Source organism: Ptychodera flava (genome assembly GCF_041260155.1).
Source record: "Ptychodera flava strain L36383 chromosome 23 unlocalized genomic scaffold, AS_Pfla_20210202 Scaffold_23__1_contigs__length_28996876_pilon, whole genome shotgun sequence".
Lineage (NCBI taxonomy): Eukaryota > Metazoa > Hemichordata > Enteropneusta > Ptychoderidae > Ptychodera > Ptychodera flava.
The window spans coordinates 25934437-26078615 of NW_027248277.1; the positions used below are offsets into that span (position 1 = coordinate 25934437).

Genomic DNA, 144179 nt, shown 5'->3' on the forward strand with positions numbered 1-144179 from the left:
TGTGGTTCTTATAGGAATCATCCATAATTTGAAATCATAATAATCAATGAGGATCAGCTATCCAATTATTGTAACAAATACAGTGTAAGAAAACAAATTAGCTGTCAGAGCAGAATTATGGATCATAACAGCAGTTTCAAAGTAGAATTACAGGCATATCGACTCTGAAATATCGTTTAAATAACCAACACATAACAAGTGCTAGGTTTAATTTTGTGTATGTTGATCAGGTTTACAAATTTTATTTTCAATGACTTTCACGGCATTATGTTAGATTTTAAATAAATTCTCTGATTATATGAATGGAAACATTGCAAGTACAAAGTATAATGTGTTAGAGATTCAAAGCAACTTGTCATTATCTAAGGCTAAACAAGTCCTTTTACACATATTTAATGATTTTTCATTTCATCTGCAGGACAATTCATTGTAAATCAGTAATTATGTATTTCTCAAGAGTAACGATAGTGTTTTTGATAGCTGAATCAGACTGCATTGTGTATGCAAACAAATGAGGTTATCTGTTACAGTTCAAAGGCAACGCAACATATTGAATTTCAAATGTGGTCGTCATAAGAGTCATGCATAATTTGAAAATCAAATCAGAAATGATCAATGAGGATCAGCTATACCATTTTTGTAACAAATACAATGTAAGAAAACAAAGAGGTGTCAAAGCAGAATTATGGACCATAACTGCAGTCTCAAAGTAGAATTACAGGTATATTGACTTTGAAATATCGTTTGAATAAGCAACACTTTACAAGTGCTGGGTTTAAATTAGTGTATGTTGATCAAGTTTCCAACTTGTATTTTCAATGACTTTCACGAAATTATGTTAATTTGTTACAATCTAATCAGTGAATACGAATGGAAACATTGGAAGGACAAGTTTAATGTGGTAGAGATTCAAAGCAACTTGTCATTATCTGAGGCTTAACGCAAAGGAACGACACGGAGACAAGTGTTTGGCCGAAATCCGGGGTTATGCACGTACTGCCATGGCGGGGGCAACGAGGCGTCATAGCAGCCTGGATGGCGGTACCGGGGTTATCGGTACCGTGCATCGGGCAACGTGCTACCAGTCGCCCGCGGCAGACCCATGACAGTACCCCCCTGGAACTTTATTATGTAAAGTTAGCGATATGGAGACATACAGTATCTTGTATTGTGAACTGCTAGCCTGCAGCGAGTTTTTTTTTTTTTTTTTTTTTTTTTTAGTGGAGGTAGGGTGGGAATTTTGTGGTGAGAACTTGAGCGTGGCAGAAGTTGAAATGGACGATCGTGGCTTTGATCGTACTGATATGCGCATGGATAATGACGTGGCAAGGGTGACGCAAGTTGTTTAGATAACGGTAAATTTGAAGGCGGTTGGTAGATAAGGTTACGTCTCCAGTGCATCCAGCAGGCAGTAGAAGTAGTGGCGCATGGTGACCCATACTTAGCAGGTCTAAACCCTTCTCCCCGTGTCCCTCCAGACGTTTACAATGATTATAGCAAAGCCATAATCACCCATTAACGCAAAGGAACGACACGGAGACAAGTGTTTGGCCGAAATCCGGGGTTATGCACGTACTGCCATGGCGGGGGCAACGAGGCGTCATAGCGGCCTGGATGGCGGTACCGGTTATCGATACCGTGCATCGGGCAACGTGCTACCAGTCGCCCGCGGCAGACCCATGACAGTACCCCCAAATTATGGCCAAACCGCGGGAATGCATGACTGCGGTGCGGCAGTAAAGCAGCCCCCCCCCCGTGGTGACCATGCGCCATTGGGAGATTTCTCATAGTATATGTTCATTGTTCCAAACGTTTGGTGTCTCTATAGTTCATGTAGCACCATTACATCATTGGCGTTGTCCATCGAGAACAGAGTCCTACGTCAAATTGTTGGCAAGTTGTGAGTACCTTCGGTAATATGTCGAGGGTCTCCTATGGTGTCATGATGTAGATCTGGTACGCGTCACTCCTCCATTTGTCCAATGTCTTTATGAGCCAACCAGGTAAGCTGGCTTCGGCGGTGGTTGTGGCGGCACCACCGCGGAAGCCATGTCCCCAAATTGAACAGGCGACTAATATTGGGTACATCTCTTTCCATTCTCTTGCCATCCCATGGCAGAGGTGGCACGGCGAATGGGGCAATTGTGTGGCCCAGGTGCAGTTTGTTTATTATTGCGTTGGAGATGGTATCCGGGGTTGATCGTTGCTGACTGGCGTTGCGGGTGTAGCGCGGTGTTTGGTTTCCACTGGAGCTGATGTCGGCACCATGGGTGAGGTCGTGGATGAGGCTGGCTGTGAATTGTTTATGCGGGTGGTCGTGCAGGGCAGCTGGAAGCTTAGTGAGGTTATTGGTGTCGTCGGCTGTAGCATTGCGATTGTCGCTGTGTGGATGGTCGCTCCCTCGAAAGGGCTGGGGGGTCTCTTGTTTGGTGCCTTGGTGGTGTTGCAAAGCATTATGGTCGGTCGCGTTACACACGGAGCACTTGTGTAGCCTGCCATATTGGCAGGGGGTCTTGCATGAGCCTCGGTTGAAAGATCGACATACCTGAGGTTCGTCGTACTGTTTCTTGTTCGCTGAGCTCTCCCAGTAGTATGGGTTGGTATCGCTGCTGCGTAGGTTTGGGCAGTCGGTCTTCACATGACCATGTTGGCCACAGGCGAAGCAGGAAGGGCGCAGGAGGTGTGGCTGGTTGAGGAAGTGCTGGAAATGGAGGTCTGGGTTTGGCTTGCTCCAGTTGGCCCTGTCTGGGTAGCGGGCAGCGTACAGGCAGAAGAATTGTCATACGTGAGCCAGCTTGTAGGCAGCAGCTTTGGAGGTGATGAAACGAAGGTAGGTGGCCATGGGGATCGCCAAATGTGGGTAGTAGAATGTTCGATATGAGAAAAAGATGAGGAAGCACTGTAACCAGGTGTCAAAGTCGTCGATAGTTTTCCGCTTCACCTCGGTTGTGAATGTGGCTACGCCACGGTTGTCTGGAGCGAAAGCTACTTGTGTCTTGGTAGCCTGGGTTGAGTTGGGAGCTAGGGCATCCGGGTGTTAGTCACCAAATTCGATGAACTTACCGAGGTTAGCCAAGGCGTTGAGTGTTGATTGATCGACGTATGGCAGTAGCATGTCGGCTGGGGGTATTGCTGCAGAAGATTTGCCCGTTGGCCCGGCGCTAGGTGGTGGGCGCCATGGCGGTGCATTGTGACCAGCTGGCTGGGCGGGTTGAGCGTAGGGCGCAGCCATATTGTCCAGGTTGTTGTTATGAGGTGCGCCGCCATCGGTAGGGTGGTCCCGGATGTGCGCAGCGCCACCACTGGTGGTCGAGTCGGGTGGGGCAGCTGTAATGGCGGGTTGATATCCATTACGATTAGCGAGATGATTACTTGGGTGGGCTTGAGAAAGCACCGAGCTGGACGGAGCGGCGAGCGTCGTCGGCCCGGCGGCGATGAGTGAAGCAGGTGATAGTGCACCAACGACTGTATCAGTTGGCTGGACTTGCAGGTTGGGCGTCGGGATAGGCGCCGGTGCTGTAGTGTTGGTAGTTGGCTGCCGTAGTTCCCGTCGGATTGAATCAATGGCGCTTGCGATGCCGGTTTTGGCGACGTGGTCTGACATTGCTGGATCGGCTGCCGCTGTGGCGGTTGTCGGCACGCCGCTCAGGCAGGGTTGGTTGGTGTGGTTTCTGTCGGTACTGACTGGGTTAGTAGGTATTTGCCGAGGTGCGTGGGCGTCTCTTCGCCCTCGCCGATGTACGGGTGGCCGCCTGTGTGCGTGGCCCCTGCTTTTCTTCGGTTTTGGCATGGTGAATTTTGTGGTGTGAACTTGAGCGTGGCAGAAGTTGAAATGGACGATCGTGGCTTTGATCGTACTGATATGCGCATGGATAATGACGTGGCAAGGGTGACGCAAGTTGTTTAGATAACGGTAAATTTGAAGGCGGTTGGTAGATAAGGTTACGTCTCCAGTGCATCCAGCAGGCAGTAGAAGTAGTGGAGCATGGTGACCCATACTAGCAGGTCTAAACCCTTCTCCCCGTGTCCCTCCAGACGTTAACAATGATTATAGCAAAGCCATAATCACCAATAAACAATTCTTTAACAGTTGCTTTCCAGCTGATTACACGTCAATAACGATTTTTCATTTCACTTCCAGGATAACAGAATGCCAGTGCATCTTGCTTCTTGGAAAGGACACCTTGATATTGTGAAGTATTTTGTTGCAACTCTTGGTATTGACAAAGAAGTCAAAGGAAATGTGAGTTTTCTTTCAATAAAGTAGTTAATTTTTTAAAAGAGTGGAAAAATGCTTTAGGAATTTTATCCCCGTATAAGACCAACTTTGAGATTTGAAAACCTTTATTTTTACAATGCAATATTTATGATATTGTCAATTAAATTAAACTTGTTTTTGACATACCTGAAGTGTTTATATTTCATTTTTAGAATTTTAACTCCTTTGTTGTCGTATGTACATGAGAATAGGAGCTGGCTTATCAAATAGCTAATTAGTCACTTAGTTTGATAAAGACAGAGGAATATATAATGGACTGAAACCTTTTTCAAATGTCAATAGAAATTTTCAACTCTAACAGGGAAGACCTGATAAACACAGATATTCATGTCAGTATGATCTAAGTCTCTGTATTTAATATTGGGAATGCAAGTTGATTGGTAATTAAGATTACGAAGTTGGAGGTACTGCATTCAAGGTTTTGACAGAAATAGCTCCAGCTAGACAAAATGAGATTGAAAGAGCAGAAAATAATCAAATCGTGGTTTTTGCAGGAAGTCATTGCAGAAATACCAAGAGGCATATTTTTCTTCAAACAAATGTAAGCCTTTCAACGTTCAGCTGTTATGAAAAAATACAAAAGATCACTCATGAACTATAAATACAATTATATATATATATACAGGGTTTTACATGACGCGCATTTCTGCGTCCTTTACGCATAAAACCGGACGCAGGACCCCTCAAAAACTAAACCACGCGTCCCTTGGGACGCAGCAATATCTGTTGCTGGTGTACACCTTGCGAAGCTGCTGAACACGTAACACATCCCAGTAAACCTTACCGACCCCGTACTTTAATGGAATGCTCCATAGTGCATTGGCCTCCACTGTTTCATAACCAATGGTAACCGCGGAAACAAATTCTATTGCTGTAAAAAGTTACTTTCAAAATGTAAACTGATTCTTAATTGGTCGATTTCTTGTTTGTGTCGATTAACACATGTTTATGCATCATGGATCAGGCCGATCTGCGAAGGTTTTTCGGCGGCCGCAGCAACCAGCACCATGCAGGTTTGGTCGAGGCCGAAACGGCAGCTACGCCATGCGATACTGATACATCAGGTCCCCCGACCAAGTCAGCAAAATTACGAACATTCAACAGAAGTTGACTCAATAGATTTACTATAAATGGCTTCGATATTCTGAAGAGCGAAACGTCATAGAATGTGGTGTATGTTTGAAAGCGAATGTTACATGCCCGTTCATGGAAGGTTTTTGTAATTTTCAACATTCAACTCTCACTCGTCATCAGGACTCGAAAAGTCGTCTCACAAGCGTTAAAATCCTAAGCATGAGGACCGGCAGTTGCAGGGTAAGAGCACAGTTACGAGTGGAGTGATACGTAGCGGTAAGAGTAACGAACTCGAGGCGTACGCTGCACAATTACGTACTGTTTATCTGATCGCTAAACGTGACCTTCCATGCGATGTATTCACTGACATCATTCATCTGCAGAATCTGAACGGCTTAGACATTGAATATTATAAACGTCCTCAGATAGTTATGGAGTTTGAAGAGTGTATTCAACGTGCGATCGAGAAGTCCCTGATTGATAGCATACATGCAAGTGACGTCATCGGTATAATGTTGGATGAGACTTGTGTTGCAATATATGTTCGATATATTCAGAATGGCGAGGCGAATTTTTCTTTCCTCTGTAACCTGCAAATTACAGATGCCAATGCTGCAGAGATTGAAAACGCCTTGATTGAATTTTTGACTAGGAAAGAAATCTGTGACGCAGCCGTGGACAAAATATATGGACTAGGAACAGACGGGGCGGCCGTAATGACCGGCCGTTTGAACGGGTTGGGTGCAAAATTAAAAGCCAGAAATCCCAACCTTGTTCAAGTGCATTGTGTTGCACATTGATTGAATCTTGCTGCTTCCCAAGCAGGCAGAGATATTGAATATTGCAAAGAATATAATATAATCCATTCATTGTATAAATACTTCATTGAATCTAGTGTGAGATATGACAAACTTAGGGAAATTCAAACTCTGTTGAATGGGAAAACAAAACAAATTACTGAGGCTACATCTGTTCGCTGGCTGTCGGTCGAATCAGCTGTCAAGATGGTTTTCATCAGTTTTGAGCCAATTGCCTTGGCACTTGCAAGTGACAAAAAAGGGGGAAAGGCTGATGAGCTGTGAAATTTATCTCTAATTCATTGTGTCTGCTATTCACTGCCTTATTGATTGATGTTCTTACTGTCATTGGAATTTGAGCCTACATTTCAGAAAGATTCTGTCACCTCTTATATCAAAAAAAGTGTTCAGTCTACTAGGGACACATTGAATAGAATGACTAATGATTCACACACTGTCAGAGACGTCTTTATGATTTGGGTGATGTTCCTGGCAATGGTCAGAAAAACACATACAAAAACATTCAAAATACTGACAATCAGCCACTCAGACAGAGGTTCTGTGATGCAAGAGAAAATTATATCAACAAACTGCTGCAGAATTTAGATAGCAGATTTCCAGATGATGAGATGAATATTTGGAGTGTTTTGATGTGATTCTCAACCCACACAGATATCCTGAAAATGTGGCTAACCTACCTGACTATGGGGTCAACCAGCTTGATCAACTGTTGATTCATTATAACAATACACCAGGTATTGATGCTGATAGAGCTAGGGCACACTTCCTTGTTTACAAACACTTCACAAGATCTCATAGGAGGCACTGAATTTTGATATGTATATCAAGCTGTTGCTAACTGATTTTACAGAGGAGTATCCTGATTTTGCCATCCTAGCTAAAATTGCTCTTGTCATACCAGTGTCCTCTGCCCCATGTGAAAGGGGCTTTTCAGTACAAAATGCCATCAAACAGAGGGCACGAAATAGACTCAATCCTCAAAAGCTTAATAGACTAATGTTCATCAAACTGGTTGGCCCCATCATAGATGATTTTGACTTCATGAACACTGCTACTGTAGGTTATTTGCTGAAGGAGCTGCTGGCAGAGTGTGAACTCAAACCTACTGGACTTGCTAGGTGTATGCCATTTCAGAGTATGAAATTACTTACCTTCTTGTCAATTTGACAAATTTGAATATTTGTTCAAATTTCACGTTGTGAACTTGTCATTAAAGTTATGAGATAATATCATGAATAATGTTCTTTGAATTGATCAATGAGGGCCCTCAGTATGAACTAGAATTTTCATGTAGGAATTATTTTAAGAAATATGCAACTATTTGCTGTGTGTTTTAATACTAATTGAACACAGTGAAGACCATGGCATTGATAAACTATAAAACATTTTTGTGAAATAAATTGGGACCCCCATATTTTGATGTAGGACTCCCATTTTCTAACACCAGGAGTCCCAGGGACTTTCAAAAGTTAAAAGTGATGTAAAACCCTGTATATATATATATATATATATATATATATATATATATATACATGGGTACATTTTGATATTTAGATCCTGATATAAGTGCCTACATCATCTTCTAATTTTTGATTGAACTGGGACAAGAAACTTGATTTCATGAAAATGATAAGGACACATAGTGGACTGTGCAGAAGTGCTCAGCACTGTATTAGGATCATTAATATGACTAATTGTAATTATTCAATATATTTCCTCCCCTAGATCAAGTTTGTGAACTCTGTTTTACTGTTGATAGTGTATTGACATACAAGTATACCTCATGCATTGAATACAATTATATAGATTAGATATTTAGATCCTGATATATGTGCCTACATCATCCTCTAATTTTGATAGAAATGGGACAAAAAACTTGATTTCATTGAAATGATAAGGACACATAATGGACTGTCCAGAAATGCTCAACACTGTATTATGGTCATTAATATGACTAATTGTAATTATTCAATATATTTCCTCCCCTAGATCAAGTTTGTGAACTCTGTTTTACTGTTGATAGTGTATTGACATACAAGTATACCTCATGCATTGAACACACATCTATATGTTTAACTCTTCAATTACACTGTAGATCAATAAAACTCCCCTGATAAATGCTGCTGAGGGTGGTCACAGTGAAGTGGTGAAATATCTACTTGGTATTGGTGCTGACATTGAAGCTGTTACATCAGTAAGTGTTTGATAGGATATTCATAAAACATTGACTTTGTTACTCATCAACATTTATGCTGATCATTGTTTATATTGTGTCAAATTGAAATGCAATAATCTCAGGTAAGATAAATCATATCAGTTAAGTGTTAACTCGCGTAGCCCAGTCATACAAGTTAAGTATAGGTAGTAAGTATCGATCCTTGCAGCATCATTGCAGTTTAGTAATGTGAATAGCATCAGAATTATGGAGAAATCAATAACAAAGTGTTGCAGCACAGTGATGTCATCTATGATGTAATCACAGCAAACCAATCAAATTCTTATCAGTTTATCCTTTTATCTTTCAAATGAATTGATAAATTGTTATTCATTTGTTGAAATATTGGATTACATCAGGCATAGTGTTGATCAGACATGAAAAGTTAATTACCAATTATCGTGATCAGAAAACACATTTGAGAGACAATGAATTAAACACGACACTAAATACAATCAGGACAAAATAGCAAAACTTAGTATACCTACTTTGAGAGCCTTTTGTTTGCAGTGTTTGTTGTTAGGAAATTGACATTTTGGATGTAAAATTTGACAATATATCAGACAGATCTCATAGTTAACAAGCTGAAGAAATATTTGAGGGCAAAATTTACCATTCTACGTATAAAATATATTCCAACAAATTGCATCTGAAAACAAAAAAATGTTACTTAAACAGCAAGATGTAAGAATATTAATAAATTGGAAGTCATGATTTGATATCAAAATTCTTTGACAACAAACAAAAATTTAGAAGGGAGATTGAAAGGTGAAAGATAAAATATATTCAAATCAAACCGTACATCAAAGCTTTCATTATGATATTAATTAGCTTTAAATACCGGATAAAAAGAAGAGCACATACTATATAAAGAGACACAATACAAGTAACATAAACGGAGAACACAAATATTGCGGCGTTTTTATTATTAATGAAAGGTTATGAAATGTCAATGCTTTATAAAGCAGAGTGAATACCTTTTCAATGTATAATGACTGTACATTTTTCAAACTCATAAGTTTTCTGGGCAATTTTAGTTAGTACTTGTGTTTGGCACATAAGGAAATCAACCCATTGGACGCTGATAATGATTTTATATCACTGTCAATCAAAACTTGTGCAAATCAAGATACCAGTCCACCAAATGAGTACATAATGTGGATGAGCATTCGCTTCAAATGCTAACAGTGACAAAAAGTGAATATAATAAAACACATTTCTTGGGAGACATGTTCAATAGTTACGTGTATAATAGTATTTATCAAGCATTGACTTTGTTACTTATGACACATTCATTTGCAAACATTCAATACATGGAAGTTGTATAATAGTATCTACAATTTTAATAGCAATTTCCCTTACCGAAAATTATTTCTACTGCAAATTTGCCGTAAGTTTGCTGCAAATATGCAGCAAGCTATACCTTGCAGGAAGGAGTTGCAGAAGTTTGCAGGTAGATGTGACCCTCCTGCAAACCCTTAAGTCAGTTTGCAGCAAATTTGCGGTAAACGACTAAGTTGCTGCAAATTTGCGGCAAACCAGATTATTGCTGCAAATATGCAGCAACACATGATTGACATATTTCCCACTATTTCATTACCAGGGAGTACACACTACACACTGAGTACTGTTGCACTTCGTGACCAGTCATGTGTAAGCAACATAAAATTGATCTTTCATTTATATTTTATGTTCCTTATTTCATAACAGACAATCCACTTTTTAAATTATAATAACTGGTAATGCTAGATAATGAACAGCTTCAGTTATGCTGGTGAAAGCATTGCATGGATATAGAGTGCATCTATAGTATATACTGTAGTGACATGATGTAATAAAAGTGCCCTTTGACAATCTGGTTGGGTAAATTATGGTTGGATCGAAAACTGAATTTTCAGGGAAACAAATTTTTGAAACAGGGACTTGTCTGTCTTGCAAGTTACACCCTGTATTTTCTGCGAATGATACCAAAATGCAAACAGTTTCGAACAAAATGTGCGTTTGATGATGGTCTGTAAGGACACGTCGTAGACTTTTGTTACTGCAAATCTGTACAGTAATGTTTCCGCTACTACCTCCAAGCAGAGTAGTGGCTGTGCTCCAAGCTATTCATCCCATCAATATAGTACATGTATACGGTACGTACAATGCACTGCAGCTTACAGTCTGTCCCATCGATGCCGCTGACAAAATCTCGCCTTCTGATAACATGGGTCGAGGTAAAAGGCTTTTGTCCATGTTTTCAGCGTTAGAGTTGTATTGCCGAGCACAAATTTGAGATTTAGGATTACACTCCATCCCGAGTCGCTGTACGAAAATTCAAAGCGCCGCTTCACCAACGTCCAACACGTACTGTGTATCAGCTGCGAGCAGCCGACATGTTTACACTCTCCGGTCACGGTTCATCAAGGTCAGTTCGCGCATTGATATTGATTCTTCGTGCTGAAAGAATTTTTACTCTCTTTTTAGTCTTTCAATGATAAAAATAACCATTTTCATTAAACTAATAAATTAAATGCTATATTAAGTATGAAATATAACGGATTGGTGCAGATGTAGAGTCAATTCCAGCATTTAAAACGGGACTACATTATCAATCACGTAATGATTTATAGATCGCACTTCCGATATCGTCATGAGGCTTGATCGGCGCGAAGTTAGATTAAATACCATCGGCCAGTGTCGGCTGCGTACTTGTGAGCAGGGAGTTTTCTAGTGGACAATTTCGTGATCTCTCTATGGAATCGCCAGCCAAATGATATCACATAGTTGCAAAAACGTGTATACAGTACCAGGGACAGGCGGAGTTCTAAATTTGTGAACGCGAGCGGCAGTAAAGATGCCGACTATATTTTCTGAGTACGGTATTTACACACAGCACGGTGAGACCTGCAACCGGACCGGGAATCGTCCAGCGGTCTGCAAGCCGTTCAGCAATGTAAGTCAATGTACCGTTCGTCTGTACATCGATCGCTATAATTATGTTCTGTAATCGTTGTATTGCAATCTTTACCTAAAGATAAATTTTCGTTGAGTACTGATTCATACTGAATGCACTTTCGTTTCACAACAGTTACTTACAGTAAGTGCTGAGATTTTTGCAGATTGTCGCCGTCGTGTATGTAAACAACATACGGCGAGTTGTCCGTTGTCGGACATTTTAATCAGTATTTATTTAATTTCGATCATGAATATTTATGCATTTTCTGCTTCAATTTTTCAACTTGATTTTGTCTCATTTTCAAATAATTATCGATTTCTTTCATGAAATTTACAATGTTTGGTCAAACGGTAAAGACTTACACTCTTCCCTGAACGATTTATATTTTTCAGAATCCATTGCTGGTACACTATAGGGACAAGAAATTCAGAGAACAGAAAGCCAAATCGCAGCCTTTGACAGTAATGTAAATGTTACATGAAACTTCTCAAGTCAAAAGAAAATCTTGACATGATCATGACACTTATGTGGCATGAAATGAACATGGCATATAATATAAATTGTACCACAATTGAATTTAACCTTTTTTTCTCTGTCATCTTTTTGTTTATAACAACTTTATTTGCGCTGACCATTGTTTCTCGTGAAACTGGTATTTCAGAGTTAAGTTGGATAAATAATATTTATATATTGGCCGACTGTGGACAGCACAAGATGTGTTTTATCCAACTAAACTCTGAAATACCAGTTTCACGAGAAACAATGGTCAGCGCAAATAAAATAATTTGCTGTATGGAGTTTGCGGCAAATTTTCAGTAACATTCAAATTAATTTGCCGCAAGTTTGCTGCAAGGATTGTGCCGCAAATTTGCTGCAAAGAGTTTGCAGCAACGTTGCGGCAGGGAGTTTGCTGCATATTTGCAGCAAGTTCACAAGAAACCTAATTTGCATCTGAAAAATGAACCACCCGCATATTTGCGGCAAATAGTTTGCTGCAAATTTACTGCAAAGCTTGCGGCAAATTTGCAGTAACAGTTTGCGGGAGGCCTTAAATTTCGGTAAGGGGCTGCCGTCAATTTCGGTCTAGTCAATTCAGATAAATATTCCTAATTAGTTCATTAAAGTTCATTAAATATGTAAATAATGAATTGGCTGAAGTAAAAATGCTTACTGATTTCAAAAATGTTGTATCATAGTATCATCAATGTGCATAGAAACTTTCATCAATTTTGGTCGTGTAGACAAGTGATCATTCAGTATTTGCCTCTTCCGTAAGTGGGAATGCTGTTCCTCTCAAGTGAACAAAGAAGAAATTCATGGTAATTAGCTGACAGGGTAATGATATGATTCCAAAAGTAGTTCAACAGTTTCAACGCAGGTTCATTTAGGATTTTTTGTTAGCAAAAAAAAATGAATTTCAGGCGTAAAGAAATATTAAGAAAAGAATGAAGACAAAAATACCAGATTAGGGAAAAATTACATCTCATTATTGGTGCAGATCAGTGCAACATGGTAGCAGACTATGCTGTGCCATACCAGGCAGTCTGTGACACAGTAATAGTTATACCGTTCAAACCCATAATCCAGAATCATTTATGATTTTTTGTTTTGCAAGAAAAAAATTATGTTACTGCAAGTGATGCAACTGAAATTCAAAATGTGTATATTCGTAAAATAAACAATTATTATAAACTAACAGTGGCATTTTTATAAATACAATTGTTTCCCTTATATTATTTTCACAGAGGCACCAATAATGAGATTTTAAAACAATTTACAAAGTATATTTTAATGGTTTAAATGAGAGGTAGTAAAAACGCAAATAACTGGAAAATGATCTTTCTACACGACTTTGGAATATGATTGCTGCCAGATATGATTGTTCAGTTGTTATGTCATAAATTTGTCTGGGAATACTGAAACTGTCAGTTATTTGCATCTAATAAATATGCATGATCATGTTTCATCACATCAACACAACTAGTATCGATTATCCAGCAAAATATCACCAGAAATGATCAATGTAATTATTGAAAGGCGTACTTGATGAGGTCAAGATAGTGATGTCATAGTGCTCAGGAAATTAAAGATAATTGTATTTTCATAGAACTGAGCTCAAATTCGCAAGCTGAATTATGAAGGCATATAAGTTTGATCTTTGATGTACACACTAACCATTGCTACTTTCATTAATCACATAAATTTGTTACTGTAGCAAGCAGGGTTCGAAATTAATTTTTTTGTTTGGTGGTCAAGTTTGACCACCAGATTCAAATTTTGGTGGTCAATTGCAAAATTTGGTGGTCCAAAAAATTAGTAATATCAGAGTGTAATTCTTGTGGAGGTTGGGGTCCATGGGGGTGAATAGTGGGCTGTACATTCTGCTTTGGAACCATTTCACCATGCTGCTACACATGTTAAGTTGGTTTATATGTATGTGGATGCCAGTAAATCCACTGGAAAATTTTCAGTCATTTACAGATCAACTTGACTACTGCATGAGTGACTGACTGACTGGTTATATGCAAAGGACTTGAGTTACAGATTTTAAGTTTTGACAGAATTACTGTGTAATAAAGAAATGACAATTACTGCTTGTATAACATGGCAATTATTGCATTTTTTTGGACTATCATGAAGTTTTGTATGTGTCACTTTAATGACTATAGACGAAATTTGCTAGGAGATGTTATTCAACGTTTGCAGATTTTATCACAATAATCATAGTAGTAAACAGTAAAACAAAGAGAGACATTGTCTATTTAAAGGAACACTCAGTTGAGTAGTGGAGTGGGGTTGAAGGACTGACATTGAACCACAGTGGAGGGACTGTGATTGAACAGACAAGACGTGTACTACATAACTGCTAAAATACAATGTATCTATCTCTGAGGACAATATATTGTTTCTGGATACTCCTAGCAATAAACTGTGAGAGGCATGTAAGATTTACAGCTCTGCAGTGCACTATTGTGACCAACAGTGTTTCATCTAGCCTACACCGGGGGGGGGGGGGGGGGGGGGGGGGACTGGTCCCCCTCTGCAGGAATTTTTGAGGGGGATTTTAAATTTTTTTTGGGGGGGGGAGATTTAACTAAAACATATAACCACGGCTTTACAGGTAACTTTTAATGTTGCAATGATGTCACTTGTGATACACATACTACAAACCATAAATCACTTGCTTACACAATCCAAGCTGCTGGCTGCAAACACCATCCTATATAAGATGTTTTCAAAAGTCAACAAATTTGAGTATCTCTATTGTGAATGTATGTAGAGCTTAGAAGAGTGGCGGATGGCTCATTAATATTCGAAAGCATTAATATTCCTGGAAAACGTAGCGTAATTTGTATGCTACATTATATTCTGTATGTTTGTTAACAGCTAGCCATGTCCACTGTACATGAACCTTCAAGGGATTTTTTTCATTTTTAACTGAACTGTGTGTACTTACACAAAGCAAGAAAAATCTTTAGTAGTTATAAAGGAATGCTTTCCTATCTTCTGAAAAAATAATATATATTTGTTTGTCACGTTTTTACTGTGCTTATATCATCCCTAACCACAGCAGAGTTTGGATCAAGATTGCCCTATACAAACCTGTTAGCTGTATTTTTCTAGTGACCTAGCTGGTCTTGTAGTCTTGTGCGCAGACTCAGTAAAGTTAAAACGAACAACTTAGGAGGTCTCTGTCTGCCGTGTTTTGAATGTGGAGTTTCTCGATGTCAGATTCGCTCCAATTGCTTTTTGTCAGTCATTTTACAGTGGGAAAATAACAAACAGAAATGTTGGTTGTCATCAACAGTTAACTTTAGGGTTTATTTGCCCGAAAAATAAGTCAATGTTTGTTCACTGAATTCAAAAACCGGGCCCATTGACACTACAGCTTGCTTGTGACTCTCATTGCATGCAATCCCGTTACAGTGCCAATGTCATTCACTGAACTGAAAACGTTTCTGTAACAGTAGAGTCAAATTTCCGAGTCAATTTTTGCTACCAGAATTATTTTCATAGTGTTACGGACATTCATACTATGCACAAAAACTTCAGTTTGTCCCCTGTTCTCGATCGTACAGAGATAATGAGACAAGGGCAATGAACTTTTGTGAACGTAACTCTCAATGGGCTGACATGCTTTCATATGCAAAATCAGCTACGGAAAGTACAAAAAGTATCAAAATCGAACTAAAATTAGTTCCTTTCATGTAAATGTTCTTGCTACACCTATACAATGCCTGTTGCCAAAGTATTAACAGGTGCCGATAATGGGTCAAAAGCATCGAAGTGTGACACCCGTGAATATGCCATTCCAGCCAGCTCAGTGCAGTGCGCGATGGGTCGCCCCTTCTGCGTACACTTGGCGGCGCGCAGCACACCCGGGCAGCACACCAAAGAGGGGGAATCGCGCAATCGCGCAGCCTAGATGAAACACTGCTCCAAAAACTTGGTGGTCAAGATTGACCACCAAAAATAGAATCTGGTGGTCCAAATTAGATAATTGGTGGTCTTTTGACGCATGACCACCTGGTATTTCGAACCTGGTAGCAAGTATGAAGTCATTTATTTGAAACAACTATGAGTGTATGTAAAACCTTTTCTATCAGACTTTTGTGCTATAAGTTGACTTTTTCCTACATTTTCATATGATACTGTGACAGCTACTTGTGTTTTATTTGTGTTCAAAAATACTGGTTATTTTGCTAAGTCATCATAAAATAGATAAACAACTTTTTTATAATAGATAAAGTTCATAACTGTCTACCTGGTTTGAAATTAAGGTAGTATTCGCCTCGAAAGTGAAAGACTTTAAGATTTGCTTAAACTTCCTTAAATAATATTTCAATCATTCTCTTTCAAAATCAAGAAAAAAAATGGGGGTCACCGTGCAAGTTTTGGAAAAGAGAAACAAATTACTCAAGATTTACCAATATTTTGAATTCAAAATCGCCACCCTCCCTGTGTTAACTCAATGGAGAAAAAAATTGAATTTTCGATTTTTGAAAAACCTAAGCCGGTGAAAAATTTCTTACACAAAGAGCTTTAAAATGAACCCTAGCAAGTGGTAGATCAAAAAAGAATTGAAAAAGTTTGAGAGTCTGAATATCTATCCCCAAGGTGCGTTCTACTTTAAAAAGAATTCCCATAACAATCAATCACATTTCTCATGCAGTTATATGATTGTATATTGTTTAATGCGGTGATTTTATTGCTTCAAGTAAATGAATATGACGAAGGGTTCCCAAATTGCTACTCCACACATGGCCAAGGGGTACAATGCTTGAATGTAATTTGTAACTCTTTCATACCATTTACATTATTCATTAGAAAATTCAGGTTTGAACTCCTGGAATTTAGAAGCGCTGAATTCTAGCCCAGAGTTGAAAGATTAAAGGCAGACTGTATCCATAGTGCAGTTGCTGATTATACATGTATGTTGAAGCGACACATCAGAACCCCCAGGAAGTCATACTCCTAGTCTCGCATCCCAGACCTCCAACCTGGATGCTGCGCGAGCGGCAAAGCCGTGAGGCGTGAGTAACGGCAGGTTTCGAAGTCTGGCTAGAACAAGCGTGCTATATATACTGTCCAATAGATTGCTTCGAAAATCGGCAAGGTGAGAGAGACACATCTATTGCTTATTCATACTGTAGGCAGAGCGTCTCAAAATAGTCTTTGAACTCGACTGAATGATTGTGTCATTCATCCAGAAATGTTTCAATGGAAGTAAACTGCCCTACGTTGACCTCAGTACGACTTCATGAAATCACGGTTACTCTATCCCCAGCAACCATGATGAAATGGAAAAAAATTGCAAAACGCTCAATTCCATTGAAGAAAGTGGTGATGGACAGCCTGACACCGAAGCAGGAGGTAGCTACGAGAGTTATCTGGAAGGAAGCTGACATGATATGGCAAATCTCTCGTTTTATGATTGCTCCGGGCGTTGCTTCAATGCTTGCGATTGTCGATTGTCGACGTCATCATCAATGAAGTTTACTTTTTCCTTTTGCTATGTTCCAACGAAGCTCAGACTTTTGGCCCCATTCGACTGCCAATGAGCTGGTGGTAAATTGCCTCACAAATAAATTCTCACCGTAGATCTTAACTGGAGTGGGTTTTTTTCAGCGTGGGTGTATGAAACATGGTGGGAAAATGCGTTATGGTCGTCTGTACGCGGTGGTCCAAAGTTATACTTATTAGCATTGGAAAGACAGCCCACTTTTGACGTCATCACATTCCTGAGCAGTTGATTCTTGCCAGACCTCGTAACCTGCAGTTACTCCCACCTCGTGGCTTCGCCGCTCGCTCAGCATGCAGGTTCGAGGTCTGGCATGCGAGACTATCATACTCCCTAACTTCTCATTTGAACACAAAAATGTTACACCATCAAGATGAAGCCCTACTAAGAAATTATGATAGGTTGTGTTTCAATAGAGTGAAAATGGTGTATAAATTCATTGTCAATAATTTATTCCTCAGAAAATAAACATACATTTTTCATCTTTTCATCACAGAATTTGTTACAAAGTTGTCTTTTTAGATATCAAAAAGAGACTGAACTGGAGTAAATGATTCCTGTAAAGAAGGTTGTCTGCAAGTTTTTCCCCAACCTTTACTGGTCCCTCATTTTGCTGTAAAAATAAAACATCGTAAAAGGATGTAGTCTGCAATAAAATATAAACAAACTTAACTCTGAACACTTAATAATATTTCACATAAAATATGACAGAGTTATATTCCTCAGAAGCCAGCTGCCATCACTGAAAAATCCAACCACTTTAAAGATATTTTAGACCGAGTTTTCAAGGAAGAGCAAGCCAGTTATTTAATTTTGCAGTGAAGGCCTCTTAAAAGGTGTAGACATTTCCTTTTTAAAGACAAATTCAAATGTTGGCAACCAATTTTCACATCATGAGACCTTCATGTCATAAAGGAGAATATGTTATTTCAACATTTTTTTCAGTATATAGAGGCAGCTTGTATTATTGTATTTCTCCATTAGTTTTCAGTTCAAAGAATTATTGTAGTACCACAACTTAATTTCAAGTTTCATTGTTTTGCCCAATTTCATCTTATTAAGTATGGCCCCTAGATTATAACACAATAAATCATGTAAATTGGGGTGAAAATGTTGACTACAAATAAACAAAAAATATTTCATCATTGTATGCAAAGTGCTGAAGGCTTTGTAAACACATACAATGTGATCAGAAAACACCAACTGGGATTAAATTCTATCTTTGATCAACACACATTTAATTTATAAATCTGAATTAGGAGAAAAATGTATATTTTGTTTCAAAAGAATAATATGAATAATCTCTTTAAATTACACTACTGCCACTCTTAGGGGTTTTAATTTGCAGAAGTAACATGTATTTTATGTTTAAATGAACAAGTGCAGTCTTTCAGAGTTGAACCCCTTTTTTATGTTATTTACCGGTACACACATAAATTGAAGACTTGCTTGTAACAAATCACTCAAAACAAAATCGCTCATTGTAAATATAGGAAAGGACAATATTTGTAATCAACTGGCAAATAAATAAATATGTTATTGTTTTGGTTTGGTTTTTTATGTAACTCAATAGCTTTCTTGATAACTTGTGACATGGGTCGTTAAGTCAAGGTCAATTGCAAATCAGTATTGTGTTTCTCCACAGTAATTACATCGCTTCTGAGCTGAATGAGACTGCCTTGTGTAAGCAAATAATTCTATTTGGAAAAAATAAGTTGGTTTTTGATGCCAAAACTGCTTCGATGCTGTGCATTTCCGGTCTGGCCAGGGCGATGAAACTTAATCGCGATTGATTCATGTCTGTTGGAGTAATCTTTCTTGTGATGAGAAATTTGTGAACGTCTTTGCAATATGTTCCCATGATGAGTGTAAACTGATTCTTTGTTAGTAAAAATCGTCAGAAATGGTCCCGTGACTGTGATAAAATAGACACAGATGCAAAATCATTGCGAAGAATATAGTAAGAAATTCATATTCCAATATTTGCTGTCGTATTTCTCATTTTCCCACTTTTACACATTATGTATAAGAAGAGCAAGCAGGTGTTTGGCAGTCAATTGCTTCTATCATCATAATCTTGATCACAGCTATTTGGCGAGAAGACAGCGAGCACTTATAATCTCGCAAAATTATTGATATTATGACTTTGTGTTCAAAATGTTTGATCGAAGGCAGCAGCTCAAATCAACAGCCGTGGTATATTGGGAATCGTGTTTATCACTGGAAGCAGAACTACCTTGCTATCAACATTGTGTTATGTACCAAAGTACGCCCCTAAAGGTAATGCATCGGCGGTAACACATTGGTTTGCAATTGTCTAATTCTGCCCCGTCTTTTGTACCGTCCAGAAATTTCAAAGCTAGAAATTTTTACCCAGACATATAAATACAGCGATCTTGCATATTAATGATCATTCATGATTCCACTGTTTCTGTTGGCGTGCGTTGTCTTTTTTTTTCATTTGCCCCGTGGCCCCGGTAAGATATTTTCCATGCGATACGCAGTTTGAATTTTTTTCAAGGCAAATTTAGTATATTCCCAGTTTGTGGGGTAAAGTTGTCTATAGTGAAAGGTTGAGTTGACGCTGATAGAGTAGACGTCAGGCCCGGAACAGTTGACTGAGATCCGGTCGGTTTGGTGTCGTTTAGTCCAGAAACCTGCAAAGTTCTGTATGATTACCTTTCTGCATTTGGGTGTTTTAACTCATTTTTTTTTGGTCAAAGTAATTAATTCAGTAACAATATGTACGCCAGATTCCTTGTGTTGTTTTGTCACTGTCGTACGCGTATATGGACGGCTTTCGATTAAAAACGGTAAATGCATGCAAAGTTTAGTCAGTGACTGTTTACGCAGCAGTTGTCAATACGACTAGGATTTGCCACCATCTAACGACTGCAACTCCGCATCAATAGTCCATACGAAAATTTTGTGCTGAATAGAAGGAGACCAAAATTATGGTAGGTAAGATCGGTCCATTTTCCGTCAAAGTTGTTGATCTGAAAAATCTTCACTGTGCACAAACTACATGAGTGGCTGTTATAGGTCTATACATCCCACGGGCTTTCCACTGTTCCTTGCTATGAGCTATGTTCAAAGTTCGTCAAGCTACGACTATTTTTATGTATGGAGTTTCAGACATTGGTGCAGTACATTGATGGGTTCAAAACCACCACCTGTTTGCTCCTATTTTGTACAAACTCTTCTTCAACTACTTCATAGTCAGAGCTATCTCTGTCAAAACTGCTATAGTATAGAGTAACAGTGACACTGCCTGTAGGCAGTAGCAGGGCAGTAGCTGTATTAACTTTGATAATTTTGACAATAATTTTGTTTGTTCAGTTTATACAGCTGCATTCTTGTTCTACTCCCTACAGTGTGTTGAACTGTCCAGTATTCAGCTTGCCAACACAGCCTGTGAATATATACCCAGCATTTGTATCATTGACAAATACTTTCAGTCTGGATTCTAATTCAATTATCACCAAATATTCCTATATGCAGGCTTTTGTCAACAAACTGAATAATATGTGTTTCAGTATACTGTAGGGAGGCAGCAAGCAAGTATTTGATATATTGCATAGAAAATCTTATCAACAGTTCCAGCTTCTGCCCAATACTAGGCCTACTTGTTTGTTTTTAACGAAAATTCATACATTTTTAGGGTTTTTTAGTCCACACGGACACTGTCCGGTGGGACTTATAGGTTTGGTCGTGTCCTTCCGTCCATCCGTCCGTCCGTCCTTCAGTTCACGCAGATATCTCAGACATGCCTGGTCAATTTCTTTCAAACTTTGCACAAGGATAGTACCCTAACCCGTACAGATGCACGTCGATTTTTTAGCTCACATTTGGTATACCAATGTGAGGTAATCGTATAAGCTGAATCAGTTCATTTGCATGCCATTTGCATGTATGTATGTATGTATGTATGTATGTATGTATGTATGTATGTATGTATGTATGTATGTATGTATGTATGTATGTATGTATGTATGTATGTATGTATGTCCGTCCACGTCAAAAACAGCTAAACCGCAGCACTTACTGTCTTAGTATTTGGTGTACAGGTGCACCTAGGGGTGGAGATGTGAATTTGTTCAAATGAACATGTCAGTGCCAAAAATATGCAAATGAGGGGAAAAAAGGAAAAACCCTGCAAATTGCTAAAACTCTGTAACTGTTGGTCAGATTGGGTCGAAACTTGGTGTGCAGGGTCCTTTTGGCATTCTATAGTAGATGTTAAAAATTTGGGATGAAATTTGCATGTTTCTTTTTTTAGGGTAATTTTTTCAGTTTTAGTCAAAAAACGTTTTTCTCTGAAACCACTCATCTGATTGCTTTGAAAGTTGGTATACATGTTCCTCAGGATAACCTCAGCCAAGTGTATACAAATTGAATTGAAATTTTAATATTTGTAATTTTGGGGCAATTTTCCAAATTTTTGGTTTAAACTTTTAGTGAAAAATTACTAATCTGATAGCTTTGATATTTGGTATACAGGTCTCTAAGGTTGATCAAAATCAGTTTAATGAATATCTTGAAGATATCTTGAATTTTGTATTTTTGCTGAATTTTTTGTTACTTTTCTCATTTAAAGTAAAATTTCTTCTTCTCTCAAACCGCTATCCCAATTGCTCTCAAATTTGGATTGGAGGTTTGCAAGGTTGTGATATTTCCAAAATTGGAAATATTACTGTTTTGGGGCACTTTTTGTCATTTTTGGTCAAAAATCTTAAAAGATATATTCTTTTTAAAGCCCTGGACAGACAGCTTTTATATTTGGTGTACAGATGTCCAGAGATGACAATAGTTAGATATGTGGAAATTGTCCTGAAATATACAAATTTGTATTTTTAAGACAATTTTGTCATTTTTGGTCAAGAAAACTTGTTCTCAAAATTACTTGTCTGATAGCTTTGTAATTTGGTACAAAAGTTCTGAGGGATGTTATGAGATAAATTTGCTGCTCAAAGTGTTGGGAAACCTCCCAATTTTTATATTTAAGGTAATTTTCTTTTGTCACCTTAAATGACCTTCACCAACCCAGGATATGTTGTGAGAGAGTTTTGAAGGCTGTAAACATAATTTTGTCATATTTAATATCAATTTGTAGTACAATTTGATCCAGAAAACAAAGCCGAGGTAAATTTTTCATTGCGAACCAATTTTTGCAACTTTTGCATGTAAGACACACAAGAACTGATGAGAAATTTCGATCAAGGCTATTTCCAGATGTCTTTATCCCCCCACAGTGGAAGGCATTTCACTATCTGTAACTGATTTAAGTGTTGTTTACATTCGAATGATAGCACTCATAGCATTAATTAGTAATTGCTACACCTTCATATATGGTATGATGGGACACCTTATGATACCACATATTGTACCTCATTAATGATGCGGATATCTTGTTTTGAGCGAGCCAATAGAGCTAGAGGTCTAATTTTTGGTATATAGGGATAACTTACCAATACAATTTTTTTACAAAATGTTACGTGACCTCGGTGACCTTTGACTTCAAATATACAGATATGTCCATAACTCAGTATCAAGTGCGCTACACCCTTCATATATGTATGATGGGACACCTTATGACACCACATATTGTACCTCATTGATGATGTGCATATCTAATTTTGAGCGAGCCAATAGAGCTAGAGGTCTGATTTTTTGTATAAAGGGATAACTTGGCAATACAATTATTTGACAAAATGTCACGTGACCCCAGTGACCTTTGACCTGAAATATACGTATTTGTTCATAACTCAGTAACCACAAGTGCTACACCCTTCATATTTGGTATGATGAGACACCTTATGACGCCACATATTGTATTCATTAATTATGCACATATCTAATTTTTAGCGAGCCAATAGAGCTGGAGGTCTGATTTTGGTATAAAGGGATAACTTAGCAATACAATTTTTTTTGACAAAATGTCACATGACCTTAATGACCTGTGACCTGAAATATACATATTTGTCCATAACTCAGTAACCACAAGTGATACACCCTTCATATTTGGTATGATGTAAGACCTTATGACGCCACATACTGTACCTCATTAATTATGCACATATCTAATTATATAGCTGGATGTCTGATTTTTGGTATATGGGGATAACTATCGGATGGAAATTTTTTGACAAATGTCATGTGACCTCGATGACCTTTTACCTAAAATATATGTTTATGTCAATAAATAAGTAACCACAAGTGCTATGTCCTTCATTTAGTAGGATGGGAGACCTTATGACAACACATGCTTACCTCATTAATTTTACACATATCCAATTCTAGGCACGCAAATAGCACTAGAGCTCAGTTTTTTGGCATATAGGGATTAATTACCAATACAATTTTTTTTCAAAATGTCACATGACCTCAATGACCTTTGACCTTGATTATACATATATATGCATAACTCAGTAACCACAAGTTCTATACCCTCCAATTTTGATAGGATATTAGACCTTAAGATGTCACATCTTGTACCTCATTTATTATGCGCATATGTATTTCTTGGCTGGCCAATACAGCTAGAGGTCTGATCTTTTTTCCCGATTTAGAACCATAACTTAGACATGCCTCATGTGTTTCAAATTGGGAACAACGACATTGACCTATGTGCCCATAGATCTCAACATATACACTCCAGCGATACTTCTTAATGACCACATTTCCTGCCCCATCAAGACTAATACTCCCGTTACATGTGGGGACTATGTCATTGTCAATGACTTGTTGAGACAATAGTATGAAATGATATGAAATGGTTGTAGATCTTTTATTATTATTACTAACATTTAAACAATTGAATTACATTAAAATGTTATTAAATTTGATTGCATTTCTAACCAAACCTTAGAATCGTTAAAAAGGGAACCAAAAATATTCAGGTCCCCAACGTAGGTAGAGCAAATCTTTCTAGTCCCCCCTCTACAACCCCAAATATTTTTGAATCCCCCCTGAATTCCTCCAGCCCTCCCCTAACAGTTTTTTGTGAACGCAGCCTAAACACGGCGAATCAATCAAATTCTTATCGGCCAAACTAAGACAGTAAAAAACTAGGTAAACATACTACATCAAAAACTAAGTAAACAAAAACAACCCAAAGATTGGGCGAGGGGATCTCTGCCAGTCTGCTTCTGGGGCAAAGGTTTTGGTAGCAAAGTTGGGTTTGCAAACATTTTGAAAGCCGACAGTGAAAGTGGTTCCACTAGTCTGGTGGTGACCAGTTAAGCCTTTCTCCAAGGTTTCTTAGTTGACTACAATCTATTACAGACTACTGAGCTGACGTTAGGGGTACTCACTTTGTGTTTGCTCACTCTGTGAGCGCTAGTGTTTGGTACTGAGTTGCATGGATATCCCCTCATGGCCTCACGTGATCTGGGCCTGTTGCATAATCTGCAGAGATGATCATATGCCTCCGAGTCTGAAAACTGTCATTGTGTAAGCCTGTCGGCATTTTCCTTGCATTTTTTCTCATTTAATTTTGCAAAATATCGGCGAGTACCTCAATATTTCAAGATAACCCTTTCTTCCCAATCGTTTCCTGGAGTTTCAGAGTCATATGAACGAAAATGAGTGAAAGTTTTAGACAGGAAAATCGGACGTCGGCCATGTTCAATGTTTACAGTACAATCAGAAGTTTACGTGGAGGAATTAACCAACAAACACAGGAGTGTTCATGATGCCCGCCCTCTAGAGGCAGACCCTCCTATATGAAGTACCACATTTGATGCTTGTGGAAAGCTTGACCACACAATGGAGCATTTAAACTTTTAGAAAATGACAAACTGAATAAGAAGGTATTCAGAAAATGTCAAATACTGAGGAAAAATGCGCAAATATTCAAAATAAACAGGTTAACTGATTGGTCAGCTATAAAAAACAATGAAAATGTTTATGATCAAAAGTTTTTGAGATGCGCACATTTTAACAAATACAGAAATTATTAACATAATAAATATAAGACCAAACTATTTTTTCAGGGATGGGACAGGTTGGAAATGAGGGGTGAGAGACAAAGGCACTCCTATTGCTGCATGTGGATGCAGCCACACCATTTCATTTACAGCATACTTATTCACTGTGTTGTGTTCAAGTTCCATATTGTACTGACTGTCATACAAGGATAACATAAGCAAATCAAATCAAACGTAGAAAAGGATCAATGCTGTTGTGTGGATTTTGCTGAACATGGCTGATATTTCGCCCTATATATTTGGTATCCAGCAAAGGCATATTTTGATGTAAAGTCAAAATTAACACTACATTGCTGACAATATATTTTACCGTTTCTGCATGAATTTTTCTTTTTTAAATTATAGTATATTAGTACTTCAAACAGATTAACAGTTATCGTGATGTCAACCCATAATTTTACATCACAAAGACTGTAATTCTGCCAATTTTTTTTTGTTTTTCAGTCATTTTATAAATTTTACACTGCACAAGATGATTGAACAAATTGCAATGTTTGAATTTATGAACTCAAAGAATAAAAATCCTTTGGTCACAAATTAAATTATTTTTTGAAAAGAAATTTACTCTTAAACACTTTTAGCATATATTCTTTACACGGTCATGTATTTCAAGGAAAATATGCCTATTAAAAACAGTAATTTCTTCACTTTCAATTTTTTTCAATACTATGACAATTATCAGCCATGAGGTTATACAAACACAAGACCAGATAAGCGTTTTTCATCATTTCCACAGGACTCTTTGGAAAATCCATTAAAAACAGTTAAAAGTGACTGGAAATGATCACTTGGTATACATTTAATTTACAGATGCCAGGTTGTGTATTTCACATGCACTCAGGTCAGTAAGGAAGTGCGTCATTACTATTTTGGACTGTTAATTCTTATTTCTGAATTGTTTAACTTTTTTCCACATTGAACTATCTTTAGGCAGTTTATACTGTAGCTTAGAATTTTTTTGATTGATGTATTTAATCATCTTTTGGGTTCTTTGGGTCCATATCCCACCTCATGCCCCTACATCATCAACTATTTACCAACAACTCCATGCCAACAACCAATTACCTGACCTGGCCACACATTAGAGAAGGTACAGCGTCATTGACGGTATTTTTCAAAATATTCGTCTAGTAGCTTTGGTATTTGGTATACAGGTTCCTACAGATGAACTAAATTGATATATTGAAAATATTATGAAATCTGCAATTTTTGCAATTTTTGGTCACAATTTTTTTTCCTCTAAAAGTGCTCTTCTGATAGCTTCGATATTTAGTACACAGGTTTGAAGGGATTATCTCATTGAATATATATTGAAAGAATGATGCAATCTGCAATTTTGTATTTTGGGGGCAATTTTGGCCATTTTTGGTCAAAAAATATATTTCTCAAAAACCTCGTCTGATAGCTGTAATATTCGGTATAGAGTTTCAGACAGATGAACTAATGGGTGATTATGGTTTTGTTATAATCATGGTTAACACAGGAAATAGGCATGAGGACCAAAGCCTCTAGTGATCCGTGCAGGCCTGTCACACATTGTTTCACCTTATCACTCACAATATTTACCTTAGATGTAACACAATCTATGCCTGCTTCCTTCCCTCATTCATTGCTATCTAATCTACTTGCGTCACACCCTTCGAGTCACCACCCACTCGCATATCTGTAGCTCAATTTAAATGCAACGTTCCCGCCATTGTAGCTCATACTTGTGTGTTCGTTTAACAGCGTGAATGTGTTTTTTAAACAACAATTTAGAATGAAATTTTGTGTCTATTTATGTTAGGTTTGTTCATAATATTTTGCAATTTAATAAATGCATTCAATGATGCAGAATACTTATGAACTACTTTAGCTGCATGTTTTCTAGTAATTGATTCAATTAAAATGTCAGTTAGTTTTTATTTTGCAAATAGCATTCAGCAGATTCCGTAAGTTTCAGTTTTGTTACCAAAATGTTCATGTTTGTATATATATATATAGACTTTACTGCCTGAATTGCCAAGTTACGCATAAGCTAGTACTTGCATGCTGTAGACCATATACACATACAGTTTCCTCTACAACAACAGGGATCAAGATTCTGCATCTATGATGCATGCTGAGCCTTCAAAAGTCAAGTTGTAAAATCAGTATTTCGATGAGCTGTGGGAATAATCATCCAAACAATGAAAACACACAAGTGTAACATCTGAATAGTTAGAAGGAATTACAAAAATCATTTTCATAAACACGAGCTATTGGTCAGTTGAAGAAGTGTTGAGCCAGGAAGTGTCTAATGCAGTCTTTGTAATTCATATAAAACTTTGTGGAAGGTATGTGTAGACGTAGCAATCATCCAGTATTTACCTCTTATGTGAATGGGAGTACTGTTCCTCTCTCAAGTGACCAAAGAAAAGAAATGATTGGCAACATACTGACATAGTAATGATATTATTCCAAAAGTAGTTCAACAGTTTCAATGTGGAATCATGTAGGAATTTTTTTGCGAGAAAAAAAATAATGGTAGGCTTAAACAAATATAAAGAAAGATAACTCAATATGGGAAAAATAACATCTATGCACCATAGCAGGCAGTGTGTGATACTGATGGCTGCATGAAGTCAAGTGACTGAACGTCAAATGTGGATTTTTGTAAATGGAAATAATAAACAATAAACAAACATTGGTATTTTAAAAAGATAGTTGTTTCCCTTAAATAATTTTCACAAAGGCAAAAATAAGAAGCTTTTAAAACTTGACTAAGTAAATATTAATGATTTAAAGGAGAGGTAGTAAACAAGCTATATGATTTTGCCCTAACCATTGTCTTTTTCCTTGTTTGTTGCTTGGTTTGTTTGTCTTAGGATATATACAAAATGAAATTATCACTTAAAATTACTGGAAAATAATATTTCTACATGACTTTGGAATCTGATTTCTACCAGATATGATTGTTTTGTTATTATGATATAAATTTGTACTGAGCAAAAAGCTTTAATCTTATGACATCAGTAAAATAAGGAAGCATTCTTTACCACTTAAAATTAGTTTGTTGAATACGCAATGCATAGCATGGGAAGTTCAAAAATAAGAAGAATAGGTCTAGTCTAGATGCCTAAATTCCAGATATTTTAGGTAAATGAAATTGCTGTAATTAAAACAATATTCACATATCAATACTTTTAATAACCAGCTCCAATGTCTAATCAAATTATGTGAGTTATAGTTGACATATAAGTATAAAGTTTGCTCACTTATTTTGGCTGACTAGAGCAAGAGTTGCTGAAGAATAGGTCTTATTTAGGAAGAACAATGATTTATGCAGATTTGTCCTGGAAAAGCTATCGGGTTCCCACATTAAAGATATGTTGCAAGGTCAACAACTTGGAACATCTTACAATTATCATTTTGTAAACAAACCTGGGGACTGCTATAGCCACTTGTATCATTGGTAAGGCACGCACTGAGATCAAAGTCTACAGTTTATTGACTGTTAACCATTTAAATGTTAACAAAATTCAGTCAAATCAAAAAAAATCTAAAATTTGCTGTTTCTATCATTTATTTCAATTCAGAAAAATCATCATCTTCCCTGTGTGTGCATGGAGGCACAAATAGCTTTCAAAACATTGGTCATTGAGACAGTTGCTTAGTCTGATAAATTAAAGATAGTCATAGTAAAAATAGCTGAATGTTTGATTTGAAATAATTGTGCTGGAACAATTTGACTTTCCCCTAATTAGAGTATAATATTAACATTGTCATTCTCATATGCAGTAACAGTGGGTTTATTGAGTAGGAGATTATAAATAGTTTGTCATTTGTTCACATTAAAACGTGAATTATTGCCTAAGGGGACATTTGGTTATAAACAAATATGTTTTAAGCATGGCAAATGTGTGTAAGAAGAGTTGGGCGTATACCCTGGTACGCTTAGATTTGTAAGTGAATGTTGAGGGATTAACATATATTGCAGAAGAACTGTATCATGTACATCTAAACTCATCATTGTAAAACATTCAAATTTAGAGAAGGCAATGCTTTCAGGAGTGTTTTCTTGGAATTGTATATCAATGCCTAAAATACTCTCAAAACCACTTTATTTTCTCCTAATTTTTATAACTTTCATTTCCATACAAACAGACAGACAGGCTACTTAAAAGGCGCGACAATTAAAACACACTTTGTCACTAGTTTTAAATATGAAATAGAAAGCTGGCTAAACTATGAGGAGTGCCTTCCTAGAGTTCAACAAAAATGCCAAATAATATTTTCAAAACTCTAACATTGCCTTCTTTTTTAATTGTTTTTTTTAGCTACTGTAGACTATAGTCTATAGAAGCTATTGGGATGGGTATCCGTCCGGCGTCCTGCGTCAGTCTGTATGTCAGTCTGTCAGTCTGTATGTCTGTATGTATGTATATATATTCCATGTGGTCAGTGGCCACATGGAATTGCTCCATTTTGGTACAAAACCTGTATATAATGGTCAATATATCTGACTCTCAATGACCTCTATCAAAAAATGCTCAGACTGGAAAGCACGAAATAAGTCTACTTTTACAGATTTTACATCTGCATTACAAGCTTTCAGAAACTAAATAGCTGTTCTATGTTTTTAACAGATTTATGTTATGGAATTTTATAATTGCTTTTATCTTTCCCTAAATTCACCACTTAGCGCACCACCTGCACAGAAAGTAATGCCACACCCACCCTCTATAGAAAGGCCACCTCCATATAGTGGTCACTTTTTCTTGGTCGATTGAGTGACCACTATACACAGGTTTGACTGTATGTATGTATGTAATATGTCCGTTTGTGAGGCGTCCGTCCACTCAAATATCTTGAGAACCACAGTACTTACTGATTTGATATTTTTTGTGTGGATGAAAAATATGATTTTGAGAAACTGTTTTTTTTAATTTTTTGATATTGTTGAAAGTAGGCAAATTAATGCCAAAAAAGGCGTTTTTAGTAAAAAAATATTCTTGTAGTGTATAAACCCTATCAATTCACCCAGAAAAAAATAATTAATATGATTTTAGATATTTGAATTAGGAAATCATCAAAGCCAAAATAATTTTAGTGTAGAATTATCAGAAAGTTCAACTTTTTTGACAGTTCATAGTGAAATGCTTACCATCTTGGAGGATTAAAACACGTAAAGGCAACATTCCTGAATCCTACTTTTGACATATTCCGAACCGTCATTTATTGTGCCCTGTATGTTATCTAATAGTTTGTCATGATAGGGTGGTCAAATAAATAGAGATAGAGAAAATTTTAATTTTATGCTTGACTTGGTAAGGATAAAATAAAATTACTTTTTGAGGAAAAAAATAGAGTGGTCAATTAAAAGAATGGTCAAAGTGATAGAGTTTTTATGGTAAAGCTGGCCTGTAAAATTCCTCATGTGCTATTTATAGCAGTTATGCAATCTGTGTAAACAGTGCAATGAAAGTGTTACATGATTCCTTACAATGCTTTTGATGACCTTGAATTTCTTAAGTTTCAAATATTTGTCTCTTCAGTGTGCTTTCTCTAAGTACGTACAGTCTCAACTTATTCAACAGAACTTACTTACAATGTTAATTTGAAAGTTAAATTGCGCTTGGTTAATAGGATGAAAATACTTATAAAGATAAGCAGCTTAAGATTCTTTATAACCTGACAGAAGCAAGTCTTGTATACTTTAATTAGAATGTAATTAACTCTCGTTTATTAGCTACTATAGACTTATATAGTCTATAGAAGCTATTGGGATGGGTATCCGTCCAGCGTCCACCATCAGTCTGTATGTATGTCTGTATGTATGTATGTATGTATGTATGTTTGTGAGGCGTCCGTCCACTCAAATATCTTTGAAAATGTATGTATGTATTTCCGTTTGTGAGGCGTCCGTCCACTCAAATATCTTGAAAACCACAGTACTTACTGATTTGATATTTGTTGTGTGGATAAAATATATGATTTTGAGAAACTGTTTTTATTAATCTTTTGATATTGTTGAAAATATACAAATTAGCGCCAAAAAGGCATTTTTGATAAAAAATCTTCTTCTTCACTGGTCAGACAGATTTGGTATACAGGTCCCTAGGGATTACCCAACTTAGATTTGTTAAAATTGTGATGAAATATGCAAATCTGTATTTCTATGGAATTTTTTTTTCCATTTTTGGTCAGGCCATCCTGAAATGAGCTATCAAAGATATCCACCTTCTTTATCAATACATGTGTCACATAACACAGCAGAGCTCTGTCGACTGTTGAGTCACTTGTTTTTTCAAAACCGCTGGTCAGACAGCTTTAATATTTGGTTTACAGGTCCCTAGGATGACCTTAGTGAGATAATTTCATACAGTCAGGAAATACTTAATTTTGTATCCATGTCTATAGTACCTTCAGGGACTTTGGCCCTATGTTTTGATAATATAACCCTTTGAGCCCCAAAGTCAATTTCTGTCACCTTGATAAAATAGTTACAATGAATTTTTGTTCAGATTTACAAAATTTTGATCCAAAACTGTAGCCAATAAAAAGTGAGGTCTGTTTGGTCTAATATTATCCTAAAAATTACAGAAAAAAATCACAAAAAGTTGTAAAATGTTGCGCTAAAATTTTGGAGGGAAAAAATTACACCTGTCAAATGGTTAAAAAAAAAATTCGAAGTACTTTTGTTTGGTTCTGATGATATTATTCAGAAAGCAAAGTCCTGTCTAACATGGGTAATGAATAATGTTGATAGAAAGAATACAATAACTATGGTTGAACTTCATTTTTACATCATTCAAATGACGAGAGATTATGAACATTCTGTGAAGAACAGTAAACATACTGTCAGCTTCCCACCCACCACTAAGATAAAACAGCAGTGACATTGTTCAATCTGATAATTGTTCGTTCAAAAGTTAAATGTTTGATCCTAGCGAAGTGCATAGCAATCCAAACTAAAGTAATCACCATATGTGAAAGATAAAGTATCCTTGACTCTATTTTGTGTACTCTACCATTCTGACAAAACGCCTATGAAGACACTACCTCAACAAAATACACTTGTTTTCCATCTTGATCCATCATAATGTATTTTTGCTATCTCTCTCGACTCATCAATAAAAAGTTTGTAGGCTATTTTTTATGGCCAAAGGGCAATGACTTGCTTTGTATCTTTGTTTAGTTTTACAATTATTTTTTTTTCAATAGATAGAAATGTTCTTGAATAGAAAATAATCACAATGGAACAGTATATCATTCATTGCACAGGGGGATTGTGCCTACTCAAGTAACATTACATTTTATAAAGAGTTCAAAAAAGACTAGTTCCTGTATAACCATGCTACATAAAATTTTATTTATGAGAATGTTTGCCTATCAGGTCTACCAATAATACCAGTGATCTCTATTGTTGATGGCTTCTGAATTTATTATCATAACTATTGATACAAATACCCGTACTTCATTGTTTTCATATTTCACTCTTCAGGAAGGGGGCACTGCCCTGCACATGGCTGCCCAATTTGGCCATAAAGATGTTGTAGAGATTCTCATTGGTGCTAACGCAAACATAGAAGCTCTCACAAAGGTAAGTGTAACTATCTCCATAAGCAGAAAGACACAAGTGTGGCACTTCCACTGTTTGCCAATTTGTATACATGCAAACCTTTAGGATGTATTTTTGAAATACGCGGCAAACAATTGAGATAACCTTACCCAGGGTCTCAAATAAAGTATACTTTACAATGTCCAAATAATTAAAGTTTTAAGTAACACATGAACTATCACAAATTTTGTCATTTTTTCAATTTTTTTTTTGAATAAATTATTGTCTATCACAGTCAATTGATGCGCAATAGAGATAACCACACAATTTTCATTTCTATTGTCTGTGGAAAGAAACCACTGTATTTTAAGATAAGCAGTTATTTAGTCTGAATAGAAAATATCTTAAAATATCACTGGCCTTTAAGCATTTGGAGTATGCTTTGATGTAAATCTGCATCATAGTGCTAAATATATGCACGGACTCACTAGTTGTTGGTTGTATCAAAGTTATATCACTTTAGATCTCTATCACAAGATAGCAGTGTCTTAATGTTCCTGGTCTTGATTCTCATTTTAAGCCTTCGCCAAGGCACACAACTGTATGTCAGTTTGTTTTGTGATCTAATATGGTCATCAGTACGTAATTTGTCTTTTAATTTTCTGCTTTGAAATTCAACTTGCAGTTGATCTTAAGAAGGGAAAATCTGGTACAGTTGGCTGCTGTGCATTTATTATGATAAAATGATAGGTTCATGTATTCTTTTAAGTCTTATCTTAATCTGTGATGAACTTTTAAAATTTTCTGTACCATTGTTCACCAATAAACTTAGCATAATATTGACACCAACACAGCATATTGAGAGCTTCTACAATTATAATATCAGTACTTGTACTCTCAGTAAAATGAAAAATATTGCTTTAAAAGAAAATATGAAGTATTGCACAATGTGCCATATTTCAGAATGGTATCTTCAAGTAACATCATTATGGGAACCTAAACGCAAAATTTCAATTTTTTGGCTAGTGACATCTGAAAAGATTTTCCACGAAAAATGATGACAGACAGTAGTAGTGCAGTACATGAAACTATATTTTTGACAAAATGACAACAATATTATCAAAATAATGCTAGCCTATATATTAATTATTATATTATTATTTTGAACAGTATCTCTAGGGATCTAAACGTTTCAAAGTATTCTCAGACTTGCAATTGATTCTATGGATAGAACGTTTTTACCAAAAACGAAGAACAATTTGAGAACATAAATAAATGCTAGCATTGTTGTGAGATCTTGCTAACTCAATGATCCAACAATAACTACACAACAAATATGGCTGCATCCCAGCAACATGATTGTCTTTGATGTAGTTTACAAAAATGGTTATCTTAAAAAAGAACCCTTTCAATTTTTCAGTCTCTTATTTTTTGTACATTTTACAACTAAATGAGGTTGTCGAGAAATATGCCATAGAGTTTGAAATGTGCAAATTGTGACTTTCTGGTACTTCACATGTAAACATTCAAAGGAAAATAGTGCCAGTGAACTAATGACAATGTTTTAGCTAACCAATATTACACTGGGTGTGAAATAGATTTCAAAGTTCTTGTAAACCATAAAAGATAACTTTTAGCATGTTTGACATGAAGTATTGTAATAGAGCTTGATACAATACAGGCCATACTGTATGTCAGTGCGTATTAAAAGTAATAATATTGTCATAGCTGTGTGTTCATGTCAGGTTACCATATTGAAATATACAAATAAAAGAGTAGGTAAAGTAATAAGCTGTATTTTCTTAGAGTTTCTTTAAAACACCTCATTGCTAGTTCATGTTTGAATGATTTTCATATAATTTCTGTGGAATCATTCAAAGAAAAAGAGTGCCAGTTAACTAATGTCAATATTCTAGTTGACCAATATTACACATGGATTTCAAAGTTCTTGTAGACCATAAACAATAACTTTTAGCATGTTTGATGTAAAGTATTGTAGAGATTGGTACAAAACAGGCCATACTGTATCTCAGTGTGTATTAAAAGTAAAAATATTTTCATAGCTGTGTATACATGTCAGGAGAAGGCAAAGTAATAAGCCATATTTTCTTAGAGTTTCTTAAAAAAACTCATTGCTTGTTAATGTTTGAGAGATTTTCTTATAATTTCTGAAGAATCATTCAGAGAACCTATTCAATTGCAAAGCAATTGGTAAAGGCTTCCTTAAGAAACAGAATTTGAACTTAAACAAAATTTGAAGTTATTCCCTAAAGATCACAGTTCTGCTCTAATCTACTCTGCTTACTATGTAAACTTTCTTTTGGATTTCCTTACAACATTTCTTTTGAAAATTATGTGAACGGTTTTATGAATAATTGTGTGCATGGTTCATTGCATCTTCTATTACAATGCGCTGCAGCTCAGGCACCACATATTACAAATTGCTACAAAATTATGTATGTTCGGTAGTTTACTTACTGAATTTTCCATAGGTTTACTATACATATGTAAGTTTACATCTTTTTTAGTGTAGGTTCAGAGACAATGGTATTCAGTCTTCAGACTGAGGGTGCAAGGCAGGTGTGTGTATTATCATTTATTGGATATTCAAAATTCTCTGTCATGGCAACAAGAATGATTTGCCTTTGGAATCATTCGTAATTGTTCAAATTTATCATGTACTATAATGGATACATGCAGCATGTGATATGTCAACAACCGACTTACACATCACCTGTTCTGATTACCCAATAACCAGTTGATTACTGCTTGCACAGTTTCTTCCTGTTTCCAAATCTGCACGAAGTCATTTGATGACAATCAATGGATGATGTGATTTGACCTTTTTGTATTAGCCAGTCACTGACTTTCTCATGCAGTTATATGATTGGTACTTATTGTTTTATGCGGTGATTTTGCTGCTTCAAGTGAATAAATATGGCCAGTACGGTTTCCCAAATCGCTTCTCCACACATCTTGTATCATAAGTAAGACAGGCACTGACACTAAAATTAACATTAAATAAATTTTTGTATATGATTTGTTTGATACTGACCCACATTTCAACCTTGCTAGTACCTTGTAAAAGCCCCATACACTAAACTTAAATTCACAATTTTTATGTTACACCTCAATCTGATGTTGAATTCCTCCAAAAGTTTAAATTGGAGAAAACCCTCTCAATGTATACAAGTGTACACATAAACTTGATTAACTTAGATGATGCTATAAATTGGAATAGATTTAATAATTTAGGGTAGTTTGTGTGACTTGTAAATATCCACTTTATGTTGAATCTACCATGGTGTCGTTGAGAGTTACAATCCTTGTGTCATATTGAACTTTTGAAGAGAAGTAAACAGTAGTAAATAACAGTCTACTAAGAATACTTGAAAGTGCAGGTGACATCAATTTGCTTCTGTAATGTCTGCAGACTAAAAAAAATACAAATGTGCTGGTGTGCACTGGCACTTGGCACTTGTTAATATAGTACAATATTTTAAACCAAGGAAATTGAAGCACAATTACATGGAAATGTTTATGGATAACGCCCTATTGACCTTGAATAGTTCTATCTTTATTGTGATATGGTGTAAAGTAAAAACCAAATAATACTTACTGATTCAAATGCTTCAATTTCAGACCCTTTTTCTGCATAAACGCTGTCAGATCGCCATTTTATTAGGGGCAGGAGTATATTTCAGTGATTGGAATAAATTCCATGCAAATAACATAAGTTTCGTCACGAAATTCAAAAATTTAAAACCATAGGAATTTTGCATGCCAATCAAAGGATTGAGGAATTTGAACCGGCGAGAAGTGTGCAATGTGTTCAGTACATTAGACGCCATTGTTTTCAATGGGAACTCGAGCTTATTTGCCACATCGTAAATTGAAAATACATTCTGAAAAAAAATTCTTTGGTTTAACTTTTTCATTTCACAATATTTCTTACAATATTTGAGACCACACATCTCATGAAGGTTAACTATAACCTATAGTTTTATTTTTTTTTAGTTTTCCCCGTATTTGTATGAAATGACAAGTTGACTATCGTTTTGTGCTGTTGGCAGTGTTTTAACCTATTTTGGCGTATGACTATTATCTTAGATCCTTTTAGAATTCCTCTGTGAAATTCTTGTCAAAATATCATAATGGAAAGGTCAACATATAAGGAATATAATGGTTTCACTGGGGTTCAAACTCACAATGTACAGTACCTATAGTCACCTAGCAGAGATGCCACAGAAAAAAACGCTCAGCAAAATAAATTGAATCTGCAACTCTTTCATCGATATTTATTATTATTATTATTATAATTATTATTATTAGCTTTATTTCAGGATATAAAACCATCATCCCAATATCAGTTGAAAACAAGAAAAAAAACACGGACAAAAAAAGATTATAAAAGACCGGACAGAGAATACACACATCACAAAAAAAGATAATGCTCAATGGAAAAAAGACTATAAAATATAAAGTAGATCTCTGTACACTTTAAAAGCAGGCGAGTAAAAATATGCATCTGAGTTAAGTACTGCTAAAATAAGACCATTGCAATATTTAGATGTGCAGCGAGGAAACTTGGTAAAATTATCACCACGACACAGAAGGTGTATTTTACTCTCTGTACGCAGACTCAACGTATGTATGGTGAAAAGTGGGACGCTATTATTGCCCAAAATGGGGTGCCTCTCGGCCACAGTGTACATGCAGTTTCTTACTATATCCAGGTCTGCACAAAGTCAATAGATGACTGCTGTGATCTTACCATTTTTATTAGCCAGTCAGTGATTTTAATTCAGTACATGTTCATGCTAAATAGATGTTAATATAATCTGTAAACCCTTAACAGTGTGAACAACATTATTTGCCAATCTGCCAATAACCTAGGGAATCATCCACCTGTAATAGCTTTATATAAGTTTATACTTTTGCCAGAAATATATATTGGTTTATAGTTATGCAAGAGAAGCCTTTCTCATTTTGTGTACAAAGAGTGTGTTTGTTGATTCTCCATGAAAGTAAATTTTAAAATCGGGCAATAGAGGGCCTCTGGTACCTGGCTGTGTTGCAATATTGTCTACTTCATTCAAGCATGGTTGGAGAAATGCCCAGATGATTGCGTAAAACGTTCATTGTCATAATGCATTGGCTAGCAGCAGGTCTGATTTTGAGAGTCATCATCAACAAAGGTATAAATGTATAAGGAATAGTATGTATCATCTAAAAACTGAGTGTTTGCGTCTGTGTGTGATTTTTTTTTAACCACTGGAGAGGTTTGTTGTGATGATTTTTTTTATTAAGATAACATGGCATTGGTGTTTAAAACCTTGTAAATGTTGCTTGATCAACCGAAATCCAAATATTTTATTGTCGACAAAACAACCATTATGTCTACACAATACAAAACCGGCAGAAAAGAAGTGTAGATTGAAATGTGTGCTTTTATTTGTGGCAACTTTCATTGATCGCGGACAAATTTCAGTTTTGAGCATATTTGAAGTCATTTCTAAGACAACATATGAGTATGTTAAAGTGCACAAGTCCTTATTATTAGTTCCAGAGACCAGCTCTGGAACTGTTAGTTTTTGCTCACTTTCCTTCTTTCTTTCTTTCTTTCTTTTTTCTTTCTTTCTTCCTTTCTTTCTTTCTTTCTTTCTTTCTCTATTTCCGGTTTTACTACCATAGAACCTGCTATACACAAATTTTACCTTAATTACCCAGAATGCATTGCGACACGCTTATGACGTCATCGCTCAGCTCGGACGGGTTTTACGGGCATTTCTTGTTTGTTTATTTATTTATTTTTATTTGGCATTGCTCAACTATCATATTGCGTTCAGTTATTAATAATTCTAGCTTTATTTCGCTTTGTTTTTTGTTGCTTTTTGATTTTATTTTTCTCTAAATACTCGCCGTACGTGGCGCTATACTGTTTCGCCCGAATGCTCATGAAACAACATGGCGGCGTATCGATCGCCTCGCTCGCACAGAGACAGAAAAGTAGCCTTTCCCTAAGTTTACAAGCGCGGCTGGGCACATCGTGTACCTAGGCGAGGTGGGTGTGCTCGAAAACGATGATCAATGCAAAATTTGGACTCAAAATCGGCTGTTTTGGCGGAGAAACTGCCCGCCGTATTTCTGAGGAGCCACCAGCGGTTTTTCCTATATCAGTCTGCGGGGCTGTGGTGGGAGGCCGTTTAATGCCGGTAACACACAGCCCTGCCATGCAGAGCTAGGCATTCATAGTGAACATACTGTCTGTCATGCACCGGCATGCGTTGGCTGCACGTAAAAGCAACTCAACTTTCCAAGATCAAATGGTCAGTATCTTGTGAAAACAGCGACATAGCAATGAAAATTGTTTTAGTCTGTGCTTTTAATCAAATGAAAATGCATGTGCTCAATTTCAACGGCCTAGGTCCGATGTTTCCTCTCGTCTGATCATCGTCGTAAATGACACGGCTCTTTACAGCAACAACTCAGCGCTACCCGTCAAGCGATTGATTTTTGCGTAGGTCAGCGGAGCGAAAATTATTGCTCTGGCTCGTGAGAATGTCGTCTGAGAAACATTTCCGTGCGTCGTCGCCCCCGTATGTATCTGTTGCGTTTTTACCGTACATGTAGGCATTTGTAATCTGTGTACTGTAATTCCCCGGACTGCCTTGCTTTTAGTTGTATTATGGTGTTTACTGCTATCAGCCCTGAATATTAAAATCCAAAGCACTCTTTCATTCTGCACCTATCTTTGTCACACATCCTCTTGTTTCTTCCGCTGCTCTGGTCTCTGGAACTTTGCTTTTGCTTGCAAATGCTTTCTAGTTAGACTTGTGTCCTGTAAGTTGACTTTTCTCTTGGAAATATTCTTTAAAAAATACCCTCTCACGTCCCTTTTGTTGATTCAGTGGAGACGAAATTTATATATCTTATTGTCACATGATATATTCGAGCGAATTTTCATTCGATCCCATGACAGCTATAGTTATGTTTTCTTCATGTTAGATATACTTTGCAATTTCACCACTGAATTGACAAAAAATACATACATAGAGCTAATAACCCAAACAATAACATTTATGGTAAAGTTATGTAATTGTTACTCGTTTTATGCCATGAGCTTGCTGCTTGAACAACTACACATCACACTGACGGCTGACAAGGGTGGGCCGTGGTTTCTTGTTAGCTTAGTTGTGATGTACTTAAAGGAAAATGTTAGTGTTGTTTATGTCTGTATGTTTAATAGTCTACATGTTGAAAAGATTAAATCCACTTGAAATGTAGTGAACTGAGAGCAATAAAATGTTAATTAATACTATGTACTATTCAGCTTGATGACAGACACTCCATTTAGAGTTGACATGTCAACTTTTCCCGTAATCCTTTGTCTCCCAATTGCAGCCCCCACATGGCCATGGGGATGGTGCTTCAATATAAATCATACATCTGTCATTCTTTCCCTGTACTATCATTTGTATCATTTGTTGGAAACATCAGGTTTTAACACCTGTAGTATATATAAGTGCTGAATTCTGGCTTAAAGCTGTAGGGTTAAAGGTCAAATATACCCATTGTGCAGTACAGCTCTATACAAACGCCTATTAACTATGCTGTATGAGGATACTTTATATGGGATCCCAAAGGGAAACCTTCTAAATTCCTAAAATAAATAGCACTTTTGTCAGCAAAGCTGAAACCTGACAGAGGAATTCTGAAAGGTGGTGTGTACATATGGTAAAAAGGCAGATAGTTTCATAGTCAATAAAATAATTTAAATTTCTCATCAAATAAACTGTAATTTCCCATCTTTCCATCATAGATGTTACAAAATGGCATTATGAAACTTTTAAAGGCAGATTGAATTGTTGGTTGGTGATTTCTGTAAAGAAGGTTGGCCTGCAAGTTTTATTTTCTTTAAAGTTTACTGGTATTGTACTAATAGCTGTCAAAATGATTCATTGTAAAATTAGATGTGATTTGCAACTACCAAATTTAACTACAATCCCTGAAGAAGCATTGTAATGTAATGTTTTGTCACTGAATATAACATAAACATGTAACTCTTTCCTCCTAGCTAGTTGAAATAGTATACAGTGAACGTAATTGCTTTTTGAGAGTAGCCATGTTGGGTGAAATCAAAGGCAGTCAATGCCAAAGAAGGCAAACACTAAGGAACCAAAGGTAACTACATTTCCGGGCGCTGTTCAAATGTGTTGACAGACGGTGCAGTGAAAACATAGTTAGGCAAGGAATTCCACACACATACAATGCGGTTGGTAAAAGAAAACTTCTGATGTCAAGGCAACTAGCGGTATATTGTTTTAGAAGTTTCATGAATGTCCCCAGCTTCTATCTGACTATTTCTTTTGAAAAGTCTGCGACTGTACTATCATAGTAGTGGTTCAGGATTCTGAATGTATCTATATCTCCCCTCTCTCTTCTGTACGCAAGTGTAGGTAGGTTGTGTTTGACAAGTGTATCTATATACGGTAGTCCATGTAAGGCTAGTAATTGGCATGTGGTTCTCCACTGTACATTTTCAATGGCTTCGATGTCTTTTTCTTTGTATGGATGCCAGACTGAACTGCAATATTCCATGTTTGGCGGCGCTGAACAAAATCTTTGTAGAGAAACAAGAAACTTTCCATATCTAGTATGTGTAGGCTCTTCCGATAATTCCCTTGATCACATTAGCTTTGTTAACTTTCTCATGGATGTGTTTTTCAAAGGATAAGTCTGGATCAACGAAAATTCCTATGTCTTTTTTACTGTCACTGTTTCAGAGTAGATCATTTGTATCAGCAGAGCCCAAAGTAAAATGGTACTTGATGTTTTTACTGGTTTCCCCTCTGATTTTCCCTCTTGGCATATTTCAGCATTAAAATTAAGCAACCGAGTGTTAGCCCACATCTCCAACTTTGTTAAAGGGGAAATTTACCCTAAAAATTAATTTTGGAATAGTTAACCTATATGGTCATTGAAAGGCTTTCGAGTCGATTTTATTCACTTTCACTCACTGGCTAACAAACAGCGGTGTACTAAAATACCGGAAGTGACGTCGTAAACTTGGTCATTGAAGCAGTCGACGTATGCAACTGTAAGCTTTTCCACTTAGCCTACAGTGTATAGAATGGCTACAGAATATAGGGGCCAAGCACTCGGTGTCGATGTTTAAGTCGAGCAGAAATAAAGTTTTCTGCGAATACCACTTTGAGAAGGGCTGCTTTTAGCGAAAGTTGCAAGTCCAACTACTGAACTACAAGCCTAAAAGAAAACTGCCCGGGGCATATCCAGCCCCAAGTGCTTTGCTTGTACATAGGGGGACTGTACGTACGCTCAGGCACTAGAAACGGAACGCTGTAGACAGGACTGCCGGTTCTAGACTAATCATGGCTACATCAGGGTGTTCTGTAACACATTAAAAATGCTTGCACTTTTAGAATTCATTTCGATGTCCCTAGAGCATTGGCATTACTTCGGTGTCGGCATGATTTCACGGCGATTGGGTTGACAATGACAGGCATGATTGATCGCCGAGAGTAATTTGAACTTCGTCATCGGAGCTAGAATATTCACCTCCCGAACTCGAGTCGCTGTAACTTTCTGGCGATGTCAGTCTTGGATCATCGATTGCTCGTTCAGGTTTGAAGTTATTACTGATTATCTTCGCCATTATGATTTTCAGTCGAGCGCTGAGGTTTGCGTACCGCGTACGCGTACTCCACTTGGCGTAGAAGAGCTTGGTTATAAGTGACCTCGCTTTGAACCCGCTGTGACTAGCAAGTTTGATACGTCACTTCCGGTTTCCGTGCGTTCAGTTTGTGGCCACTGCGCTAATACGCGCAAGTGAAAGTGAATGAAACCAACGCTATTTTGTTTATTTTTCTCTAAATAACGACCTGATTACCTAAGAAAGTCTGGGTAAATTTCCAACTTTGTTAAATCGCTCTGTAAATGCATGCTTTCCATCTTTTGAAATATCTCTAGATAGTTTAGTGTCATCTGCAAATAAGTACACATCTGAGTTCACACATTTGGGCATATCATCGATGTATATGATGAGTGGAGAACCTAGAGCACTTCCTTGGGGTATCCCACTTGTAACATTTTTCCATTGTGATGGACATCCATTAACCATGACTCAATCTATGTGTTCTGTTCAGCAAGAATGATCTGATCCATTGAATTATCTTATTTGGCATACATAGCTTTGAAGTTTTCCTAGTAGCCTACCATGGGCTACTTTGTCAAATGCCTTTGCAATAAGTCCAAATAAATGAAATCTGTAAAGCCTCTTTCATCAAGAGTTTTTTGTCCAAGTGTCAAGAACTTATAACTGTAGAGACATTGTTCGGCCGCTGATAAATCCAAACTGATTGGGTGAAAAGAGTTGATTGCGCTTAGAGTAGTTCATCATATTGTCTCTGATAACTGATTCCATCATTTGCAGATAATACTTGTAAAACCGACTGGTCTGTAATTTCCTTGTATACTTACCCTGCCTTTCTTAAAGATAGCTGTAACATATTGCTTGCTTCCATTTGCTGGGTACCTGGGGAAAAATTAACTTTAATATTTCCCCATATACTTTTTACTCAGCTGCTATGGCACTTGGTCACTTCCAGCAATAACTTCCAAGCTGGCTGTTCACTGATGTGTGCTGTGTTGTGATAATGAGCTTGAGAAATGCAGTCAGTCAGAAAACTGAGCTCTACCACAAGATGAAAATCTAGATTTATGCGCAGCATAAAGGTGACATAAAGTTGCATAAAGATGATCTGTAATCATCTTTATGCAGCATAAAGATGGAACTTTATGCACCTTTATGCTTGTGCATAAAAGGGTTTAATGGCTGACTAAATTTAATCACCTTTATGCAGGACATTACAGATGCATAAAGATTCACATTTATGCATCAACCTGATTTGTATTTATACATCTTTATGCACAACATAAAGAAACATATTCAATCTTCTGTAATTTGGATCTTGTAGGTCCAAATATGAACCTGATTGTTCTGTTTTTGCACCTATTGTACTGTTGTTCTGCACTCATTAACTACATTAATATCATTGTTGTATTAACTACTTTGCACATTTAACCCATCTAACATACACACATATCTACCAAAGCAAGATCATAGAAGAGGTATCGGTTTTAATTGTTTATTAAAATAGTTAAATAGGAAATCACATGGGACAAAAAATACAGAATAAATTCCTCAAAACTTCCTCAAAAATACAATATACTTCATGTGAAAAACAAAAAATACACTTATTGTTTTCTTCTTAGATGCAATATTGAAGTGTCAACCAAGTATCTGAGAACTGATTTAACTTGACTCACTTTACACAGCAATTATGGCTTTAGTTATAACAAATAAATAATAAATCCATTGTTCTCTAAGATTTAAAATAAAATTGGATGTACCGGGTGTTTGGATGTCTAAGTAGAAAAGAGACTCCACATTTAGCTATGTTTTGTGTTGCATTGCTAGTATCTATTACAGATCACACATGATAATGAGTTCTGCCATATCATTGAAAATTGCCATACAAATATTTTGATTACAACCTAGACTCGAGCTAAGATTCAAGCACATTGCATGTACATAAAGCTACAGTGTTGCCAAAAATAATTGTAGTTGTAAGTTGGTGTACTTAATCTATAAAATTTGTTTGCAAAGATGCACCTCATTTTTAACACATTGTTCATGAAATATCAAATATGGCCACTGAAGAGACTAAGACAGAATTATTGGTCTTTTAACTCAGCCAGTAATCGGTCGAGTACAGTCCACATATTCACACATGTACAGCTTTGGGTATTCAGCTTAATCACTGATTATAACTCAGTTGGTGTAATAACATATGGAAAGTGTTCCCAGTTGGACTTTCATGAGTACAGCCTCTGTCTGGTTAACAAAATTCAAAAGTTGAGTGGTCTTTGTTCGAAACTAAAAATACATCACTAAGCCTTTGGCAGAATCAAGAAAATGTATAAAATATGCTTATACATGTACATTAAACATTGTCCTGTATTGAGTTGTCAATGCTGCTGGTATTGTCATGTGTCTGTCAGGCTCTGATCTGATTGATACCAGGCCCTAAATGCAAGGTAGCCTCAATATGCATTTCCTTTGATGCATGTGTTTTTCCATATGCAGTTTCACTTCTTTCTCTATCCCATGACAAGAGTCTCTGAATAAAGGCACCACCGTTGCAACTTCTGTCATGTTCGCTATCCTCAGAAGAAACACACACAACTATCAAAATGTCTTCAGCTTGATGCTAGTCCTTGGATAGCCCAGATTGTATGTATTTCAGTTCCTGAAAATAATGATACACAGAATAAATCATCAGGACTGTACATCATCAAGTTTGTTTTTGTTTAAATCCGTGTATTTATAGACATTTGATAATTCATTTTAAAGTACTTCACTAGACAAGAATGGTTAAAAGTTGATATGTATGCAAGAAATTTGATTTCTGAATTTCACTGAAATGTTGATTCACTATACATTGGAGTCTATGAGAAAACTATGAATAATTCACAAACACAATTAGACTGAAAGATTCGTTGCATGCGAGCGTTCCGGTGCATTGCGACCTACCTGGGTAAAGGGTCGCAGGTCGCAGTGCGCCGTAGCGCCCGCACACGACGGAATCTTTTAGTCTTAAACACAATCGGTGCTTTCTGAGGTGTTTGACAATTGATACAAATGTATTTGATTAAATTACGGTGTTTGAAGGTTCAGATGTGGACAACAGTTTTGATATTTGAATTTCAACTAAACCTATTTCACTTTTCATGGTACTAGTGGTCTACAGGTCACTTAAATATTTTCCCTGACAAAAGTTGCTATATCTCTAATACGTAAGTAATAGAAATTGTTCATTGCCCTCCATGAGCTCGATTTACAATAAGACAAGTCTCAGAGTTTCAATAGCAAGATGTTCATGTGACAGATAATTATACTTTTGTTTAGATTTACAGTTAAATGACTACCAAGAGTGAAATCATGCGAATCATTTTATCTCCCAGAATATTTTTGAACACTAAAACTTCTTTTTAACAGGACAACTACTTATAATAAGAAAATTGACTGACCCCAATGCTGTTTGAAGAATACATGACCTCCCTTTGCAATTTTCAAATTTAAGGTGAACCGCATCCCCCTTCAAATTGTGCTGGCTTACCCCCGGCTGTAATAACTGAATGCTCCCTTATTGAATAAACTGGTCATCTATGTACTGTTGTACATCAAACTGACATGTTTATGCCTAAATATACAAATATGAAGACCAAAATGTTTTTTCACTGATTCATTGCCTATGTTATTGACTAAATATTCCTGTTTTTGTTAAGAGAGACTGTAAAATCATTGTACCTCCCAGACACATGGAGTATGGTCGTGCTTCCAATAATAATTTTGCAAAACATGTCATCAATTATGCGCTTTAGCGAATGGTCAATTATGCGCTTTAGCAAATGGACCAAGTCTTTGTACGTTGGCCGAGAACTAATACAGTAGGATCTATAGGTTAGAATATTACATCTGTCAAATTAGGATGGAATATTGAAGATAGAAATATTTTTGTATCATGCAGCCTTGACCTACAGAGCCTTGTAACATATACATATATTGAACTAAAAAGAGGGCATGTTATGCTGGGGAATCACCCAATCAAAGATTGAAGTGACTGTGTATGTGTGTCAGTAATAGTATGGATTAAAAGTTAATCTTTCGGTACTTGATCTAGAAGTCATCACTGATGACATACATGGAGTTCCCGCTGGATTATGTCATTTGAATTACGGTGATTGAATAACAATAACATACTTGCTAGATTCATTACAGGGGAGAGCGGTGAATTTGTTAAATGTTTGGAAATCACATGCTAGTGATCTGTTGGGGGTCATGTTTGTGTATTTGGGGACAGTACAATTACGCAAAAATATACATTATGCTACAATTTTTGAAAAAAAGCAATGGTTTTCTTGCACACTGTATGTTGTTCGGAAAATAGTTTCGTTCAATTTTAGTAAAAGATAAAATATGGTTTTTGAGCATGTCATGTAATCTGGAACATGTTATCAGAACAGAAGCTTGTTTCATCTTTCATTACACAATTTGCAACAGACTCTGCAACCTCAGTTTGTCTTGTGATATTGTTTCAAAGTTTTGTTTCCCAGACAAGGTTCATAAATTACACTTCATGGATTCATTCAAGTATTTTGGCCAGTGTCGGGAGACAGTGTTAAAAAGAACATTTCCTTGGTTTGACTATGCAATTATTGTATGTCATGTACATTTGTGTTTTGGAACTCATGGAAGAGCCCCTGAAGTTGTTTCAACACTATGCTCTTCTATAATAATTTCCAGGGTTTACATATTTCATTGTGATTTCAAAATTTGACATGGGCTAAGCTGCATCACTATCTATTACATTTGTATCTTCAAAAGAAGATTATAAAGGCAGATTTTGTCGCTTATGGCTGTTAGGTGACCTGCAAATATAACCAAACATCAAAGTTCAGCTAAGTAAAATTGTCGTACATGTGTCGTGATGGTTCTGCTTAACCATGTTTATGTACACTGTGCATGTTCATGTTCATTCACCTACACTGGTGCTTTGGTTAACTTGTCCTTCAAGTTCACAACTTTAGACTAAAAACTTATCAGTGCAGACTTTGTAGTACATACCTCTCATATTGTTCCCAGTTGTTGGCATGCCTTTTTGTGTGACTGTCATTCCTTTGGGCACTACACTTTCCCTATTTGTTCAACGCCTAATAAATACATGTACCTCCAGGGGACCTGCAACTTGCAGAAATATAAAAAAAAGAGTTAAAAATCCTACTGAAAAAATCAAATTGTCTCAAACACAGATGATGAATCACATTTCAAGTCACGATAATGACGATGAATAACCATATTAATCTGACAGTCCATCGACACATATTTGAATCAGAAATATATCAAGCATTTTCATGGCCTGAAAAGGCTCAACATAATTGGATTCACATGCACTATGCATTCCTGCAGTATCTCAGAGCTTGTAGACTGTCAGACCATTGATGAAAAATTGACTCTTTTTTACATCGATGGTCATATAAATATCCAAAATGTGCATCATAGCATGTTGAAAATAACACCACATTTCTATTTCAGCATAAATAGAAATAATTTAGAAAGTTAAAAATGAATTGAAATGATGCGAAATAAAATGACATATCATGTTTAGGTAAGATTAGAATTAATCTCATGTTCACTTAAAGCCCCGACTAGCTGTATCTTCTAGCATTGTTTTTTTTTTTTTTATATTCAAGCCGAAATAAGTTTGTGAGAATGCACTGATTTTGGTGATGTATACACTTATTATTAACTACCCACTGGGACTGTACATGCAACTTTGGCCAAGATAAAGATTGCGATGTGATTAAATATTTGCCCAAACATTAAATCCCACCGTGCATACGAGCAAAAACCCTGGATAATGTGCATATCTGCACTGAAATCTTCACATAAACTGCACAGAGCATTGTGCAATTCATGCTATAAGATATTGAATGGCCCTTACTTCACTGTTTGATGCACCACTCAGGACGCAACATTCTCTGAATGGTTTGGTCACACAGAGTTCACGCAAATGCATGTAGTTCATTCATTCGCGCAGTGAAGTTGGGCTCCCCAAAGGTCATAACCTCACCTCAGTCATAGTGTGAAATGTTAAAGGGATAGCCCACCCAATTATCAACCTGCCTTTAAAAGTTGAAGTATATTATTTTTGTAACATTCATGATGAAGAGATGAGATATGTGCTAATGATTCTCCTGGAAATTAATGTTTTATTAATTGATGTGTATGACGCCATTTTCGCCATATGGAAGCGCCACTTATTGGAATTCCTCAGAGAGGCTTGACCTAAGATGACGTTAAGTTTTCGTGTTTGGTTGAGGAAGTTAGGGGGTATCACTAGGGGTCTGATCTACTGTGCGTTTGTATTGAGCTACTGCCCAATGGACACACTTTGCCTTCAACCTTATAACTTTGAACCGGACTCTAAATGGAGTGTCCTTCATCCAACAAACAATAGTTGTGCATACACACTTTCATGTTCTGAGGGGCACTAAATTAAACTTCAAACACACTTTCATGTTCTAGGGGCACTAAATGAAATTTCAATTTATCATTTCAAAGTACAGTCATAAACTACACACTACAATTTTCCCGTTCTCGCAACTCACTTTGAACTCTAATCGTGAGTTACCGGTAATTAGAAACCGCAATGGAAGTAGGAAGAGATTGCAAATCCAAGCAGCCGTTTTCTGCTGTCAATTGTGCAGTCTTGGGAAAATAATTGAGAATGGTTAAAATCTGAAAGCCACAACCTCACAACTAGTCATTGGGAAAAATGTCGGGAAAAATTCTTGGAAACGGTCTTTGCATACATAAAAACACACACTGTACTTATAATTTTGAAAACTCAAGTCGTACCAATCTTTACCAGCAACAATTTTTAGAGGCGGTGTTTTCACTTCAGGTTTCGAATCATGCAGAATGCCTTATTGAAATCTCGCGCACGATTATTAGTACATCTGTAATACTTACAGGCAGGCATAATATCTAAGCTGTTTATGAGACTCCCTAGATCAGACCCCCTAGTCAATGCACCAAAACCCGAAAACTTTACATCATCATCTGGGCATTTCTCCCGGCATGCTTTGTGGAGGCTAAAAAGGTCTCCATATTGCCTGATTTTGATATTTATTTCATGGATAACTTCAACAAATCACTGTTTCTGTGCAAAAAGTAATGATAAATGCTTTTATGACATAAATATAAACCTGTACACAGCTGATTAAATTTTTGGTGGATATAAGGTGCTGCAAAGGAAGTTGGGTAGAAAGGACTGATGTAAAGTCAACAGTGCATTGGAGCTGTATGCATGTGGCATTGCCGATGAATGTAAATGTTGGGTATGCCCTCAAATTGAAGAGTCTACAATGTCACAGTCCATACAAACGTTGAACACTGCAAGGAAAGCATCCATGCAGGTCAGTTATGCTCGTTTTGAACAGCATCATTTTCTGATTTTCAAGAGCAAAACCTTTTGGTCAGAACAAATGATCATAAATTTCCTAATACATACAAGTTACCCGTATGTTTAACCCTATTCCTGGCAAGTCCATATTTCACCACCAGGTCAAGATGGTTAAAATTAATGAAACACAACATATTTCATATGGTGTATTTTAACATAATACTGTACATTTGAAAGCTGTTCAAAACTGTAAACTTGATTCTTTTGGACTAAAGATGCTAACAGACCAAGCCAAGTGGGTGAAAATATGTCATGTTTTGGCTCAATACCATTTTTTACTGACTTGGCTGATGGGGAAGTGATACTGTCTGGCAGGAAAAGGGTTTTAATAAAATTCGATATATTGATTACTTTATTTAGGTCGCATATTGATAGACTATAGTATTTTCCACCGAAAATTCAAGGGTTCCCCATTGGGACATGAGTACGGGCCCACATTCATGATTGCCCCCCTGTTTTGACATCCAAGATTGAATGTTCACCCTAGAGGTGAATGTTTTCAACTGTGACATTGTATGTTCTCTCTCCTTGTTAATATTACCAATTTTTGAAAAGGGGCGATAATCAAAATGGCTGTTAAAATTTGAGTTTACTGTTTAAATGTTTCTCAGAGGAATATTCCTAATGCAGTAAAAGCCAATATCCCTTCAGAGGGTAGAATTCAGAGAAAACCACGACAAAATGGGAACATATTCTGAGGTCAACAAATTTCACAAGTTTACAGCTAGTGGGGCATTAACTCACATGCTATGTCATGTTACTTTGCACTATTTATAACCTTCTAAATTAATAATATTATTGTGACAGAGGAAATAAATTGACAACATGGATATAATGCCTCTATAGTAAAAAAAGATAAAAAAATATCAAGGGGCAGCCCCTTGATATTCTATTTTCTGTCATTGAGCCATAGAACATACATAATTTGAGTGACAAGAGTTAGGAGACTTGTGGGATTGAATTCAAAATCTACCAACATATTCAACTTATTGCAATTTCAAAAGAAAGTATAGCAACACTTCATAATCTTATTACAACCCTTTTCAGAATTAGAGCGCGAAGCCACTGCAGTGAACTGCAATAAAACTGCTTACACTAATTAGTTTCAGCTGTAGCCGTGGCCACTTTGGTGTTGAACAAGGCTACTTGATAAAGACCAAAAAGTCTGCTTGTACAAAGGCAAAACTAGCTCTGTCTGAGGCTCGAGTTGTAAATGAGAGTTTACGATTGGCACCCTGTGTTCAAGATTAAGATACAATGTAACATTACCATGCACTGGTCCATGTACAAATCTTTTTTATTTCAACTTCCCCAGACAAACTGTCTGCATGGGACATACAATGTTGTCGACTTTGCCAGCTGGCTACAGCTGAAACTAATTAGTGTGAGCAGTTTTATTGCAGTTCACTGCAGTGGTTTCGTGCTCTAATTCTGAAAAGGGTTGTATTAACCTTCATGCACAGCCAGGGAACACACAGACCTGTACGCAGGGCTAACATTGAATTTGAAGGTTCATATCATACATCGGCTTCCCGTGTCTGGCAAGCATAAATGCCGTCGTAAAAAGATTGGTCAGTGTCTGTCGCTGGTCGTCGTCATTCGGTTCACGCATTGCGAGTGCATGCAATCGGGGTGTTGTCAAGTGAAACCGTATCGGGCTCAGCGGGACCCACAAAATTTCCACAATCATTGTCCCCGTCACGATCTCATCTGCGATGCTCCAAACAGTCCAAATGCGGTTGACTGAACTCGTGAGACCTTATGGATTCAACGCGAAACATTGGCCATGGAGGTAGTCTCTTCCTACCTCCATGGTTTGGCAATGGTGGGTATTTGAGACACGACGTACAGAACATTTTGGAACCGTCATATTACAACCAAGGCCACTGTGCTTTCCATTTCGGGAGATAACATCTACGGCGTTTTTCCTCATCATAACGCTTATGTTTAGATCTTTTGTCAGAAACATCGTTCTATTCATCACATCGAGTCGTCAATTCTCAGACGATTCCACTCACGCTGGCCCTCGTGGCACCATCGTAAATCATCACAACGTTGTTTCTCAGAGTTACACAATGCCCATCGTCGTAAACTACGTACCTCTTTACGGCAAAAGCCTTGCTTGATTTTTGCGTAGGTCTGCGGAGCGGAAATTACGCTCTGGCTCGTGAAAATGCACAATGCCTTGTTTGCGTTAGTGGAAATATTACCGTAAAATACTCATATTTACAGCGATCACTCCACAAACTATCTGCCTACAATGTTCATCTACCTCGTGAGGCCGCATAAATGATTTTGAAGTACTGCAGGGTCGATCGCCGATAAGCAATGTGATTAGGTTTTGCAATCTTTTACCTAATTTGTTGGGGCGGAGCAGTCAGCATTCAACAAAGAAATACTGAAAACTTACGCCAAATTTTAAGCAACTTTTTTAATTGGACGATAAAACAATTTCAAGTTGATCATCAAAAAATTGCAACATTGTGTGAGTCGGCAAGTGAATCCCAGAAGAACGTCACAATTGTATCTAAAATAAGTCAGTGATTGACATTTATTTTGTGTGAACGACAACACAAATTGGGCGACACGTACACAAACCGCAACTTAGGTTCGCGTTGATTGCGGCAGAAGTTGTTTAAACAACTTGTCCGGCGGGCAACCAGATTTTATTTTTGACTTGCCCGAATGGAAATTCCACTTGTCCCGGGCATCAGGCGATAGGAATTGTCAAGCCCTGATCATTAATACAGACTGTGACTCACTGGTCATACAAAAATTTGGGAGGGATAATCTTTTTCTTGCTAACACTTTTTGAAGGGTCATTATTTTCCATGGATTTAAAATGGCACTTTTGCTGATCCCTGGAATTACCTTTGTTCTAGTATGTAAGAGGACTATGGAGGGGTGATAGCTTGTTGTTTCCATTGAAATTGTAATCTGGTGTGTAAATTTTCTGTTGAGACAATCTGGTGCCAACACAGGCCTTTAAAAACACCAACCAACCCCAACCCCAACCCCCCCCGCCCTTAATTTTTGTCCGGTCCCTGACATGAATCAACAGTCATCCCGGGGTGCATACATGTACCACTAAAAGTCACATTTAGCATAAAGTGACCTTGAAATTCGATGTTCATTGAAATTATCAGGAATATCGATGATTTAAAACAAACAAATATAAATACTTTGCCGGATACAGACATTGCTGAACACGTTTATAAAAGAAGGAGTAGACGTATCTTAGAGTTGAAGTTAGACACAATTGGGCTGGTTAAAAATAGACAGCAGCTATACATAAGCTTACCTGGTATAGAGCCGACTCAGCGACGATCGAGGGCTTGAAGTGTGTGTCGACCTAGCTGTCGCTGGTGCGGAAAAGAGGTACTCTCTTCCGTTTTGGCGAGTTTCGTCTAGCCGCTTGTCGGACCATGTCGTAACTGCATGACACGGTCGATGACACACTGGCACTAGATTCAAACGTACCGCATAGTCGTCGAGATGGTCCAGGAATTCAAGGGTAGACTCTTTAGCAGACATTCCTAAACACCGACGGGACATGTCAGTAGAAGCTAAAATATCGACAACTGAAGATTCTTGACGGCACGATCACGGGGTAGGAATGGTACGATGTACAGATGTAAGCGACGCCACGCCACCATTATCGTAACAATGGCGTCTTCTGAGTATGACTCCTTAAGTGTTCAAATATTCACCAAATGAACTTTGCAAAGAATTTGATTATAACTATCATTTTTTACTCAATCTTGAAGAAAATGTTATGTTTTTGCTCTCGTTAGACAAAAATATTGCTAACAGAACCATATTTTCGTGTTTCGCCAGGTAAAGGTAGGCCTACATCATTGTACACATTGACCCCCTAGCATCATGCTGCAGTCCAGCCTCTCTGCATGTACAAAGCAGCTTACGCATTTTTTATCTTCATGAATATTCCGTGTTATATAACCAGTGCACTGAGCCGGATATTTGGCGAGATCTTTTTTCAAGATGGTAAAAAATAGCAGCTATTTGGCCTAATTAAAACTTTGGGAAATAATCGTGTGTGAGTCATATGAAGTAGGCCTATAGGCCTATTGCTATTGCTTGTATTTTGAGGACGGTTTTGAAGAATTCATTCGTTTTTTGTTGCATGTGATTTCCTATTTAACTATTTTAAATAAACGATATCTCTTCTATGATCTTGCTTGGTAGATATGTGTTTGCGTGTGTATGTAAGACGGGTTGAACTGTGCAAAATGGCTAGTATAACATTGATATTAACATTGATACTGCATCTGCAGATACAGCCAATCGTGCATCTTGTAAACAATTTCTTTATTGTAGGGCCTACATACAACATTCTTACTGTTGCAATAGCCAGATTTGGATTCATGTCAACACCAACAATGTACACGCCGGCTATGCTCAAAAGTAGTATGGAGGGAATTGAGAATAATACAGCACATGAAAGAAAAATAAATTGAAAGAAAGAACTGCAGTACAATATTTCATCTCATTTGACCGATGTCGTATCCTATAACCTACTGAAATTAGTTTCTGACGAACATGCAAGGACGTGTATCATTCACCAAGGTGGTGCAATATGTTTTGCGACTTTGCAGAAATATTGTAGTTCTGACGATGTTCTCCATGTCAGCTTACGTATATAGGAGATATACCGGTATCTTTCCGAACGATAATGTGGATACACACAGCGAGGTCTATGAAAAAAGGTGATGAATCAATTGAAAAAAAACGGTTTTTTTTAGATCATATCTGTTTATTTCATCAATTCTGAACATGGTTTGAAATCGGTCTCATACAATAACTACCAACCTGTACTGACGGGCCTGGAAAGGCGAAATTCTAGCACTTTTTTATGAAATCCATCATCGTATATCATCGGGTCACGGTCGCAAAATTGAAGCTAGCAACAGTAGCAATGCCGGTAAACAGCCTTGACTCGCCCCGAGTCGATTTTTGATGTGGTTGAAGCACGGTCTGAAGAACGAGCACATTTTGCGAAAGATTATGATGGATTGTAAGGCTACCAAGTTGTTATAAAACGTGTCTGTCTTAGGAATTCTTTGGAAGTCATAGCTGCTAAAGTTGTACAATATTCATAATAAGGGACTGGTCAGTTTATTCGGCGGGGGGGGGGGGGGGGGGGGGCAGTGGATTCATGAGGGTCACCCTGTTTTTGACTATGGTGAAAGAGGGGTCACTATGTTTTTGAATGCCCAATTAGGGAGGACACCGCGACATTGCACTTTATATGATATCCGATATTAACGGCTACTAGACTCTACAATATCGAACTTAGATTGAACGATGAGGTGGTGAAATCTTTACTTGGCTAGAACGGTGAGGCTGTAAATCTCCGATATATATCGGATATTTACTTGCGATTTGACAGACTCTAGTATCGTCTAGTATCGATGCTAGAGTCAGTCCCTGGAAGTCGGGCTTGGCCAGAACGGGAGGTTGTGAAATCTCCGATATATATCGGATATTTACTTGCGATTTGACAGACTCTAGTATCGTCTAGTATCGATGTTAGAGTCAGTCCCTGGAAGTCGGGCTTGGCCAGAACGGTGAGGTTGTGAAATCTCCGATATATATCGGATATTTACTTGCGATTTGACAGACTCTAGTATCGTCTAGTATCGATGCTAGAGTCAGTCCTTGGAAGTCGGCTTGGCCAGAACTCTGAGGTTGTGAAATCTCCGATATATATCGGATATTTAATTGCGATTTGATAGACTCTAGTATCGTCCAGTATCGATGCTAGAGTCAGTCCCTGGAAGTCGGGCTTGGCCAGAACGGTGAGGTTGTGAAATCTCCGATATATATCGGATATTTACTTGCGATTTGACAGACTCTAGTATCGTCTAGTATCGATGCTAGAGTCAGTCCCTGGAAGTCGGGCTTGGCCAGAACTCTGAGGTTGTGAAATCTCCGATATATATCGGATATTTACTTGCGATTTGACGGACTCTAGTATCGTCTAGTATCGATGCTAGAGTCAGTCCCTGGAAGTCGGGCTTGGCCAGAACTCTGAGGTTGTGAAATCTCCGATATATATCGGATATTTACTTGCGATTTGACAGACTCTAGTATCGTCTAGTATCGATGTTAGAGTCAGTCCATGGAAGTCGGGCTTGGCCAGAACTCTGAGGTTGTGAAATCTCCGATATATATCGGATATTTACTTGCGATTTGACAGACTCTAGTATCGTCTAGTATCGATGCCAGAGTCAGTCCCTGGAAGTGGGGCTTGGCCAGAACTCTGAGGTTGTGAAATCTCCGATATATATCGGATATTTACTTGCGATTTGACAGACTCTAGTATCGTCTAGTATCGATGCTAGAGTCAGTCCTTGGAAGTCGGACTTGGCCAGAACTCTGAGGTTGTGAAATCTCCGATATATATCGGATATTTACTTGCGATTTGACAGACTCTAGTATCGTCTAGTATCGATGCTAGAGTCAGTCCCTGGAAGTCAGGCTTGGCCAGAACGGTGAGGTTGTGAAATCTCCGATATATATCGGATATTTACTTGCGATTTGACAAACTCTAGTATCGTCTATATAGTATCGATGCTAGAGTCAGTCCTTGGAAGTCGGGCTTGGCCAGAACTCTGAGGTTGTGAAATCTCCGATATATATCGGATATTTACTTGCGATTTGACGGACTCTAGTATCGTCTAGTATCGATGCTAGAGTCAGTCCTTGGAAGTCGGGCTTGGCCAGAACGGTGAGGTCGTGAAATCTCCGATATATATCGGATATTTACTTGCGATTTGACAGACTCAAATATATTGATATATTGATATTAGAGTCCCCATATCGCCAATTATCGGGTAAATATCAGAGATTTCACAGATCCGGCGTGCCGAGGTACAAGGCAAGTATTCTAGTATCGTCTAGTATCGATATTAGAGTCCCCAAATCGCCGATAAATATCGGGTAAATATCGGAGATTTCACAGATCCGGCGTGCCGGGGCACGAGGCAAGTCATTCTAGTATCGTCTAGTATCGATATTAGAGTCCCCAAATCGCCGATAAATATCGGGTAAATATCGGAGATTTCACAGATCCGGTGTGCCAAGGTACAAGGCTAGTCATCATAGTATCGTCTAGTATCGATATTCAAGTCCCCAACGGCTTCCCATGGAACGACGGCATTTCATTCTAGTATCGTCTTAATTACCTACCAGAGCAAAATAATTTGACCTTAAAGCATTGATGTATCTTTTCACATTCATGCTTACCGATGGCTGGCTGTAGCGATTTACTCATATGGATAAGTAGGTTCGCTTTGAGAGTATTTCAAATTACTTGTGCCATCAGCTACAGCAAAGTATTTTCAGTATTGTCGATTCTGTGTTCAGCATTTAATTTTACTCATCATTTTAAAACATTACTTGTTCGATTTTGAAAGGTAGTCGATTCGCCAGATAATTGCTATGCACTCGCCAGGGCACGGGCGACTTGATAGTAACTATGCGAAACCCCCACGATGCAAATGAGAAGTTGTATCATAGAGTTTTCGTCAAGGCACAGACCCTCTGCACACAAACGACGATTGCAGCATTCGTGCACCAGTTTGTTCATAACATTATGCCATACACTTAATGTGGGAGGACATCAGGCAGCCTCTCCATATTCCAACATTGACCACGGTAATTAGGGAAGTCCCTGTCCTGACAATGCATGTTGCACACACAAACAAATAATTCCCCTCGTCTGTGTTGCACACTTCACCCTGACTGTACTGCATATGCATTGTGACCACAGAGTGCATACCGGGGGCCTTGGTTCGACCACTTAATATCGAAAAGGACACTAAATCATCTAGATAAAATGACCGATACATTCACAATTTTCAAATTTGATAATGGTCTTCCCGTCTCTGCAGTCTCCGACTTTTGCCATGGTAGTCGGCTGAGGTCGAGTAAGACAGCAAACAAAGGCTGTTTCAATCACGGCTATCACGGTCATCTTTATTTCACGCAAAACTACTCAAGTTACTTTTTGAGTGTAGACGTTCTTAAAAGTTGTAGAATGCACTAGAAGTGGAGTCTGTGCGGTCATGGATGTAAGGGTACAGGACGGCCTGATAATCCCTTTCACACCTATTATTTTATCTTTGTCGACGCTGGCCTTTTCAGCTGTGTCATGGCTGCCATTATCAGGACGGCCAAGACACTCCATGGACGTATCTGTGGTACGTCATGGGACACACACACACACACACAAACTTCACTGATAATTTTCTATGCATCACAAAAATCTTTCAAATTTATGACATTCCTTTTTCATCCATAGTGCAGTAGGGCTGACAGCGATCCTGCAAATGTGATTTCGGGTGCAACTCCATGACAATGCGTTCAATCAACTTTTAAAGAAAACAAGTTTACAAGAATTTGATGTAAATTGCAGACTTGAACAAAGTCTATTTTCAGTTAAACTTTCTAGCAACAGTGACTGAAGCAAGAAAACCGCTTTTGTTTATACATTCAAGGGGTTCCTCCTGATTGTTGTTAATGACATATGGCTATTTACACCTTGAGACAATGGAGCAATGAATCAGAGCCCTGCATGACTTGCCATTGCCTGACCTATCACTATTTTCTTCATGATATACCGGTGCAAAATGTAATGCAGGTCTCCTGGTTATGTGTCAAATAAGCAATTTTGGTAGCAGGTCATATCTTTTTTTTTCACAAAGTCGAACTCGCAAGAGGGCAGATCGTCTGTGCAGCCGACACGAACACAAACTGTCTGATACTGGCTACCAAATACTATCACAAGATAGGCAGTCATCTACTGACTCCACACATTTTTCATTTGAATGAACAATGACGAAAAGGGAAGAATCCCATGTGTAACTGCTGTGGCGATATCGATGGCAACCTTTCTGATATGTTAATGACATATGGCTATTTACACCTTGAGACAATGGAGCAATGAATCAGAGCCGTGCATGACTTGCCATTGCCTGAACTATCACTATTTTCGTCATGACTGCAACAACATATACTGTGGTATACAAAACGCAATCTTTATTTCAGTTGAAAGATAAAGAGACAGTTGCAAAATGATAAGAATTAAAGGAGGGGGATGTGTCTTCTACAGTGCGGGGACTCCAAAGTGCAAACCCTAAGCCCTTCAAGATGGTTTCCAGATGGGTAGAGTGAACTGTGAGCTCAGGGAAGTGACTAGATGTTTCTCACTATACATCCAGCTATTCTTTAACACATATAGTCCTTTCCAATTTGTAGAGACTGTAAATTGTCATCCTCAGTGTTGTTTTACAATCTTTACCTCACACGTAAAATTATGCAACTTTATTGGATTGCATAAAGGTGCATAATTTTAGTGAGCCATTAAACCCTTTTATACAAATGCATAAAGATGCATATAGGCACCACCACTGACACCATGTTTACACACCTTTATGCACTGCATAAAGGTGCGTAAAGGAGCTGACCACTTTATGCAAATTTATGCAATTGCATAAAGAATGTTAAATTTGGCTTTTGATCCTGTGATACTGAAAAACCCTGTGTAATGCATCTAGAAGACAACGTTTACAAACTCATTTTTGTATATGTCAGCACAGCTGCAGTTCATCATGCTATGGGAGTAGTAAATGAATGAATAAATCAAAACCACCAGATAGATGAAGTTATGTGCCATAAGAAAATATATTGTTGAGTCTATCCCGCCAACCTCTGATATTGAAAAATGATTTTGAATTGATTATTACTGTAATTGGATATTTCAATACATTATAATACACCTGTTATATTTGTGACCATGGGGAATAATTCTGCTTTTTGTCACTTGGGAAAATATGAAATCTATGGTCGCAGTATACTGCCAGTGTGCATGAATATGTAATTATGTTGTGTTCTTTCACTCGTTGGAGCTAGTACTTGATTTACGTCCTTGTATCTATATTCAATGCATATGACTTAATTCCATTGTATCTAATTAGACAAGGGTGTACGACTATGATGGTCTTTGATTCAGTGTGTTGTGACATATGCTAACACACTCACAACACAGAATCTGAAAGAAGGAAGTTCATTCATGTACTCTAATAGCCATCTTTATTGTGTATCTAAACTGTTTAGTGTACCACACACTATGCACTGCAAAGGCTCATCTAACCTTCCCTATAAGTGCTTGCAAACACTTCAAAGATATTTTAGTCTCTAAGGTTCCAAGGAAGAACCATAATTTGGTTAACTTTGAAATGAAGGCCTCTGGAGAAATTTCTATTTTAAAATCAAATCTTATTCATCTCTTCAAAGATAAGTAGTGCTTATCTGTTAGCAAACGGTCAATATCACACTGTTTCAGAAAACACTGCCATATATGGCATGTCCAATCTACTTCCTCTTACATATGGAAATGAAAAAAAGATGTTTGGTATCCATTACCAACATTTTATCTATCATAAAACCTTTATTATAGTATTTGAAATCAAAAATAAAACAGTGAAAACTAAGGGTCATTAGGTTCCTAGAGAAGAAACTTTTATTCCAATTCTTTTGTGTATGTAGATATCGACTACAAAATGTATGGATAGATTTCTTCATTATTTATCAGTTCAAAGACTGGTATTGGTATTGGTATACCAATGTGAGGTTATCGTATAAGCTGAAGTCATTGGCGTCTGTATGTATGTATGTACAGTATGTCCGTCAACATCAAAAACTCGCAAACCGCTGCACATTTCAGCGTGGTATTTGGTGTGTGACGTTGATGCATCCTGGGCTGTAGATCAGATTTTTGTGCAAAGAAAGTTTGCATTGCCAAAATTATGCAAATGAGCTTAAAAATGTGAAAATGGTCAAGAATAAATAAATCAAGAACCGCTCTTTTGATTGCTTTGAAAATTTGTGGGAAAGTACCGTAGGTAAACCTTATACAGTTTTATGAATATCATGAAGATATCTATAATTTTGTATTTTTGCTGAATTTTTTGGTGAGATATCTCATTTCAAGTAAAAATTCTTCTCCTCTGGAATTTGGGTTGGATGTTTGCAAGGTTGTTACCGTTCTAATTTGTTGAAATTATGACAAAGTTTGAAAAATTACTATTTTGGGGCAATTTTTGTCATTTTTGGTCAAAAGAGCTTAAAATATTTTCTTTTCAAGCCCCTGGACAGACAGCTTTATATTTGGTATGCAGATGTTCAGAGATGACAACAGTTAGATATCTGGAAGTTGTCCTGAAATATACAAAATCTGTATTTTAAAGACAATTTTGTCATTTCTGGTCAAGAGACCTTGTTCTCAAAATATACTCGTCTGACAGTTTTGTTTGTATATAAACGTCCCAAGGGATGTTATTAGATAAATTTTCTGCTCAAAGTGTTGAGAAACCCCCAAATTTATATTTATATATTTTAGGTAATTTTCTCAGGTTTGACCTTTAAAATGACCAACACCAACCCAGGATATGCTGTGTGATACAGTTGCAAAGGCTGTGAACATAATTTTGTCATATTTGGTATCAATTTGTAGGGAACTTTGATCCAGAAAACAGAGCTGAGGTGAATTTTTTCATTGCAGACCAATTTTTGCAACTTTTCTATTTAAGACACACAGGATCTGATGAGAAATTTGGATCCAGGATACTTCCAGATATAGTAATCAGCCCCCACAGTTGAAGGCGTTTCACTAGGATAAGTGTTGTTTACATTGAAATGATTAGCACTCATATCATTAATTAAAAATCCCCAAGGTTGTAAATACATTTCCTGCCATTTGGCCTTATGTAGACATGAGGGGTGGGAACGTTTGATATTCAGGAGGGGGTAGGGTCTAGAAGATTGATGAGGTAGCATTACTTTTTTACCAGATCCCTTGTACATTTTTTGCCCACTCCCACCTTTTCTTTTTATTAAGCCTTCTCTGGCTAATTTTGTTGTTGCATTTGCATATGTATTTAGGATCTGCTTGTCCCATTGCTATAGAAGTTGACATGCATGTTCCTAAAGATGACCTCCAGTACTTAAGTTTGAGACCTTATTTGCTTTTGTCATTTTTGTTTTTCTGGTTTAAATATTTCTTCAATGGACCAATTCAAACTGAATGTTAGCACATTATGTGTCCTGGACGGTATTTTTTGAAATTTGTTTTTCTCACTTTAATCTTAATAAAGGTTCTCACGGTAATGTCTTGATCATGTTCTGAGTCATCTAAACAAATATCGTTTTGTATTGTGCTAGTGGCATGACAAATACATGCAATATAATCACACAGCAACCATTAGGGATTAAACTCTAACTTTTATTGACACAAATTCAATTTGTCAATCTAAAAATAGGAGGACAAAGTTATATTTTCTGTTTAAAAAGAACAAAATTTGAATAATATCTAAAAATTAAACCACTGGCCTTTTAAGGTTTTTTCAGTTGCAGATGTAATATGTTTGGTGTTCAATGAACAGCTGTAGTCTTTCAGGATGGTATATATGTACTGCTTTCTCTTTCTGTTATTTACACACATGAACTAATGTCATTCAAGTATTTGGATCAACGATATGGACACAATCTTTGAAATCAAATAGAAATATACAGATGTTTTTACATTTATGTAACTTACTAGCTTTCTTGACAAATTTGTGACATGGTTCAATCACCTGAGGTCAATTGTAAATCAAATTTGTATACGTGAAAGGAGGAAGCACAACATATACTTCTCAAAATTGTAATGATTTTGATATCAGACTGCATTGTGCATTAAGGTTTTCTGTTACCTGCTCTAAACCACTTCTGATTAACATATTAAATTTCAAATAATTTGTTCAAAATATGAGTCATACATAATTTGAAAATCAAATCAGAAAAAAAAACAATGAGGATGACATCAGCTACCCCAATTTTTACAAATTCAATGTAATTCTTTTAAAAAGGTTTCAGAGCAGAATTGGATCAAAGCTGCACTTTCAAAGTACGTAGCTTGAGTAAAATGTGGAAACATTGACATTACCAATACATAACTCAGTGCTAAGTATAATTGTGATTCCTAAATGAATGTGTATCGTTTAAGATTCACTTAAGCTCTGTCTTTCTTGAGTTTGGTGGCATCATGTTCATTCATCACCATAAAATATTTTATTACTAATGCCCTACACTCTACACTGTACACAACGCATTAACTCTACCTGTTTCAAAAATTGAGTTCAATGTATAAGGGTTTCAATGCAACCTGTCATGTATGGAAACAATTTCTTTAACGGTTACTTTTACAGGGATTAAATGTTATCAATGATTTTTCATTCACTTGTAGTATAACCAAATGCCAGTGCATCTTGCTGCTTTGAAAGGACACCTTGACATTGTGAAGTATTTCATTGAAACTCTCAGAATTGACAAAGAAGTTAAAGGACAGGTATGAAAATATTCATTGATATCATTTTTTTTCAGAATTGGAAAATGCCTTTTGGTAATTCTATTCCAATATGTGACCAACTTTGATATTTTAACTGTTAATTTTACAAAACAATCTTAACCTTTTTTAAGTCGATGATACCTCAATTTTCTGTACATGGAATGCTTAGATTTTGTAAGAAGTTTTGCATCTTATTTTGTGATATGTAGATGATAACAATAGTTTATCTGATGGATGGAAAATTAACTGTCTGTCTGACTGTCTATCTATTGGTCTGTCTGTCTGTCTGTCTAATTGTCTATCTATCAGGTCTGTCCGCATGTAATGTGTGTGTATGTGGTGGATTGATAGATGGAGAGACAGACGGATGTCCGTCCTCTGTAGCTCAATGTATTTATTGTGGCACTGGACACATCTGGCCTTCCAGTAATCCATGTGTTATGTAAACATGGCCTGGGCCTCTGTGCTCTCCCTGGCCTTTCGAAATTGTTAGTAAATTTACGAATTGGGTTCAAAAATATTAGTAAGCACAAATTATGTTATTCTGAACCCACCAACTTTCAACAAGCACTTCTGGTACTCAATAGATGATTTTAAGGGGATAGAAATGATGAATGATTTCATTAAAGACAAAAGAAAATGAAAAATCCCTTTTTAGTTTTTTTGACAATGAAAACTCATATTTTGATACGCATTTTCAAAAGATTTATTGAATAACACAGTACATCATGGGTCATGAATGCTTGTAACATTGAAATTTCTTCCTTGTCTCAATAAAGTGTGTAATTTTGGTCAACGGCCATTGAATGTTATTCAATTACTCTATCTTTATTACACAACATAACATGTTCAAGTATATTGTGACACAAATCATAACTCCCTTTGTGTGTGTAGTCAGTGGTTGATGATTATATATATTAATTTATGAAGCGGTCATTATATTATCAAATATTATCAGTGTTTGCACAAGTTTTAGATGCTAGAAAATCTGTTACTTTTAAAGTATGCATGTCATCCCATAGGTACTAGGTGGTGCCTCTATAGCTGCAGTCATTATGCCATGTTCATCTCTAAAATTCTTTTAAACAACCACTGATCAGAACATTGGGCAGTCTGTGCTTTCGCACAAATTTTGTCTCATCTCAATCAAATTTAAGTACGCAAACTGAGACTGGTGATCCTGCTAATGTTTTCTTAGAGACAGTTATACTTTTAAAACGCTGCAGATGATCGTCATTTATTTTTTGTCAGGATAAACTTTTTGGTCATGGGACTGTGCACAGCATTTTCTCTGGATCATAGAAAACTATCAGTATTCATAACATTTGCTGAGACAGTTTCTTGTAAAATATTTTGAAGGAAACCTATTAAAATTGGCAAGCTGACTGAACAATTCAATTTGCAGATCGTCAAATGACAAATCTATGACATCTAAGATTTCCGGCTCGCTTCCACCTCCATGCACAGAAAAACACTCTGCAGTACATGTTCAACCATGCGCGGCCCGGACTGCAGTTCTGCTGTAGTTCGACTGTCTTTCAGGCTGACTGTTCTTGATCTCTTCTAGCTCGGCGGTTTCATTGTTTCGTATTTTTGTCATATCAGTTGCCGTTTTTATGCCCAACTTTCTTTCCCAGCTGAATACTATCAATCCAAAGTATTTGTAACTGCCCGCTTCCCTCGATCCGCTTCAACAGTCCACTCGGAAAGTTGACAGCATGTGAGTGTTTGGGTGTCTCGAAACTACCGTAATGGGGTGGTAATGCATGACACACCACTATGAGATTACAAGACCCGGGGATCTTGAAACCTTTTCGCGCATGCTCATGTTATTACAGGTCAAAGTCCAAAGCCAGCTATCACCATGTGCATGATGTGTCGATGCGCTGATGATAGGGGCAGCGTAGGTTTTGAAAGACGAGATATGACAGTATTTCCCCGGAATTCACAATCTTGACCGAAAATCAGGCTTCAAAAATAACAAAATCGTTCGTAAATGGCCGATCGGGCATTCATTTTTTTTTGTAAATTTTCATTTTTGTTCGTGATTTACGAAAGTTACGAGCGACAGCGAGAGCACAGCCTGGGCCTCTGAGGATCTCCAATCTGTAGAACAACACTGTGTGTAAAAGATATGAAGAACTTCCAACCATCATGACATCAAAGAACTTCATTTCAAGATGCATTTGTTTTGGTCATGTGAAGGGCTGCATGATTATTGTATTTTGTGAACAAGTGTTTCCACAATTACAAAACATAAGTATCCCTATTTTATAAAACATGTGCAGTTTAAATATGTTTGAGTTGGGAGGAAGAATGACCCAAAATGATCATAATTGCTCCCATACCTTCCCCAGAACTTTCAAATCTCACCACCCTGAATTCCTCCAGCCAGTCCCCAGGTAGTTGCAAATGCAGGCGAACTAGAACATGAATTGGCCAGTTTCATAAAGTTTCAGACTGAATTAGCTTGATATAAGCAGTGGTCTTAGCCTCATCAACAATTGACAGTGATCAACACAGGACTATGACAATGAGTTTAAAGAGACAAAGTCGGCCATTTTTCATGAATTTTATTTGATGCAAGATACTACTTATATTGTTTGACATGTTGGAAGATACTGAATAAATGGGGGACCATGCATATATTCAACCCTGGTTATGGAAAAATTAAGAGAAACCATCGAGAAAATGAATAATGGTCATGACCATTAATTCATTTTCGCGATTTTTCATGTTTCGAGTCTGTAACCGGGGTCGAATATATGCACGGTCACCCATTCATTCAGTATCTTTTAACATGTCAAACAATATAAGTAGCATCTCGTATCAAACAAAATTCATGAAAAATGGCCGACTTTGTCCCTTTAAATTTTAAAAGCATTTTTCACACACAATTCATTGTGTAAATACACAGTTCTATGTTTTTGGTGGAAAAATACATAGTTTGTCTTATTGATATTTATAGTAAGCCTATTTGCATCGCACCAATGTGTGACATTGTTTAAGTGATGTCCTACTAGTGACAGATCAATGTGATCAATGTCTTTGCGATAACTGTGAAAAAGGTTAGAGTAATCTGCACAAAGCCGAAAATAAAATAAAATCAGATGAATTTGGAAGGTCATTAATATAAATCAGGACAAGTCATCGTTGATGACACAGTCCCCACTTGTTGATGGATGCTTTGATTACAGGTTCTCAGAGAGGATAGAGTCCTCTTCATTAGGTCTGTGATAAATGAATACTTTTGAACAAGTCATCGTTGATGACACAGTCCCCACTTGTTAATGGGTACTTTGATTACATGTCCTCAGAGAGGATAGAGTCCTCTTCATTAATTAGGTCTGTGATAAAAATACTTTGATACAGATAGCGCTCAATGGCCAAGAATGACCTACATACAAGAAAGACCTACATATGTATGACATAGGTTAATGTCCTTGTACCAACTTGAATAAAATCGGTTGAGATATGCCTGAGTATTATGGCTCTGTATATGAAAAAATCATAACAAAATGGCAGCACGGCAGCCATATTGGATCGTGTCACATAACAAATTGACATGCATATGTATGACAGTAGTCAATCTCCTTGTACCAACTTTGAATAAATTCGCTTGATACATGTCTGAGTATTATGGCTCTGTACATGAAAACATCGTAATAAAATGGCTGCCTAGCGGCCATATTGGATCGTATCACATAACAAATAGATGTACATATGTATGACATAGGTCAATGTCCTTGTACCAACTTGGAATAAAATCGGTTGAGATATGCCTGAGTTTTGGCTCTATATATGAAAAAATTGTAATAAAATGGCCGCCTAGCGGCCATATTGGATCGTATCACGAAACAAATCGACGTGCATATCTATGACATTGGTCAATGTCCTTGTACCAACTTTGAATAAAATTGGTTGAAACATGTCTGAGTTATGGCTCTGTACATGAAAAATTTGTAACAAAATGGCTGCCTGGCGGCCATACTGGATCGTATCACAAAACAAATTGACATGCATATCTATGACATTGGTCAATGTCCTTGTACCAACTTTGAATAAAATCAGTTGAAACATGTCTGAGTTATGGCTCTGTACATGAAAAAATTGTAATAAAATGGCCGCCTGGCGGCCATATTGGATCGTATCACAAAACAAATCAACGTGCATCTGTATGACATATGAAGTAATCCTTGTACCAAGTTTGAATGAAATCGCTTCTTGCATCTCTGAGATATCTGCGTGAACGGACGGACGCACGGACGGACGCACGCACGCACGGACGCACGCACGGACATGACCAAACCTATAAGTCCCCCCGGACGGTGTCCGTGGGGACTAAAAAGTGTGGGACCAAGTATTGACCCCTGAGGAACTCCACAGGTGACAGTTAACTTGTCAAAATTGATACCATCTACACACACATATTGAGATCTTCAATTTAAGACTGTAAACCAGAGTAAAGGATTTTCTCCTTCGCCATAATGTTAAAGTTTTGCTAAACGGATATGATGATCGATAGTGTCAAATGCCTTAGGAAAATCTAAGAAAGTCTCAATAAATAATGTTCTAATGTTCTTGGATTAACTTGGAAATATACATTCTTGTCTTCCTTGAAATAATTAGAACACATTTATGATAAATATGCAGATTTCTACTACATAAAGACCATTATTATACATCTACCATCGAGAACAATATGCACTAAGAAAGCCGTACGGAACTCGCGCCCGTTCCGTAACACGTACGGTTTCAAGGCACCCCATTCCCTGCGGCTGTATCTGCGCGTTCACTGTAGAACAGTTTCAAGGGACCCCTTGGACGAGTGCCAGAACAAGTCTCGCGCGCGCTCTGTACGTGTGTGTGTAGTGCACACACTCCAAAACTTGCAGACGCACGTCCGAGGTAGCGTTCCACACTAGCGCGATAAAATCGGAAAAAAATTGTTGACATTGCACGAAAATGGTCACTACTCCGACATTTGATGCCCTGATCAGAAATGTAAGATGTATAATAATAAGGTTATTACGAAAATACCCCAAAGGATGCACTCGGACATTGGCGCCGCGCATCGCCCTCCGCTTGGCGTCGGGCGATACGCTGCGCCAATGTCCTCGTGCATCCTTTGCGGTATTTTCGTGATAACCTCATATTAATTTGACATTATTTTGAGTATTCAATATATTTCCTCCCCAGATCTAGTTTATGAACTATGACTTACCAACATTTGTGTTTTGACATATACCTCATGCATTTAACAAGTGTCTGTCTGTTGAACTCTTCAACACTAGGACGATAGAACACCCCTGATAGATGCTGCTGATGGTGGTCACAGTGAAGTGGTGAAATATCTACTTGGTCTTGGTGCTGACATTGAAGCTGTTACATCTGTAAGTGTTTGACAAGATAACCATTGAATAATGAGTTTGTTACCTATGATATTCCAAGGTTAATTATTGACATTTATGCTGATTGCAGATGTTGTGTCAAATTGCAATATAACATTCACAGGTAAAACCAAACCTATGAATTGTGTTTAATACTATAGCCTGGTCATATTAGTCAAGAATGAGGGAAATTGTCTATCGTTTCACAACCAGCAGTTTGGTAATGTAAATAACATTGCGATCGCAGGGAAATCAATGACAAAGTGGTGCCACATCATGGCAGTTATGTATTAAGGTATTTCATCTACCGGTATGTCAGAATGACAGCAAATCAAACAAATATTTTACATGCATCACGTTCAGTTGTTAAATAAATTAAAAGAGTTATTCATTTCTTATAATATTGGATTGTATGAGAAGTAGTGCAGTGTGTGGGTCAGACACAGACAGTTAATTACGAATTGTAGCAGTAATTAAAAGCCTAATGAAAACAATATTTGCCTATTAATGCTTTTAATAACCAGCGCCAATGTTGAATAAATATATTATGTGAACTATAGATGACATGTAAGAAAAGGGTTTGCTAAGTCATTTTGAGAGATTACAGCATGAGTTGCTCAAAAATTGGTGTGATGTATCCAGATTTGCCCAGGTCAAACAATAAGTTTCCCCACATTAAAAGAATATTGCAAGGTCAACAATTTGGAACATCCTACAGTCTGCATTTAGTAAAAAAACCTTGAGACTGGTGTAGCCACTTGTATTATAAGTAAGGGCCAACTGACTTCAAAATTTACGTACCATAAATATTTACGTTAACCATTTGAATATTGACATATTCAGTCAAATTAAACAAAAAACACAAAACAATTGTTAAACCTGCTGTTTTTGTTATTTATTCCAATTCAGATAAACGTTTGGTTCCCTTTTTCTGGCACAAATAGCTTTAAAAACATCTGTGTATTTTGCTTTTTGGGGGTTTGCTTGTTCGTCTGAATACAGCATGAAATATAGCTTAAAGTTACCGAAAAATAATCTTTCTACATGACTTTGGAATCTGATTGCTGCCAGATATGATTGTTCTGTTGTTATGGCATAAATTTGTCAGGGAATACTGAAAGTGATCAATTATTTGCATAAAATGTTTCATGTGTGTGCATATTAAAGTTTATAACACATGCAAAATCAGACGGCATACTTTACCACTTTAACTTTGTTTGAGTACGCAATGCATAGCATGAGAAGTTCAAAAAGAAGTAGAATAGGTCAAATTTAGATGCATAAATTCCAGTTATTTTAGATAAATGAAATTGCTTGTATGAGCCTTATGACAACAATATTCACATATTAATGCTTTAAATAACCAACACCAATGTTGAATCAATATATTATGTTAACTGTAGTGGACATGTAAGCAAAGGATTCGCTCACTCATTTTTGAGTGACTACAGCAAGAGTTACTCAAAAATTTGTTTGATTTAGAAAGAAAACTGGTGTATGCAGATTTGTCCTGGTAAAACAATGAGTGTCAAACATTAAAAGTATGTTGCAAGGTCAACAATTTGGAACATCCTACAGTCTGCATTTTGTAAAAAAAAAACTGTGGTGACTGGTATAGCCACTTGTATCATTAGTAAGACAGGCAATGAAATCAAAGTCTTCAGCACATTGACTGTTAACCATTTAAATTTTAGCAAAATTCAGTCAAATTATAAAATCTGCCGTTTCTATCATTTATTGCACTTCACAAAAATCATTGTCTTCCCTGTGTGTGCATGCAGACACAAATAGCTTTCAAATCATTGGTCATTGAGACAGTTGCTTAGTCTGATAATTTAAAAATTTTCACTTTAAAAATAGCTGACTTTGTTTCATTTGACGTTTTGCTCACACTATTTGACTTTTCCCTAATTAGAGTAAATATGTTATCATTGTCATTCTCACATGCAATCACAGTGGGTTTAGTGAGTAGGAGATTTAATAATTTATCAAGTGACTTTGTTAACACCAGAAATTGAACAATTGCCTAAGGGGACATTTGGCTATGAACAAATATGTTTACGCATGACAAATGTAAATATAACAGGAAATTTACATATACCCGGGTACACTTAGATTTGTAAGTGAATGTTGAGAGTTTAACAGACATTGCAGTGTGAACTTTATCACGTACAGCTAAACTCATCATTTTAAAACACTCACATTTAGAGAAGGCAATACTTTTGGAAGTATTTTCTCGGAATTGTATATCAATGCCTACAATATTCTCAAAAAAACCCACTGCTTATATTCTCCTGTACAGCGAGCATAACAATATATGTTTTTTTGAAAAGTATGGGGAAAGTATCGGGAAAAAACCATGTAATACACAAAACGATAAATCTCGATAATGGTGCACAATGTTGTTACCTTCTCGTGTCTATTTACAGACAGAGAAGGTATTAGAGTTGAAAACCAGTATGCTGGTGTCAACTACTTCCGTCTGTCAATACTTCCGTCTGTCAAGATCTGTTGACGTTATGCCATGGGTCATATCATAAACTGGTGGGGGTGTTCATGGTTCAGGTTGAGGTGTAGGAGAACGATTTTGAGCTGTGACAAAAATCAAAAGGGACTTAGCGGCATAGCCACAGTGTTACATGTAAGCCTTTCTCCAAGGTTCTTAGTTGACTACGATCTATTACAGACTACTGAGCTGACGTTAGGGGTACTCACTTTGTGTTTGCTCACTCTGTGTGCGCTGGTGTTTGGTACTGAGTTGCGTGGATATCCCCTCATGGCCTCACGTGATATGGGCCTGTTGCATAATCTGCAGATGATCATATGCCTCTGAGTGTGTAAACGGTCATTGTGTAAGCCTGTCGGCATTTTCCTTGCATTTTTTCTCATTTAATTTTTGCAAAATATCGGCGAGTACCTCAATATTTCAAGATAACTCTTTCTTCCCAATTGTTTCCTTGAGTTTCAGAGTCATATGAACGAAAATGAGTGAAAGTTTTAGACAGGAAAATCGGACGTCGGCCATGTTCAATGTTTACAGTACAATCAGAAGTTTATGTGGAGGAAATAACTAACAAACACTATTCATGATGCCGCCCTCTAGAGGCAGACCTTCCTATATGAAGTACAATATTTGATGCTTGTGGAAAGCTTGACCACACAAAGGAGCATTTTAACTTTTAGAAAATGACAAATTGAATAAGAAGCTATTCTGAAAATGTCAAATACTGAGAAAAAATGCACAAATATTCAAAATAAACAGGTTAACTGACTGGTCAGCTATAAAAAACAATGAAAATGTTTATGATCAAAAGTTTTTGAGATGCGCACATTTTAACAAATACAGAAATTATTAACATGGTCTGTGTACAGTCATGAAATGTACAAAAGCAATGGCCAAAGGAATGGTACAATTGAAACTGTATACATTTTCCTGGCACGTGTGTGTAAATGAAAATACCTTTTCAGAATTAAAGGGTACACGAGAATGTGCTCAGAACTCTCCATAGGTATATGTCACTATTGGAACCAGCTATATATATGTCACTGAATTCTTATCAAAGCTCATGCCAACATGCAAAAACATGAACTTAAGTCTGAAACAGTGTAAACTGTGGGGAAAAAACAGAAAAAAATTTCCACAAAAGCTATTGAACCGAAAAATTCCATAAAAAATTTGTTTAATTTCTGCAGATTTTCTACAGAAAATTATCAGCAAACTTCAATAGAATTTAAAGTTTCTATGCACATTAAAATTCTATAAAATTTAAATTTTTCTACAGAATTGTATTGAAAATCTTCAATTGAATTTCAATAGAAGCATATTTCCATCAGATTTCCATAAAATATACAGAATTTCTATAGAACATCAGAGTTCAATAGAATATCTACAGACTATTTCGCGTAAGGGTTGGTACCCATACTGGTATGTACCAATTTTGATCAAATGTGAGCGACACCGTATAATTACGGTATTTTTTCTCCTTGTCTTTGGTTTCACCTTGCCTTGTTTACGACATCGCGATGGAGACCCTTCAGTGTGTTTGTCATCGGTACCTTTCAAGCACCCGTTGACGTCGAGTTTTCTTGTTCGCCAAAATAAAATAGCTCTTCTCAAGAAGCCATCAAAAATTAAATTTGTAGACACAATTATTAATGAAATTAAAACATTTGAATAACACTGTTGAACTCTGTTGATATCATTTGCAATTTAATGCTGTACTACAAGCGACATAATAATGATCGTATTGATCAGCTGATACCATGCAGCTCGCTAATCATGCTGATGTCGATGCATGAACATCCCCTTTTCTTTATGTCTGTCAATTCACCGTGTCGGCTTTTTGAATGGTGTGATATTGAAAGGTGATGTTTCAAGTTCGATATAACAGCAGTTCCTTTTCATTCCTTCAAAAAAACATCATTTTTAATTCCAATTGAACCATGAAAGTACTGCTCATTTTTTGTGTGTTGAACGTGCATGTTCAGTGCAGTGCAGTGTGGAGTGCGTGTAAAATACAGTATAGAGTCAGGCCGATCATGCCGGACAACTCTTAGTGGCCTCAATTCAGTTCAAATTTCCTTTTTTATTCGTTTTCTACAACTACAAATTCACTGGCATTACCAAAACTATAAAACGACAACAATAATGTACCTCCTCTTGGCCCATAATGGACTCAAGCAATCTTTGCAGTCCATAATGTACTTGGCTTCGCCTCCTACATTATGTTGTGCAAAGTTTGCTTTCGTCCATTAAAATATGGGCCGGGAGGTCAGGGTACATTATTGCTTAAATAATGTTTATGGAAAGATTACAATAACCATGGCTGAACTTCATTTTCTCAATCGTTCAAATGACGACAGATTATGAAAATTCTGTGGACAACATTTAACATTTACTGTCAGCTTCCCACCTACCACTAAGATAAAACAACAGTGAAATTGTTCAATCTAATAATGGTTTGTTGAAAAGTAAATGTTCGATACAAGCAAAGTGCATAGCAATCCAAACTAAAGTAATACCCATATAAGGAAGATAAAGTATCCTTGACACAAAATATCTTTTAAGATACCAGTTCAACAAAATAAACTTGTTTGCCATCTTCATCCATCATAATGTATTTTTTGCTATCTCTCTTTACTCATCAAGAAAATATTTGTAGGCTATTTTTTCTGGCCAAAGGGAAATCGAGTAGCGTTGTATCTTTGTTTTGTTTTCCAATAATTTTTTAACAGATAGAAATGTTCTTGAACAAAAAATAATGACAATGTGAGAGCATATCATTTATTGCACAAGGGAATTGTGCCTACTCAAGTAACATAACATTTTATAAAGAGTTCAAAAAAGACTAGTTCTTATACCGGTATAGTCATGCTATATAATTTCATTTGTGAGAATTTTTGTCCTTCAGATCGACCAATAATAGAAGTAATCTTTTCAAAGGATATATATTATTTATATTATAGATGGGTTCTGAATTTATTTTCATAAATGTATACACATGCCTGTACTTCATAATTTTCATATTTCAATCTTCAGGATGGTTTTACTCCACTGCACGTAGCTACCCAATTTGGCCATAAAGATGTTGTAGAGATTCTCATTGGTGCTAAGGCAAACATAAAAGCTCTCACAAAGGTAAGTGTAACTATCTCCTTCAGCAGAAAGACATAAGTGTGCACTTCAATTGTTTGCCAATTTGTTTACATGCTGACCTTTAGGATATATTTTTTCAAATACGCGGGATTGGGAAAATATTACCTAGGGTCTCAAATAGAGTATGATTTACTATATTCAAATAATTAAAGTCGGAGTCATACATCAACTATCACAAAATTTGCCATTTTTCTATCATTTTTCTGATAAATTATGGCCTTCTCAGAGTCAAAGGATGTGCAGTAGAGAGAACCAGACAATTTTCATTTCTATTGTCTGTGGAAAGAAACCACTGCTATTTCAGATAAGCTGTAAGATCATTGGTAAAGGTGTGTCAAAGAATTGCACATGAAGAAGATTTGTTACATTTAACACAAACAGCATAATATTGCAGTTATTTAGTCTAAATGGACAATATCTTAAAATATCGCCTGTTAATTAGCATTTGGAATAAGAGTTGATGAGTCAATTTGCATCGTAATGCTCAATATATGCATGGACTCACAAGTTGTTGGTTGTATCAAAGCAATATCACTTTAGATCTCTATAACAAGATGGCAGTGTCTTAATGTTCCTGGTCTTGATTCTCATTTTATCCCTTTGCCAAGGCATACAACTGTATGTCAGTTTGTTTTGTGATCTAATATGGTCATTTTGTAATCTACCGGTATATGGTCATTTATCGGTACGTAATTTTGGTTTTAATTTGTCTGTCAAGAGCAATATGCAGTGATATTCTTACTTGCAGCTGATCTTAAGGGAAAATATAGTACAGTTGGCTGCTGTGCATTTATTATGATGAAATGACAGATTCATATATTCTTTTAGATCTTATCTGTGATGAACTTGTAAAAGTGTTTACCATTGTTCAATTATACTGTACACTTAGCATTATATTGACACCAACACAGTATACCGGTATTTCATTGAGTGCTACTAAAAATTCTAACATCAGTAGTTGTACTGTAAGTAAATCAAAAATATTGCTATAAAAGAAAACACAAAGTATTTCACAATGTGCCATATTTCAGAATGGTATCTATAAGTAAGATCATTAAGGGAACCAAAACTGAAAATTTCAAATATTAACCAGTGACAAATGAATATGAATAATCATTTATGGCCTTTTAAATACAAAACAAAATACAACTCTGCATTTAACCATCTTGGTATTTGAGGAGGAATTTATCTAGATTGTAACAAATGTTCCCTTTTTTGAAACGCAAAAAATATATATTTACTCAGCTGATTCAATAAATAATTGTTTTTTGTTGACATAAGTTGATAAAACTTATATTCTACAGGGGGGTCAAAGAAATAACTAGGAATGAATTTAGCTCGCAGTTCTCTATATTAACCAGTGACAACTGAACATATTTTCCGCAAAAAAGATGACAGACAGTATAATATAACAGAATAATGCTAGCCTATATACTACTTATCAAATTATTATTTTAAACAGTATCTCTAGGGAACTAAAAATTTCAAATTATTCTCAGACTGGCAATTGGTTCTTTGGGAACAACATTTTTTACCAAAAACGATGAAAAATTTGACAACATAAATAAATGCTAGCATTGTTGTGAGATCTTGCAAACTCAATGATCCAACAATAACTACACAACAAATATTGCTGCATCCCAGCAACATGATTGCCTTTTGTGTAGTTTACAAAAATGATTATCTTTAAAAGAACCCTTTCAATTTTTCTGTCTCTTATTTTTTGTACATTTTACAACTAAATGAGGTTGTAGAGAAATATGCCATAGAGTTTGAAATGTGCAAATTGTGACTTTCTGGTACTTCACATGTAAACATTCAAAGGAAAATAGAGCCAGTGAACTAATGACAATCTTTTAGCTAACCAATATTACACTGGGTGTAAAATAGATTTCAAAGTTCTTGTAAACCATAAAAGATAACTTTTAGCATGTTTGATATGAAGTATTGTAACAGCGAGCTTAATACAAAACAGGCCATACTGTATCTCAGTGTGTATTAAAAGTAATAATATTGTCATAGCTGTGTGTACATGTCAGGTTACCATATTGAAATATACAAATAAAGAGTAGGCAAAGTAATAAGCTGTATTTCTTAGAGTTTCTTTAAAATACCTCATTGCTAGTTCATGTTTGATTGATTTTCATATAATTTCTGTGGAATCATTCAAAGAAAAAGAGTGCCACTTAATTAATGTCAATATTCTAGTTGACCAATATTACGCGTGAATTTCAAAGTTGTTGGTAGACCATATAAACGATAACTTTTAGCATGTTTGATGTAAAGTATTGTAGAGATTGGTACAAACACGCCATACTGTATCTCAGTGTGTATTAAAAGTAAAAATATTGTCATAGCTGTGTATACATGTCAGGTTACCATATTGAAATATACAAATAAAAGAGTAGGCAAAGTAATAAGCCATATTTTCTTAGAGTTTCTTAGAGTTTCTTAATATATTTTCTGAAGAATCATTCAGAGAACCTATTCAATTGCAAAGCAATTGGCAAAGGCTTCCTTAAGAAACATAATTTGAACTAAAACAAAAAGTTATTCCCTAAAGATCACAGTTCTGCTCTACTCTATAATGTTAACTCACTATATAAACTTTCTTTTGGACTTCCTTACAATATTTCTTTTGAAAGTTTATGTGAATGGTTTTATGACTAATTGTGTATGGTTCAGTGCATCTTCTATTACAATGCGCTGCAGCTCAGGCACCACATATTACAAATTGTTACAAAACTATATATGTTCGGTAGTTTACTTACTGAATTTTCCATAAGGTTCAGAGTCTTCAGACTGAGGGTGCAAGGCAGGTGTGTGTATTATTAGCTCATATTTGGTTTTGTATATAAATACCTAAAGGAGCTTATATGATGAGTGGGTGGCATATCTGTATGTCTGTATATTTGTGGGTATGTATGTGCGGATGTATGTCCGTCACACACAAAGGCTCCCATACCGCCAGAGCTACCATTTCAGTTTTTGTTGTACAGGTAGATGCAGGGGTTGAGATGTGAATTTTTTCAAATGAACACATCAGTGTCAAAATGTGCAAATGAGGTAAGAAAAAGTGAAATCCTGCAAATGTGCAGGAGTGATGGCATGCCAGTAAGAAACAGGCCAACTCCACTGATCTTGAGTCATTTCCTGTCATTGTTTATGAACTGTTACATATATTAACAGACATACTGAAACCATAGACAGTAGAGGGGGAAGACCATCTATACTCAAACTAAGAGGGGCTTGTTTCTGCTATGCATGTTGCTAAAGTTGACCTCAAGTACCTAAAGTTTCAGACCTTAATTACTTTTGTCATTCTTGTTTTTCTGGTTTAAATATTTCCTGTTGTTTTTCTGGTTGTACTGTGCAGAAATCATTGTCATAATATCAACGTAGAATTTTCCTCTACTGAACAGATAGGAACAACATTTATTGTTGATCATTGGTAACCCGTACTGGTATATACCAATTCTGATCAATTTGAGCAACACCGTATAATTGCGGTATTTTCATTTATTTGATATTCAAAATTCTCTGTCATGGCAACATGACTGATTTGCCTTTGGAATCATTCGTAATTGTTCAAATTTATCATGTACAATAATGGATACATGCAGCATGTGATATGTCAACAACCGACTTACACATCACCTGTTCTGATTACCCAATGACCAGTTGATTACTGTAATTGCACAGTTTCTTCCTGTTTCCAAATCTGCACGAAGTCATTTGATGACCAGTCAATGGATGATGTGATTTGACCTTTTTGTATTAGCCAGTCACTGACTTTCTCATGCAGTTATATGATTGGTACTTATTGTTTTATGCGGTGATTTTGCTGCTTCAAGTGAATAAATATGGCCAGTACGGTTTCCCAAATCGCTTCTCCACACATCTTGTATCATAAGTAAGACAGGCACTGACACTAAAATTAACATTAAATAAATTTTTGTGTATGATTTGTTTGATACTGACCCACATTTCAACGTTGCTAGTACCTTGAAAAAGCCCCATAAGCTAAACTTAAATTCACAATTTTTATGTTACACCTCAATCTGATGTTGAATTCCTCCAAAAGTTTAAATTGGAGAAAACCCTCTCAATGTATACAAGTGTACACATAAACTTGATTAACTTAGATGATGCTATAAATTTGAATAGCTTTAATGATTTAGGGTAGTTTGTGTGACTTGTAAATATCCACTTTATGTTGAATCTGCCATGGTGTCGTTGAGAGTTACAATCCTTGTGTCATTGAAATTTTGAAGAGAAGTAACAGTAGTAAATAACAGTCCTAAGAATACTTGAAAGTGCAGGTGACATAAATTTGCTTCTGTACTGTCTGCAGGCTAAGAAAATGAATGCACTGGTGTGCACTGGCACTTGGCACTTGTTAATATAATACAATATTTAAAACCAAGGAAATTGAAGCACAATTACATGGAAATTTTTATGGATAATGCCCCATTGGCCTTGAATAATAGTGTAACGTAACACTGTATGAAAACCCAATGATACTTACTGTATTTGCATGGACATTAAATCAATTTTGTATAATGATTTGTATTTTTAGCCGACGAGTGCATATACAGATGAATACAATCAATAATCCATTGCTTGTATTCAGCAAGCCTGTATTCGTGTGGATTCATGTGAATTCACATGTATTATTGTATAACACAGCCAACTTATTAGTGTGAATTTATCTGTATTATTGCGTTTTCATGCAGTGTAAGATACATGGGAAATACATTCATTTTTGTGAATTCACAGTGGCATTCTTGTTTCATAACATAGAGATCTTGTTTACCATCATATTAATGCACATTTAACATTCTTGCCTGACTGCATGATAAATCAGTTATTACCTAGTATAACATTTTTCTTATATAGAAAAGTATTATTTCCTTCATGGGACATCTGCCTTGCTGATTCATAAGTCAGAAATGTATACAAATCTTGGGCCCTATGGTCAGTATAACACTTGCAACCTATTACGGTGAGACTCTGGTAGCTTTTTGTGTTTTGTTTCATTTTCAGAGATATTCAATTCTATAAAAGGTTGTTGTTGAAAAAAATAAAATTTTGATCATGATCATTATACATAATTATACATAATAAACTATATTAAAAATTAAGTGAAATTGCTGGCCATGTTGATAAATGTATGTTTGAAAACTTGAATCATGGCTGTCTGATCACTGTCAGATTTGTTCTCTGTATGACTTACATCAAGAAAGATTGACTATATACATATACTTTCTGGATTTTATTCAATGCATCGATACCAATAGAGTGCCAGAATAGTAGACTGTAATGAGGAAAACCAATATCATGGTAATACTCAGACAATTAAGTCTTATCCATTGAAGCGTGATTGCTTATATTAAATAAGCAAGAAAAATATGTGACACTTAGCACATACCGTATATATGAAAGTATTTTCATTGATAAATTGTGTGATATAAAGCATTTAAATGATAAAATTACATGCCTATCTCATTGAAATAAAGATCAAGAAAATACATACCCTGATCAATTTGTAGGAATACAGAATGTCAATAAACAGACAATCTTGGTTAAAAGATAATATATCATATACAACACATGAGAAATGAAAAGACTCAGATGATTCTACCAATGCTTAATTAAATTTAATTGTGTATTGAACACTCCTGCATTGATAACACGTTGATTAACACTTTCACACAATGCATCTTGTTATAGCAGTAATGTTGTGCACATAGTTAAAGGTACATGTTCAATATGCTACTAAGGTGTTTTGGTAAATTGAACATACTGAATTTTTCATGTATATATCTGTAAGGTTGCATTATGTTAGTGTATGTTCAGAGACAATTAGTATGCAGTTTTCAGACTCTCAGAGATCGCGTTAACGCAAATATATGCGTATATTACGCATAGAAAAAAAAATTACGCAAAATTACTAGCGGCATGCGTACACGTGTACGCACAAGTTTGACGAAGCTGATCAGTTACGCTGTCGCTAAGCGACCACCCTGCCATCACCCTGTTAGTTGTTTTGACTAACTTTGGAGACACTAGACAGTGCGCAAAACTTGACACGACTGTCACTCAGAGATGTCGCGTAGCAACGCTATTCATATAGCTTTCATGAACAGGGCAAACACGTGCAATGGACTTGAAAATTTGCATTTCGTGAAACAATGTATCGAAAATTACTGAAGTGGCGCATTGTTCCCACGGCACATGGCAGATTAACCCGAGAGCAGCATCAGTTGCGTATAGCTTGTAGTTGTACAAACATGCAGCGTCAAATTTCCCAATACTTTTCTGATATTTCTGGTAAGCGAGCCAGGGAAAGTGATGGCAATCAACCTCCCCAGGCCGACAGCAGCACTACAACAACAGACTGCTCTGGGAGGTCGTCTGATAAAATGGATCCTGCTGTGGCCTCCACGTCGAGCGATGTTTTGGGCAATGCCGATGTCGAAACGCGGGACAGTACGGAAAGCGAAAAAACTCATCCAGAGAAGAGGTCTAAGATCGCTAGGCAGAAAATATACAGGGCAGATTGGGAGATTGAATTTACTTGGTTACGGGCTGAAAACACAAAAGGCAAAAGTAACACCGTAATGTTTTGTAAACTGTGTGAAAAACGGGGCGAAAACAATGCTTTTACCAAAGGTTGTGGAGACCTACAAAAATCTGCCCTAAAACGACACGTGGACAGCCCCGGACATAGGAGAGCGATATATAGTGAAAGGAGTAGTCAGAATCTACTTCACTCCGCCGTTCAAGCCAGCAAAAGACAGACATACGAAACTCGTAGAGCTATATTCCGCACAGTATATTTTTTATCAAAGCAGGAGTTGCCTAATGACGTTTACGAGGGACTTATTCGCTTACAGCAAGAAAACGGCTGCCAAGCTTTCACGTCAAAAGATTGTGCAATTCCAACACACCACACAAACGTCACCGAAATGCAGGCAGCAATCGCAGACACAATACGCGAGGATATAAAAGTCAAAATACAGGAAAGTCCGTATGTCGGAATGCTTGTAGATGAAACGGTGAACATCACTGTGTTCAAGAAATTGATTGTATTCTTTAGAGTGTTGAATAAGAACGGAAAAGCCGAAACTATTTTTGGAGGAAATTACACAGTGCAGAGTGGTGATGCCGAGACAATATTTAATAAGATTGAAGAAGTTATGAACGAAAAAGGCATTGAAGCAAGGCGGTTGGTAGGCCTAGGCTCCGACGGCGCGAGCGTGATGATGGGACGACTCAGCGGCGTTGGCGTGCGTTTGAAGCAGACATCTCCTTTCTGTATTCACGTACATTGTGTCGCTCACCGTATAGCACTAGCAGCCTCGGGTGCAGCTAAACAAACCGACAAAGTTCGGGACTTTCGGGATACGGCAAACAGTATATTTCATTTCTTTCAACATTCGGCAGCGCGATATGGTCGATTACGCGAACTTACTGAAGCCATGTCTGACGACGATTTTACGAGTCTCAAGGAGCCGTGTACAGTACGATGGCTTTCCTTGTCACGATGTGTTTCTAGTTTAGACAAAACCTGGAATATTTTGTGTCTGGAACTTGGAGAAGAATCGGCCCGAAAAAACGCCAAAGCTGAAGGCCTGCAGCGAATAATTCAAACATTTTCATTTGTTGCGACGATGAAAATGCTCCGGGATGTATTGCCCATTGTTGACAGACTCAATCTCATATTTCAGCGAGAGGACGTCAACTTGTCAACTATTCGTCCTATGGTCGAATCCACCGTAAGAGAGCTTAAACGACTTCGAGACACAGAATTTAGCGGTGACAGCGAAAGGGAATTCATTGGAAATTTTGATGCTGCGGCGAAGACGTATTTAGGAATTTCGCTAAGTTACTGCGCGCAGGTAAATATCAATGCTCATGCGACAACACGGGTCAAGTTCATTCAACATCTCATTGACAATTTACGCGGTCGCTTTTCCGATGAAGACCTGTCTTTATTGGCAAGCTTCGACGCGGTATTGAATGCCAGCAAATATCCCAGAGTCGACAGATTGCTTGATGAACATGGCGTTGAATCCTTACAAGTACTGGCCGATTTTTTTGGCAACGAGCATGTCGGCGATCCGCTCATCGATGTTGATTCTTTGCGTCAGAACTTCCGGCAAATGAAGTTTACCTTACGCGGGCACGGACACCCAAACTTTGATGAAACCTGCAGGTTACTAATAACGGAATACCGTGACGTGTACCCAGCGTTTGCATCACTGGCTTCAGCTGCACTAGTTGTTCCGGTAACTAGTGTGCCATGTGAGCGTGGGTTTTCAACTCAAAACCGAATAAAAAACTCACGACGATCTCGTCTGAATGAAAAACACGTTGATGACCTTATGCTAATATCAATGCATGGTGGCAGTACAGAGCATTTCAACTTTGAACGCGCAATCGCCTTGTATCGTGAAAAGAAAGATCGCCGCAAATTTTAAATGAACACAGAAACACTTCAGTCAACGTGAGTGACTATAGCCTATACAGTGTACTTTATTTTGTTACAGTGTGTATTGAGATGAGATAAGCTATTTTTTACGTTACGCATGAAATTTTACTTCTACGCATTTTCAAGGGCACGATGCGTGCAATGTACGCAGAGTAAAAAAATCTAGCGCGATCACTGACTCTGGGTACAAGAGTGGCATCATGTGTGCATCACTCAGTTGATATTGGAAATGCTCTCTCATGGCAAGATGCCGTTGGAATCACTCAGTATTTGTACTATCATGATTGCTGAAATTGGATATAGCAAGCCATATGACAACTGCTGACTCCAACATTGCCTGTTCTCAACTATTATTACCAGCAATTATGCCTGTGTGAAAACTATTCTGTGAAGCCCATGTCCTATCTGAAAGCGCTTTCAGTCAGTCGCCATTGACGACAGAGAACATTGTATCAATTTATTTTCATTATAATAGCAATCGAAATCTGCACACACGTGTTGCTCGTGTGTTAAGGTCACATCGGGAATATTTCCACGATCACCCCTACATTGACTTATATGCCAATAACGGCAACGTCTTAGTTGGTTTCTTGTACTAATATCGACAATACTTTTTTAAATTTAAGTGATACTTTTATATTTCAGCATATTTTAGCGCACATTAGCCCCGGATTTAGCAAAGTTTGGCGTCACTGTGAGCTTGGAATGACATGCGAGCGTGCAAGACAACACTGTACCAATTTTCGATAAAAGAATATTGATCGATAATGTTCACTACACGATTACAGTGGAGACTCTGCACTGTGTTGGCCTCTGTTCTGTAATTTTTTCCTTTTTACTGCAATTTTCATCGTTCATATTCACCCAAATTTCGTATACATTAAAACAGGAGACAGGTATCTGGTCTGTACGACTTACGGGACGCTGACTGACTAAAATGAGTCAATTTCAGACCTTTGTTCTGCATAAACGCTGTCCGATCGCCATTTTATTAGGGACAGGAGTATATTTCAGTGATTGGAATATATTCCATGCAAATAACATGTTTTTTCACGAAATTCAAAAATTTAAAACCATAGAAATTTGCATGTCAATCAAAGGATTGAAGAATTTGAACCAGGGAGAAGGTTGCAACGTGTTCAGTACATTCGACGCCATTGTTTTCAATGGGAACTCGAGCTTATTCGCCCTGATGATTCAGTAAAAATTACATTGTTATAATGGATTGGCTAGTTGGTCTAATTTTGGGAGTCATCATCAACAAAGGTATAAATGTGTTTGCGTGTGTGTGTGATTTTTCTTAACCACTGGAGAGGTTTGTTGTGATGATTTTTTCCCAAAAGTTTAACTATTAAGATAACATGGCATTGGTGTTTAAAACCTTGTAAATGTTGCTTGATCAACCAAAATCCAAACGTTTTGTCATGTTCATATTTCTGCGTATCAAAACAACTAAAATGTCTACACGATAAAATACCAGAAACAATGCATGTGTAGATCGAAATGTATGTTTGCTCTATTTGTGGCAACTTTCATTGATCACGGACAAATTTCAGACTTTAGCATATTTGAAGTCATTTCTATTAGACAACATATGAGTATGTCAAAGTGCACAGTCCTTATTATTAGACTTGTGTCATGTAAGTTGATTTTTCTCTGCGAAATATTTTTTCAAAATACCCTCTGAGGCTCTCTTGTCACTTTTGTCAACTCAGTGAGGACTAGTGATATCTATTTTCTCATCACGTGACATATTCTAGCAAATTTTCAGTTGATCCCATGACAGTTATAGCTGCACAGTGATTTCTTCATGTTAATAATACTTTACAATTTCACCACTGAATTGAAAAAAATACTAAATAGAGGTAATAATGCAAACAATCACATTTATTAAAAAGTTATATGATTTTTAATTGATTTATGCCATGATCTTACTGCTTGAGGCAATATAAATTATTTATCCTATCCTATCCTAAGTGAATTAGGAGTAGGTCGATATCAACTTTATGCCACACTGACAGCCAACAAGGGTGGACTGCGGTTTCTAGTTAGCTTACAACTAGTTGAGTTGTACTTGAAGGAAATTTTTAGGCTAAGTGTTTTTTATATCGGCATGTTGAATAGCCCATATGTTGAAAAGATCAAATCAATGTTAAATTTAGTGACCTGAGAACAATAAGATGTGAATTAATAATATGTTCTATTCAGCTTGATTATAGACACTCCATTTAGAGTTGACATATGTCAACTTTTTCTGGTAATCATAATTGCCTCCCAAATTGCAGTCCCCACATGGCAATGGGAAACTTTGCTTGAATATAACTCATAAATCCTTCATTCTATTTCCCTTTACTATATCAATTGTATCATTTGTTGAAATATCAGGTTTTAACTCCTGGAGTATATAAGCACTGAATTCTGGCCCAAAGCTGTAGACTTTAAGGTAAAATCTGCCTATTATGCAGTAACTGCATACAAATGCCTATTAACAATGCTGTATGAGGGTACTTATCTGATCCCAAAGGGATGACCCCATAAATTCCTCAAATAAACTGGAACACTTTTTGTCAGTAAAGGTTAAGCCAGTATTGAGTGAGGAATTCTGATAGGTGGCACTTAAATATAGTGAAAATGGCCCATAACTATACAGTTAATGGAAAAAACTGTAATTTCTCATCAAATAAACTCTAATTTCTCATCTTCTTTTATCATAGACGTGCCATAAGAAAATGTATTGTTGAGTCTATCACATCAAAGGATTTTGAATGGTTATATGTAATCTCATTGGAGTACAATATAATGTACCTGTTATATTTGTGACCATGGCGAATACTTTTACTTTTTGTCACTCTGGGTAAATGTGAAATCTATGGTCACAGCATACTGTCAGTGTGCATGAATATGTAATCATGTTGTGTTCTTTCACTTGGTGGAGCTAGTAAGTGACTTAACCTCCTTGTATCTATACTCAATGCATATTACTGAATTCCATTGTATGTACCAACTTTATTATGTATTAAGACTGTTTATTGCACCACACTGTGCACTGCAAAGGCTCATCAAACCGTCCTCAATGTGTGCAATCACTGTAGACATGACAGACACTTCAAAGATATTTGGATCTTAGGTTCCAAGGAAGAGCCATAATTTGGTTAACTTTGAAGTGAAGGTTTCTGGAGACATTTCTTATTTTAATAACGTGTCATATTCATCTTTTCAAAAATAAGTAGCAGATAAGCACTACTTATCTTAGCAAATGGTCACCATCACACTTTGTTAGAAAACACTGCCATATACGGTATGGAATGTTCAATCTACTTAATATAACATATTGAAATGAAAAACAGATGTTCGATATCCATTACCTAATATATTGATGACAGTACTTGCAAGTAGAAATAAAACAGTAAACTAAAGGGTCATTAGGTTCATGGAGAAGAAACTTTTATTCCATTTCTTTTGTGTATGTACCAGTAGAGCCAGAATATCTACAAAATGTATGGATATATTTCTTCATTTTATCAGTTCAAAGACTGGTGGTGCCTAACCACTTCTTTTTGAAATTTGTTTTTTACCAAAAGTCCATCTTGGTAATGCTTCTCACCAAAGCTGCTTGACTATGTCATTATAAGTCCCCTTACTTAGAATTGCATTGAGCTGATGGCATTGTAAACATGATATTATCACAACAACCATCAGAGATTTAGCCTCTTAGCCTCATCATCAACTTGTACTTTGATTGACACAAAATCAACTTGTAAATCTAAAAGGAGGACAAAGGTACATTTTCTGTTTAAAAGAAATTTAAATTGAATAATACCTAAAAATTACACCACTGCCCCTTTAAGGTTTTTACGTTTGAGATGTGATCTGTTCAGTGTTTTTAATGAGAACTGTATAAGTCTTTCAAGGGGAGGGGGTACTGTTTTCTTTTTATTATTTACACTCATGAACAATCACTTTGATTCTTGTAACTAATTCATTCAAGTATTTGGATTAAGGATATGGACACAATCTTTGAAATCATGGCAATATACAAATGTTTTTAAGTTAATGTAACTTATTTTTTACGAGCTTTCTTGACAACTTGTGACATGGTTCAATCACCTGAGGTCAATTTTAAATGAAACTTTGTACACCTGAAAGGATGAAGCACAACATGTACTTCTCAAAAATGTAATGATTTTGATATCAGACTGCGTTGTGTATGCAAACAATTTATAAATAATTTTTGTTACCTGTTCAAAACCACTTCTGATCAACATATTAAATTTCAATTTTTTTGCTCAGAATATGAGTCATACATAATTTGAAAATCAAATCAGAAAAAAAACGATGAATGTCGGTTAGTTAAGATCCACTAAAGCTCTGTCTTTCTTGAGTTTGGTGGCATTATGTTCGTTCATCACCTTAAAATAATTTATTACCAATGCCCTACTCTGTTACACAACACATTCACCCTGCCTGATAAAAAATATTGAGTTCAATGAATATTTGTTTCAATGCAATCTTTCATGTATGTAAACAATTTCTTTAACAGTTACTTTTACAGGGATTAATTATCATCAATGATTTTTCATTTCACTTGTAGGATAATTCAATGCCAGTGCATCTTGCTGCTTTGAAAGGACACCTTGATATTGTGAAGTATTTTATTGAAACTCTTGGTATTGACAAAGAAGTCAAAGGACAGGTATGTAAATATTCATTGATATCATTGATTTTTTTTTTAGAAAATGCTTTGGTAATTCTATCCCATTATATGACCATCTTAAATATTTGAACACCTAATTTTACAAAACAATCTTAACCTTTTCAAGTCAATGATACCTATATTTTCTGTACATGAAATGCTTAGATTTTGTAAGAAGTTTTGTTTCTTATTTTGTGATATGTAGATGAGAATAATATAACTGTCTGGCTGTCTATCTGCCAGCCTGTCTGTCTGACTGTCTATCTGTCGGCCTGTCTGTCTGACTCTGTCTGTCGGCCTGTCTGCATGACTGTCTATCTGTCGGCCTGTGTGCATGTAGTGTGTGTTGGTGTGTGCGTATTGATAGGTCGATGGATGTCCGTCCACTGCAGTTCAATGTATTCATCATGGCGCTGCAAACATCTGGCCTTCAATTAGTCTATGGGTTATGTAAACATGGCCTAAGGCCTCTGAGGATCTCTAATCTGTAGAACAACATTGTGTCTAAAAGCCATTAAGAGAATGATATCAAAGAACTTCATTTCAAGATGCATTTGGTTTCGTCATGTGAATTAAAGGCTGCACGATCATTGTATTTTGTGAACAAGTGTTTCCACAATTACAAAACATTGGTATCCCTATTTTATAAAACATGTGCAGTTTAAATTTGTTTGAGTTGTGAGGAAGCATGACCCAAATGATTGTTTTACTATTATCATGCATGCTCCCCTACCACCTCCAGAACTTTCAAATCCACCACCCAGAATTCTTCCATGCAGCCACCCTAGGTATTTCTGAATGCAGGCGAAGTATTACATGCTCTTTGGTTTTTTCCAACACAACATGAATTGCCAAGTTTCATAAAGTTTCAGACTGAATTAGCTTGATATAAGCAGTGGTCTTAGCCTCATCAACAATTGACAGTGATCAACACAGGACTATAGTGTATGACAATGAGTTTAAATGTCAAAAGCATTTTTCAGTCCCAGCAAGACCTGCTAAATTCAAATATTAAATGTACTTATAGTCTTTACTGATTTTAATATTTGGAACGCAAGTTGAGTGATAATTAAGATAATATGAAATTAAAGATATATCATTCAAGGTGTTGACGGAAACATAACCTTGTTTGCTCAAACTTGACATAAATGCAACTGAAAAAGCTGACAATAATATCAAAACATGATGGCTGCAGGAAGTCACAGCAAAACGAACATAGCGCCTATATTTTTTGAAACAGATATGAGCTGTTTCAAGTTTAGCTGTTATGAAAACAAACCAAAGTTACATCTCTCATGAACTAAATATATGTATGTCTACAGTACATTCAGATCAGACATTTATGCCTCACTTGGATGACATTCTTGTTTTTGTTGAAATTGACCTGCATTAGAATGCAATGATTGATCTATGCTGATGTCTATCACACCAAGACCATTAATTTGACATATTTTAAGTATTCAATATATTCCCTCCCTAAAATCTAGTCTGTGAACTTTGACCTACCAACATTTGTATTTTAACGTTTATATATATATATATATCAATAAAACAAGTGTCTAATTGTTTAACTATTCAATTATAGAACAACAAAACACCTCTGATATATGCTGCTGAGGGTGGTCACAGTGAAGTGGTAAAATATCTACTTGGTATCGGTGCTGACATTGAAGCTGTTACATCAGTAAGTGTTTGACAAGATATCATCGAATATTCAGTTCGTTACCTTTGATATTTTAAGGTAAATGTTTAATATTATGCTGATTGCAGATGTGTCAAATTGAAATGTAACATTTACAGCTAAAACCAAACCTATGGATTGTGTTAAATTGTTAAGCCTGGCTATATCAGTCAAGTATAAGGGAATTTGTCTACATTGCAACACCATTGCAGTGTGGTAGCATGACAATCACAGGGAAATCAATGATAAAGTGGTGCCGCATCATGGCAGATATGTGTGACACCATCTATGCCAGAATCACAGTGAATCAAACAAGTATTTTATATGCATCACTTTTAGTTCGTAAATAAATTAATTAAAACTGGTTATGAGATGTTGTGTGGGTCAAAGACAGAGAGTTAATTATGAATTGTAGCAGTAATTAAAATCCTAATAACAACGATATTTGCATGTTAATGCTTTCAAATACCAGCCCCAATGTCAGATAAAATATGTGAGCTGTAGTTGACATGTAAGCAAAAAGTTTGATCACATCTTACTTAGAAAACGAATGTACGCCGATTCATCCTGGAAAAACAAAGATTTTCCTATATTAGAAATATGTTGAATTAGTCAACAGTGTGGAACATCCTACAGTCAGCATTTTGTAAACAAGCTGATGACTGGTATAGCCACCTTTCATAATTAGTAGGGCAGAAACTGACATCAAAGTTTACATTACATAAATATTAACTAATTAACTGTTAGTCATTTCAATATTAACCAATTCAGTCGACTTAGGAAAAGAATTAAAATAATCAAAAACCTGTTGTTTTTATTGTTTATTACAAATCATCAAATAGTCTTTCCTATGTGTGACACAAATAATCTTTCAAAACTCTCATTGAGCTGACAGTTGCTAAGTCTAATAAATTTTTTACAATGCAGATAGCGGTCTTTTGTCTTAACAAATTGCCAGAACAATTTGACTGTTTCATGATTATAGTACATAAATACTATTATTCCAGTTCTAATATGCTATTGCATTTGGTTCCTGGAGTAGAAGATCAAATATTTGTCACATGACTTTGTTAACACCAGAAATTGATGACTTAACTTTGGCTAAGGGGACCTCCGGAATATGTGTACATTTGTAAATGAATTCTAGGCTGAGGTTGTAATAGAAATTGCAGTCTGAACTGAATCACATACATCTAAACTCATCATTTTAAAATACTCGATTTTAGGAAGGCCATTGCTTTTAGGAGTTCCTTCAAGGAATTTTACATCAATGACTAAACTACTCTCAAAACCAACATTGCTTCGTTCTTTCCACTTTTGATAACTTTCATTCACAAATTTTGATAGTTTTCATTCAAAGGACCCTACCTTTCAATTTCAAAGCAAAACTGAGGAAATGTGCTTCTGGATAATTTGCATACTGTCAGTAATATCACTGTAAACTTGTCAATGTCTCATAAAACACTGGTTTGGAATAATTGATTGAGTTTTGATTAACACTATGAATACAATGCATCTGTATAGCACTTAGTGTGTCTTTGGCATCCTAACCAAGGATAAGGTGCATTATCAGAGTCCATATGAACTCAGCTCCATCTGTTTAATTATTTGTATAAATCTTTGAGTTGACCATCATATGTAAATCTACATCCATAGTGTAAAGGACATTTACTTAGCATCACATCACCTTTGCTTGTCCTGCATGGAAATGTACAGTGCACTGATCTGTTTTCAGATAAGTTTACTGATAATATAAGCATTTGTGACATCTTACACACATCAAGGGATTGAACTTTTTCATTAGGGTTTGGGTAAGATGATTATGATGGTAAAATATTTCTGAGTGTTACTTCAAATTTTTTTGTCTGCTTTGGCCAAGGCAAGGTGTTTGGTCAAAAAACAAATGAGCATAACACTGCCACATCATACAATATGATATTATAACAAGAACAACTACTCAAGTGCAGATGATGAGCCAAGAGACAGTAGGTGATATTGTAAGCATGTCAACTATTGAATGCATACATTCATTATTTGGCTTGTGTTGTGATTTTTAGAAATGTTCTTTCAGTCACTGTGCATTGAAAATATAAATTGTACCACCCTTTGTGCTATGCAAGGAACAACTAAAATTTTCTTTGACACTCTCAAATGTTGAAAGTGGAGAAATACTCATTTTAGGTCTGATAGTATCAAGAAGAGCCATGTTATAATTTTCTATCTTTGAAAACTATACAGAACATAACAAATCATGTACACTACTGTTTTCAAAGAAGAATTGGTTAATCAGCTTTTATGTATTGTCTTTGTATTGTTTCAGCGAATGTGTGGTAATATTATTTTAGCACACTTTTGTAAAGTTTAAGCCTGTTATATTATCTTTGTATGTATATTTTGGAGGCAATTTTGTTATAGCAGTGTTTCCAAATATGAACACAGGACATTACATTTATGTTATGTCAATAGTATCTCTTCACCTTCCTTTTTTCTGGTTTATCTGTTATTCATCTATTGTGTACACCATGTTGTTCGTAACCATGTATGAACAAAATTTTTAAAATGTGGGCTCATCAAAATATTGCCATCTCTGGTTTCTTGCCATGAAAAATCATCTAGGTTGTAGTTATAGCACTGCTGTCATTGATGGCGAGCTTATATGATAAATGGATGTGTGCACGGCATCTGTCATCTGGAATCCAGTAACTTTTAAATTTAAGCTTCTTGTTCAAATGGCAAGTTTGATTCCTTTAATATTTGCAGTAAAGGTTTCAAGAGATAACTTTAATCAGATTTGTTCAAATTGTGATGAAATATGCAAATGTATATTTTTTAGGCTAGTTTTGCTATTTTTCTAGAAAAAATCTCCTCCCTGAAACCTGGTCTGAGAACTTTAATATTCGGTGTACAGGTCTCTAGGGATGACCCTACTTAGATTTCTTTAAACTGTGATAAAATGTGAAAATGTATATTTATGTCATTTTTGGTCAAAACATATTTAAAAATCATTTTCTTCAATACTGCTGGTCAAACAGATTTGAAATTTGGGAAGTCGATTTCATAAGGGCTAAATTATTTCAGATTTGTTCATTTGTGCAGAAATGTGCAAATTTTTATTTTTTAAGGCATCTTTTGTTGGTTTTGGTCATTTTTGACCAAAACCGCTTGCATGATAGCTTTACTATTCAGTACTTCATAGGGATGATGAAAATATGATATATTCAAAGTACGATGAAATCTAAAATTTTGTATTTTTTAGCATGTTTATCTATTTCTGTCAAAAAATTGTTTCTCAAAAATTACTCGTCTAATAGTTTTCGATATTTAGTATACAGGTTCCTATTGATTAACTGAATAGATATACGGATTAAGGATGATATCTGCAAACTTCAGTAAAATGTAGAAAGGTAAAAGCAAGGCTCTTTTTTCTTGCAAAGTAAAAATTCTTCTTTATCGACTCAAAACTTATTCAGATTTATCTTCTCAACCAGGCCCTTTTTATAGAGTTCAAGATAAAGTTACCTAGTTTTCTGTGAAGTTTACTTTTCTACACTACATTATATATAAATTCCTTTGATGAGAAAACATTTTTGAGAGGTGATTTGTAAAATGTTTAATAAGTTTACCCAATTATGTTCTGAATCATAATGAATGAAATATATTAAGTAGTAATTGCCCTGATATGGTAGCTTGTAGAGATTTATTCTCTTCGTATGTACAAAAGTACTCCAATCTGGGCACCAAGAAAAGGCCTTATAGATATCGGGAGGATTCAGATCAATACTGGTGCAATCAAAGATGTATGTTGATTAAGATATACTAGCTTATTCTTTGTTTACCTTTCCCCTAGTACAAGGATGCTCCTCTAATGTGGGCAGCAATGAAGGGCCATCCAGATGTGGTGAAGATTCTTATTGATGCTGGCGCAAACAAAGAGGCATGTAATCTGGTAAGTCACTATATAACGTACACAGTACGATGTACGTGGGAAAAATGTACTATTTAATGCAAAGTTTGGTGTAACTTTTTTTTTAATTTTTCTTATCCGTGATACCTGCATTGAAATAAAATGTATGTTACTGATAGCATGCTTTTCTGCTAAGCTAAATTACTTATAAACAAAAAAGCATTTTTGTTTAATTCTTTACTGTCATTCTCGTCAACAAATATCACCACTGTATCTTTGTCACACTACGTTGGTCTGATTTTGAATGTATGAAAATTAGCATGACCGTCATATTGAGGTAATATGCACATCTTGTGAATACTCAAACATACGTAGTCAAGTGATAGAATTTCAGTGTGAATGCTACTGAACGCTTAGGGGCGTGGTAAAATCATTCTGAAACATATGAATGTTGATTATATATAACATGTTGTTGTTGTTGTTATAGCGGAATTGTATGCCGTGAAGACACAATTTGTTAATGTGATGTTCCTACTCCAGACCTACCAATTATGTCATGAATCTAGTCAGGGAAACATATGTTGTGTTTACACAATAAAAAGAAATTAATTATGACCAGTAGCTAATTCACTTTGTTTCCTTTTCCCCTAGAACAAAGATACTCCTCTAACCTTGGCAGCAAGAGAAGGGCGGTTTGATGTGGTAAGGATTCTGATTGATGCCGGTGCAAACAGAGGGGCATGTAATCAGGTAAGCTAGGAGATGTTTGGTGAATAATGTACACGAGATACATGGGATACACTGTACGTAGATTTAATGCAACGTTTGGTGTTAGGAGGGGCTTTCCTTTTCTTTTTCAATTTATGATATTTGCAATAAAATGTTTGCTACTGGTAGTACTCTTTTACTACAAGAAATAAATTGAATGAATAAAAGAAAAAGAAAAACTCCCTTGAATTCTTATGGTCAATCTTCTTAACAAATATTTCCACTGTATGTAATTTACACTACATTAATCAGACTGTGAAATTTTAAATTAACGTGAAGAATGTATTAAAATCTGAATTAATTCATGTTCAGCTAATATGCAAATCTTTTGAACGCCCAAGTGTATAGTGATACTGCATTTGCAGTGTGGATGCTACAGAACACTAGGGATGTGGAAAAAATCCATGTTGAAATATTCTAAGATTGTGTAATGTATAATATACCGGTATATTTCTTAACGTCAACATTACTGACATAACATGAAGTTATGTTTACATTCATTGTTAGAACTTTTACCACCTTGTTACTCAGCTTGTTTTTCCATAGTACATTCCTATTTCCCTTTATTCACAGGATGGAAAGACAGCACTTAAATGGGCTCTTGATAATGGTCATACTGAGGTGTCAAAGCTGTTGACAGATGCAAGTACACCGACAAAGTAAATTAATTAATCTAAGTAGGTGAGCATCCATCCATCCATACATAAGAATGTTTATTAGTCCCCACGGACACCGTCCGGGGGGACTTATAGGTTTGGTCATGTCCGTGCGTGCGTGCGTCCGTCCGTCCGTCCGTCCGTCCGTTCACGCAGATATCTCAGACATGCCCAGGTCAATTTCTTTCAAACTTTGCACAAGGATAGTTCCCTACCCCATACAGATGCACGTCGATTTGTTTCACAATGCGATCAATTTTGGCCGTGTTAGAGGACTTTTAGTTTTCACCTCCATAGACTCCCATGTATAAGGCATTCTCCATAGACTCCCATGTATAAGGCAGTCCATAGACTCCCATGTATAAGGCAGTCCATAGACTCCTATGTATAAGGCAGTCCATAGACTCCCATGTATAAGGCAGTCTCCATAGACTCCCATGTATAAGGCAGTCCATAGACTCCCATGTATAAGGCAGTCCATAGACTCCCATGTATAAGGCCAAGAAAAATAAAAATTTAGTTTCTCATCGTATTCATATTGCAAAAAGGATGCAGTGACACAGTTTTTAGTCCCCACAGATGAAGTCCAGGGGGCTTATAGATTGGGTCATGTCCGTTCGTGAGTCCATCTGTGAGTCCATCCGTTCATGCAGATATCTCAGATATTTTGACAAAATGTCACGTGACCTTGGTGACCTTTGACCTCAAATATATATATTTGTCCATAACTCAGTAACCATAAGTGCTACACCCTTCATATATGGTATGATGGGACAGCTAATGACGCCACATATTGTACCTCATTAATTATGCACATATCTAATTTTGAGCGAGCCAATAGAGCTAGAGGTCTGATTTTTGGTATATAGGGATAACTTAGCAATACTATTTTTTTTTCAAAAATGTCACGTGACCTCAGTGACCTTTGACCTCAAATATACATATTCGTCCATAACTCAGTAACCACAAGTGCTACACCCTTCATATATGGTATGATGGCACAGCTTATGACGCCACATATTGTACCTCATTAATTATGCACATATCTAATTTTGAGCAAGCCAATAGAGCTGGAGGTCTGATTTTTGGTATATAGGGATAACTTAGCAATACAATTTTTTTGACAAAATGTCACATGACCTCGATGACCTTTGACCTCAAATATACATGTTTGTCCATAACTCAGTAACCACAAGTGGTACACCCTTCATATATGATATGGAGGGAGACCTTATGATGCTTCATACTGTACCTCATTAATTATACGATATGCGTATATCTAATTCTGAGCAAACCCATAGAGCTGGATGTCTGTCATACATATGCACATAGATTTGTTCTGTGATACGATCCAATAAGGCCGCCATGTGGCCATTTTATTACGATTTTTTCATGTCCTGAACTACAGCTCAGACATGTATCAAGCGAATTTATTCAAAAGTATTTTTATCACAGACCTAATGAAGAGGACTCTATCCTCTCGGAGGACCTGTAATCAATATATCTTAGTATCATATGCCAAATATATAATTCAAATAGTGGTGTCACTTTGATAGATTGTATAGTAAAGTTGCAAAATTGTGCTTTGATTACAAAACAATCAGGAAAAATGCCAACTCAGTAGTCTTTCTTTTAAAAAGTTTTTGAATCATTATTGCTTGGCAATCAAGCTATTTCTCCATACATTTTTAAAATATCTTCTTGAAAAACTTTTTTCTAAATTTACACTTTCAAGGAATGACAGTACTCTCTAATAATTTTTGAAGGCCGGATTAGCTACCTGTATGAAGTTAAAGGCTTTGATGTGTTTAGGACAAAATATTCAAAAATAGCAGAAATGAAAATGTTCATATATGTACAGCCATGTCGCCAATTGTTGAATAACTTGAATACATTACAAATTTTTCTTCTTCAGCAATTTCTTGGACCCAATGCAATGGAAACTATCAGTAACAATTATGGTCTCTCCCTACCTCACTGATTAATGGACGAATTCAATCACAACAAGGACAGTGTCATTAAGATACAATGACAAGGCTGATACCACTTCAGGATAGTTTAAAGTTTAATTATCTTCGATGAGTAGAATTATATAATCATTGTGTAACTTTGGTTGACTGTTTGTTTATATTTTTGAAAAGTATATGTAGCTGAAATGTTTGAAATATTTTTGTTAGTTTCGTTGTAAAATAATACCTTTACTTGACTGAAGCTAAGATATGCATTACTTTCATTGTGTTTAGTCTATGTGATAACAAATATATGGTCCACAGTGCAAATCTATTGCATTGGTAAGTGATAACAAATGATAATGACGTTTCAGTGCAATCACTTAGCTGTAAATGATTTTTCAGAAGATTGCTTTCCTCCTGAAGCATGAGTTGTCACCATTTTTTGTAGGTGGAAACATTATTTCAGAGTGTACATATTTTCACTTATAAGAAAATCCATATGGTTTCTTTGCGTGATATCATGTTAGCTGCCATTCATCTATTGACAGAAACATATGTTACATTGCAGTCTGGAGAATGAAGTTGCAGAATGAGTTTTTTGTGCAGTCTAAGGAGAGGTTTTACCTGTAAATATCGGATTATGACAGTACGTTGTCTTCAATCATTGTAGGAAATTAGTTAACAAACCTTGAAGGATATAAGGATGTATGCATGATGATCAACTGTATGTGTGTTTAGCAGTGTTGCTGTTTTAGCTTTTGTACTCGAATCATCAAACATACAGTGGTATTATATTAGGCAGAAAATCTAAACAAAAGTAAATGGGGAAATTACAGTCAGTATTATTAAACACTCCAAAATGTATCATTCTAAGTAAGTTGTAAAAACCAAATAATATTGATTAGTAGGCATTGAAAAATAGATTTTATGTCTTTAGCACGTTGGGTGTAATAGTTTTTAGCAATTCTATTTCAAACGTTTTTTCATGTTTGGCTTCTATAGTATGCTGTAAAAATATCCAAACTGAATTAAGTAGAATGTAATGCTAAAAATCAAATTATTCATTACGGTATTTTTAATTTGCGAAGGATTGTGAATGATATTCTTATCATTCCAAAATGCAGTTTCGTTTATGTGGTAGATAAATTGGTAGATGATATGTCAAATAAACAGAACATTACGTACACAGTACACTTTATCTCATCATATCACATTTTGGCATTGTAATTTAACAGGGCTTCATATTGAGATATACATGCATTTTTATATTTAATTTAGATACACAGAGTCCTATACATTATGTGTCCCTTACGATGACAACAGTGTACCGGTACATGCTTTCTGAGAGTTAAGTGTATCATTTGCTAATGGTGTATTTGGTCTTTTCCATCTTAACTGTTTAAGTTTTGTTTTTGTCAATATGCGAGTGATTCACTAATTCACTTTCTTCATTTTTAACTTAAAACAAGGTTTCGATGGAAATCCTTGTGATTGCTTATTATATTTTCTATCTGATATTCCTGGTAGCAATGGAAGCAGCTATATCTGTAACATTTTTGTCACACACAATTCCTTTATTTGTATCAGAAAACAAACTTGTTTAAAGGTGATATCTGAGGTTGGTAGCCTAAAAATGAGCCAAGTGTTTACACTTTTCTTTTAATGTTTATGCTTCTGCAGAATATACTTTAGTTATTGGATTTAGTTTGTACTGCAGACTCTGTCAAAGAAGTGTGCCATATTGTAAATATTGATGTTTCTAATTGCTAACATGTAACATTTGACGATTTCTCAATTATTTTTTGACCTTACAAAGTATTGTAATAAGACACTTTCAGAATAAGAATCCTATCAAAAATTACTGTGTTTCTGAAATATCTATTTTGATACTTCAATTTATGATGAAGAAAAAAAAAACTGATGTATAATGCACTTATCAGAGTTTTAGAACGACCAAGGCCAAAGGGTAATGGCTTTGATTGTGATCTCTTTTTCCTGGATAGCATTGAAGTATATTTACAGTTGAGTTTGTGTAGCATAGAATGTCAAAGTCTTGTGTTCAAGAATACAGTGTCTGGATTTGTAATGTATTAAAAATGTATTACGTTTCATGAACATTAGAAGTTCATTTAGCAGCATAGAATATACTTTTATTATCCTTTGTAGTGTTCTGTTTAGAATCAGAAAATTGAAACATCAACATTTTATATAAAACAGCCAAACATGATATACACTAACAATAGACACAATATCATACACAAAATGCAAACAACTCAACTATGAACGATGTGTGGAGTTGCTTTCCCTTTACTACCAATTTGCCACAATACTTATTAGTTATCAAATCACATGACTGAACACTAATCTAGTGAAATTTCAATTTTTTTTCATATATTACTGTTTTTTCACGTGATACGTATTTAGTTTACTTTTGTATTACAGTAGCCACTTAAATGGATTATTTGAAATAACATATATGGATGCTCTATATTCACCAACACACATCATACTAGCTACTACTGCTTTTGAGAAATCTAAATGCTTTGTAACATCTATAGTTTGTGTTAAGTTGCTTTGAAGTAAAGCTGTCAAGTAGTCAACAAATGAAACTTAACAACATGTATTATTACTTTGCTTTATATTCTTTAACGTTTGTAGATGTACATTTTCAGTAACATTATTGACATTTTATTTCTTGATGTTTTAAAGTCTTTTCAAATGGATTTATCTCACTTTGCAATTACTTAATCAGAAACCTATTATTTGATTTGTATGGTATCTATTGGTCAATACAAAAGTTATTTTTGTGTGTTTTCAATAGATGAATCATTCATCATTACGTCAAAAACAGATTTGGTTTATTTTATAATTTGTAGCATACTACAGTAAACTTTATACTCTTACTTCCTTTTGAAAGAAAAACACTTTAATGACTTTTAGAACCGGAGATATTTGTTGTTCGAAAATTCATTTCGTAATCTCCTCTCTATACTATTTGTTGTATTAATATGATTGATCTTTTTTATAAATCTATCACTATCAAAGCATATGCCATCACATGATCGTGGTGCAAAGATGAAAGATGTGGAAGCTATACGTATATACAGATAAGAATGCATGTTTAGAGGCACTTTTATAATTAGTTTATTTGAATAGAAATTATAGCTGACATATTGCACGATGGGGTACCTGTGACTGACTGTAGAAGACTTTAGAGTAATGTTTACTGTTTGAGTTAAAAGATATTTCATAATAAGTGAGATATCCCATAATTCAGTCAGATTAGTATACTCTCGCATCAAATTTTGGAGTGTGGCAAACGTTGAACAACAAAGAAAATAGATTTAAACACGATGATTTGATCATTTTTCATGAGCACAGTAAAATTGTAGAATTTTGGAAGTACTTTTTAAAAGTCATTTGAAGTATTTTTCAGTTAAATAGGAAATGAACCTCTAAACAGAGGTTCATGTTTAAAGACATTTTTAATGAGTTTCTTTGAATAAATCTGTAAAACCAGCAAAATAGGAAATGAAACTCTGTTGTCAAAGACAAATTATATTTTAATGTATTTGATGAAAGAATCTACATGCTAAGAAGTTGTAATATTTGATAATTCCTTAGTTGTTGATTACTTTGATAAGCACATTTTTAGCAGGCACGTTGATTGGATTATCATGCGATTTCCACTCACTGCTGTTTCTTTTCAACGTTAACTGTCTAATTTCCAACACTTAAAGACATTAAAGATTGTGATCATGCAGAGATGTATTTGTAACTGTCTGTAGTTGTTCAAAGAGGAGAAAATTATTGGATATTTCACTTTGCTGAGTGGTACATCTGGTTTCATACCAACTACAGTGTTGTTTATAAGATTGTATGCAAGGGATTTTCATGGTGTAATTTTTAACAGATGATATTAAATAAAACATTTCATTGGTAAAGGGAAAAACATGTTGTTGGGTATCTTCAATTCACTCACGTACACATGCATGGCGTGATATGCTGTGAGTTACCTTGTAAAAGGGACAGCGCAGAATCCCTATCAGAAATTAAGGTGAAATGAACCTAGGTGCTTTACGTTAACCCAGACGTTCCTCATTAAAACTTCAAAGCAACATTTGTTGTAGTGTAAGAATGAAAATATGGGTATACCATGCAATGACAAACTGTTGATAAGAGAAATAATACCTGGTGTTGATTTTAAAGATATATTTTTCCACGTGAAATATTTATAAGTGCTAGTGAATCTAGCAATTAACTTTCTAAATATACATGAAAATATTCGAAGGCTATCAAGGTACATTTTCAAATTCTATGGCTATAATCAATCTCAACCACAAACATAAATACTAATAAGAGTCGACCTGTTTTAGTGGTTTTCAATAGCATGCATTGTGTATAGAGATCTAGTTTGTATCATTGAACAATCTGAAATGCAAATGTCGTTCGTTTTTAATTTTTTATATCAGAGAAGTATATTAAATTTGAGTGGAGCTTCTCCTTCATTGATGTTTCATACCTATGACACAAATGAATCTGTTCCATTTTTATTTAAATAATGAAAACGAACCAAACTTTTCTACTCAGTCTTGCCTTCCTTAATAATCAAGGATATATTCCACATGGAATTCAGTTGCATCGATGTATTCCTCGTAACACACATAGAGATAGTAGAGAAAGTTGGGTTTTCAGTAGATCATCAAATGCTTGCACGTCACGAAATATTCTCCTTGTGATTCCATCTACAAGTAATTCAGTCGTTTTGTTCTTGTTTTTGTTTTTGTTTTCTGCAAAGCTACAATGTGTATACATGTCGGTTATGATCACTTCAGGTTTCAATTTCAAAAGTGTCATGTCATTATCTGAAGTAACCATGTTTGTAAGACACTTTCGGAGAAGTTAATGATTTTTCCACAACGTTTTATAAATCAAAACACAAACGAAATGAATGAAAAGCGGAAGAAAAAATAAGAAATATAGTTAGTTTTAAAATCAATTTTACAAATCATATTTAAGTCCAAATGAATATAATTCTGCAAGCAAAATGCGAATCATTGTTCAAATTGAAACGAAACGTATGAATTTCATGCCGGACCAGTAACTGCTGAGGCAGACCCGACTGTCCTGTTGTTCCTGACGAAACTGGTCAGTAATTTTCAACAAACATGTAATTAACTCCACGTTTTACCGGGTTACCAAACAAATTAAATTATATTGGAAAATAAACCATATTTAGCAAATAAAAACTGAACAGACTGATTGTCACTGTCTGCCTGCTGAAAGACCTTACGAAACGCCACTTAATGAATGGATGCCATATATATTTATTTACATAAAGTCAATGACCTTTTAAATACAAAACGATATACAGTAATGCATTATACATCACGGTATTTGCGCAGGAATCTAGGTTTGTAACAAATTCGCCTTTTTTTGAAAAGCAAAAAATAAGCTTATATATTTACTCTGCTGGTTCAGTAATTAACGTTTTTGTCGACATAGTTGACAAAACTCATATTCTACGGGTGATCAAGAAATAACTAGGCAAATATCTATTTTGTGTCCATCCAGATACCACTTAAATTATTTTGTGAGTGTTCCCCACGCCTAAAAAGAACAATTTTGGATTTACATGTACTATAATTGCCACTTCTACAGTATTCATTTAACATATTCACAATCTCTGTAAACCTATCATTGTACAGCTCATCAAACAAGATCATCAGCAATAAGCAGTACAATTGAGTGTACCCCTAAGATATAAATATCAAATGAATACTCAGTTTCTAACTCAGGTTACATGTCATTTTCAAAGAAGCTACAAAAGTGGCGGGTTAGTTAAACCATGTTGCGAACGAACACATGCTTAAACGTTTATGTAAATTCATGACAACTTTTCCCCACACAGACTTAGACGTGGTGGCTGTGACCAATCTGGCTGAAATTGGTCATAGCCACCACGTCTATTAAAATTCATAAGTTTACTTTTCTTGTTTACGTACATACTTATATCAGATGGAAATCTGAGGATTTGCGATTACATCAGGTTGACAACCCCCCACACAAGAGCAATGAATTAAAATTACTCTTTACAAAGCATGCGGACAAATTTGTTGGTTCCACACATGTCACTACAAATACAACACTAACGTTCATTGGAAAGGGACAATTTGAAGCCGCCTATTAAAGCTCGTGCCCGTGTGCAGTGATATGTTCGTCGGTAACGCTGTGAATGAAACATCCTTCAAACAAGGAAACAAAACATGTCGCGTGCCCAAAGAATCGCGATAAACCAGCTAGCTTGCAAACAGTAGACAAATTACCAAAAAAACCCTTCGACAAGGGTCGGGTTTTCGTCTTTGTCAACACAAAAGATTACGTACACAAATGCGAAAGGCAATTACGCAACACTAAGTATTATACACAACTAGCCAGTGACGACACAGAACAAACAGTAAACAAAGTACACGAACTATCAAACAAAATGTACGAGTAGAAACACATCGATCATGATACTTGTAAGTATCTTGATCCAGAAAACATAAATCCGTACCCCGCAGTGGTACTTATTGCCTAAAAATTCACAAACCTCGGCAAAAATCTAAAAGACACACTAATCAAAACAAAATTTACTGAAGTAAAGAAACATAGAACAAATAAACTGAACCACCAAACGGACTCACAACGAGACCCAAACATTAATATACTTGCCTCGCTACTCGAAGAGCAAGACCACTAAAATGCATTAAAATAATTTTTCACAAACACAAACTAAGGAAAGAATCTACACTGCGACTGATGAGAAACCACACTCGGGTTTCGAAACGCAAGCGTCAAAGGGCCACTCTATCAACTTTGTAACAAACACGTCTCGCCATAAGCTTTCCCCACACAAACAATACAAACATTTTTATTAACACAAACAATCGGATTAGAATGTAGGAACACATTTTTGAAACGAATCAAACACAAACTCGACACAAAAACATTTTGGATAGTTAGGTGGGGAGCCTCTTTCACACTTTTTACACACAGGCGCTCCTTAGCTGGGTAGTCTGCTAAGTAGATCGATTTTCGGATCGATCTATTGATCCCGTAGTCGATATGCCCGCCTCTGCAACCTTAGGTTGCAGACTACCCAACTAAGGAGCGCCTGTGTTTTTACATCCTTCTTCAACTGCAACTATTTTCTTCACTGCACCCTTTGTCCACCAGTAACAGTCATCGAGGGCCTCAACTTTTTCACCTACTGAGAACGCGTAATGAGCCATGTTTTCTGTGTTTTCCGGTGTTTGGCTTAATTGCTAATGAAACTTTTAATGTTAATTGTTTTCCAAGTCAACTATCCAAGCATTTTAAGAGGGGTGATCAAAAAGGCCAGAACAGCCAATTTTGACCAACCGGGTTCAAGAACCCGGGAAAGGTGTTAAAAGTGTGCGATAGATGTGTTTACGACATAAACATTACGAACAGTAGGATTAAGATAGGTATGAATAATCCAAACTGCCCAGTTTCTGTGTGGGGAAAAGTTGGAATGTTGACTGCAAACTACTAAAGAAATTCTCTTTGACGCCCTCTCCCACAATACCATAAAACGCGGGTGACTTATTTGTTTATACAAGAAACTACTTTATCTATTGTAATAGGTTCATTTAGTTAACTACAGTCAATGTTTTGATCGACTTTACCGTCTTGTTCTAGATTTTCAACAACGAATCTTGCCAAAACGTGTTTTCCTGCAATGGTACCGTTCGTACGTGCACGTCGCGACACAGACCGATTTGCCGTGATCGATGCCGTGCTCTCATGGCATTTTGACAAAAAGTTGACCGGATAAATCCAGATATGCAAACATAGAAGGCATGCCCAACCAAATTTCGAGTCGCTAAAGCTGTAGCTATTCCAAAGAATCGAATGAGGATACCGTCGATCGTTTTAATGGCTCAGTAACGTCACGGTTCCAGTCGTAAGGCTCAATGTGGACGTCGTTGTACCTGGCAATCCCGGTTGGCGATAAATCCGAAAGATACACCTCAACGTAAGTTCAACTTAATAAATGAATATCGTATAATCTTCGGGAAGGCGACATAGAAGGCACAAGCATAAAGTCTTTCGACGAACAACGATAAATTTCCTTCATCACACAAATTATTTTATTTGTTGTTTCTCTATCGCAATCAAACCTGCAGCGTAAAGCTGTAGTGAAGACATAAGCTGTCGACCTGTAGCCTAAACTCTGCAGTGCAGCGCTGTATAATCCGATGTATTTCGAAAGTTGACTCGGACAACACTCACAACAGAACAGAGTTCCCGTCAAGTAACAAAATCGGGATGTACCTACTGGCGATATATGTGTCACAGCAAACATCAAAGTCCGTAAGACGAAAACATTGACGACCGAGATGGCCACCGGCGGAGACCGGTGACGGCAGTGCCCACTACACGCGTACACTCTGTGTCATCGATCTGAATCTTTCGGGCTCGCCAAGGTCGTAAACTTGTGATATTTTAAAAGCCACAGCATCTCTAAGAATGATAACTACTGTTTCGATTGTGTTGTTGCATTAACTTCATAAATATAATTGTAAATATTCTAAATAACTCAAAATAATATGGTTATCCGTCGCTTGCGCGGTGAAAGCTATGTCCGCCGATGGCAGACTTGCCCTGGCATCGGTCCAGCGCGAGACAATGATTGACACGCGCATGTGACCGAATCCGTATGTCTTATTGGTGGAGATACCATTCGGTGTATCAAAATTTAGGCTTAATCGGATTTGTGAATGAAAGTATACCTGTAAACATTTGCACATCTCCTGGGTGACGGGCCGCTTTACTCATTAAATGAAAGTAATCCGCGTAAATAAAACACAAAATCGCGATAAAAATCATGCACTTTGTTACAATAATTTTGATCCATCCATTTCTAAGAAAAATAAGAAGACTGTTCATGGAATTTTTCTCTGTTTGACATCTTCGTATACTCATGTTTTTCGCAGAGCCGCACAACTTCTCGCTCTCGGCTCGAAGTTTTACGGCTCTGCGAAAAACACAAGAGAAAAATACCATGGGATATTATATATATATATATATATATATATATATATATATATATATATATATATATATATATATATATATATATATATATATATATAGAATATTCAAAAATACCATACGTGACCCACTTTTTTTACAATATCAAATCATGCGCGACAATCAATATTGTTAGGCTCATTAAGGTGGATTCCTATTACGAACAAATACATTATTATCCACCTGCGTTTCTAATCTTTGGAGTTTCGTCGTACAGTAAGTTTAGGTATCTAAGGTCACGGAGTCCAATGCGGAGCACAATAACTGAACTTGTTATTAGGCGCTATTTGATCTTGATCCAAAAACATCTTTACGTCAACACGGCGTAAAAGGTGAGGTAATTTTAAATTAATATTCAGTACTTCATGAAGTTAATAGTGATGAGTCATAAACGTCCGACATTAAGTGACATTGTACTGCTGACCTACAATTTATAACGCATGCACTGCGTTGCGCGGATTTCGTTCTGTGCACTTAGCGGACGTGTTGAACGCGTTTGCAGTCTTTTCGTGATCGCTCTGTGCAGTCCCGGGAGTGCAGTAAGCAACGAGCATCCTAAAAACGCTTCAATTATGAAATTTTCCTTTTAAAATTTGACTAAAAAGTGTGTATCATAAGCAGGTTATTCACAAAATACTAGGATTTATATCCTCGTACACAGTACGCTTTGGTATATTCCTCTACATTCAAACCTAGACAACACTTTCGCGGCACAATGTACTCGGATATAAATCTCGGCATTTTATGAATATACATATATATTAAAAATTTCACTTGATCTTATTTCCGCACTGATTTTCTTAATCTTATCTAGACATTGAAAATACAAGAAGTGAAATAATAACGATTGATTTTACTCAGGGAGGTAAGAAGGCGATAAAAATGAGAGTCCAGTAATTTGGATATAGCCCACGATATTCAGTCTTATGTGCAATAGATAATGTAAACTTTATGATGCGAAATTAATTTCCGGCTACTGCTTGCATGCCTATGTGTGTTTTCGAAAATCAAAAAAGTCTGAGTAGTTATCCAAATGCTCACACAGTTGACGCGAGTCACAAATAATCATTTGCCATTCAATTTAGACAAATACTACATAATAGTGACAATTGGCAGCAGAACAATCTTGGATAGGCACTTTACTGTTGATGCTATTACGATGTGATTTGCACTGTTGTCACTTTTTTAATTTACCAATTTTGGAGGTCAAAGAACCTGTACAATAGCAGACAAACTTCACGTTATATATGTTAGAATCAACAACGTTTTCATACGTTGTCCTGTTGATTATCGATGTAGCTCCAGTGGTAAGCTGAAGTGAATGCAGAGTCTGTGGAAAACTGTTTCTTCCCTGGCTTTGCAACTTACATCAATGCACAGCCCTGATTTGCTAGGAAAAATATGATGGCATTACCTACGTAGGAAATGTCTTATGAGTTCTTGCTAAGGAATTTCATGGCTACCAGCGTGACCGCCATTTAGCTACTTCTTCACCTTCCAAAATTAATAGAACGATTTCAACTATGTATACATTTTCATTAACTTTAAGCTGAGAAGGAAAATCCTGAATTAAGTACTGACGGAGATATTCCTGCACTCAAGACCAGTGGTCAACCTGACGCTACGTCGGGAAAGCATTGTGTGGAAGGTGAATCAGACTCTGGTGAGCTTTTTTTTCTCTGACCAGATTTAATCGTTGAGTTCATAGACACTATATATATTTATTCACATAAAAATTCTATAGTTAAATAACAGTTTTGGGAATACAAGCAATGAAACAGGAGTCCGCATAGAAGTGTACTTTATAAGTAAGAGTATGAACACTGGATTTCAGGAATTAAAGCAGGTGTTACCAAAAACATAATACACCCCATCTATGAAAGATCAGGGGTCCCGCGTTGTCGAGAAGAGATTCAGCATACTGCAGCTAACAAATCATCAGCCAGATCTCTCTGTTAATGCAGTCAAATCCAGGGTATACTTTGTCATCAGTCGATCGCCGAAGTCACTTGAAAACAATGCCAATACGACCGATGTGTTAATCTGAATTCTCATCGCTTCTAAAAAGCTTCGTAACTTTAAGAGATTTTCTTATTGCCAATGGTTTTATTCTTTAAAACGGTGACAACAATGAACTAGATTTTTTCGAGATTTTTTGTTTACTGTTTACTCCGTAGTCAATTCAATGACAGTTGTATTGCATTGCAATTTAATTATGCACTCAAGGGAAAGGTTTGTTCCTTGCGACGTAGTCACATGGGGTTCATGCAGAATCTGCCTGGCTTTATCATAAAGGGACACTCTTATTACAAAATCGACTTATCAGGGGCTTACATCAAAATTAGGATTGAGATTCTTCCACGGCTCATCGTAGTCTTTAGTCAATGTTTATTGAAGGTTGTACGTCCACCACTACGCGGAAGCTGAATATTTATCAATTTAAGGCAAAATTTACCGTTAATTTATACAAGGGTCAGTTCAATCTTACGAAGGGTCAAAATCTGACGGATCATCTTAATGTAAGACTCAAAGAAGGGAATAATACTTTTAATTGCCGTTGTGGTTCACTAAATTAAAAAAATGTCATTGCTTAAAAAGGCGATTCTTTAATTTATGTCCACACCTTAGTAATACAGACTCGGCAATATCAAACATCACAATCACGATTGGAACGAATTTGCGATAACTGAATCGTGAAGTAATGTCGATTTAATCTGCAAATAAAAATTTATCTGCTTCTCTTTTTACATTAAACAAAATAGCATAAGTGTATACACATACAAAATTGTTTGGTTATCATACCATGTTATCACTTTTTTAATTTTCGAATTGTTGAGATCGAATGACCTGTACAACAGCAGAAAAGTTACTCTTTATATATGTTAGAATAAGCAAAGTTTGCATGCGTTGTCCTGTGGATCATCGATGTAGCCCAAGTGGTAAGCTGAAGAGAATGTAATCTGTGAATAAAACTGTTTCTTCCCTTGCTTTGAAACTTACCTCAATACACAGCCCTGATTTGCTACGTTTAAATATGATGGCATTATCTACGGAGGAAATGTCTTGTGAGTTCTTGATAAGACATTTCATGGCTACCAGCATGACCACCATTTAGCTACTTCTTCACCTTCCAAAACGAATTGAACGATTTCAACACTGTGTACGTTTTCATTTTCTTTAAGCTGAGAAGAATCATATTGAATTAAGTACTGACGGATATTTTTCTCTAGTCAAGACCATTGGTCAACCTGACGCTTACTCGGAGAGGCATTCTGTGAAAGGCAAATCAGACTCTGGTGAGCGATTCCTCTTTTCAACGAAATCTATCTTTGACATCATCAACACTGTAAATATTTATTCGTATTAAAATTTATACATTTTAATAATAGTTTTGGGATTACAAACAATGAACGAGGGGTCTGCATGGAAATGTAGTTGATAAGCAAGCGTATGATCTCTGAATTTAAGGAATTGGAGTAGGTGTTAACAAAAACATAATACACCCTATCTATTAAAGAAAGCGGCCCCGCATTGTCGAGAACAGATTCAGCATACTGCAGGTAAACAAATCATCAGTCTTATCTCTGTTAATCCAGTCAAATCTAAAGTATATCACTGTCATCAGTCGATCGCCGAAGTCACTTGAAAACAATGTCAATACAACCGACGTGTTTCTGAATTCTCATCGCTTCTAAAAAGCTGCGTAACTAATGGAAGTATCTTATTGCCAATGATTTTAACCTTTACTACGATGACAACAATGAACTAGATTTTTTGAGCTTTCTAATTTACTTTTACTGCGTAGCCATTTAATGAAAGTTTTATTGCATTGCAAAAGAAGTATGCATTATTGGGAAAGGTTTGCTCCTTGCGACGAAGTCACGTGGGGTTCAAGCAGAATCTGACTGGTTCTATCATAAAGGGACACACATATAACAAAATTGGCTTATCAGGAGCTTACACCAAAATTAGGATCGACGATTCTTTCACCCCTCATCGTAGCCTTCCGTCAATGTTGTTTAAAATTTCTACGTCCACCACTACAAGGCGGAACTGTAGGAAGCTGAATATCAATCATTTCAAGGCGATATTGTCCACACCCTGGTATTACAGACTCGGAAATACCAAACATCATAATCACGATTGGAACTTATTTTGGATAATTGGATGGTGAAGTAATGTCGATGTAATCTGCAAATAAAAGTTTATCTGCTTCTCTTTTTACATTAAACACAATGACAAGAGTGTATATACATACAAAATGTTTCGTTTATCATACATTATTATCTTTTTTTTAATTTGCGATTTTTGGTGTTAAACTACCTGTACAACAACAGACAAATTTAACGTTATATATGTTAGAATCAGCAAAGTTTGTATGCGTTGTCCTGTGGATCATCGATGTAGCTCAAATGGTAAGCTGAAGAGAATGCAGAATCTGAAAAAAAAGCATGTTTCTTCCATGGCTGTACAACTTACCTCAATTCACAGCCGTGATTTGCTAGGTTCGATATAAAGGTTTGATGACACTCTGCAATCCATTGTCAATGAAGTGTTTATTTGCAGTGATGAAAGTGAATTCTTGTATCTGTCGATTTTCTGCATTTACTTGGAATATGACTTTATGTCGTATTTTATCTAAATGTTTATAAGGGGTTATTTTATATCATGCTACCATGCGTCATTCTCATTTGACGACAGTACATTCCACCCATGCTAAAATACTTTTAGCAGTGCTAAAACGTGACCCTAAACTAGCATACAATGGGGAAACAAATAAAAGGAGGGCATTTGGTTTCCAGAGATATTTTGGGGTAATAAATAAATTAATTAATCAATTAATTAATTAATTTATTTATTTATTAATTAATAAAATAAATTGTTTATTCAATAATTAGTTATTTGCAAAGTTACACAGGTGTAGACTTTTTCATCTTCGCTTAAGAAAGGCGCCACCGTACTTATGACACTTTGCAAATCTTGTACTGTCATTTTTGTCGGGTTTTTTTCACCGATTACAAAACATCACCGATGTACTTCTTAGATGACTCTTGACCCCTTTTCTGTATCTGCATTAGATCGCTGTATGTATTCGTAATGTAATCTGAATAAAATGTAATATTAATGAACACAATGTGTGTTTTGTCGTCGGATACTGTGTGCCGGTTTTGTCAACGTAGTCCCAACTTACAAAAATGCTTGGTCTCGGGCACCGAATTTCTGGCGTCCGATCTCCCGGACGTCCGTTTTCTGCATTTTGGGGCTGAAATGGCGAAAATGCCTCATAAGACGACTGGGACATGTGGGGTGATTGGATAAAATCCGTTTGCGCTATATGCCGAGCAATGTTTCAAAATCTCGCGTAAAACCGCCTGCAGCGGGGATTATAGCTTAATATTAACATGCATTTTAAAAGGAAATGCTTCCCATTGCAGGAAATCAATTCGGCAGAAATAGGCAAACTGCACCAATCATGTATGGTATAAAAAACGATTTTTAATTAAAAATAAGGGTGACCTAAATAGGTTTCCTTCAGAGGGAAGTAAATAAATACCCTTATCTGTTGTTTGCACTGAAACTAAAATGCTTTAATTTTAGCTAAAACTATTCATAATAAGCTGATTATAATTTATGATATTTATGATAAGCTTTGTAATGACTACTCTATACTTTTCCACACAATGCAGAATATTTTCCTTAAGCACCTTAAGACTTCTTCATTATTTTAAATTGGTGCGCAGCCAACGAATGTACCATTTATCAAGAAAAGACACAATGTTCCAAATTCCTGTCATCAGGGATGCTTCAGCAAAACTGATCCAACGACTCTTGCAAGATTCAAGAGATAAATCAGTTACCTTTACACTTACAACATTTGTATCATATTGGCTGTAAATCGGTATATCTTTAATTTCCATTGTTTTGTCACAAACATCTTCGCCGTCTCTTGTACAACTACGTCATCCTGTAATATTTCTTTATTGTCTTGAGGTACGGAGTAGTACGTACCCAGCCATTCTTTTTCCAATTAAAAATAATATTACATTAAATGTAAATTCAAAGTGTTTTCACCATAGCACCTAAAGATTGTCCGTGATGCTGCATTTGAAATTTAAGGGATATTAGAAAATGAAATCACTCCCAGACAAGTCTTTCGCTTACAAGCGATCGCTCGTTTGTTGAACGTTTGTTACTTTCTCTGAAAATGGTTATATTGAATAAAAGTCCGTTTGCTAGGCTACATACGCTTATGACTTCAATGCCAGTTGACCTGTCTCGGGTAACTTTTAGAAGACAGCTATATTTTCTTGCCTGTGCCTATCGATTGCGATTCCCCTTCAAGATCGTATGTATTTCAAATTTGACACAATGGTGCATGGGACATTATAGTTATTGAATATGCCATAGCTTGCAGCTTAATCACCAATACGTTTTGTTAAGGAGCATTTTATACCCTACAGATATTCCCAACATGAAATCCGACCAGTATAGGAAGCAGGATATGACTGAAGACCGAGAAAGCCGGCGGCCGGGTTACCTTCATCGAATACGCTGTGGTAAGCTAGCGTTTAAACATTGGCGGCAGGATGGGTTACTTGCAAGACACACGCTTGAACGTCACAGGACGCTTTTCCCACACGAATTGGCATTGTTAACGATTGCAAAACATTTCATTTCCCCGGACTTGGATAAATTATTTCTTTTAACTTAGTTGTATCATGGGTATTCGACATGCTGTTAATCAAATTTAAAGGAGAAAAACGATTCACGCAAACGCCTATGAATTGGTCATAATACCCGGTGACAAACGCTGACGATAAATTGATTCACACTTTATCATTTGAATAAAAGATCTCAATGTTGTTTGGAACAATAGTCATCAGAAGTCAACTTATCTGGAAAAATAGTACTACAAGGTGACGCGAGGCTGTGATGGTCTGCCAACACTATCCGACAGTGAAGCCGTGGGTTCGCATTTATGTTAATACTGCTCGTGCCGTCGTGGCCTCGGCGTTGAGGCAGACAGTAAGAGTTTTGAGTGATGCGTCGGTTTGTACCTTAACACTCTCCAAACTAACTTCAGCGAAAAAGCGAATAATTAAGGGTAGACCCATTTTCGCAGACACTTATGTTTAAACTGATTTTTCACTATTAAAATGAATTGATACATCAGACAATCTGAGCTGCCAACCAAATCACTAAAGATCATAAAATAAGTCAATTAATAATTATTTGACATGATGCTGCTGTACACATTTACAGTACTGGAAGATCATCACCTGTATCATGTTTTATAAAATTTGATGCAGTATTTCTTGACATATCAGCTGAGAAAATTCATGAAATATGCAAATACTCAATTAATTGACACGATACGGCTCAATGCCTTTGCATGGAACTACAACACTATAAGATCAATATCCGTATCAAGTTTCATCCATTAGTTGCAGTATTTCTAGACATATCACACTGATCAGTTCTTTAATATGAAAATTATAAAATTAATGACAAGATCTTGCTAAATGTATTTGCATAAAGTTACACAGCTCTTGTGTATTAACATCTGTACCGAGTTTCATCTAATTCGAGTTGGTATTCCTTGACATAAAACCCTAATTGCGAAAATTAATCAAATATGCAAATATGTTAATTGATATGATCCTGCTAAATGTCTTTGCACATAGAGCTCTGGTGAATGAACAAAGTACCAAATTTCATCAAATTTGTGTTGGTATTTCCTGACATATTACTGGAATTATGAAAATCATGAAATATGCAAATTAGCAATTAATCGGCACCATAATGAACAATGTTTTTGTGTACTATCAGAGATTTGTGTGACTAACACATGCACATAGATACATAGCTCTTTTTCAAAAAGCATTTATTACTCAACTTAGCACTAAATATGCGTGCAACATCCAAAACAATAGACATGCATATGTATTAAAGTTTGTTATCCTTGTACCAAGTTTGAAAGGAATCTGCCATGGCATATTTGAGATATCTGCGCGGATTGACGGACCGACCTACGGACAGACGCATGGAATGACGCAGCCCAAACCACAAGTCTCCTGCACTTCCTTTTCGGGGACTGAAAAGGACAAACGGTGGTTAACAAAGTAATACCACACTTTGTTTCATTGTAGTCGTTTTTGATAGACATCACAGTCTCAAAAGGCCACCGTTGGATTCATCAAATGAGATTCTGATTACAATACAATTTATATCCCTCCTGATTTGTTAGCAACTACTGCTAAACTATTCATCCACTGAAGTAGCGCTAAAGTAACATCGAAACCTGTGATAGCTCAGTGTGTTCTTTTTGACAACACTGTAATGAAACAGTCTTTATGTGGTTATACTTGGTAAAATTTCTACGGCTCAACAATGGTTTCACTTTTTGGTAAAATGTGTTTTACAAGCTCTGTACATACATCATGAAAAGTCTGTATCTGAGTCTTGGGGATGTTTGTCTCATGTGGACATTTAGGATGACTTGATCGACGTATATTTTATCCTTGTTCTCACTGGGACGTCCACTATTTTGATGTTAAAGTTTTTTACTTGAATAAGTTGGTCTTTACTTTTGTTCTTAGTCGTTCTTTTCCCTCACGGCGTAAGACGCGATAATCTTCCAGTGCCACAGAGACACGCCCAATTCCAAAGAAACAAAGAAAACAGCTGTCTACTTGCTACCCTTTTTCATCATAATAATGATACAGCACCATACCTTAGTCTACATCTGGTGCTACCACATTGCAACCAGCGGCGAACGCATCTTTGGTTTGACTGGCCCTCTAGGATAATAACTCTTTATCAGTAAGAGAAGGCGGTACTTAATTCACTGTTCATATAGAAATGTCAGCCGTTTCCATGAGTACTGTGTTGAAGTAAGGGAAGAGTATACCAATCTAAAAGTGCAGCGAAAAAGTTCTTGTTCGAAACGAATAATCCACTACGTGTAAGTTGTCAGTGTCTCATGATTTGTAGCAGACGTATTTAAGGCTGTTATATAATCACAGCAGGCATGTTGCTATTATTGGTACGAGCAACAATCATTGGGAACGGGACTGCTGAAGATATTTCGGCATATTGTTCCTTTTATCGCAGCTTTTACCTAAAATCAAATGACTTCTTACAAGTGTATGTTTAAAATAACGCAAAGTATCGTACGTCCATCCTCACCCATTTTTCTCATCCGTCGATGAATGCAATTTATACAATTTTTAGGTTTACACTCAGAGATAGAACATTTTGATCAGGAATCAAAAATAATTCGTTCGCAAAATCATATAACACTGGTTGATGTTGTTATACATTTACCGTACTTATATTTCCTTCATAACCACACACAGACATAAATCATGCACGTTGTCTCAGCTCTGATGCTCGTGGTTTTCAATGCTGCGACATTCATTGTAGATGCTGAAGATGCAATAGTTCCCAAAAATCGGAGAAATTTGAAAGGTAAGGCCAATGGAATATATCAACGGGCAAGATTATTTAAGACTTGACAAGGTTGTTGGTTTTTAATTTTTTCATCAATTTGGTGTTTTAGAGTTCCTTGGAGAAAAAGCCTTTTGTACTTAATTTTCTCTCACGCTAGTTAGCAACATGAACAAAATAGATTTTAACATTTAGCTATTTTTATGCATGTAGTTTCTGACAAAGATTATGTTTCCATGTTGCTAAATGCTGTAACGTTTTCTGATATTTAAAAACAGCATTGATACGCTTGAAACTGCAGTGTACAAATGTTAAGACGCCTCTGTTTCGCCTCAGCTGTCATAGGTGGAGAATGCATTTATCTTCAGCGACAAGGAGAAAGAATTTATTGGGTAAAAAGTAGAATATCGTAGAGGCGATTTTAAATCGCAGTAGTTGACAATACCCACACGGTAGTTGTTTACTGTTGTAAAGTAATGATATCTGTTAGTCAAATTTCATCAATGCTGCAAACTTCACTTCCTCTGTCATGTAATTTAAGTTACAGATATCATTACTCTGTACTTGAGTAATACGAGTTTATATATATATATATATATATATATATATATATATATATATATATATATATATATATATATATTATATTATATAATATTGTATGTATATGTATATGTTATGTATATATATTATATATATATATATATGTGTGTGTGTGTGTGTGTGTGTGTTCCTTCTTATTTATTTTATTTATTTATTTATTTTTTTTATTATTTATTTATTTACTTATTTATTTATTTATTTATTTATTTAGTTCCTCTGTTAGATAACTCACTCTCCTTAGTGCACGCTCGGATGCACAACAACAGAGAAGCTCGATCAACTGGACATGATATATTCCCCGACAATATCGACGTTATTTTAGTGACAGCTGACTTGTACTTAGCAGTTGGGAGCACAACCGATTCAAAAGTATACGGCGCCTTGGGAGGTACTTTTGCGACAAAATATGTTGACGTTGGCAATGGTGTGTTGCTTGGAGTGAGTGAAACAAACGGACTTCAGATTAAAACATCGATGCTTACTGACGGTTGGGATTCGGTACCAAACAGCTGTTGTGTGATTCGTGTTGCATGGTATGGGCACCAAATTATTGGTGTAAACAACGAGAAAATGCTTGTTTCGCGAGAAGATGTATCAGCTAGTTGGAAGGCGATTGAAAACAGTGGAGGTGTCCTATCGGTCGTCTACACAAATGAGTTTGGCATTCTTGGTCTTTCATTAGACGGTGAACAACTACTTCAAGCGAAAATTCATCCGTTCGAGTGGATTAGTGAAAGTGCTGTCGAATTGCAAACACCTACACTTGATTTTACGATGGTTCAAGGTAGACGGTTCCTCTTGCCAGATACATACCTGGCTCTTTGTGCCGGAGTTTTACCGACATCTACGTCAAGTGAAAATGTGAACAGAGGTAAGGCAGCATTCATTAGTGAATGATGAGAGTCTTACCCTTGAACACGGTGGTTGAAACTTCTCTTTCAGTTAGTCACTGTTATAAATTACTAAATTTAAGATAAAAGAGAAATTACGACAATTCAATCACGATTCACAAAACCTGAGACCTTGGAAAATTACAAATTTAAAATGGTCACCTACATGAATCTGAGCTATTGTGTACTAGTATATATGCATTTTGATATTTAGCAATGACCTTGTTCATTAATAAATATACTTTAAATGTGAAAAGGCCACAGCCAACGTTTTACAGTTAATTTGGATTTGTTAGGTCAAGCAACACTACAGTGTTAACGTCTCTCTATTCAAAACTCATATTAAAAAGTGAAAGCGTGCGTTAAATGTGTTTAGCATGGAATACGTACTGGGTATGGAAATGGATTGTGGTAAAGCTACTTACTTTATATTCATTATTGTGACGAATAGACTTGAGATAGGAATATATATAGCAGAGTATAGACTTTAGGTTTCAAGGTTGACAAGAGATGCTATCCCTGCGTGTTGAATCTTTATAAGATTAAAACCCCACTTTCTTTGTTTTGCTTTGCTACGCTTCAATAATCACAGGTGTCCGTGGCAGCAAATGTGACTACGAAATAACATTATTGAAAAACCATGAACAGTAGTTTTCTCAGCTTCCTTCATTCACAAGTTAAATAATTTCTATTATTGGCTAAAGTCATAATGCTCATTGTTTTCCTCTGATACCCAACACATATATGAGACTTTGTGATATAATATCAAAGTGGAATTGAATTCAATTCCAAGCTCAAAGAAACATATTTGTATAGTATATTAGTGCATTGTATATTATTACATTGTATATCATTGTATTGTATATTATTGTTCTGTATTGTAATGTATACTATTGTATTGTATTGTATTGTATTGTATTGTATTGTATTGTATTGTATTGTATTGTATTGCATTGTATTGTATTGTATTGTATTGTATTGTATTGTATTGTATTGAATTGAGTTGTGTTGTAGTGTATTGTATTGTGTTGTATTGTATTGTATTATATTGTATTCTATTGTATTCTATTGTATTCTATTGTATCTAATATATTGAATTGTATTGTATTATATTGTATCTAATCTATTGTATGAACTCTGCCGTTTATGTAGTTTGAAATGTTATGCAAATTACCTGTCACGTGATACCTATGTAAGCAATAATTGCTTTATGGTGTCCAAAATGCTCCTCTACATATAGGGTTTCCGAAAATATATAACTTATGGTGGTTCTGAGCTTATTGACCACTAGGGCATTGTTAGCTTCAAAAGATCAATATTTTGTCTTGGAATCTTTAACTACGCAAGTCGATGAACAGGCAAGACCACATCTTCGGGAAAACAGGCTCATCCAATTCAACTATGCACGTGCTTCTTCCTCTCCTTCCAAAAAGCAATGGTGGGCCTCACTCACGTAGTACGCTGTAACACTTTCTCTTGTGAGATCTTCATCCTTCGTGGTTTCATATTTCATCTGGAAGTTTGTTTAACAGTGTTAACCACTGAAAGGTCTGAGCACCATTAAAAGACCTGAGCTCAAAATCAATCTATCTATTGGACACATTTTCATCTCCTACTCAGGGTGACTGCAAGATACACTGCTCCGTTGTCAGTTATATAAGGATGCCACATGCAATGGTATATTTCCCGCCATATACCAGAAACAATAAGCTATTGCCTCTCTTGTCCTAGATTGCATATTATGTAAAGCAGGCCATATAGGGTCACGTAGTTCTTTCCTTGTTATGCCTTGAAGTATCTCGTATTCTCTTACATCTCCCCTTGAGAGTACTTGTCAATTCACAATAGATTTGTCGACATTTGGTATGACTCTATTATTTAGTGGCCAGTAATTTCAAGGTGAAAGACGAAGAGTTAAATATGCACATGAATCCTTAATGATGTTGACACTGCTAAATGCTGTATAGGACAATTAGGTATTTAGCAGAACAATATCCGCAGCAGGTTTCTTTAGATTTGGTGCCATAATTTCAGAGCTATATCACTAAATACAAAATGAATTAAATATGTAAATGACCCCTTAATTAGCTACACACTACCAAATGCTTTACAACAAAGATATATATCAGTTGGATTAGTATTTATCTACTTGTAGTTCAAGATCTAGTTGTAGTTTACGTTAAAAGTTAACAGATTATATAACTCGAAGAAAAACAAACAAAACTCTTATTCATTTTTGTCTGCGGGCTAAAAGATAAACACATGATCTGGTAAAAATACGTTTTCAGTACTGTTGGATAAAAAGGCGTTAAAATTTCATTTCTGTATGTGGTCCGCAGATGCAGTAAATAGATCAATAACCTCTCTACTCAGTTCCTTGTTCTGAAGAGCTATGTTTTAGTTTTTCAGTATTTTTTAACCCTTTTAAAATTAGCGTGTCCTGCCTTGAAACATTTAAATTCATCTTCAAAGAATGTATCTAGTATATATTTATCATGCAAGTTCTTCATACTGTACACCTGTCAGATGGCTCTGAGTAAAGCACTGATGAACCTTTCCAGTGTGGAAAGTACCCTTTCTCGAAAACACCATGTGCTTTTGTTAACTGAACTTTCTCACCGATGTTACACTTTTGCTTTCTTCCCAGACTAGCCAGGGCGTGGCCATAATTTGTTTCAAATGCCAGGTGGTCGTAGCTGTCAAATATCTTTTGATGCAAACGAATACTTTGCGCTCTGTTCTGTTGTTGTGCAAACTGTTTTCCAGTCCTTGTGAATTTAAATATTCTCACATCTTAGATTCATTTTACTCTTGTTTCAAACCTATTCCAATCCCAAAATAGCTTGACATGTTTCCAATGGCAAAAAAAAATATTTCGTCAACAGTACTCCCTTGAAGCTATAGTATTGTTTTTGTTCACATAGTGCGCACCAGGACACTGTAGCAACGTAATTACGAATTCGAAACTGCCTGCTTAGTGTGGGAAACCAACTTGAGATGCTGTTACACAAAATATCGTGAAAACTAGGAAAACAACATACACAGAATTCAATGAGAATTACACTTAAACTGTCAATCTATACTACTTATAGAGCTGGTTGAAATCCCTTCTGTTTGTGTTCATTGGCCAAACAGTTTGAGTTGCGTAAGCGCCATTTACTATTTATTGTCGTATGAAAGAGTATTTAAGTCAGATTTTAATTTACATATAATACTGTTCAGTTCGATTTTTAATGTTTAATCTTAAGCCCGAGAGTAATCTGGTATGGGAGAAGCTCATCGCACCTGGCAGAATTTTATACAAATGGATATTATCTAATTATTGTGTGTATTATGGGTCTTCATCATTAGAGTTCCTTTTGCACAGCTCTCGAAACAAGACGTATTTGATAATGACTCTGATGACGATTATTCCTTTGTTACTATATTTAGAAACTGGCAGTGGCACACCCAATATGGAGGATTTGGAAGACAATGAAGGTTTGTATACTATTGAGGTTTGTTCTAATTTGTTACGCCTTCTCGCTTAACTCTCGTTAAACTCTGAATATTATTATTACTTTAAATTCCTGTTCTTAATTGTGTAGTTGTCAAGCAAACTCCTTGTCAGTATGTTAACAATTAAAGTCTAGCTTTGTAACTTTTCAACGAGTTGCAGTGTACTTAAATCTCAAATTCTTTGAAGTGAGATAAATTCAACGAGAGTCGACATAAAACTCTCTCTCTCTCTCTCTCTCTCTCTCTCTCTCTCTCTCTCTCTCTCTCTCTCTCTCTCTCATACACACACGTTTGTTAAGACCTCTAAGGGTTCCCCGACTTCAAAGTGGTTCCCATCCTAAATGTCCGGTAAGATAGGGGGTCAAACTCAAGTCTGACGACACCGACCGCATAATGGACGCATTTGTTGTCACATGGACGTTTCTGATGAAATATCAGCAGCTATTTTAGTATTTAATACCTAAAGTTGGGAAAAAATAAACAAAATAAGGGCGGAGCATAGAATTAACAATGGGGAGGGCTAGTGTCTATATCAATCATGACTTATCTATAAAATGACTCGTTTGAAGTCATATCGACATTTGGAAGTCATTCTAATCGCTGCTCTTAAATATATAAACGGATATGGAATACAATTTGCAGCAGTGCTGTGGTGTATCAATCGCACTTGCGGGTCAAAAATTCATCGCCAAAAGCCAGCCTATAGACATTTTTGGTAGTTTACTTCGACCAGTACTGTAACACTGGTCGGTTCACGACCCATTGTCTACTTCTGCTAGCTACCTCGATAATATAAACATGTATTTTCAACCATTTTCCCGTGAGCCGAACTCTGCAACGTTTCCCCTCTCGCGTAAAACGTATTGAATTCTTTTGATCTGTCAAAAGTTCAGAACCGAGCAGAAACAGTCGACGGCTCTTAAAAACGGCTGAAATTAGATGTTGCCACATTCGACATAATTAACGGAAGTAGGAGATGAGTCATAGGTAGTCAGAGATAAAGTAGGTACATATTCATTTATTCAAAGACTAAGCTATTTCATTATTTTGCGAAGTAAATTAAAAAACTGACTGGTGTCGTAGTAAACTACGTAAAAGGTCCATGGACAGATTAACAGCGGTTCTAAAGCGATATCCCTTGACACGAATGCGATCTATACGCCTCAGCATTGTGCTACGAATGCACAGATATGAAATACATATGAACAGGACTCGAGGCACATTTTTTTAAGAGTTGGTATTTTTCTTTATATTTAAAAAAAAATCCATTATGTACCATAGAAAGTCACGCGATTGAAGTACCTAAAAAGTTGAATACTGCACACGGAGCGTAAAATTATCCAAATGTTCAAGGGGACACCTTTGGAGTCAAAGGACAATTTTGAAGTCGTACTGATTGTCTTTATTCAATACTAAAAGTTGGACAAAAAAGGAAGTGTACTCTTGTCTTATTAATACCTAATACTTCGAAGGTCGCATGTTACATTTTCAAGTCAACACATTCTTTCAATAACATAAACGATGATGAATACAGCAGAGAAAGCGTAAAATCATCCCAAGTCTTCAGGGACCACTTTGAAGTCAAAAGGACACTTTTGGAGTCAAAGTCATTGTGAAGATCCAATACTAAAAGTTGACAAAATTCAAAGGAAGTGTACAAAAGTCCTATTAATACCTGATACTTCACAGGTCGCATGTTACATTTTTCAAGTCAACACATTCTTTCAATAACAGAAACGATGATTAATACAGCAGAGAGAGCGTAAAATCATCCCGAGATTTTGGGGACCACTTTTAAGTCAAAAGGACACTTTTGGAGTCAAATTAAATACTAAATGTTTGACAAAAAATATAAGTTTAGAATACTCCTATTAATACCCGATAGTTCACAGGTCTTATGTTACATTTTTAAGTCAACACATTCTTTTAATAACATAAACGATGTTGAATACAGGAATAGAGAGCGTAAAATCATCCCAAGTTTTCGGGGACCACTTTGAAGTCAAAAGGACACTTTTGGAGTCAAACTGATTTGCTTTATTCAATATTAAAAGTTGACGAAACTCAAAAGAGGTGTACTATAGTCCTATTTATACCCGATTCTTTACGGGTCGCATGTTACATTTTCAAGTCAACAATTTCGTTTAATAATATAAACGATGATTAATACAGCCGAGAAAGCGTAAAATCATCCTAGTCTTCGGGACCACTTTGAAGTCAAAAGGACACTTTTGGAGTCAAACTGATTTGCTTTATTCAATATTAAAAGTTGACAAAAATCAAAAGAGGCGTACTCTAGTCCTATTACAACCTGATTCTTCACGGGTCGCAAGTTACATTTTTCAAGTCAACACATTATTTCAATTACATAAACGATGATGAAAACAGCACAGAGGGCGTAAAATCATTCTAAGTCTTCGGGGACCATTTTTAAGTCAAAGGGACACTTTTGGAGTCAAATTGATTTTCTTTCATCAATACTAAAAATTGACAAAAATCGAAGGAAGTGTACTATAGTCCTATTAATACCTGATACTTCACAGGTCGCACGTTACATATTTAAGTCAACACATTCTTTTGATAACATAAACAGTGTTGAATACAGGAATAGAGAGCGTAAAATCATCCCAATTTTTCGGGGACCACTTTTAAGTCAAAAGGACACTTTTGGAGTCAAATTGATTTTCTTTATTCAATACTAAATGTTTGACAAAAAAGGAAGTGTACTTTAGTTCTATTAATACCCGATACTTTACAAGTCTCATGTAACATTTTTAAGTCAACACATTCTTTTAATAACATAAACGATGTTCAACACATAAAGAGACAGCGTAAAATCAGCCCAAGTTTTCGGGGACCACTTTGAAGTTAAAAGGACACTTTTGGAGTCAAACTGATATTCGTTATTCAATAATAAATGTTTGACAAAAAAGAAAGTGTACAAAAATCCTATTAATACCTGATACTTCACAGGTCGCATGTTGCATTTTTCAAGTTAGAACATTTCTTCAATTACAAAAAAAGAAGTTTAATAAACCAGACAGAGTGTACAATCATTCGAATTTCGTGGGGACCACTTTGAAGTCAAAAGGACACTTTTGGAGTCAAACTGATTTCCTTATTCAAAACAAACTAAAAGTTGACAAAAATCCAAGGAAGTGTACTATAGTCCTTTATACCTGATACTTCACAGCTGGCATGTTACATTTTTCAAGTCATCACATTCTTTTGTTTACCTAAAAGAAGCTGAACAAAGCAGTAGGAGCAAATAATCAAGCGGATTTTCTGTGGACACCTTTACGGACATTTAGGAGTCGTATATTTTTCAATACCATACAAAATGTTTGATAAATCAGTAGAAATGTAGAATAATCCTACAAGTAACTCTGACTTATATACTCAATCTTATACACACATACAAGTAGATATTAAGCATTCTTTATCGAAAAAAAAAATTGACTGTACATAAATTTTAACAGGAGAGTTAATAAAGCACAAGAACAGTTTTTCTCTATAAAGTAAAATAACTACTCTCAAATATAGCTGCAAAGCAGCGATAACCGGGTTTCGAGACATCTCGGTGCACAGGGGCAATAGAGAAATACAGTACATATGCAAAAACATGGAAGGCTATGGTAGTATTTGTGAAATCGACGTCAAAGGTCATCGAGGTGATTTTACATTTTGTTAAAAGAATTGAATCCCATAGTTATCCCTATATAACAATCAAAGTGAGACTTGAGTGGACACCGTGGGTCATCAGTGTATTAGGGAGATGTGTAGATATTTCATGGATAGTGTTTGACCATTGCATATTAAATAAGGAATTGTGTGTTAACACAATTGCCAACAGTGTCTATGGGGTTATTTGCAGGGTCAAGATGTACTTGGATACATACATTATACACAATAGCAGCTGCAGTCAACTCAATATGACCTGCATATGTAGCTAAACCTGGTTCATGTCTGCTCATATAGTGTGCATATTCCTCTTTCGTTTGGATATGCCACCTTGCATATTCAACTTTGATTACATCTTCATAATCATCCCAATGTGTAGTTAAATAATCAATAACACCAAGTCTGATTTGTATGTGGTAATCTTCAGTGTTGTACATCCCATAACGTATAGCACGATATAGACAATTGCCATCACCTCTGATTGAGACAATCTCATATTGGCTTTTCGGGGAAGACCTTCGGCTCTCCATGTATAATTTCTTTGCAAGGTTTGATGCTTTTTGACTTTTCTTTTTTGTTTTCATATTTGTCAGTGTACTTCTAAAATGTCAAGTTCAATTAAATATATAATGCACGTAAATATTAAATGTTTATTGTCACTGCCTTCGCTATCAATGATAGTTCAAAATACGTGCATAGGTGCACTATTAAAAGCTCAGTATTTCTAGAAAGTATTCAGAAGGTACTGTTATTGGATATTTCAGAAGAGTACTTTCAGAATGTGCTTTGGAATACAATTCAGAATAATATTCAGACACTCACTATGTGAGATAATATTCTGTATATTCTAGAACTAACAAGCTCTGCTTGTTAGTATGTATTGTCAATGTCACTGTTGGATGTTGTTGTCAAATGTCTGTGTACTAAGTGTGTGTATTCTGATTTATTTTGGCTCTTTTTTAATTAGCAGCTGCAGTAAAGACACAGTGAATACCAGTACTGCAAAAGAAAGAAAAATATGTCAGAGATAGGTTGTCTAGCTATGATTCACTAAAATGATTTAAATTTCATATTAAATATTTTGATTTTACATTCAATGCACATTATGCATTTCCTCTGCGAACAACATTCTCCCAATAGCCACTGTAAAACTGAAATCAGATGCGATTCTTGATCAGCGTCACTATTCTAATTCAGCACAGATTTGTGCAATTCTGACAGATAAATCCAATAGGAAACTAATAATACACCATTATCAGTTGATGTTTCAATTGCAGCTGGACTGCACAAAATTCACAATCTTTGTACAAAGTACCAACTATGTTATCATCACCACAAATATATGCATCTGAAATATCATCAGAATAATTTGCAAATTGTTCAAAAATTTAGAACACTGCTAAACAAATATGGACTAAAGAAATAAAAAAATACACACTAAAGATGGGCTAAATTATTGAAATGAAATAACATACCAGTAATAAATATGCATGTGTTGAAACAAACTGTGGACTACACTTCATTTTTCAACATTTTAAACTGAAATGTTTAGCCATAATTTGAACGCCACACTATGACACAGAGGGGTAATTTTAAAATTCGTTTTACAACCGAATGAAATTCATCGACCGTCATATCTTGAACACAGAAATGCCTTGCTATATTGTGAATATTTCCGGTGGCGATAGCCCACTGTCCGTGCACCGCTGTACAATGGTCGGAAAGAAAAATGCGCCAGTTACATTTTGCAACACATAGGTTATAAACGTTTGATAATTGTTGTTTATTTAGAAGTGTTAAATGTCTTTACATATTCTTTGCCCCACTTCCGCACGCTCGTATTTCTCTTGATATTGCGTTTACTGAGAAAATTTACCTCATGGCCCCTATCGACATGCCGAAGGGCATGAAAACGCTTCCGCCAATCATAGCAACGATTACGTCTTACGATATCTTGTACTATGTAATGTCGAATGTATTGGAAAGCGTGCGGAAGAACGCTCAATCTGATTGGGCATAACAAACGCCATTGTGTTTAACAGCGTGGTCTGCAAGTTCTATCGAGACATTTTGGCAAGTTTCACGATATCAGTGAAAATACAAGATATAGTAATTTACTAAAGTGAAACCAGGAGGTTCATTTGTTTTCAGACTCGGTATATTAAAATGAAAATATATCCTAGTTTGAACCATGATGTAAACACCACATTTCGCTTACTCTGCTATGTCCGTGACGGCACAACCTTACAGGGGCCCCCGACTCGTACTCCACAAAAGTTACGATGCCCAAAAACAACCAAAAATTCTCGCAAATCGGGGTTGAACTTTCAGTTTCCACTATAAGAATCATTTCAATCGAAGTGTGGTAGAAATCAGGGAACGGTTGTTTTTAATGCACGCCCAAGCCCAATTGTAAAACAATATGGCGTCGTCATCACGCGACTAACATTTTTCGAATGAACTCCGTGAATATTGAAAACACTATTACAGTCGATCGCTCGTAAATTTAGATACTCTTTTTAACTAGACCATAATTAGGGCCCATACTGCAGTGTACTGTATACTCGATGTGTGGTGAGATGTTGCCACACGTTTTAACACGACTTATCAGTTTTAACACGACTTATTAGTGACGTGCTTTGGATAACCTTCGAGGCCGTTTCTTTCTGCACAGCTTCTCACAATCTCACCTCTCATTCACTAACAGTTATTATCGGTACACGCAAAGTTAACACATGCTCTGAATACGGATACAAAAATAAACCTCTTACCGAATGTCGTACTGGCTCCACTGGTGTGACTGTAGATAGACGTAGCAGGAACTGAATCTCGTAGCGACACACAGAAAGTATGGCTGCTCAATGCACGAGGTTGAAAGGCCAACGATGCTGAAGTTGGACTCAGTTTCGGATTCGGTTTCGGATTCGAATAACTGAGAATAGTGTTATATGATTTATCCTCCAGAATTGGAGATTAAAGAAACTACAGAAATGGCCTTTTCTGCTTCATATCTGGACATTTTACTTGAATTTGACTCTAATGGTTACCTTTCTACTAGGCTATATGACAAGAGAGATGATTTTAACTTTAGTATCATCAATTTTCCACACCTCATAAGTAATATTCCACTCTCACCAGCTTATGGGGTATACATTTCCCAGCTTATTCAATGTGCTAGAGCATGCAGTTCATATGGTGATTTTGTAAAGAGACATGGCCATCTCTCTTACAAACTATTAAATCAAGGTTACACCAGAGCAAGACTTGTCTCTACATTCAAACGCTTTTTTGGCAGGTATCGCAAGCTGGTAGATAAATACAATATCTCTCTTCATCAAATGATCACTGATGGCATCGGTGACATTGGGCCTTAGTTAGTGACCACTACCTATCTGACTTATAGATTGATATATGGCGGGTGCCACATGTGGGGCAGGATGCGCTTACCATTTTTGAAACACCCGACCTCACTTCTTGGTCTTCTGGCCAGAGGTCCATATATCTTTCTTTCTTGAATATGACTTTGTTTGTGTACCGTCTATTTACTGTCTGTTCTGTGCTGTTTTGTGTCTATGTTTACAACTATTGTCTTGCGAATTCCGACCTACTGTCATTAAATTATGGAATGGTATGTTTGCGATTATTATATTTCAAGCTTATGTTATTATTTTTTTGAAGAATATAATAACTACTGATACACAAGGAGATATTTTAACTAGATGAAATTACTGCACAAATAGCATGTATTTTATCACATAAATGTAGCATGTATTTCATGACATAAATGTTTCATATATAATCATAATTTATAAAGTTTAAAAAATCAAAACACTTTAGGAACTGTAATGCATGACTACACAAGACAAAACTGCTGAAAAGTCAGTCAAAAGTTACAACTTATGAGCTGTCGATCTCAATTATGGGCATTATGCAGTTCAGACTATTCAAGCTAACAGTACTACGCACAATTCAAAGAAATGCATTCAATGCTATCTTTATTACGCAACATATTAACTGATAGTTTAGTCCGAGAGTTTAGTATGGTACATTCAAAATGCAATTTATGTAAAACAACATCAATCAAAACATCAAATTAATACAACATATTAACATTAAACCATGTGACACACATTGTGACATATAAAATGATTAAAGTATGTTTTTGTAAATACTGTTTTCCTTGCTCGACACTTCCTTTAAATTTTAAATTAGAGTCCTTTGAAGCTTTCTGTAATTTCTATTTTTTAACCATTTTACTTGTGAATATATGCACACAATTTATGCCATGAAATATATGCATTGTTTTATTGTGATCTTATTTTCACTTTGTCTAGTGTGATTAGATATTATTTTAGCTGAAAAATGGTCCAGGGAAAGTAAGGAAAATCCAGTATTCCACAGTGTAACAATTGGCTGAAAATATAAAATTTCGTTCAGTCTCTCGAATCCGAAACCGAATCCGAAACTGAATCCGAAACCGTGTCTAACTTCAGCATCGTGAAAGGCCTTACTGGTTCTGACCACTAGATCATAAAATATGCAAATGAGCAATTAATTAATAAGCCACACCCACCAAAATCTAATCAGATCTAAGTCTCATCATGATAATACCAAATACCAAATTGCATGACATTGGAACTTAGGGTTCTTAAGTTATGAGTGGAACAAAATCTGTCTACGGACGGACGGACGGACGGACAGACGGACAGACGGACAGACGGACAGACGGACACACACACAGACATTGTGGCGACATAGGACACCTTTGGTGCTTAGCACCACGGTGTCCAAAAATCAGACCTCTTGCTCTATTAGATTGCCCAAAATTAGAATTGTGCATAATTAAGGAGGTAGAGATATGTCGTCATAAGGTGTCCCTTCATACCAATATGAAGGGTGTAGCACTTGTCGATACTGAGTTGAGGACATAAATGTATATTTGGGGTCAAAGGTCATCGAGGTCACATGACATTTTGTCAAAAAAATTGTGAACCTTAGTTATCCCTATATAACAAAAATCAGACCTCTAGCTCTATTCGCTAGCTCAGAATTAGATATGTGCATAATTAATGAGGTACAGGATGTGTCATCATTAGGTGTCCCATCATACCAAATATGAAGGGTGTAGCTCTAGTGGTTACTCAGAAATGGACAAATACGTATATTTGAGGTCAAAGGTCATCGAGGTCACATGACATTTTGTCAAAAAAAATTGTATCCCTTAATTTTCCCTATATACTAAAAATCAGACCTTTAGCTCTATTGGCTCACTCAAAATTAGATATGTGCATAATTAATGAGTTGAGTATATGGCGTCATAAGGTGTCCCATCATACCATATATGAAGGGTGTAGCACTTGTGGTTACTGAGTTATGGACAAATATGTATATTTGAGGTCAAAGGTCACCGAGGTCACGTGACATGTCAAAATATCTGCGTGAACTGATGGACGAACGGACGGACATGACCCAATCTATAAGCCCCCTGGACTTCATCTAGGGGACTAAAAACTGTATCACTGCATCCTTTTTGCAATATGAATACGATGAGAAACTAAATTTTGATTTTTCTTGGCCTTATACATTGGAGTCTATGGAGAACTGACTTATACATGGGAGTCAATGGAGGTGTAAACTAAAAGTCCTCTAACACGGCCAAATTTGATTGTACTGTGGAACAAATAGACATGCATATGTATGGGGTAGGGTACTATCCTTGTGCAAAGTTTGAAAGAAATTGACCTGGGCATGTCTGAGATATCTGCATAAATGGACGGACGTACGGACACACACACGCATGCACGCACGCATGCACAGACATGACCAAACCTATAAGCCGTGGGGACTAATAACTGCAATGATCCTTTTATTCACAATATTGTAATATTAAACAAACTTGGTAGAGCTAATGTATGAAGTTGCCCTCATTTATTCTTTCATCTTCACTTTGTTGCTCAGGACATCCATCATCAATTGGAACTGTACCTTACTTCATAAATTGACACCACGTTAACCACCCATTGTGCAATCTAAAAAAAAGACATGGTGAAAATGTCATTATTTCCTGTTGTTCAGGTGTTTATTACAATACAATTGCAAAAATATGTAATTAAAACTGTCTATCCACATCATTTTTTTCTTGGCTAAAATAATCATTTAACTTCAAGGGATATAGTCGTCAGAACTGCGCTCAAAGATCAGATGGGACCCATACCACCCATGGCAACAATGTATCCAAGACACAATGGTGATTGATGAAAGTTAAAACATGTCTGTCATCATCTATCATTGTATAATTTAATGTTGCAGCTATGATGGTGAGGTTCATCTTGATATCGTGCATGAAATACATTGATTGTAAACAAGAAACTCGCACAGGCGCAGTTCTGACGACTATATCCCTTTAATACCGAAGTTACATCAGAAAACATTATATACTGTAATTAAAGATGTGTAAGCTAAACCTTTGGCTATTGTTTCAGAAATCTTGTTTTATGTAGTGTAGCTATGTCAGTCTGTTGTTCTACTCCCTGAAGCATGATGATATATCCCTTGACTGGTTTATTGACACAAACCATGTAATGTATAAAAAGTATTGTTATTGTTGAAAATTTAATTATTCTCTGGTTTCATCACATATTCAATATATCATATTTTAATTTAGTTTATCTGTAGGAACCTGTATACCAAATATCAAAGCTGTCAGACGAGTGGTTCTGATGAAATAAAGTTTTTTAGCAGACTGTGATAAATAAAGTTTTGACCAAAAATGACGAAAAAATTCCTTAAAAATACAGATTTGCATATTTCATCACAACTTGAACAAATCTAACTTGGGTTATCCCTAGGGACCTGTATACCAAATAACAAAGCTGTCTGACCAGTGGTTATGAAGAAGAAGATATTTTACCAAAAACACCTTTTTTGGTGCTAATTTGCATATTTTCAACAATATCAAAAAACTAACAAAACTAGTTTCTCAGAATCATATGTTGCATCTACTCAACAAATATCAAATCAGAAAGTACTGCGGTTCTCAAGATATTTGAGTGGATGGACGCCTCACAAATGGACACACATACATACATACAGACTGACGACGGACGGATACCCATCCCAATAGCTTCTATAGACTACAGTCTATAGTAGCTAAAAATCAAAACGACCAAAAAAGCCGGCTGCGGCCCGTGGGCTACTCTGTGCAGCTAAATTTGCTTTCCTATGCGTGCACAATACAGCCCTGGGCTTAGTGGGCTAGGTTCGGGTGTTGGAGTATATTTCTATACGGAAATTCCTGACAAATTGTGTTTAAAACACTTTTCCCAAAAATAACCCGGACAGGTAAACTAATCTAAGTTGGCAAAGAGAGGTACAGCAGCTTAATATGAGCTCACTCACTTCTATGATTAGCCTCCGAGTCTGCGTTATATAACGCCGGAACATGTACGCAGGGCTGGCTCTGCATGGCTTGGCTGTGTGTTTACCGGCGTTATACGGGCCCCACCATATGCGATCAGTGTATGTGTGTGGGAAGCCGTATAACGCCGGTAAACCTCCACGTGGGTGGAGGGATGGTGGCCGGTAACACACAGCCCAGCCGGCCTTGCCATTCAGAGCTAACGAAGGGCTAGAGCTGCATGGCAGGGCTGTATGTTACCGGCGTTATACGGCGTGGTGGGAGGCCATATAACGCCTGCAACACACAGCCCTGCCATGCAGAGCTAAACGCAGGGCCATCATTTAGCCCTGCATACAGGTCTTACACGGCCTCCACCAGGCCGTGTAACGCCGGGCAATCAGCACTCGCATGAAATATAACTTCGAGCAACAAGCTTTAAACTATATGACTGTTTGAGGTGGTACTCACTCAGATGCTGATGGGTTTAACCATGAAGATTCGTACAGTGATCGGTAGGTCGCTAGGTCTTAACTGTAATAGCTCCATGTAGCAAGATGGCCGCCATGTGCAACGCAAACTCCCATGATGCGAATATGAGACACCCTAACCAGGTGAAAAATATGACGTGCAGTTTTGGCTGTTTCGCATAGTAAATACATCAGAATTTTGAAAAAGTAATAAAAGTGAGCGCATATATCAAAAAGGACCAAAATAACAGAATAGTATTTGCAATGTTACAAAGTTCAACAACTTTATGCAAATATATGAATGAAAAATCCCTGGACTGCGTAAAAAATTGGTTCAATTACAACTTCGGAGACCACTTTGAAGTCGGGGACCACTTTGAGGTCTTAACACACGTTACATACAAAAATTCATCCATCCGTCCATCCTTCCTAACATTCATACATATGTATGTATGTATGTATGTATGTATGTATGTATGTATGTATGTATGTATCTAACGTGTGTGTATGAGAGATCCCTCTATCAATCCATCAATCTATTCATCCATCTTACCTTCCAGGCATTGATTGATTGATTGATTGATGCTGGTTCATTTAATAGACCCTAAAGATGTGCAAAGAAGTGAAACAAACTCTGAAGACGTACATGAAGGATGTAAGAGTCTAAAAAATTTACTGACAAACAATTTTTGTATATACAATATATATATATATATTATATATATATATATATATATATATATATATATATTACACAGATTGTCCTCGTTTGAAAATACAGTTCTCGATGTTGAAAGCAGATCGTTATAAATAATAACGCAATGATATGTCCTACTTCAGTTTCATGCATCCTGCTATCATAAGACAGAATTGAAATGATTCGTAGCTCTAGCTCTACAATCTTATTTATATAATTTGGACGTTCAATTCTTTTTGTAATTAGTATTAAAATTTGATAAATGATTTTTTTTCGATGGTGACATTTCGAAACCAACTTAAAGCGTTTGTTTAATAACGTAGAATCGTTAGCATTGGTAATGTGTAGCTTTCGAGATAAAAAAAAATACATAGCTTGCCTATTTAGAGTAACTCGATGCTTTGTCCATTATTGACCACGAGATGTCAAAGACTTGGGTTTTTTTAAGGACCTGACAACTTTTGAGAGCTCTGTGCAACGCCGATACTTATCATTACGCAATAATTGCCATATTATTAGCGCAGCGCGTATTGAAAGTGTTATCAGTGAGGCCGTTGTAAACATTCTCTTTGCTGCAAACCACAACTTTGACTTGACAGTTACCCATTAGGGAGCATGTAGAATTGTCCCAGCAATTACAATCAACTGGTCGATGTTTACGCTGGTCTCCGGAGATTACACTCTTATTATGCAATTTTGTTATACTAGCCACATTCTTCTTAGAGCTGTAACTCGTTTTAATTTTGTTCCTATTGAAGATTTTGTGAAGATTAGACCCCTTTCGAAAGTGTTTTTCAGCCAGTTGAAGACATTTCTTGCCGATATTAGATTCCACGTTTCTACTCCCCGCGGGCGAAGTCCGGCGGGGACTTATAGATCGGGTCCCGTCCGTCCGTCCGTCCGGAGCCGTTTCTCAGACACTGCTGAACCAATTTTGTTCAAACTTGGCACAAAGGCATAGCACTATGACCTACAGATGCACATCGATTTGTTTTGCGACACAATTCAATATGGCCTTGCCATATTTTTGAGATTTTTCATGTCTTTAAACCATAACTCAAACATCCTTGAACTGATTCTGTTCAAACTTGGCACAAAGGCATAACACTATGGCCTACAGATGCATGTCGAATTATATTGCGATACAATCCAATATGGGCGTGAGGCGGCCATTTTGTTTGCGATTTTTTGTGTCTTTGAACCATAACTCAAACATCCTTGAACCGATTCTGTTCAACTTGGCACAAAGGCATAACACTATGGCCTACATATGCATGTAGAATTATATTGCGATACGATCCAATATGAGCGTGAGGCGGCCATTTTGTTTGCAATTTTTCATGTCTTTGAACCATAACTCAGACATCCTTGAACAGATTCTGTTCAAACATAGCACAAGGGATAACATTATGGCCTTCATATGCATGTCAAATTATTTCGCGATACGATCCAAAATGGGCGTGAGGCGGCCATTTTGTTTGCGATTTTTCGTGTCTTTGAACCAATTACTCAAATATCTTTGAACCGATTCTGTTCAAACTTGGCACAAAGGCATAACACTGTGGCCTACATATGCATGTTGCATTATATTGTGATACGATCCAATATGGGCGTGAGGCGACCATTTTGTTTGCGATTTTTTCATGTCTTTGAACCATGACTCAAACATCCTTGAACCTATTATGTTCAAACATGGCACAAAGGCAAAGCACTATGGCATACATATGCATGTATCAATTAACCTTAAGAAAGGAGCCAATATGGCTGCAGAACTGCCATTTTGTTGGAATTTTGCATGTCTTTGAAGCTTAAATCAAAGGTCATTACACAGATTTTGTCCAAACTTGGCACAAAGATCATGCACTATGGCATACATATACATGTCAATGTACTTCATGACATGTTCTAATATGGTTGCCATATTGCCATTTTCCCCAATATCGCTGCCAGATGGTCATTTTTGGATTTCTTCATGGCTTTGAATCATATGCAAATGTTCCTTATCCAATGTTGTTGAGACTTGGTACAAAGATAAAGTACTATGGCATACATATGCATGTCTACTAATTTTGTGCTATGATCCATATGGTCAATAGACAGCCATTTTATTTCAACTTTGGTGTGATTTTTTATGTCTTTGAAACATAAACATAGGTCACTGTCCTTCGATGGACTGATTTTGTTTAAACGTGATATGGCTGCATTCTTGTGCACATTAATTTGTTTCATTATATGATCCGAAATGGCTGATTACAACAACATACCCGATCCCATACCATTTCTAAAATTCCACCAAACCATGTGTATAGTATGTGCCATCATGACACTAGAGGCAGTGAGGGCATCGTTATGTGTGATGTAATCAAAGTTCCTTCAATGGTCATTACCGGCAGAGATGGGTCAATTTTATTGAACGTTCCTCTGATTACTTTATTATGCAAGTCACAGGCCTGATGCACCCGTTGCATCAATGTCATTCCTCAGCTACCTAGACCACAGCTACCTAGACACCAAAGATTATAACAAAATGGACAAGCGGGGACTGTGTCATCAACGATGACTTGTTCTGACAGGGGAGGGGGTGTTGAACCACGTGATTTTACGTTTCCTGTATTGTTTCTCCTCGCTGACTGGTTGGTCTTGAATATTCAGTTTATTCGGTGTATCCATCCCCTTGTCTTCAGCGCCGTATTGTAGTGACCTTGTATTCATTAAAAATGCTCTTATCACTCGATATTGTTGACAGAAAGCATCAACAGTCAGCAGAGATTGTTTTTCCCCTTGAGGTTTGTTAACAAAGGGATTGACATGATTAACATCAGCAATATCTTACACAACAAGTAGTTATTGACAAAGTGCCACCTTATTTTACATTTCAAGACCCTCCTACAGTGTCCTATACCTATTCTAAGACGATAGGTAGAAAATTGTTTAATTACAATAGGGTCTTGAAAGAATTGATATTAAGAACAATGTTCATAATGGTACTTGTGATTGTATGTCATCTCCCTTTTGTTACAAACCTCACGGTCATATAATAACAGGTGACAAGAAGATAGTTACACATCATAAGCTTCGGCAGCTGTTCCAGTTTGGCCCAAAATATCGCAAGCCACCCAAAGTAAACTGGAACTTTAAATTTAAGTTAATCATGGATGCTGCTGAGGCTTATGCTAAGAAGTGGGCTGCCCTCGAAGACGAAAACGTTGGATGTGTTTCGGACTGGCTTCGCACAGTCCGTGATAAGGTAAAATCTCGCATTTCACGTCTTTGTTCTTCACATACTGTCATCAACACTACATCTGCCTTTGATGACCCTTCTGTACGGGAATGTCTAGATGCTTTACACGATAAATATGTTGTTGTGCCTGCAGACAAAGCATCAAACAACATCATCTTTGTCTGCAAGCAATATTACATTCAATGTTTAAAGAACGAAATTCAGATTAACTCAGATGATGAGAGTAGCACGACATACTCTCTTTCAACCTTATCTGAAGAGGAAATATTGCAGAACCATTGAACAGTTTTGAGTGAATTTGGCATCAAGTTAGCGCAAGATGATAAGGTATTACCTAATCTATATTGGATTCGTAAGATCCATAAGAATCCCTATAAACAACGTTTCATAGCTGGTTCCAGTAAGTGTACAACAAAACGCTTGTCACTACTTTTAACCATCATTTTATCACCATTAAATCTGGTTTGGTATGGTATTGTGACAAAGTTTATGAAACTAGTGGGGTCAATCAAATGTGGATATTAAAGAACTCCAAAGAATTGTTACATGTTTTATAAAATTACAAAAACATGTACAATTCAATCCACACATTTGATTTTTTCAACGTTGTACAAAACCATCCAACATAACAAACTAAAAGACAGGCTATAATCTCTTGTGAAGAAAGCCTTCTTTTACAAGAATGGTAGTCGCAGGTATAAATACATTGCCATCAAGCGCAACTTGGGCTATTTTACCCACAACAGCGATGCCAAACTCCAATACAGTAACGTTGAGGTGATTCAAATGCTATATTTCCTAATTGACAACAAATTTATCAAGTTTTCTGGCATGACATTCAGGCAAACCATAGGCATTCCCATGGGCACAAACTGCGCCCCATTTCTTGCAGACTTATTTTTTATATTCGTATGAAGCAGAGTTCATACAATCACTTCTGAAATTTGGGTCTAAAAGGATTGTCAAGCGATTTAACAACATCCACAGATATATCCATGATCTAATCAGTTTAAACATCCTGGTATATCCAATTATCTACATCACGTCTACCCAGATGATTTAGAAATAAAGAAACAACTGAAAGTGTGGATTCGGCTTCATACCTAGACGTATTGTTTGAAATAAGACAAAATACACTATATACTAAGCTGTATGACAAAAGAGACGATTTTAATTTTGAAATCATAAACTTTTCCTTTTTGTTGAGCAGTATACCATCATCTCCAGCTTATGGTGTGTATATGTAACAACTTCTTAGATACAGTAGAGCATGCAATTCATATGAAGATTTTCGAGTTAGACACAGCCTATTAACTCAAAAGTTAGTGAGGCAAGGATTCTCAGAAAGTAGATTAGTGAAATCATTTAAGAAGTTCTATGGTAGATATGGAGATGTTGTATCAAAATATGACCTGTCTGTTACTCAAATGAAGAGTGACAGCATACCAAATTTTGACCCACAAAAGTAATTTGGTGAATTCACCAAATAACAATGGATTTGTCACTTTGGGTCAATCTTGACGAGTGCGGCTAGCTGGCGGGGTACGCTTACCCATTCCGGACACCTGGTACCACCACTATTTTGTGGTTCAATATGACCCCATTGCCTTTGTCACTTTCAATATGTTCCTTGGACTTCGTAAATTTCTTAGTCATCTTGAAGATAACGATTATTGGACCTGATTTGATGTCTATTGCTTATTCAGTCAGGGATGTGTTTAATTTAATTTGGAGGGTGATCAGACTGCTTTTCGACATACATTGTTTGGTCCTTTGGTTTACGATACCGATAGAACTTGACGTCATTCAGATTAAATTTCAAATCCAATAAGTTAGCTATTTTCTGGTTTGCAGAATGCATGAAATTTAAGTAAAAGATATGATTACATTGTACTTGAAGTAATTCGTAATTATTTATAAACGCTCTGGTTTCCGCATCGAGCAATGTGATTTTCCAGTGCAGAAACCAGAGCGTTATAAATAATAGCATAAATTACTTCAAGTTTCAAAGTATAAATAATATGTGTTACCTTAGTTTAATGCATCCAGCAATCTTCAGACAGACGAAGATTGCAGATTGCATTTAAATATAGTAAGATTGCAGAATGTATTTAAATAAAGTAACATAAATTGTCACATTGTACTTGAAATAACTTGTGTAAATATATATATATATATATATATATATTATATATATATATATATATATATATATCGATATGGCAATATTATATCTCGAATATTAAAATATACGGTGCGTGGCCCACTTTTGTTGAAATAACAAGTTATGCGAGACAATCAATATTGTTAAGCTTATCAAGCTGGGTTCCTATTACAAAGGAATACATTATTATCCACCTTCGTCTCTAACCTTGGGAGTTTCGTCGTACAGTAGGTTTAGGTATCATAGTACACAATGGCCAATGTGGAGTACAATTGAGGTATTATCTGACGCAATTTGACCTTGACCCAAAAAACATCTTTACGTCAACACGGGTAAAATTGGAGATAGTTTCAGATACTTCTTAACATACAGAACGTCATGAAGTTGATAGTGGTGAGTCCAAACCTTTGATTTTAAGTGATATTGTGCTGCTGACCTACATTTTTAACACGTGCACTGCGTTGCGCGGATTTCGTTCTGTGCACTTAGCGGACGTGCTGAACGCGTTTGCAGTCTTTTTGTGATCGCTCAGTGCAGTCCCGGGAGTGCAGTAAGCAACGGACATCCCAAAACGGTTTAATTATGACTTTTTTCCTTGTAAAATTTGACTAAAAAGGTCCATAATATACTAATAATTTGTAATATATCTATAATATATTAATAAAATACCAGGATTTGTGTCCTCGTGCACCCTAAGCTTTGGTATTGTCCTCGACGTTTTACGTCTACGACAATGCGTTCTCGGAACAATGTACTAGGACATAAATCTTGGTAATTGGTTAATAACCATATATTACAAAACTTCACTTGATCTTATCATCTAAACATATTTCCGCACTGATTTTCCTAATCCTATCCAGACATCGGAAACATAAGAAGTGAAAGAATGCCGATGGATTTTACCAAGGGAGGTAAGACGGCAATAAAAATAAGAGTCTAATAACTTGGAGATAGACCACGATATTGAGTCTTATGTGCAATAGGAAATGTAAACGTTATGATGCGAAATTAATTTCCAGTTACTGCTTGCATGCCTATGTGTGTTTTCGAAAATGTATGCTCGCGCATTCATCCAAATGCTTACATACTTGACGCGAATCACAAAATCATTTGCCATTCAATTTAGACAAATACTATTACAATGACTTGTTCCTAGTAGAGAAATAATCACTGGCAGCAAAAAAAAAATTGAATAGGAGCTTTGCTGTTGATACTATTACGATGTGATTTGAATTGATCAAGAAACTTGGTGCAGACGTTATGTTCATTATTGTTATAGTTTAATTTCTTTGTCAAAATCCTACATAAAGTTTAATGATCTGAACAGCACTGAACTAATCTCTTGGGAATTTGTTCATGAAGGTAAGATGGAGGTAATGATCGATAGTTTGGAGAACTCATGAACAAATAGCGTGTTATTAATGGTAGATGAAAATTAAAACGATATTTTAGATCAATAGTATAAGTGTATATACATACAAAGTTGTTAGTATATCATACATTGTTGTAACTTTTTTAATTTGGGTATTTTGGAGGTTAGACGACCTCTAATACAGCAGACAATTTTCACGTTATATATGTTAAAATCAGCAAAGTTTGCATACGTGGTCCTGTGGGTCATCAAAGTAGCTCAAGTGGTAAGCCGAAGTGAATGCAGAGCTTGTGAAAAAACTGTTTCTTCCCTGGCTGTACAACTTACCTAAATAGACTGCCGTGATTTGCTAGGTTCAAATATGATGGCATTTTCTCCGGTGGAATGTCTTGTGAGTTCTTGCTTCAAATGTTATGGCTATGAGCGTGACATCCGTTTAGCTACTTCACCTTGCAAAACTAATAGAACGATTTCAACTATGTCTACATTGTCATTTACTTTAAGCTGAGAAGGAAAATCTTGAATTAACAACTGACGGAGATATTCGTCTAGTCAAGACCATTGGTCAACCTGACGCAAAGTCGGGAAGGAATTCTGTGAAAGGCGAATCAGACTCCGGTGTGTGATTTTTTTTGTTTCAGCAAATCTATCTTTGACTTAATCAACACTGCAAACATTTACTCATATTAAAATGTCAACATTTTAATAACAGTTTTCGGAATACAAATAGTGAATGAAGGGTGTCCATGGAACGGAAGTTTATAAGTAAGCGTATGAACTCTGAATTTCAGAAGTTAGAGTAGGTGCTATCGAAAACGTAGTCACCCTATCTATGAAAGAAAGGGCTTCCCCCGTTGTCGAGAACCGATTCAGCATACTGCAAGTAAACAAATCATCAATCATGTCTCTCTGTTAATCCAGTAAAATCAAAAGTATATCATTGTCATCAGTCGAAGTCACTTAAAAACAATGTCAATACAAACAGCGTGTTTCTGAATTTTCATCGCGCTAAAAAGCTACTTACCTTATAGAATTATCTTATTGCCAATGGTTTTAACTTTACTACGATGACAATAATGAACTACATTTTTTTCGAGCTTTGTGGTTTACTGTTTACTCCGTAGTCAATTCAATGAAAGTTTTATCGCATTGCAAAATAATTATAAACTCCATGTAAAGGTTTGCTCCACGTAGTCACGGCATTATCTGCCCGGCTCTATCATAATTAGACAGTCTTTTTATAAAATTGGCTTTTCAGGAGCTTACACCAAAATAAGGATCGACGATTCTTTCACCGCTCATTGGAGCTTTTGGACAATGTTTTTAAAAACTCTACGTCAACAACTACAAGACGTAATTTTCGTTAGCTGAATATATATCATTTCAAGGCCAAATTTACCGCCAGTTTATACAAAAAAACGTTCAATCTTAGAGAGGGTCAAAATCTGAGGTTACTTTGACGTAGGACTCAGAGAAGGGTATGATATTTTCATTTGCCATTGCGGTTTGCTAAATTTTAAAAAATGTTATATCTGAAAAAGACAATCATTTAAATTATTTCCACACCGTAGTATTACATACTCGGCAATACCAAACATACGAAACACCATCGGAACTAATTTTGATTAATTTGATGGTGAAGTCATGTCGATTTAATCTGCAAATATAAGCTTATCTCCTTCTTTTTTTACATTAAACACAAATGCGTAAGTGTAAATACATGCAAAGTTGCTTGTTAATCATCCATTGTTATCACTTTTTAATTCGGAATTCGAAGGTCAAACGACCTGTACAAGAGCAGACAAATTTCACGTAATGTATGTTAGAATCACCTAAGTTTGCATACGTGGTCCCATGGATCATCAATGTAGCTCCAGTGGTAAGCTGAAGTGAATGCAGAGTCTGTGAAAAACTGTACAAATTACCTCTATACTCAGCAGTGATTTGCTAGGTTCAAAATATAATGGCATTATCTCCGGTGGAAATGTCTTGTGAGTTCTTGCTTAGAAATTCCATGGCTACGAGCGTGACAGCAATTTAGCTACTTCTTCACCTTGCAAAACTAATAGAACGATTTCAACTATGTCTACATTGTCATTTACTTTAAGCTGACAAGGAAAATCTTGAATTAACAACTGACGGAGATATTCGTCTAGTCAAGACCATTGGTCAACCTGACGCAAAGTCGGGAAGGAATTCTGTGGAAGGCGTATCAGACTCTGGTGAGCGACTTTTTTGTTTGACCAGATCTATCTTTGATTTTAATAACACTGTTAATATTTTATCATAGTAAGATTTCTACATTTTTAAAACAGGTTTCGGAAAACAAACAACGAAAGAGAGATTTGCATGGAAGTAAAGTTTATAAGCAAGCGTATGAACTCTGAATTTCGGGAATAAGAATAGCTGTTATAAAAAATATCTTATTCCCTATCTGTAAAAGTTAGGCGTCCCGCGTTGTCGAGAACAGATTCAGCATATTGCAGGTAAACAAATCATCAGTCTTATCTCTGTTAATCCAGTCAAATCTACAGAATATCATTGTCATCAGTCGATCGCCGAAGTCATTTAAAAACAATGTCAAAAAACGATGTGTTTCTGAATTCTCATCACTTCTATAAGCTTCGGAACTTTATGGAATGATCTTATTGCCAATGGTTTTAACCTTTACAACGGTGACAACAATGAACTAGATTTTTTCGAGCTTTCCGGTTTACTGTTTACTCCGTAGTCAATTTAATGAAAATTTTATTGCATTGAAAAAGAATTTTTCTCGCTACGAAAAGATTTGCTCCTTTCGACGAAGACACATTGAGTTCAAGCAGCACCTGCCTGCTCTATCATAAAGGGACACTCTTATTACAAAATTAGCTTATCAGGAGCTTAAACCAAAATTAGGATTGACTATTGTTTCATCGCTTATCGTAGCCTTTGGTCAATGTTTTTTGAAAGTTCTATGTCCACCACTACAAGGCGGAATTTTCGGAAGCTGAACATTAATCATTTCAAGGCAAAATTGACCGTAAGTTTATAAAAGGGACCGTTCAGTCTTACGGAGGGTCAAATTCTGAGAGTTCTTCTTCATGTGAGTCTCCAAGATGGGAATAATATTATAATTTGCCATTGTGGTCCGCTAGATTTAAAATAATGTCAGAGATGAAAAAGTAAGCCATTTAAATTTGTCCACAACTTTGTATTACAGGCTCGGCAATACCAAACATAAAAAATACGATTGGGACTATAATTTGGATAATTGGTTGGTGAAGTCATGTCGATTTAATCTGCAAATATAAGCTTATCGGCTTTTTATTTCAAATTACACACTATAGCATAGTGTATATACATATAAAGTTGTTTGTTTATCATACATTGTTATCACTTTTTTAATTTGCGAATTTTTGTGTCAAACGACCTGTACAACAACAGACAAATTTCACGTTATATATGTTAGAATCAGCAAAGTTTGCATACGTGGTCCTGTGGATAATCAATGTAGCTCAAGTGGTGAGCTGAAGTGCATGCAGAGGCTGTGGAAAATTGTTTCCCTGGCAGTACAATTTACCTCAATACACAGCAGTGATTTGTAAGGTTCAAATATGATGGCATTTTCTACGGAGGAAATATGTTCTGAGTTCTTGCTTAGAAATTTAATAGCTTCGAGCAAGACTGCCAATTGGCTACTCGTTCACCTTGCAAAACTAATAAACGATTTTAACTATGTCTACATTGTCATTTACTTTCAGCTGAGATGGAAAATCTTCAATTTACAACTAACGGAGTTATTCTTCTAGTCAATACCATTGGTCAACCTGATGCAAAGTCGGGAAGGAATTTTGTGAAAGGCAAATCAGACTCTGGTGTGTGATTTTTTTGTTTCAGCAAATCTATCTTTGACTTAATCAACACTGTAAACATTTACTCATATTAAAATGTCAACATTTTAATAACAGTTTTCGGAATACAAATAGTGAATGAGGGTCTCCATGGAACGGTAGTTTATAAGTAAGCGTATGAACTCTGAGTTTCAGAAGTTAGAGTAGGTGCTATCGAAAACGTAGTCACCCTATCTATGAAAGAAAGGGCTTCCCCCGTTGTCGAGAACCGATTCAGCATACTGCAAGTAAACAAATCATCAATCATGTCTCTCTGTTAATCCAGTAAAATCAAAAGTATATCATTGTCATCAGTCGAAGTCACTTAAAAACAATGTCAATACAAACAGCGTGTTTCTGAATTTTCATCGCGCTGAAAAGCTACTTACCTTATAGAATTATCTTATTGCCAATGGTTTTAACCTTTACTACGATGACAATAATGAACTACATTTTTTTTCGAGCTTCGACGATTCTTTCACCGCTCATTGTAGCTTTTGGACAACGTTTTTAAAACTATACGTCAACAACTACTTAGCTGAATATATATCATTTCAAGGCCAAATTTACCGCCAGTTTATACAAAAACCGTTCAATCTTACAGAGGGTCAAAATCTGAGAGTTTACTTTGACGTAGGACTCAGAGAAGGGTATAATATTTTCATTTGCCATTGCGGTTTGCTAAATTTTAAAAAATGTTTTATCTGAAAAAGCCAATAATTTAAATTATTTCCACACCTTAGTATTACAGACTCGGCAATACCAAACATACGAAACACCATCGGAACTAATTTTGATTAATTTGATGGTGAAGTCATGTCGATTTAATCTGCAAATATAAGCTTATCTCCTTCTTTTTTTACATTAAACACAAATGCGTAAGTGTAAATACATGCAAAGTTGCTTGTTAATCATCCATTGATATCACTTTTTAATTCGGAATTCGAAGGTCAAACGACCTGTACAAGAGCAGACAAATTTCACGTAATGTATGTTAGAATCACCTAAGTTTGCATACGTGGTCCCATGGATCATCAATGTAGCTCATGTGGTAAGCTGAAGGGAATGCAGAGTCTGTGAAAAACTGTACAAATTACCTCTATACTCAGCAGTGATTCGCTAGGTTCAAATATTATGGCATTATCTACGGAGGAAATGTCTTGTGAGT

The 144179-nt window shown here is 36.3% G+C and overlaps 2 protein-coding genes and 1 long non-coding RNA gene across 4 annotated transcripts; 2 read left to right on the forward strand and 1 right to left on the reverse strand.

Moving 5' to 3' along the window:
* Positions 1 to 4145: 4145 nt before the first annotated feature.
* Positions 4146 to 63387, forward strand: LOC139123877 (ankyrin repeat domain-containing protein 29-like). The gene is made up of 4 exons (XM_070690029.1): positions 4146 to 4243; positions 8267 to 8365; positions 32803 to 32901; positions 63280 to 63387. The coding sequence occupies exons 1-4, from the start codon at positions 4151 to 4153 to the stop codon at positions 63385 to 63387; spliced, it is 399 nt and encodes a 132-aa protein (XP_070546130.1). The 5' UTR covers positions 4146 to 4150.
* On the reverse strand, positions 44818 to 53654 carry LOC139123676 (uncharacterized). 2 transcript variants are annotated; one of them, XR_011549746.1, is made up of 3 exons: positions 53272 to 53654; positions 47570 to 47683; positions 44818 to 45191 (listed from the first exon to the last, which is right to left on the reverse strand). It is a non-coding gene; the product is annotated as an uncharacterized lncRNA (long non-coding RNA). The 2 variants fall into 2 exon arrangements; XR_011549747.1 differs by having other exon boundaries at positions 47570 to 47689.
* A 4959-nt stretch (positions 63388 to 68346) lies between the features above and the next one.
* LOC139123878 (receptor-interacting serine/threonine-protein kinase 4-like) lies at positions 68347 to 98899 on the forward strand. The gene is made up of 9 exons (XM_070690030.1): positions 68347 to 68385; positions 68676 to 68774; positions 74311 to 74409; positions 87516 to 87617; positions 89203 to 89301; positions 93146 to 93244; positions 93854 to 93952; positions 94544 to 94651; positions 96542 to 98899. Exons 1-8 carry the CDS (start codon positions 68347 to 68349, stop codon positions 94631 to 94633), a joined length of 726 nt encoding a protein of 241 aa, XP_070546131.1. The 3' UTR covers positions 94634 to 94651; positions 96542 to 98899.
* The last annotated feature ends 45280 nt before the right edge of the window (positions 98900 to 144179 follow it).

Bases quoted from the DNA above. Each gene is read 5' to 3' on its own strand.
- LOC139123877 (XM_070690029.1), top strand. From the start codon at position 4,151: ATGCCAGTGCATCTTGCTTCTTGGAAAGGACACCTTGATATTGTGAAG. The intron at 8,366-32,802 runs GTAAGTGTTTGA...TTCACTCTTCAG, and splicing joins ACATTGAAGCTGTTACATCA to GAAGGGGGCACTGCCCTGCA. The intron at 32,902-63,279 runs GTAAGTGTAACT...ATTCACTTGTAG, and splicing joins ACATAGAAGCTCTCACAAAG to TATAACCAAATGCCAGTGCA.
- LOC139123878 (XM_070690030.1), top strand. From the start codon at position 68,347: ATGGTCACTACTCCGACATTTGATGCCCTGATCAGAAAT. The intron at 74,410-87,515 runs GTAAGTGTAACT...TTTCACTTGTAG, and splicing joins ACATAAAAGCTCTCACAAAG to GATAATTCAATGCCAGTGCA. The intron at 93,953-94,543 runs GTAAGCTAGGAG...CTTTATTCACAG, and splicing joins ACAGAGGGGCATGTAATCAG to GATGGAAAGACAGCACTTAA.